Here is a 143,402-nt window from a genome sequence, read left to right on the forward strand (position 1 = left end):
AAAGTCATTCACTGACAACCATTTGATTAGTTTCTTGAAGGCTCCAGAGTAAATTTTACTTGGCCCTGCTGACTCTGAATTTGTCTCATCTCTCTTAACTATAGTTTAAGCTGTTCTCTTCCTCATCTGGCCTGTATTTCCTGTCTCTGGTTGTTAGTATGAAATGTGTTAATAAGCATCTGGTTGCCATTAACATATTTTGTGAGGACAGAATCAGGATAAAATGTAGAAATTCAAGGCAGAGCCTACATAGAAGTAAATCTGTGTTATTCTGTGTTTGCATCAGGAGCAACCTCCTGGAAGAAGACATCTTTGCACCTTTCTTGTGCTTGTGAAACAGACCACTAGGAGTGATTAATACCAGTCAGGCAGGTGTAAAAACACAGTATGGACAAAGTAGTTGCCATGTGGTAATAAGAAATGCGTCCACAGGATCCAGAGGGTATTAGAAAGACCTTGGTGTGCCTGTGGTCATCTCAAAAAACCCTGTCCCTGTAAGCATTCCTGTTCTGGCTCCACGAGCAGGGAATAAAAAGGGGCAGGACAGAAGAGTTCTGATCACTTTTCTCCTTGCTTTTCAGGGCTGGGTGAATCCACAGAGCATATCTGAGGATCTTTTGAACAGTCACCAGCAGATGAAGTAATTTGAGGCCTCGCCCACACCACAGTTTATTCAGCCAGCTGCTGTAGGTCTTTTAACAGAGGTGCTTTTTAATATGGCACGAACATCTTATTAAGTCAAGCACTGAAAAATGTCACTTTGATTTTGACATACTACCCACAAAGTATGATGTATTTTCTGTTATGTGTTGTTGTCAAGGTGAAGAAATTAATTAGCGTGGATTTTTAAGTACTTTGATCTTGAACTCTGATTTAAGTTGGAAAGGAAACATTGTCCTAGATGAATAAAGAGGTGGTGCAACAGCTGATCAGACCTCTGGTGAGGAGCCAAGCCCTGCAAATGCAAGGAGGTGATTTCAGTCTTGTTTCTATCTCTAGCTTCTCCAATCCAGTTGCTCAGTTCCTACGAAGGCTTCTGCTGGCGGCAAGCAGACACCAGGAGACACATTCAGACATGTATTGTCTGAAATCCAGGTACTCTTCATTTCTGGAAATCTGGGGAAAGGCTGCCATCTGCTGTAATACAAAGCGGTTGCTGGAAATAAATCTGACCTAAATCAAACCATAGCAGTCTCGTCGAAGCTGTGATGAGCTTAGGGCAGAAGCAAGGTGAGACAAGTGAAGATGAACTGTGCGCTTAAAAGCATGTTGATGCTTCCCACACGGATCACTCTCCTAGTAACAGCTGTTACCTATCCCTACAAAATCATGCCCTTAGAGGAAAAGAATCATCCTTGTGGTCCCCACCTGCTTTAATCCCTGGGATTTCCACTCAAGGTCAGAGACAGGCAGAGGGGGACTGAGCCACCGTTCAGAAAGCTGCTGGCAGGGGACCTTGCTGTGAGGGGACAGTGTGCTGCTTCCTCAATTTAATCTAGGCACCCATGTACTTCTACAGCCTCTCAGCTATAGAATTTTAAAATGCACAAAGGTGTGTGTCATACCTAAGATAGCAACGAGTTAACTTGGCCGCTTCTGCGTTACTTGGGATTCCTGTGGTTGTACCCTCCACTGGTGGACCTTGCAACCTAGAGCAGAGCAAAGTCTAAAAACATCTATAATTCAGGGCCTTTATCTCTGATCTTTAAAATAAAATCTGTACTGAACTCTGTGGTAAAACTAGAATCGAATTCATATCTCTGAAAGTCTCTAAGGTCTCAGCTCTGCTTGCTTGGTACCTTCGTTAGACATCACCAAATTGCTCTGCTTTTTCTGTACTTTTTTTTCTCACTCCACATCATCACTTGCTCTGAAACTGCACATTTTGACTCACAAGTAATCTCAGGAACAAGAGCTTTTAGTTTGCCTGAGTAAAGACAGACTGAGAGGCCAGAAAGAATTGTTCCAAATAAACAAGTTAGCACGGGAAAAGGTGGGAATAAAGGACAGGAGCTCCTGACACCCTGCTTGTTTCGTAAAAAAACATTTACTGGGTGGCTGTGGGGTGGCAGCTCTGGCAGATGCATGTTCCTGGAGTCCTTTAAGAATCAAACACCTCCTCTCATGCATGCTCAGATTAAAAGGATGCACTTAGGAGATGTAGTATTTAAAACACTTGGGTTGTGTATTTTCTGCCTGCTTGTAGGCACACGACCGTCTCTCTGCCAGATGGTGCCTAATACACTAAAATCCAGTAAAGTCAAGATGTTTTGCTCCTTCTGGGATACCAGGATGCTTGGAAACAGTGAGGTCTGGGAATGAAAATAATTTATTTTTGGCTGTGTTTTGTTACAGTGGTCAGGAGGTCTAACGTCAAATATTCCTGACTAGATGGTCAGCTCAAGGTGGTAGGTACTCAAGCCTAAATGGTGGAAGTGGACACAGAGAGAGAGGCCAATAAAAGAGAGGTAAATATTTGTCAGCAGTACAAAGGTGTGGGTCGTACTGGTGAAAACACCCAGGATGTGATGTAGACAGAAAAAAAGAAATGAGAGAGAGGAACTTCTTCAGGAGTATCTCAAAGAGCAGCAGGATTAAAGAAGGAGTCTACAGGCTGCAAAAGGAGAAGTCTTATATAGACCCAGCAAAGCCGGAGGGCTTGATAAGGCCTCTTAATCCCCATGGATGATTTAAGTAAATGCTACAGGTGAATTCCATATGCATCAGACACACCTGCTCTTCACACAGTGATTCCTTGTTGGCAAACAGGAGAATCTCCTGTTGAGATTTTCAGTAACTTCTCATGTTGCCATTTAATTTAAAAGCAAAGCCCTGTCTGAGTCCATGGTTGATGATATCGGAGTTGCTGCTCGGACCAGACTGTTTCCCATTACACTTCCCTGAAAGCATCCCACTAGAATCCCTCCTTTTGTAATGTCGGGGTGGCAGTGGCCGAGTTCAAAGGGAGTGCTGCACATAACAAAGCTAGCCTGGAAAGCTGACATAAAAAAAGCCAGAGCCCATGATGACTCAGGTATTAATGTACTCCACTTCATCAGAATAAGCTGCTATCTGATAAAATGTGCTCAATCCAGATACAGAAGCAAGAGCTTTTAGTTTTACGTAGCCTCTTTACTGGAGACTGACAGTACAAAAAAGAAACTGGGTTAAACGCAGTTACATCTGCAGCATGTCTAATGTGCTGAGGAATGACTTAGAGCCAGGAGGAGCTCTGCTACCATTGTACACATGGAGGAATAAATGCCATATCATTTAGGAGCAATGGGAGAGATTTGCCATCCCTGTTTTATGGGCTGTCCTTATGCTGTGACAGTGTCTCAATGGAGTCGATTAAGAAACTGTTCTAGACAGAGCCATTGATCTCCACTACCCTGATCCAGCCACTTTTCCTTCCTGCAGGCCCCTTCTTCTCACACTTTGTGTGCTCTGACATGCAGTAGTGGCCCGGCTCATTTCACCTCTGAAAGAAAATGTGGGTATTGTCCTCCAGGGTCAGACTAGGCACCCATCTTGCCCTGTATCTTGCCTCTAGCAAGGATGCAGCATGTCAGGTGGTGGCCCGTGAGTGCAGAGGTGGGCCAGTCATTTGTCTTCTCTACAGGGGTCTGATCCTGAGTTCTAATAGTTAGCATTTGGTTGACATGATAAAAATAATCTTCAAAATTGTCGTATATGTTAATTTTGAGAGCCACTAATGTTGCCCTATAAAACTGCCATTCTGCATCTTTCTAAGCTCCTGTCTTGAAAGGTTTCTTGTGGCATTGAGCACCACGCTCCACTTACACAAGGCATGGAAATGTTTTCCCCGCTATTGGCATGAAAAATTCAGTCTTAATATCCCTTCACATCACTGAAGACAAGAAGAGCAGAAACTCTCCATCTGCTTTCTCTGCAGAGTTCATTATTTTACATATTTCTTTTATATCCCTTTCTTCCTCCAAGGAGAGCTTTTCCTTGATGTTTGGTTGTTCCTATCATTGTTTAATGCTGCTCTTTTAGAGACAAGATTACCCACTATGCTCAGGGTTCCTTGGGGACCTGCTGTGATGGGTTAACCCTGGCTGAACGCCAGGTGCCCACCAGAGCCGTTCTATCACTCCCCCTCCTTCTCAGCTGGACAGGGGAGAGAAAATATAACAAAGAGCTTGTGGGTCGAGATAAGGATAGGAGAGATCACTCACCAATTACCGTCACGGGCAAAACAGACTCAATTTTGGGGAAAATTAACTTGATTTATTACAAATCAACCGGAGTAGGGTAATGAGAAATAAAACCAAATCTCAGAACACCTTCCCTCCACCCCTCCCTTCTTCCCGGGCACAACTTCACTCCCGGATTCTCTACCAACCCCCCAGCGGCACAGGGGGACGGGGATGGGGTTTACGGTCAGTTCATCACACGTTATTTTCTGCCGCTTCATCCTCCTCAGGGGGAGGACTCATCACACTCTTCCCCTGCTCCAGCGTGGGGTCCCACCCATGGGAGACAGTCCTCCACGAACTTCTCCAACGTGGGTCCTTCCCACGGGCTGCAGTTCTTCACGAACTGCTCCAGCATGGGTCCTTTCCATGGTGTGCAGTCCTTCAGGCACAGACTGCTCCAGCGTGGGCCCCCCACGGGGTCACAAGTCCTGCCAGAAAACCTGCTCCGTGGGCTCCTCTCTCCACAGATCCGCAGGTCCTGCCAGGAGCCTGCTCCAGCGCGGGGTTCCCACGGGGTCACAGCCTCCTTCGGGAACCCACCTGCTCCGGCATGGGGTCCTCCCCAGGCTGCAAGTGGATATCTGCTCCACCCTAGACCTCCATGGACTGCAGGGGGACAGCCTGCCTCACCATGGTCTTCCCCACGGGCTGCAGGGGAATCTCTGCTCCGGCGCCTGGAGCATCTCCTCCCCCTCCTTCACTGACCTTGGTGTCCGCAGGGTTGTTTCTCTTACATATTCTCACTCCTCTCTCCGGCTGCTGAATACCGTCTGTCCCAATTTTTTTCCTTCTTAAAAATGTTATCACAGAGGCATTACCACTACCACTGATTGGCTCAGCCTTGGCTGGCGTTGGGTCCGTCTCAGAGCCGGCTGGTATGGGCACTCTCGAACACAGGGGAAGCTTCTAGCAGCTTCTTACAGAAGCCACCCCTGTAACCCCCCCCGCTACCAAAACCTTGCCACACAAAACCAATACACCTGCCCATCTAATTACTTTTAATCATTATTTTCCCTCATATTCCTTACAAATCCCAATACCTTGTTCATTTTTCTCACTTGCAGTACAAGCTGAGCAAAGGTTTTCTGTGAAAGTTTCTGAAAGCTAGCAGTACCAGGGCCCTGCAAGCAAGGACTGTCTAAAATACTACAGCATTGCAACAAAGGAGCCCAGATAGCACTAGAGATAACCCTGCTTTTACAATAGTTGGCTACTACTTCTGCCACTGAGCAGTAATATGCATTTCCTTACATTTTATTGTCTCTTGCACTCACTTGTACCTGGGAAAACATCGAGCACTTTGTTCTTCTTACTGTTTATTTTTGACATCACAAAACCCACTGTTTCCCCTGTTTCTTTTCCAGGAAGACTCCACAGAAGACTCCTGAACCAGAGTGAGCATAGGAAAAAACCCTGTCATATTTTGTTGTTTTTCAAGAATGCCAATTTAACTCACGTATCTGAAAAAGCAGCTGTAGAAAAATTTTCCTGGCTAAAATTACTGGGATTGGACTTGTTTACCTAGGAGACTCTTTGTAGGATTATGTCCCACATGCACAGGAATAAGGATGTTTGTCATTTTATATCACCGGGGCACTGTAACGCGCTGGCAGCACTGAGTCACACTCTCCTGCAAAGCCGACGTGGCCCGTGGCAATCAGTAGGAAGCAGAGATAACTGAAATGCTGCAGTCAGAAGACTTACCATAAAAGCATACTTTACGGACCTAAGTTGTACTCAGAGAGGTGGATGGACAACACATCAAGTGAACTATGGTTGGCTGACTCACAATTTCCTCACCAAACTCTGCTGGTAAAGCAATGGCTGTTCTTATCGGCAGAGAACCATCAGCATGTTCAGGCTGAGAGAGAGTTCATAAGACCAGCCACGCTGTGTGCCCTGGGGAAGTTTGTCACGGTTTAAACTAGCCTTTCTTCCCAAAGTCACTAAAAATCACCCACTGAGTATCCTACAGTCCCTGGGGGGCAGGAGATATCTCAGGCTGGACTGGCATTGTTACTGCCACCGTGGTGTTTAGCCAAAAGATGACAGTCAGAAAAGCAAGCAGCAGGAGGTAACTGCATGTCTGTCACCCTTTCCTTCTGGTCCACAAATATTATGCAGCTTAGTTTATTCTTCCCAAGGGGAACAGAGGGCTTTGCTGTTAATACAAAATGCAGCAGAACAGTAACAACATATAACTTGGAGATAACGTCAGTGAAGCATAAGGTAGAAAATCAAACAATTCTGGCAGAAAATCAAACAATTTGTTACTTTCCCTCTGTGAGCAGATAACAAGACTCTCTTCATTGCAACTGGAAAATATTAAAGGTCACAGGAGGGTGCATGGCTAAAAGGTCACTTTGAGGGCATGGTTTTTCCCTGTGTCTCTGCCACAATTAATCATTGTGGCTTTGAATGTACCTCGCTGGTGGAAGAGAAACACAGACCTGAGGTTTTCAGCCAGATCAGTACTTCCTGGGCAAATAGCTCTACATAAGGGTCACTTCATGCTAAGCGAGTGATGCAAAATTTCTTTTTAAAGCTGCTCTGAGCAATCGACCGAGATGAACCTGGCATGATGTCTCCCCGACTTGGGTGAAGATGCTTCAAGATCAGAGATCTGAACATCACCAGCTGAGCACTGAGGTCAGTCCTGCACAGCCGGACTTCGTTCTGGCTCAGCTTGCGGACCAAGACCGGACACATTGCAGCGGTGAGTGTATCAACCCATGATTCATCCAAGGGAGGCATAGAAAATGGTATCCATACTGCAGCACTCAACTTCAGCATCAGACTAACCCATAAGGCTGGAGAGGGGAAACTTGGTTTACCACCAAGGCTGTGGGAAGGGCTTTCCCTTCAAAAACAGTGGCTGTAGTTAATAACCACCCACAGCTGCTCCTCTGCTGGGGATTCCCTTTCTTTTTGCCTTTCCCCTCCTTTCTCATCCACTCCCATCTGTCTCTTTGCCAGTGGGAAGTGGTTATGTAGATACTCCCAGGTCTCTTTCTGGAAAGTCGGACTACCGAAACCAAACAATGAACACGATTCAGGCAAACCCAAACTTTCCGTCTCACTTGCATGTGCTTGCAGGAGCCATGGGGACACCCCCAGCCAGCTGGCAGCAATAGCAAGGCAGTGAGGCAGGAAAGCCATCCTCAACCCACACGGCTGAGGACCTCTGTCTAAGACAACAGTAAGTAACACAAAGCAGAACCACAACAGAGGACAGGGCTAACATGGCCTCCATCCCTCCCACAGCCTCTCTGATTTCATTGACTTTATCCATGTGAGTAAATTCTGCAAACTCAGTCTTTCTGCAGTCTGGATCTATATACAGCGATCAGTTTTATGGTATGCTCACAATCTCTCACTTTATTGCAACTGTGTTGTGTTTTAGGGATTAGAAGACAGATAGACTCCAACTAATGTGATCCCCAAGAAAACAAAAACCAACCAAACACCACATTTTCCCCATGAGGAGCGTGTCGAATGTGTGCCTGCAGTCTGAACGTGGCTGAGGCTGTTAAGGACAAAGAGATTTCTGCCAGGTAGTGGAAAAGATGCTATGAAAATATTGTGAGTGAGGTTTGCAGGTTGCTGGAGGGAAATTCCCACTGGCTTCCTAACACACATTTAATATTTAATATGTTTTCTTTACTGCTTTTGCTGTTCCAGCTTCCAATAAAGCCTGTTTGAGCTGTGCTGAGCTGATATTAATTCCAGCACCTCAGAAAGCCAAGGATGGTATTTTGAAGTGTGAGAAGGTACATCTTTATTTTCTAAAGCATGTCTAGGAAAGGTGCAGTGAATGCAAAGAAAGCGCAGCAGCAGTGATGACCACTGACACCCAAGCCAAAAGTTACAAAGTAATAGTAATTACTTCTAATTACTAATAACTTCTAAAAAACTATTACTTCTTTCTGCTAGTGCCACATTTTCTGCTCTTTAAACTCATTGTATAAACCAGTTACCTCTTGCAGGGTAAGGCAAGAGATCAGATTTCATTGCAATTTTGCATGCAAAGCAGCAAATGGTGCTATTTCCACCTACATCAGTGTCTCCCAGACCGTCACGCACACGTGAGTGGCAATCAGCAGGCTAGGCTGAGTAGCCAGTGCTTCGGTCCACACGTTAAGCTGTGCTTTCAGTAAGATTTGCAATGAAAACTTTGGTGCTGTGCAAGTTGTGAGCCACAAAGGCATTGTAAAAACTGCCAGGAATATTCTGATGCAAAAAGCTTGAGATCCACAGTAGCAGTTTTCACTCTCCAGTTGTTGCGGCTTTGGGTGTTAACGTGAATCAACAATAGCAACAAGAACAAAAACACCCAAATCTCCATCTGGGCATGAAATGACCACTTCCAAACAGGGCTGGAATGTTTTGCTTATTGGAAAACAGCTGGACTCATACTGTAAATAAAAGGGTTGAAGGTGATGCCCATGTCCTCAGTAAATTGTCATGTTGCACAACTAGGGCTGCAAGATGTGCAGGCTGAGGCTGCGATTATGTCAGGGAAGGATCCTGGACTGATCTCTACCGTGTTCACACACTTCCATGTGGACTGTGGATGAGTTTGTTTGACTTTGTAGCATCAGGCCATCTGGGGCCTTGCAGATAGGGAAGTGAGGGGGAAGTAATTGCAAGACAGGCATCTTAATATCCTTATTTGTCCTCCACAGCATCACTCAGTATTTCACAATCTGAAACCTGGGGACCCATGGGTGCATCCAGATGCGTGGTGGCCTGAGAAAGTGAAAGCAGGAAAACTGCAGCCACAAATTTCCATTGGCCTCTGAGGGTAAATGCTAATGAAATCCTCCCAGCTAATTCTCTCAGGTGTTCCCTTCCTGCAGTGTCCTAAGGTCTGCAGGGCTAACAGCTGACTTGAGCTCCACAACCCCACAGGAAGATAGCTGCGTGCTGGGTGGGAGATTCCATGTCTGGGTCCAAAAGCTGTGACTCAGCCTAGCACTCAAGTCCGTGCTAATGCAAGGTGGGAGAGTAGGCCCACTGGAAATGCCAGCCCAGGTGTCTGATACCAGCAGCAATACACAGGTGTGACTACCTGTGTCAGTCTTGCTGCTGGAGGCAAAGCAGTAGTAGTAGAAACACAGCCTTGAAGTGACACAGAGGCATGCAGTTTGCCCTGTGAGCACAACATCCATGCACCTGAAATGACAGCCTCTACTGTGGGATGTACAACGGCTTGCTTGCTGATGGGTCTGTGCTTTAAATGTACCAAATATGGTTATTTGCGGGAGCATAATAATGGACTCAACGACAGATCAATATGATCATAGTTGAAGACCCTTTACTAGAGCATCAGACATCATTTTATACATTGGTTACATCTGTACATGCGTTTAGCTATTTTACTATTGGTTACACACATTATTCACGCGTTGTCCACGCGCCTCGTTACAGTTAATGATTGGTTATATCAACACTGTACACGTGCATAAACATAAGACATAATTGGTTATACTAACTAAAACATGTGAAACTTGTCTCAGTCTAATTGGTCAAGATAAACTGCCGAATTGAGGTTCTTCGTGCCAAGTTCCCTTTATCGTGGAATGCGCACCTGTGTTCTAATTGGCATCTTTCTTTTTTTGTCTTCTTGTTTATTCTGTTCAAGGCCTTCTAAAGGCATCTGGAACGCTCTTGCGACCGTTAGCTAAATATGTGTCCACAGTTATCCTTTGGGATAAACCTTTCACAGCCTGTAGTAGCGATGCTAGTGCCTATCTTTAGCCTGATGCAGACTTTTGCCATGTTGCAAACGAAGTCTGGTGGGAGGAATGAAATGGGATACTGCAACCACAATATGTAGCCTTCACAAGACAGCATCTGGAACAAAGCAACTAATGTCCTTAATGCAGGGTTGTGTGGGGAGCAAAGTGTCTCCACAGTTCTCTTGTATTTTCTTCCTGCTATTTATTTATCCTATGTGTGTATGTATGTATGTCTCTCTTCTGCATCTACAACTCACTCCTCCTCTTGCAAAAAGCCCAGCCTGCTGCACCAGCAACTGGCACGGGGTTTGTTACAGGTGTCAGCAGCTTTCTGTTGCCACTAGTACATTAGTGACATGAGAAAAAATGAAGTCAGGAGCCTGCTACCTGACACAGGAGCATCCCGAACCAAAGAGTGAACACAGGTCACGTCAGACACGTCTCCCAAGGAAGCCATCGAAGAGTCGCTGTGACTCCCAGGCACCTGATCCTGGTGACAGCCGTTTGGGATTTATCGGTCAAGAGGCTGCAAAACAAATTGTACCCAACAAACATCTGTCAACACTGACTACCGAGGAGCAAAAAAATATCTTCAGCCCAGCTGGGGTGACACCAGTCTGTCTGGTGTCTGTGCAGGGGCGGACGCCGAAATGAGTTAGCCAGCTGCAAGCTGGGGTGTGAACCCACGGATTTCCACATATGTGCATTTATGCGGCCCATAGTCACGTGCTCACGTGCCTCTGCTTGTTAACATGAATGGAATTACTGCTATTAATTAATCAGAGCCTCCCTGTGTTTTAATACCTTTTGTTGACTGCCACAGGACTACGGCCGAGAATTTAAGTGTGTTTAAGGCACGATCAGGCAGGAGGCTGTTATTGCTTAATTGGGATGTAACGCGTCCCTGTATTTCAGCATCTTTTGTGGCCTGATGGAGAATTACAGCCTAAAATATAAGTCTGAATAAGAAGTTACCAGCCAGGGGATTGCTGGGTACAATGCCCCATTAAAGTCTCTGAGCGTGACCATGGCCACCTGGCACAATTCCCCCCCCTCCACCGCTGCACAGCGTGGCAGCTGTGGCTGAAACCCGTGCAGGAGCAGCTGCCGCCATGGAGCGGCCCTCCACGGTGGTAAGGGGACTCTGCTCCCCACACCAGGGGCACTGCTGGGGTGCCTTTGTGGGACCCCTTGCACTCCAGGATGGCGCCCCTTTGGCCACGGGGCACTTGTGGGCCCTCTCAAATGCCAGTGGCTCACCCGTGGGGCAGTTGTGGGGACTCCCAAATGGCGTTGCCTCAGCTGTGGGGTACATGTGGTTCTCTCACATGGCAGCGGCTTGGCTGCGGAGCACTCGCGGGGCTTCTCACACCGCAGGATGGCAGTGATGTAGCTGTGGGGCACTTGTGGGGACCCTCAAACGGCAGCACCTTGTCCGTGGGGCCCGCCAAATGGCGGCGCCTCGGCCGTGGGGCACTGCGGAGGCCCTCAGCCCCCCCAGGACGACGGCGGGGACGGCGAGTCCAGCCCCGCCCCGGGCGGGATGGCGGCACCTCGGCCCTGCGGCCTCCCCCAGGGCGGGCCCCGCGCCAAGAGCCGGAGCCGCTCCCCGCGGGGACGGAACCGCAACCCCCAGCGCGGCCGGGCAGGCGCAGCCCCTTCCGCTGGCCGCGGCGGCGGCTCCTCCCCCGGGTGGCAGGGAGAGGCGGTGCCTCGGCCCCTCCCGCCGCTGCCGCCGCTGCCGCCGCCGCCCGGGCCGCTTCCTGCGCCGCGCCGCCCTGCCCTGCCCTGCCCTGCCCTGCCCTGCGCGGGGGGGAGCGACGTGTCGCCGCGGAGGCGCCGCGCTAGGCCGCGCCGCCCGCCCGGCGCCGCAGGTAGGCAGCGGGGAGCTCCCCGGCCGCCCGCCGGCTAGGCCCGCCGGCGCAGGTGCCTCCCCGCCTCCGCCCGCGGCCGGGGGGCTTTCCCGGAGAGCGGCCGGGAAAGTTGAATTTTCCCGGGTGGCCTTTGTCTTTGCGGCCCGGGCGCTCCGCGCGGCGAGGGCCGGCGGGGGCGGCTTGGCCTGTGTGGGAGAGAGGAGGGGTGCCGACTTCGAGGCGTGGGGGGGGGAGTGCCGCCCGGTTCTCCCCTTTTTCTGCCAATTTACGTTTTGTATTTCCATAGTAACCCCCCGGTGGGAGACGGGCGGTGTCTGAAATCGGTGCCTGTGCCTGGCAGGGAGGCGTTGAGCCTGTGTGGAAGTGTCAGCGTTAAGCCAGGCTTTCCCGGGCCGCCCTGAGCACGGCTGTGGCGGCCCTCTCTCATATGGGCTCTCTCCCGCAGGTCACTGACGCCGTCCCCATGCTCTGAGACCGGGCAGTTTTCTGTACGATGCGACGGGGAGAGATATGACGACGGCCTCCCCGAGATCCTCCCGGCGTGTTCTCGCTAAGGTATGGCCAGCTCCTCCGGCATGGCTTTCGTAAGCGGTCGGCGCTGGTGCAGGGAAGTAAGGTTTGGAGCAAGTGTTTGGGGTTTTTCTCTGCAATGCTGGCACGTGGCGCCCAGGTTAACGGCAACCGGGATGGACTGGGATGTGGAGCGCTAAAGATTTGTTGGACCCAAAACCCATTTGGGATTGCGATGGTTCCCGGGTTTATAGACGATCCTAAAATTGTGTGCGTAGACAAATGTCACTTCTTACCTTTCCTTACTGTAATTTTTCAAACACGGTATGTCCTGTTGAGAGAAATACCCGTGTGTGTTTGTGAGATATCGACCTCCTGCACTCTCAACAAAAAATTGACTTTCTCTGACTGTCCAGTTTTGGCCTTAGTATTTCCTTGATTTTCCTTTCCTTCTCCGTAACATTCTCTAAATACTTAGGATTTTTGTTGCAGAACATTGAGCGATCCCAGATGTGTAAAGTACCTGTTTTAAAGTACATCAGAATATTTATTTGACTACAGATTTGCATTTGTGGGTTTTTTGAGAGTTTTAAAGCGCAGGTGGTGTATTGACTTTGCTGTCTCACCTGTACCCTATCAGATGGAGTCCTGAATGAGAAGAAGTTCTATGGACTTCCACGCAGCTGTGGCCCTGTGCAACCACAGCTGCTTTGCAATCTTGTGAAAAAATGCTCTTACTAAAAAACCTGACTGCAGTGTGTTAATTGTTGTAGTGGCTGTAGTAATTACTACTTTAGCCTGAGAGCCAGTGTGACTCCCAAACTGGGAGACAAAAGCTATAGTTCCCTTGAAATCCTCTGGGCATAGGATGGTGCTTCTGTTGGATAGGAAAACAATGCCTGAAATGAACTAATTGACAGGAGATCTACGGCTGTCTAAGCAAAAGCTGCTGTGCATCATGTGGGCAACCTCACCAGTGAGGTCTGAAGGCTGCACGCTGAGAAGCAGCTCTACCTCTCCCATCCCATTTGTCAGTAATAGGATCTGTCCTGGGTGTCCCTGTGTCTTCAGTACTGTCTTTCGCTGTAGTAGGAGTCTGGTGCATGCGTGGAGGAATTTTGCCTTCCTGTTGACAGCACAAACCTCATGGGAGGAGAAGGGGATGTACGTTTCCAAGGTTGAACAGGAATATTGTTTGCCTGAGAAGTGTCAGGAGCCACTAGAGAGAGTGAAGAAAGCAGTCTGCAGACTTGTTCTTTGGCAGTTTGAGTGGGAAGAAGTTGAGAAATGGAATCATGTAGGTATTGTTTCTTCTTTTGGGGCAGTGACTCTGTGTAGAAGCCACTTCCGCTTTCCTTCTTCATACTTTTGGGGAAATTAGGAGCTGCGAGTTTCTCAAGAAGAAGAGTGAAGGGCCGTGAACATCTTATCATCGTTCCATTTGGGAGGCTCAGTTTTCTTTTGGTTTGTGTTACTTTTTTTGTCCTTTCTTTTTTTTTTTTTTTTTTTTACATTTTATTTTGTTTATTCCTTGTCTTATTTTATTAATGTTGCTTAAAGAGAGAAAGGGTAAGCATGAATGGATGTTCTACATGTATATTTCTGGGCCTCATATGATTAAGTCCAAAGAAATATTTACCAGCACATCTAAGATTTGTCTTCCCCATATTTATAACTTTTTGCACCCACTTCACCTAGGTGCTAGGTTTTAAAAAAAGATGCGAGTATTCTTTTCAAAAGGTAAAAAATCCTTAATGTATTTCTCTGCTAGTCAAAAATGGCAGATCCATTTACTGATCAGATGTTCCAAAATACTCATCTTTGGATGGAGAAGCAGCTAGGATATTTCGCCTATTAATCTGGTTCTTAAAGCAAAAAAAGGAGCCACTTTAGATGTGCATGTATGTGTGTTTAAGATAGGTTATTAGAGTTGGAGTAGCATATCTGGTGCTTTGCGATATGGCAGAGAGTTCCCATCAGTTTTACACAGTTACTGTAAGCAGCGGTGTAAGACCTTCCTTTTGTTTTTTGGCATTCTAAGTGTAACATAGCCATACTGTTTTTTACGTTTATAGAAATATTTATTCTTCTTATAAATGGAAGCTATTTGAGGGATTAAAAGGAAGTGACGTGAATAGAGGTGATCTGTTTCATTTGATCTTCTGTTGGGCAGGTATTAACACCACAAGAACTGTCAACAAACACGGGTGGCACTCTTGTTGCTCACCAAGGTAAAGTTTGGATGGTCTTGTTTGCAGAGTACTTGCCCTACAGAGTGACATACTGCCTCCCACTAGTGGACTGGCATCCTATGTCAAGACCACTTGATAAGACTTGTTATGAGGTATGCTGTGCCTGCTTTTCGATAATGCCTGGTTTCAGCTTTTTGCATAATGTCAAAACTTAAATATTTTTATTTGGCTCTTTCATAGCTACTTGCAGTTGTTGGGGCTTTGGTAAGGCTTTGGAAAGACATGATTCTCATGAAAAATCACATTTTTAGAAAATTAGTTTCAGATTAACAAATTGAGCCTAACCCTGCTGACAACAGCAAGTGGAGAGCCTGCACATGGAAACTTGCTCTTGACTCAAATTGCCATGAGCTTCTGTCGAACTCCTTTCATGAAGTTAGGACCTTAGCGTTACAATTTTTGCTCTGGCTGCACAGTTCTTCTGCCTTTCCTCAAAATGTCACTTCTCTGTGGTCTCTGCCTTGGACAGACTTCTAGCTGGAATGCCTGCTGGGGCTCCTTGATCTTTGCTTAGCTGCATGTACCTCTGTGGGGCTATATGAGATGCTCATATTTCACAATTTTCCAAGGGGATAATGCACACTGTAATGCTGGTGCCTGAAAAAAAACCCAGAGTACAAAAAGATTTCACTCTCATCCTGTGTGATAGTGTGGGCAACTAACCACAAGGCCTTTTCTTCTCTGATGTACATTTTTACTGCTTTGTTAGTTGTTTCTGAATGATTCTACCACCCCTGGCATGGAAGAACTTGATGCATAATGACCTACGTAGCTGTAGGAAGGTCTGTTCCTCAAGCACAGAAGCTGCCTTCTGATTTCAAATTTGTGTTCAGCATTGGGAAGTCAAGTTTCCAGATGAGAGGAAGGGCATTTGGTACGTTGAGTATATCACAGATGTTTCATTTAATTGTTTTATTCAGATACTGAATAAAAGTGAAATATTACTTTTAAGATAGTTTGTCTATAGAGAGATAAATTCCTTTCCAATTTTTGACAAAATGTTTACACTTGTGTAGTATTCTAAACAACTTGTGCATACATGCATTCAAATAACATATTATTCAGTGATGGGGGCTTTTTGGGGTAATTTTTTCAGAGGATCTTATTCTTGTATTTAAAGAACTGAAGCTCAAGTAAAGCTTTTTTGCTTTTTTTTTTTTTTTTTTTTTTTAAATCTACTGTTCAGGTGACTTCAGCTGGAGAGGGCAAAAGAAACTGGTACAAAATGTAATAATATGAAAGTCAAATGCTGTTTTACCCTGGCCTTGTGGTCTACCCACAGTGCTTTGCAGTGGGGATGCAGCTGTCCTGTTCTTTCTTTGTAGTCAGATTACTTTTTTTTCATGCCTGTTTCCCCATTTGAGGAGAGCATTTTGAGATGGCGTTATGAAAGAGACGATTTAAGGGGAGGGTGGTGGCATTACTCTTTAAGCTATTCAAGTGGTCTTGCTTTTCCACAGTCCCCATGCTGCAGTTTGCTAAGAAAGTAGTGCAGTCTGGCTCAACCGGCACTGTCCAAGGAATTACAGAATATGCTGGATCATTAACAGTATGTGTGGCTAAGCAGGGCTGATGAGAAATGCAGATAACTCTTACATAGCTTCCTTGTCAGGTTGCTTTCATCCCAGAAAGGCTAATCTGGATGGTCATCACTCATGCTAGCTTTGCAGAGAAGGTACACCCTCCAGGTGGGAACATGAGATTTGGGATCCTATTAAAAGATGTGTGGAATGCACTAAAAAACATGTGTGTTTATGAATACAAATGTATGTATATTTATTAGGCTGTCAGAAAGGCTGGGCTGACACAGGCTCCTCTCCAAGTTGTGTAAGGAGATCTGATGTTGGAGTGTGCACCAAATGTAGATGGCTTGCCATGGGGACAAGTCACAGCTCTCCTCTGACTCTAGCCTTGTTGTCCCCCTGACAATCATCTTCCTACTCTAAAATCCCAGGGTGGAAATCGGTGTTCAGAAAAAGCTTGGGTTAGCAGAACAGCTTCTGCATTCTTAACCTCATTCTCTGAAACTCCTTAAACATTTCTGCTGAAAGCTAACCTTCTTGGCTCCCCTGCTGAAAGAGGGATGTCTGTCTTGGGGCACAGGGACAACCATGGAAATTTGAGCCCAAGGAATTAGCTGGTTGAAAGAAATTGAAAGCTTGCGTTAGTCCAGGCTGGTTCACATTGTCTTACAAAGGTGGTGTATACTTTGATCATACCATGGTTTCCTTGTCACAGGGTTAAATCCTGCTGATTTAGCAAAAAGAGCAGTATAATAATAGAGTGGGAAAGCTAACAGAGTAAATATATTAGACCAATAACAGACATGTTGTTGGCTCTTGAGGTCCTGGAAGGAATCCCTTGTGCATTTTACTCTTGTAGTTATGTTTCGGGTATCCATTTTCTTTAATAAGTATCTTCGGTATTTATCACTTGTTCTAGAAATGGTGAAATATTTTGATTTGGCATGACTTGTGGGTGGCTTCTGATGGTTTTCTATTCCAAAGGGTATTGGGTATCCAGAACAGTACTTTCAAATGCTTTGATTTCACTCTGTTGTTGCCAGACAAAGCCATGAAAAGCAGCAGGGACTTTAGCATGCCATTCATGTTCACAGAGAAACTTATCGTTGCCTTACCTTTGGGATGTGGAGTGTACTTCTTGATAATTACCTAGTGGTGTCTGAGTGTGGCTCATCGTGGACAGTGTGGAATACTTAAAGGAGAACTTGCTCAGTGTTGTGTGGTCAGTGGAAGTCCTGGGCACTTAGTGTCTCTTCTCAGATGTCACTATTTTTGAAGCCAAAATAGAGTTTGGAGAGCAGATTCTATGAATTGTATGAATAAGGGCTGGAGCTAATAAGGTCCATGTTCCTGGGTGCCCCTAGTAGTACCAGGTAACTTATCAAAACTACCAATTTAACTCGAAGGTAATTACTAGTATGTTGTAGATTTATTTTCATTTGGGAGGGAGAGCACAGAGACAGGAGAAATATGTGTCTCTAGTGCATAAATTGAGACTTACTTCAGGATTGTGCTGGCTTCATAAATTCTAATTTGTATTGTTAATACAAATTACAGCTTTACAAACCAAAGTGTGCGCACATGAAAATCCCCAGTAAAAATGCTTAACTCATGTAAATCTGTTACCTTAAATAGGAAATAGAAAATTGGTTGATAATGCTAATGGAAAACTGCCCGAAAATGAGGAAATACAAAGTTAAGATCAACGAATAGGTGAGGTTTAGTTTGCACCTTCTCTAACATTGTGTTTATATAGAGATAATACTGGATGTAGTGAAGGCTTATGATCTGAAAAACAAAGTGTGCGGCTAACGCTCAGAATACAGAAAGGCAGTTTCTGATGAACTTCATGCAAGTCTTAATACAAAAACAAGCACATGCTCAAGAGTTATAACCGTTCTGTGCAATTACTTCTGAGTAATAAGCTTTGTTGTGTTACTCTTCTAACTGCTAAAACCTTGTTTATGAAACTCGAGTCATAGTGTAGTCATCACAGGAATAACTTCTTAAAATTCATGTGATTAATATGTTACTAACTGTGCAGGTCTTCTACTTTGCTGACTGTACAGTATCCAAGCATGTGGTTATTACATTTGTCATCATGGTCATTTCATTCCATGCTGTACCTTATACAACTGTGTCATATCATAGTTGCTGAGCGTGTTACTGAACAAGAATTTTTTTTAAAGATGAAGCTGTAAGATTGTTGAATATAAAATACTAATCTTCATGTGTTCAGACTGTAAGAATACCATAAATTCAAATAATCAAAGCTATTTTCATTGGTGTGATGGTTGATTTTTTTTAAAAAAATTTTTTTTACTGTTTAGCTTCAGTAATATTAAGTCATTACAGTGACAGTGTAATTTAATGTCATTTTTTTTTAAACTAAGGAAATTAATAGTGTGTGCAAAATAGATTTAATATATTGAAGGCATGTTGCAAATATAGCTGTAATCCTGTAAGTATTTCTGTCATTACTCTTGTATCTAACCCCTCAAGTTTTTTTCATTGCATTAATTTAATACATGTTGCTAGACAAAATGTGAATAAATTATGGCGATTACTGGAGAGAACAGAGTTAATCTAACCCGGTTTTAATTGTATATCATTTAAATATTGATGTCATTAAGTTACGTAGTTGCATATTCTTGTTGCTGCACATATGCTTTTCTAAGTAGGAGGCTCAGGGGACTCACTGTTTCATAATTCATTCTGCACAGCTTGTGCATTTAACTACATTTACCTGCATTTCACTTGCATTTAAAGTTGAATGAGTTAAAATATTCTGTAGCCATTTTGTTCTCTGTTAACACTGAGTTTCATTTTTCTGCTATGTTTAAATGAGCAAATTTATACATTGTTGCATATTTAAAAATGCTGACTCAGAAGACTAGTGTTAGATTAATTTGTCTATAAAATATTTAGTAGTGTAGCACAAGGAACGGCTGTTGGTGAACAAATGAAACCATTTTTCAGTTGTGTGCAGGGTTAGTGTACACAGAAGGGCTCAGGTGTAGGGCAGGATTTTTGTCTTCATATAGACTTGTCACATATTCCTTTGTAATTCGAATTTAATTCAGGTAATTCTGTCCAGTCTTCTTTCTCTCTCTGAAGCTATCCTTACTTGACTAATTTAAGGACTGCAGTCTGAGGAATGCCTGGTTTTGGGCAGTACAGATGGGTTTATTCCTGTGCAAATGTGGCTGTTCATTGAGGTTAATTATCCATAAGGTGCTGACTTACAAGGCTACTAGAATAGCTGTTAACTATGAATAATTTAGTACAGCATCATACTGCGTGCCACTTAAGAAGGCCTTTGCCTGAGAATCCTTATATCTTGTTGAAAAACACTCAATAGTATGAAGGTTACTGCTTGCAGTGATATTTTATTGTACTCTTTTCATTCTATTTTAAGATTTGTCAGTGTACAAAGGCAAAGTGAATATTTTATGGTGATAAGTAATAAAAATACCTGTGCAAGTGTAGGTATAGTTTGGTTTTGAAAAGCTGAGGTATTGAGCTAGACTTTAGTGTTAAATTGTCTTTTAAATTTATTTAAAATCTTGGACTGGCATAATGCAGTTAGCATTTTCTTCACTGAGATTTAAGTAGAGACAATTCACATCTTAGAATATACTTTTAGGCAATACTTGATTATGGGGAAAGGAGAGAGAGATGTCTTGTACTCATGCTAGCAAGAGTACAAGATTTCAGTGCTTTCTATGAATTGCCTTAGTTGCTCATACATCTGGCTAGAGCAGACTGTGTCTCATATTACAGAGGCTTTTTCACGAGAAAAACTGCAAATACAGAACTTTGAAGCAGTTTGAAGTGCGGATAAATTTACCGTACGCCTTTAGGAGACTTGATCATTATAACTTAGCACTGGATGTGTTTTTTAAGAATGCTAAAATGATAGTGTTTTGTCATTATCATAAACTAGATTTTTCACAAAAACACCCCAAAACATTAGGGAAGAGCTTTATGAAGAAAGAAGTTGCTTTGGAAATGTCAAGGGAAGAACGTAAGAATATGAACATGCAACAGAAGTAGTAGAGAAAAAGTTTTCTTTGGGACTTTTTGGGGAGACAGACTGATGCTTTACGGTATTTAAGGAAGGTCTGTCAGATGTCTGGAAAGGTTTTTTCCCCTTTCTGACTACTTCCAGATTTCCATTAGCGCTCCCATTCTCTACCCCTACTGTTAAGTTTTTCTAGTATAAGAAAGAAAGGAATCCCCTCCAGAGAAAACCTGGGAGACTGATGTTCAGTCCTTGTGCAACATTTTTAGAAAGGGTTCTGCCAGTCTGTTTTTTACCTCTTTTAAAAGTCACTTTTAAAAATACAGTGGAAGCACATTATCCTCCTTGTCTTGCTGCGTTGTTGGATAGAAAGGGAGAGAGGTAAGTGAACATCAGGAATGGTACCCAGTGGGCAGAGTTCTGACCAGAATACATGTTTGTTAGTCATTGTGGGCCTGTTCATTGGGGTGCTCTGTTATAGCTGTACGTATCTTAACTCATCTTTAGAATTGTTTTGTAGGATACTTCCAACCTCATTTAGAAAGTAGAACTTTTTTTTTCTTTTCCAAATGAGATTTGCTGTAATACATGTGATGCTGTTAGAAGTTGACGTGGTGACGTACAGTCATCCCTTGGTGCCTGCTTCAGCAATTGAAGATAAAATAGGCCTTTTATCTTTTTGTGCTCCTTCACAGGGTAGTAAGTAATTTAGGTGTCCCTTAAGGGTTGGTAGTTAAACGCTAAGATCTTGCTAGATGTGTTTATTTCTCCTTAAAGGCGAGGATTCAGATCAGTCCCTTTGAACAGGCACTCTTTGAGCTGTACCTTATGGGGATGTTTTAATAAACTCTCAAACCTCTAATAGTTCTGCAGTTTACTACTGACTCAACTGATACTTTGATGGAAATGCAGCTTTGTTTACAGATGGAAAGAACTCATTATGTTGTTCAGCCCTGGCATAAAATTTTTAAGGCTGTTTATTTTCAAATTGGGAGCTTAAAATTCAACTGAAAATTAGTAGGACTTTCCTTACTCCCGAGCTTTTTGATCTACATTTTAATTGTCGTCTTTCTGCAAATACTTTTTATGCTGAAATAAACTGTAGCTTACTTTAGTAGGCAGCCATGAAAAGTTGAATTGTCAATTTTCCTGATTCAAGTGATCAAATGTTCTATGCATAGTATGTGTTCGTGCTTTTCTGGTATGCTCATGCTCTTCAGATTCTGATTTGTCTGAAATCCAATTATTTCAATTACTATAAATCATTAATGATATATTGTATCTGTGGGTAGCTGTTGCTGGGCTTGTCTGAATCATGAACGTAGGTTGCAGACCTCCTCCTCTCGAAAGGAGCGCAACAAAGTGAGGGGACAGAATATCCCACCTGCACCCGTTACCTTTTTCACTGCAGCATGTAACGCACCGTGGTTAAACCTTGCAGAGCGTGGCGTGCCTTTGCAGACATCTCACAGGATGCTCTGCCCATGTCTCGAGTAGAGCAGTTGTAGGAAGCCTCTTGGAGGTGGGCATGGGCAGCTTTTGTGAGCTCCCTCTGCTGTGGTTATGCACCAGTCTTCAGGCTTTCAATCCTGGCCTAAGGCCATCATGCAGATGGGGTAGTTTTTCTGAGAGTTGTCTTACTGCTACTAGTTGCTGCTTTATGAAGCAGTTCTTTGAAGACTGAGATCATTTGTCTCTCTTTCCTTGCCCTGCCTGGGCTGTCATGGTTGTTGTGGAGTGGCAGCCCCCAGGACAGTAGAAGCACTGTGGGGGCTAGAAGCAAAAGGTGATCTGCTCCCTGCAGTCACCAAAGATAGTAGGTAGGAGGGCAGAGGAGGTGGAAGGCTCAGTGTTGGTCTACCAAAGCTTCCTGATGCCTGTGAGGAAGTTCTGCTGTGAATGTATGCACTATGGCTGTGATAGTTAGGCAATAGAAGGGAAGAAGTGCCTGAAAGACTTCTCTTTTTTTAAACGTATGATTTTATTGGTGTTGCTTGCAAGAACGAGCTATCCTCCAAGCCTAGAGGTGTGGGAGGAAACAGACTATGAAGTTACATTCTGCCTTTTCTTGTGTGTGTTTAAAATAAACTTTCCCCTGTTGCTGTTGAAATGTGTCAGTTAAAATGTTGCAGTTAAAAAAAATACTATGTAGCTGATGGAGTGTCATTGTTTTGATACACTCTGTAACCAGAACTTTATTAAAACCTTGATATTTATTGTTTCTTACTTAGCTTTCATCAAGTGGTGATTTTATGCAATGGCATCAAGCCACAGTTCTTCACCAGTGCCTCAGTCAAACAGCAGTGATGCTTTCTTTAAAAAGGAAATGGACACCACGAAACGCTTTCGACCTGTGCAGTCACTGCCTGATGTGTGTCCCAAGGAACCTACAGGTAATGTTGGTGTTCCAGGAGAGTGAAAATGCAGTTAGATTTGCCAATCCATTTACAATTGTTCAGTCAAATTTTCTCGTATACTAGATGTAGTGTACTAAGCCGTAGTCTTATTTCAAAGTATGCTGTAATTCTGTTTTATACCACCCAGTGTCCCTTTGGAGCAGTGGGAAAGCTTTCCTATTTGCAGCTTGTTTTTAGATGTCCGCATTATAGGTGGGATCTTGCTTGTGTGATTCCACGTTATAGCTATGATCCATACCACATGCAAGAAGAGGGTATATTCTGTCAGAGCCTGTAACAGACCTGTCCAGCGTGCTTGGAGTCTAGCTGCATTACTTCTGTGAAACACCCCAGCCCTCTTGCAGTAGGAAGTAAGAGACCAAGACCTGTCTCTAGCACTGTCATAAGTCTCTAATGCTATCCTAAACCCAGGTTTTGGTCACGGTTACAGTTGCTGTGGTATACCGAAGCTTAGTTTATAAAAAGGAGTAGGTGGGGTGGGATCTTAAGAGTTACGAAATATAATGCTAATGAATTTCAACTGTCATTCCAATTGAGTTCAGATTATTAAAAATATGTTTGTGGTTGGAATTTTTTTCTCTTCAGTAGAAGCTAATGTTGTTGAGCTAAATATATTTAATGAGAGTGAATACACCACTGTGTTTACAACTCGTGTTGGTTACTCTGATAAAAGAAATGCAAGTTAAAATGTTGTAGAAGGAGAATATCATGTGTCTTTTGGATAGATAATTATGATCCACTATGTAACTGTGAAAACATGGTTTGCTTAAGAACCACATTTTGGGAAAAATACAACTTTCAGTTTCTCACCTTAACAAACTGTCTTGTCTTTTGTGCTGCAGGCGATCCTAATAATTTATGTGACAGCCCATCTCTAGTTGTGGATCAGCACAGATGGACTATTTATCATTCCAAAGTCAATCTCCCAGCAGCATTAAATGATCCTAGGTTAGCAAAAAGGGAATCTGATTTCTTTACAAAAACATGGGGAGTGGACTTTGTGGACACTGAAGTCACGCCTTCATTCTACCTCCCACAGATCACCAAGGAACATTTTGCATTATACCAACAGGAAATCACTCCGGTAAGAACCCAAAATATGATGCACATAGTACTAGGGGCCAGAAAGAGATTTGCGTTCCTTCTTCTAATTAGAGAGTGTCGCTGCTAGTAGTCCATCATACAGTTAGCTGATAATTAATTTGCTCTTCACTACTTGTTGGCTCCTCATTAGGTATTTCTTGTTTTATAATCTCAGTATTCGTAGTGTGGAAAATGCTGTCTAAATTCTCTCTAGGCAATTTCATATTTTTTTTTCATTTGTATTTCTGAATATTGAGCTCTGTACCAGGGCTTACAGTTCATATTTATTCTTTCTGATTATTAATCCTTTTTGTGTAAGGACTGTTTAATGATTGGGCTCTACAGTGCGATATAACATTTTCAGGCCTTTGGATCAAATATCAAACATGACTATGTGCTGCAAGGATTGGAGATATTTTTTTAAGAGTCCCTAATTTAAACATTTATACATGAAGTTCTTAAACTATAAATAGGCCTATTATCTCAATGATTTCTTTTGTAACAGGAAGGTTTAAGCTACATCTAAGGACACCAGGACCAGTAGGAGACTTCTACAAACTCTTAAAATACAGGTGTCAGTAAGTATGTATGTAGCTTTTTTTTTTGTTGGTTTTTGTTTTTTTTTGTTTTGTTTTGTTTTTTAACTGAAAGATCATGTAGAAGTCTCCCACTGTTTTCTGCTTCCTTGGTTTGTAACTTTCTTATTTTTTTGCTGGTACAGAATTGGCTGCAGGAAGTGTTACTTGTGTAAATCATAGTTAAAGTATGTGAAAGTGAATTGTCTGTAACTGAACTATTACCATTAGTTCACACATTAAACATTTAAAACGTTTAAGAGCTTATCCGTTAAAATTAGTGTGTAATGCAGTGACTGCTAGATGAAAGAAGATTTTGGGAAGAGGGAACTGACCCGTGATGTAGCTTCTAGCAGAGATCTAGGTAGCATCTGTGTTCTTTAGAAACGTAATTTCTCACCACTATGGTCTCTGGTGTTGTTTACACCTGTAGATAAAATCTGAAGCTCAGCATGACGAAACAAGATACGTGGTTTCAGCAAGGTACTCGTTAGTAAGATGTGGAAGCAATTTCTAGTTTGCTTTGATTTAATTTAGCGATGAAAAAGCATTCATTGCATGTTAGTGTAATTTCTGGATTAGACAGCAAACAAATGTTTGGATATGTAATTAGAATTTATCTATGGTTATATCTCATATGTAGAGAAGTTATTATACCTCTTTAATAACTTTTGTCTTCATTTTCTCTTGAGATGTAAAGATACAGGAAAAAAAATAGCATATTGACTACAGGTTGAAATTTTTGGTACCTTTCACCTGGACAAACATCATCTGAGCTTTTAAGAGGAAAAAAATTCTACTGTGTACTATTGTGAACTTGTCAGAATTATTTAGTGTAACACAGTTATGTTTCACTGAAAATGTTCCAAATGTTCTGTTTCAAAGAAAAAAATTCTTTTTTTTAAGCCTCAGAATAATTCTTTAATATATTTTCTCTTTTACAGAGAGAGAAGGTTCATGAAAGATGCAAGAATATTTGTACTCCTAAAGATACCTTCAACAGGACTCTATTACACACCCATGGTACAGTCAAAGCCTTCCTTTAGTCGTTAAAAAGTAATTTCTTTTTGTATCAGTATATTCTAGCATTCAATAGTGAATGCTATAACATACTGATCATCTCCTTTACTTGCTTGAGGCTTCATGTGCAATAATAGCTGCTGATGATTTCTTTGTAACAATAATTGAAAACCCAGACATGGTTGACTAGAAGTATTCATGACCACTGCTGATATTTTATAGGCCAAAATGCTTGTGATACCTGCTCTTAAACTTTTCCTTGGCGTGTTTGCATTCATGGCAGGTCATTATGTCCCTGGCAGTGTTTTCTTTAACTTCCTTTTATTTAAGATCTATTGAAACTGTCGCATCAAATTTCTAGCAGCTGTTGACTTTGTAGTGAAGAATGGCAGTACTGTGTCATTCCTGTCACTCTGCCGTGAGGATCATGGAATGGCTGAGGTGGGAAGTGACATCTCAAGATGGTCTAGTCCAAACCACCTGCTCAAGCAGGGTCAGCTATGGGAGGACAGTGTCCGGTTGGGTTTTGAATTTATCCACGGATGGAGATTACACAACCTCTCTAGGCAATGTGTTTCAGTGTTTGACCACCCTCAGAGTAAAAGTGTTTCCTTATGTTCAGATGGAATTTTTCACGTATCAGTTTCTGCCCATTGCCTCTTGTCCTGTGACTGGGCACTTCTGAGAAGAGCCTGCTCTGTCTTCTTTATACCCTCTCATCAGATATTTTAAAACATTGATAAGATCCCCCCTGAGCTTTTCCAGGCTAAACAGTCTCAGCTCCCTCAGCCTCTCCTCCTATGAAAAATGCCCCGGTCTCTTAATCATCTTTGTGGCCCTTCACTGGACTCGCTCCAGTATGTCTAGGTCTGTCTTGTACTGGGGAGCTCAGAACGGGACACACTGCTCCAGATGTCTCACCAGTGCTGAGTGGAGAGGGAGGATCACCTTGCCTGAACCTGCGGGCAGTGCTCTGCTTAATGCAACCCAGGATGCTTTGCTGCAGGAGTGCACTGCTGGCTCATGGTCTGTTATCTGCCAGGACCCCAGGTCCCTCTCTACAGGGGTGCTTTCTAGCCGCTATACCCCTAGCGTGTAATGGTGCCTGTTATTCTTGTCCAGGTGCAGGACTTTGCCTTTTCCTGTGTTGAACTTTGTGAAGTTCCGCTCTGGCCAGTTCTCTGCTTAATATTTCTCTGATTACTGTTAGCAAAGACTACCTGACAAACTTTTTTGGTGTCCGCACCTGTAGCAAGGCTGAATTTCAAGATTTTATGGAAATGGTTCAGCTAATATGAAACTGGACAAGGAAGGCGAGAGGCAAAATGAAAAAGACAAGCGAAAGGAAAACAAACGCTCATAACCTGAAAGAAGCTTTTAATATTTAATTTATTTTAATATATTTTCTCAGAAACGTTAGCATAAAAGGGTTCATTTGCCAATCACTGTTTGATCAGGCTTGTCTGTATCAATGTCTACAGTTAATGCAGCAAGAAGCATTCAGTAGTTTCCTCCTTTTGATTAAGTTCTTTCAATCGGCTTTCTTCCTCCTTTTCCACGCAAAAGGAAGCCCTTCTGTAGGGTTTCTCTGTGATTGGTGTTATTTTGGAATAGCCGTTCCTGAATGAGTCTGTTTGTGGCACATACTGCAAAATAAAAGTACCTTCTTCAGGCTTAGCTTAATCCATTTTGAAAGCGTCTTTTGTTTTTAAAAAGAGAAAATTACTGTCACCAAAGTAACTGGGAGCTTCTTGGGTAGATGGACAGCTCCTGGTAGAAGCACCATTTGGTAAACTGAAAGTATTTTCTATAATTTCTTTTGTTAGCGTTGCCTGTCTTCATCTAACTCCAGCCCGCAAGACTTGGCCTTTCACTTCCATAAGAGTTGGTCTGTCCAAAGATCGAGAACAGCAGGGTGATTCCTAGGTTGCCTTTTGTATTGCAATACAAATAAAGTAAGAACCAAAGAGGGAGAGAAATGTGGGAGGTAATGCTGATGTAGCGCTTACCATGTTTCTCAGGGATGAGTAGACCATCCAGCTGAGGTATGGGCTTGTTGCTTTTAAATTCCTCACCTTTTTTGGCCTCCAATGTGCCCCCTCTTCATAATGCACACTATGTTAATGAGTAGGAGAGGAAAAGGGGGTTTTGGCTGAACCACAAAAGTCTGAATTTGCCTTTTCTTCAAGTTCTGCTGGGGTACAATGATGCACCTCTTTTCCCATCTCAACTCTCTTACCCTCTGCAATTGTCAGGTCAGCTTACTTCAAGGGAAGGGCTGTTTCTGTGCTACTTGCTCAGTGTGCTTGGGACTTTGTCCTGAGCCCTTGTTCGTCTTTTTTGCCAACCTTTGTGCATCCATCCTCCAAGTGCTGTGCAGAAGTGATTATATGGGCAGCTTCAATTTGGAGCATTAAAATTGGGGTGATATTAGAGGGATCTTTTACTGGCCCTTGCCAGTTGATTGAACAGTGCATTGAGGAATGTGAAGTGCTAAATAGATTGCTTTGTATGACTAACATTTTCACTGTCAAAGCAGCCAAGTCTGAGCACCTTTGAATACTCTGAGCATGAGACCCAAACTAGAAAGGACAACAGAGTGTTTGAAAGAGTATTTCAGGTTGGAAGGGACTTTAGAAGGTCTTTACTGCAACTGCCATCTCAAAGCCAGCTCAGCTGTGAGCTCAGGCCAAGCTGTTCAGGGCTTTATCCAGTTGGGCCTTGAAAACCTCCAAGGATGGAGAGTACCTAGCCCCTCTGGGCAACCTGCTCCAATGCTTGATTGTCCTCATGGTGGAAAAAGGTTTTCCTCGTGTTCAGTCAGAACATTTCATTTCAATTTATAACCGCTGTTCCATGTCCGCCCCTTGTGAGGAACCTGGCATTGTTGTCTTGAAAACTTCCTCATAGGATTTAATAGTGTTCAAAGTAATTGTTTTCCATTGTTTGCTCATGAATAATTACTTGTATTTTGTTTAATTTTAGATAAATCCAGGACAGATCTGGAACAAGTACCTAAGGTATGATTCCTGTGCACTCTAAGCTTTTATAAGGATTTCTCACATGTAGTCTTGAATATATGAATGTACTCTCTTCTTTGTAGAGATTTTATGCAAGCTGATTACTTGAACTGATTCTCAAGAGGATCTACAGTGCTCAGAATTTAAAAAGACTAAGAACAATGTGCTTTTTCTTTCTTTTTTTTCTTGTTTGTCGTTTCCCATGGTCTTTCTCTTACTTAAAGTAGAATACAAATGTCATTACTTTCTTCATCTTTAATAGTTAAAACCTCAGAGCTGGGCAAAATTAGCAAGTCCGTGTTCTAGGAGAAAAGGGAAACTGAAGAGTTTGATAGAAGGTTGAATATTGCATAGTGTACAATTTAGCATTAGGTTTAACTCCTTGAATCCTTGAGCAAAGCCCTCTTGCATATATGATTGCAGCATATATGATGTGGGGGTTTTGTGACAGGTTGACAAGAGACACAACTCCAGATGCCTTTTCAGTCTGAGTAATTTTTTCTAGGTACATTAAGAAGTCAGAGTGTTAATATGGGTCAGCATCTCTGTGCCAGTCGTGTAGGCTGTTACTTGAATAGCTGTCACCACAGTGTTTAAAGTCCAGAAAACAAGAATGTTTGAGTGTGGTGTGATGCTATAGTCTCTGTTGAACCTTTTAAAATTACACTTCATAAATACCAGGAAAAGGGTACTACTGTCTGCTTGGAAGCTCAAGGTTTGTACCAGTTTTGTCAAGTAAAAATAATGTTATCAGAGAGAATTTTAGATTAGTAGTTCTCTAAGATGTGTAGTTAATGTTGCATGTTACTGACTCTTTCCATGACCAGCGTGTTTTCTGCATTGTGCTAAAGGAGATCAGCTTGAGGCTCTGTTCCCTCCCAGGCAACACTTGCTGCACCCTGATGTCTGGCTGGATCCTCAGTCTGGTAGAAGCTATGGCCCCAGAAATGAGCAGATCAGCAGTAGGATGCCCCCGCTATTGAAGAATTTTTGCTCTGATCCTTTAGAGGACCCACATGCAGTTTAATGCTACCTATGTTTTCACACACAGGATGTTTAGATCATCTTGGGTGCTTGATAACCTATGTAATTTTGGAGCTGTGCCTTCCACTTTTAGGAAGATAAGACTTTGTCAGATCACAGAAGGTTTTAAAGTGTAAATTGGTTGTAAGGTCTGGAATGAATTTGTTTGCCTGGATAAATGAAAATTTGGTTTTTGAAAATCAACAAATAAGGTCCCTGTTAGCTTCATGAGATGGGAGGTATGTTTAACTGGGGAGGAAAATGTAGGGGCAAGGGAGGCGCATTTATTTCTTTTGTTTTTCTGTTTCAGATTTTTATGAAACCAGATTTTGCCTTGGAAGATTCCTTAACATTTAATGCCGTTTTACCATGGTCTCATTTTAGTACTGCTGGTGGAAAAGGAAATCGTGATGCAGCTTCCTCCAAGTTACTTCAAGAAAAGGTACGACTTTGATACAAGATGTCGTTATCCATCACAGCTGCTAGTTACTACAAAGAAACTGCATTGCTACTGTTCTGTACTGTTTGTTGAGACATCACTGCTGTGGGCTTTGTTATCTCTCATTTTACATCAGGCTGCAGATTGTTAGTAAACAAGGCAGGAAGCATCTTACTGAAAGATTACTTTTTTCCCTACTAAATAAATCTATCTATCAAATCTGGAAAAAAGAAACTGTATATGGCTTAATAACTGGCTCTTCTTGACTGCTAAAACTTAGTGAAGCAGGTATATACTGGGAACTTCAGAGATGTGGAGCTGTTAGGGAGGAAGAGCAATTCTGTGAGAAGGGAAAGCTAAAGGTTGTACACTGTTTAAGCCTATTGCTTTCTCACATCTCAGGAAAACTCCAGATTCAAGGCACTGTGGTTTCTGTACTAAAAGAAATACTAAATCCTAAGGTTTTTTTATGTCAGGAGCTTCTTCTTACCTTTTTGTTGTCATGTCATCTGCACTGATCCATTTTTGCATTTCACAAAGGACTTGAGTGCATTGGACAGCATGAAAGCAGAGCTGTTTCTTTCATATTGGAAACAGAAGTCTTTACTTGGTCTTTTTTTGTGTTGTTGTTAGTTAGTTATGTAGTCATAGTGTACAAAATCCCATAATGAATCATTTTTATGGTATGAATACCTGTAAAATGCTTATAGAAAATCTGTATCATTTGGAGTCTGTTTTCTAACTTTAATTTTCCCTCCTGTTTAACCTATTAAAGCTTCTGGGAGCTTAGGGGGTAGGGAGAAGAAAAAATAATAGTAGTGAGGTGCCTTGAGAAAAAATAACATGAGATCCTCTGGAAGGTGTTTCCAAATTTCCAGGAGTTAGTCTTCCTGCTCTCCTGCCAGGTCAGGAGGAAGAGACAGGCTCTGCTGGAGGCTAACTTGATCCTTCATTGGGTTGTCCCCCCAACCTAAAGTTGGAGGAATGCTTCTTTGGAGTTTCTTGTGGCAGTTGCTGTCTGAAGATGAAAAAGCAGTGTCTGGCATATGCTTTAAACTCACAAAGTGTGCCTGGCAGCAGGAGGATGGACGCTCAACAGGGACTTTTTGTGAAGGAGACCCAGAGTCCTCTCTGATGCAGTGGAGTGAAAAGGCCTTGAATAGCTGTGAGCCACACTTCTTTGGAGAGGTGATACAAATACCTAAATAGTATAAAAAAGTTCTGTTGCCTCCAAAGCCACATGCCTGACAAATTACTACACTGCTTCATATTACTGAAATGGGCCCAGATTTTTTGTTTTAGTTTTTAAAGGCTCTGGACTGCACAAGGTTTACACTTACCACATGTAAATAGGCACTCTGCTGCCATAATTATCCTTAGCTCCAGGTGCCATTTTTCAACAGAATTTTGAAAAACCTGCCTTAAGCACACGTACTTAGGCTATTAGTGCTTTTTGGACTGCTGCTGATCTACTTGAACAATTTCCCCCCGACGTTTTTCTCTTCCTTACCTCCTTCCATGTCTTGCCCTACATTGGGACTGTAAGCTCTTTGAGGCAGGTACTATCATTTTGTTCTGTTTGTTCTACCTCACTTAGCATACTGAAGGGACTTGGGCCATCTGGTTGGTACAATCACATAAATAAATGATCATAATAACTCTTTCTCTGATTCCTATGTCCTAGTCTGTTTCACCTTTTCCTGTGGGCTAGGTATGTCTGCTGGTTGGTGGAGGATGTTTTTGATTAAACATATTACAAAAAAAGATGGGTTTGCATATTGTATAAATCCCCAGTGTTAAATACCTGCAGGATGAAAATAACTATAAGAAGGGAATGTTCTCCAGCTGATTTTCTTTCCATCTCGGGATGGGCCTTTTGAAATTCAGCATGAGGTTTGAGTGCTTGGCACCTCTTAGAAACCAGGTCATCTGAGTATTAGCATTCAGATGAGCATCCTAACGCTTCAGTCCTTTGTGTTTGCATATTCAGCATAAGCCAGAACACAGAGCTTTTACAGCTCAAATAATCAGGCCAACCCAGTGGTCTGGTAAGTGGTCGACAGAGAACTTGAATTTCAGATTCTAAACATGTAGGCATACTCCGTCTCTGGGACTCCCACAGTGCCTAATAGGAACTCCAACTGGTTGGCCAAAACCAACTGCAGGCAGAGATACCCTGAGGATTTTTCTACAAAGAAGATGCTACAGCCTTTTAAATGAACAGAGCCATTCCAAAGCCATGTCATCAATAAAGTCGGGCCACATCTTTAGCCACTTCGGTGACCTGAAGTACATAGCGTATTTGCATGTGTATACTGTTCTTACATGCAAGCCAGCATCCAGAGCTGTCTGCTGGTTAATGGCCATATTCTAACAGTGTCAGTGCAACCGTATGGTACAAAAGCTTGGATATTTTAAAATTATTTGCTTTTCTGCCTTGTAATTTTCAAGAAGGAGAGGCATCAAGTCAGCCTTCCCAAAGTGATTTGGAGCTCATTTAAAAACAAATGATCAAACCACAACGGGTAGTTATTTGCTCGCTAATCTGACAAAGGTTCTTAATTTTTATTAGCAAAATTTCCTCATGATACAGTAAGACAATTACCCTGAAAGTGTATTTGCATGGTGATAAACTTGCCAAGTTATAACAACACTGTTTGTTTTTCCTCCTCCCTCCTCTTTCTAGCTAAGCCATTATCTGGACATTGTGGAAGTCAATATTGCTCATCAGATTTCTCTGCGCTCAGAAGCATTTTTTCATGCAATGACCTCTCAGCATGAGTTGCAGGACTACCTCAGGAAAACCTCCCAGGCTGTAAAATTACTTAGAGAGAAAATCTCCAAAATTGATAAAGTAATGTGTGAAGGATCGCTTCGAGTTTTAAGACTGTCACTCACCAGAAATAACTGTATAAAAGCATACAACAAACTGAAGTTAATGGCTACTGTACACCAAACACAGCCCACAGTACAGTTGCTGCTATCCACTTCTGAGTTTGTTGGAGCTTTGGACTTAATAGCAACAACACAGGAGGTGTTACAGCAAGAGCTTCAAGGCATTCACAGTTTCCGGTAGGTAACCATCTAGGAAATTAATAAAATGCAAGTAGAACTAGAATGTGTTGAACATATTTTGTTGGCTGAAGGAATTTGTTTTATCTTTGTTAGTTCATTCCTAGAGGACATAGTACAAAAGGTACAAAATGTAAGTGTGGCATAAGCAGTGTGACTAATGCATATATGCCAGAGATAATTTTTTTTGTGGGGGTTGGGGGTGAGATTCTTTGTACTCCATTCTTGTTTACAGGTGGTTTAGAGGTGCAGAGATGAGAGCCAAGCAATGGCTGGACCTTTGTCTTGCAGGGCTTGTAGCCCACAGCTGAGAGATGGTTTCCAAGTAGTGGTCTGCAATCCTCATGCATGCAGCACACCAGAGATACAGTTCTTGCTACACAGCTCCACTCTGGGCCCATGTCTTTAGTGACTGACTTAGGCTTGTGGTGTTACAAGAATATGCATGGACCATGTGTTCAATAGGTAAGCCTCCAGCCTGTGCTTGTGCTGGAAGAAGCTTTGCAAGCAAAACCCAGTGCAAAGCTATCAAACTATGGCTCAAAATGTGGCCTGAGGTTGACAACTGGTCAGATAGGACATATTCAGCCATGTCTGCTCTTGTGGAGAGCTGTATTTACAGTGGCCAAGGGGTTCTTCCCCTTGCTCCATCCGACTCAGAAATCCAGTTCTGTGAGCTGCTGAAGTTGGAAAGGGAAGAACCAGTAGGAAGATGCTGCCCAAGCTCCTGTTGCTACTGCTTTTTCACCCATGTTTGCTACAGTGATGGGAATTAGTGAGTCCAAGGTCCTGTGTTGGCTGCTTCTGTTAATAGTGGATGCTTAGAGCTCCACTTGGGAGATGCTGCTGCACTGGGCAAGGTCCTCTGTGATATGCAAGAGTATTAATACTCTTAGCTAATGTAAAAGAAGCTGTCATAACAGTCATATAGAGTTTAAAAGTGGTGTATGCAAAGTTGTGGTATGATGCTAGCAGAAGTAGTGTATGTTAAATCATCTCTGAGACTTGAATCAGCCAGTTGAGGAGCCGTATGCTTAGTTTTATAAGTTGATACTGAGGGGGTGTGTTTTTTAGAGGTTATGTGGTTCCTGCAACGTGGTGGTTCCCAGCTTGCACAATAAAAGCATCATTGTTGCTCAGTAACTGTAAGATGAATGGTCAGAACTTTATATGGTTACTACTCTTGTCCATCTGCTCTGATGAGCTCCTGTTCTAACACCCCTTCTACCTGGTTTGGAAAAAGACTCAAATTTTATGTAGAAAAGATCTCAGGAAAAGTCTTTTAAAAAAATAAATAAAGAAAGAAATTAGAGCTAATAAACTATTGGGAGGAAAGTTGTTAGAAGCTGTTAGTCTTTTTCTTTTAGCTTAGATGGTCCATCGTCAGACACCTTAGTGCAGTTTTTTTCTTCTTTACTGTTCCTGCTCTCAACCACTTGATTATGGTGCACAGCCCTTGACTGAGTCATATTTGTATTTACCTTGATGATAGTGAGTGTACTTCTACAACCCTGTGCCAACACCAATCAGAATTAGTTGTGTTTTGCAATTGAGTAGCCTATGTGCTATGTCAGCAGAGAGTGCAATTCTGCTGTCATTGTGGTTGGTATGCGTGATGTCCCAAGAATGTGCCGTTATTTTAAAATTAGTCAGATGTGGAACATATTTGCAGATAAATATTCATCTTGCCTGTAAAAAGTAATTTCTATGAATAATGCTTGGTTGGTTGCTTTGGTAGAGTTAAAAATAGTGACATGAGTGGGAAATGTCCCCTCTGCTTTGGATATTAAAGGTTCAGAAAAGTGATTTAAATGCATCCTAAGTCATCACCCCCACCAGAGATGCAAGTGCAGTTGAGAGGCCCAGCACAGTTGTTCCCAAGTCTCACAGTGGCCTGTGTGTATAGCATGTCTGGAGAAATAATGTGCAATGGAAAGATGGAGATCTTGATAAAACTTCTCAGTAGAATGTTGTGTTTCTAAAAATAAATTAAAAAAAAAAAAATCTAAATTGATGGTATACAGAAATACTTCAGCTTTTTCCAGGAAATACCAAATGGATGTTCTTGCTTTGTTCTGAGCAAGAATGCCGCAATTGTCAAGTAAGTTAAATACCTGATTTTAAGAAGAGATTAACTTCTAAATCAGTATCTCATTTTTCTAAATAATTAGTATCTCCTTCTTCCTAAATAATTTATCTTATTTTTTAAAAAAAACTTGTTGCTTTAGTGTTGTGCATGACAACTTGTAGAATTTGCTTTTGAACAGTTTTAAATTGAGTAATGTCACAGAATCGTTCAATATAAAGCAGTAAGAAAACTACTCAGATCATCCATATACAAAAATTTTTCTCTTCTTGTCATGCTATACACAGAAAAAAATGTAATTTGATTCTAGTTATAGCAAAAAATGAAAGCACCTTAATGATGCTGTGAAGTAATAAATTGGTGTCTTTCATCTAGGTTAATATCCCCAGTGATTATATGTATCAGTCCTAACTGTATGATTATTGCTTGCTACTTATATAGGATAGAATTAAAGTTTTAGAGCTCTTTAATCTTTTCGAGTTCATCTTTTTAATTTTACAAAAAAAAAAAACCTTAACATTTTAACTAAATTACAAATCTGTACTGCCCGTTTTTACGTTGTTTTCACAGCCCTTGTTGGGGTGATGGAGATACGGTGATTTTTTTGCACAGGTATGCTGGCAAACAACACTTTTATACTTTTTTTTTTTTTTTTTTTAATACAGTAGAACACAGATACTTGGAAAAATAGTTCTCATCTGTGTATTTTAAAAGAATTTTTACCCTGCAGTCATAATTTTACATCAGAGAATTGTAGTACTTAGTTATTGAAAGGAACTGATGTGTGACTGGTACCTCTTAAGAGATGATTGCCAAGGCGTTTTGCCGGAGTATGAATTAAGGTTTGACTTGTTCCTGCGTGTTTCAGGGTGGAGGGACTTTTTTTGTTGTTAGGGGCTAGAATATCTTGGGTGAAGTGGTGGCAGCAAGTGCTGGGAACTCTTATTGGATGTTTCCATACATGAGGTTTGAGAGGGTAGGTTACATTGTGTTTCAATGTAGTTAAGCGCAGTTACAGAAATAATTTGCTGAAGAGCATCTTTGTGCTTACCTAAGTCAGAGTCTTTGTGTTGTGGGTATTAGTCCTGCAGTAAGTTTTGCAACTTGAGTCATTACATTGCAAATAATAATCTTTAGTTTTTTTCTGTTGGGTTTGCTTTGAAATGTCCATGATGCAACTGGCTTGGATTTTCTAGAGGCCGTTTTTGCTTAAATTAGATATTTGAAATGTGTTCACTTTGTCCATTCCAGCCAATTCTTGACCGACAGTTTCAAAAGCAGGCACATCCCTGGTCATCTTAAGAGTGAAAAAAAAAAAAAAATTAGTCTGCTTAACTCAGATCCAACAAGATTCATTCATTTCAGCTCAGTGCTGGCCATGTGGGCTTCTGCAGGGAGGAGCTACCCTGGCATCGTGCTTCCTCGCACCCTGGCACTGCCTTTGCCCTACAAGGGCTGTGAGGCTGGATCCTATGGGCTTTGTAATGGTACAGCAGTGCTCCTACCAGGGAGTCCTAAGACATTTTTGTTGCTCTACGCAATCTAATGGTCCAGCTACACCAGCGCTGAATTAACACCAGTGAGTTATGCAGGCTCGTCCTCCCCATTTTGTATCCAGGTTTACCTAATATATCACAGCTCCTGTTAATTCTCATTGGCAAAGTGTCTATTTCTTTTTTCTTTTTTTTTTTTTTCTTTTCCCCCACCAAAGAAAAAGTAGTCTGATTTTTACAGATATTTGGTGCTCCCAGCTGTTGGTAGCAGTTGGAAAGCCTGGAGTGTTTGGCATCTCTGAAATTCCCACTTTTAATTTTACTCTGCCAGAAGTTTCTCTAGCTGCACAACCTTTAAAGACTGGTCGACATTTCTGATGTGAGAAATTGTTTCATGGTTCTGTATGACAACGTTCTGCAAAACATGGTTTAAAATATGCAATACAGGGAAAAAATATTTTTAATTTAGAGTAGTGTACAAATGGCAAATTTGAAAACTCTTCTGTGTTCTCTGAAAGCCATCCTGTCATGTAAAGCTATTACTGTATCTCAGTCACGTGAATTAAATCTGTGACCACATTAAAAGCTCAAATGTTTGAAGTGGAAGAACTTGCAGACTGATGAACTGAGGAACTGGACGAGCAAAAGAAGTACTCCTTTTTAACAGTTATACTGACAAGCACTGAGTATTCTTAGTTCTGGTTCACTTCATTGGGAAGATAGATACTCAGCACCTTCCAAAAAAAACCCCCCAAGCCCCCCAAACCCTCACTAATTCCAATTTTTACCCTCCATCAATATTCAAGTCCCTATGTTTTGCTGCAAGGTGGCAGTGCCTCTGAAAAATGCATGGTTTCAGCTGCTCTAAGAAGTGAAAGATTTGAGCCCCCCATTAAGCCAGCACTGATTGCATGGAAATTACCTGCTGAGTGGTTATTTTCTTCAACTGTGAACTAATGATTCATTTTCAGGTTGATTATTTAGCTCATATCTTAATGGCTGTTTTTCTTAGGCATCTTGGCTCACAGCTCTGTGAACTGGAAAAGCTGATAGATAAAATGATGATTGCAGAGTTTTCAACTTATGCTCGCAATGATTTAAATAGACCCCTAGAAGATGATTGCCAAATTCTGGAAGAGGTATGTCTGTTATTGAAATAAACTGTCTGATGAATATGTTTGCATCTTTAACATACTTAATTAGTACCAACTAATTCACTCAGGTCCCTAGTAGCAACATTATAATTTTATACTATTTCTCTTCTCATCCAACCCCCCCCCCCCTGCTTTTTTTTTTGTGTTTGATAAAATTAAATAATTGTAACTAAACTCATGGAACTGCAATCCAGTCCTACTTTATTTTTCAAAATAATTAGTTCTCTTTTCTCTGATTAAATGTATACTGAGTTCACTTCATGAACCTCAACATGTAAGTGAAATGGAAAAGAACATGGATTCTCATATCTACTTGACTGTAAAATTTCAGTTATGCAATGAAAGCTGATAGTTGCGCGTTGTTCTCATTCTGTCTCCCTATGCATTTATGGGTGCTCGTATCAAGCATATGGTTGCCCTGAATACATGCTTCATTTGCAGTATATATATGTATATCATTCCTCTGAAGATCATAAACATCTGAAGACTAAACTATTGTGGTTGCTTTCTAGACAGGAAAAGATTTTTCTGGATTTTGCCTGTACTGTTCTGCAGTAATTGCTAGACCCTATTAACTGTTTAGTCTTGTTTCATCCATGGGTTTCATGAAATACAGTGGATGGCAATAGCACTTAAATATTCCCATTTCTGCCCTATAGTTTCTTCCCATCTCTGCACTGCAATGTGATAGCCTCTCACTTGTGCTGATGCAATTGTATTTAGTGTCATTCTTGCCTGGGGTAAGGAAACTCACTAATCTTTAGAAATATCCTTCTTTTTAAGCACAGGTAGATGAGCACAACTGAGGAATGGGCATGAAAGGGGCTGGGAGGAAGGGACTTGGTTAGTTGGTATTGCCACAGGGAACTTTGTATAGTTAAAGCATGGCATTAGCCTCAAGGCACTGGACTGATCTAAATACTGTTCACCATGTGCTTGATACATGAACTTACTTACTGCTGTGTAATTTCTTAAAATTGTTTCTTGTCCTTGCCTTGATATTTCTAGTATGTTTTTTTATTTTCTTTTTTTTTCTTCTTGATAGGAGAGACTTGTATCACTAGTATTTGGACTTTTAAAACAAAGAAAGCTAAATTTTTATGAAATATATGGAGATGAAATGATTATTACTGCAAAGAACATAATTAAACAGGTAAGCCAAACACTTCTAACGTATCTGACAAGCTTGCTTCAACCCCTTACAAATATTTTTTAAGTAGTTAAGAACAGCTCTGATGAAGTTTTTTGGTGGCTGATGGTCTCTCGTTTAGAGCAGCTGAGCTTGCAGACACTAAGGACTTCCTGAAGCACAGAGGTCTGTTTGCAGAAAAGACCTGGAAGGAGTAGGTAGCATAAGTACAGCAGATCACAGCTTTCTCTGTGTAATTACTATTGTTCTGAATCCCCTGATTTTTTAGCTTAGTTTTCTTCTTTCTTTTAACACATGGCTTTCCCAAATAGTATAGTTGTGTCATAACACCGTTTCAAAAAAAAAAAAAAAAACCAAAACCCAAACAAAAAAGCAAAATCCAAAACCACACCAAAAAGGCCCTTCCCAACCCTCTGAAAAATAAAACGCCCAAGCTCTTGGTGTAAATACATAAAAGAGAATAAAAAACCCTTGCCAGTTGAAACAATTGAATTCCCAACAAATGCTACAGAAAACATTGCTTACCTGAATCTTACTTAGCACAGACCTAGCATAGGCACATGATAAGAGGTTGGAAAACATCCTTGCCTTTTTCTGAGAGCAAAGAAGGTAGAAGTGCTTGCCTGTAAAAAATATATTTAAAAAATGAATTCTTGTCCGCATTGGTGTGGTTGTTTGCCATTTAGGGTAGTGTATCTGTCTTTTCAACCCAAAAATCTTTGTAGATAAAACAAGTTAAAGCCAACAAATGAACAAAGTTCAGATTACTATTTTGGCAGAAAATGCATGGACTGGTTTGGACAACGACATGATGGCTTTTGGTTGCAAACAAAAACTTAGACTGAACTTTGAGTGTGTGTTTGGTACTTTTAATTTTACTTATCTTGTTTGTTTGCATGCATATGTGTAAGGGGTGTTTTTCTCCCCTAAAAATAGGTGATTATTTTAAGAGTCATGTTTTGATGTGTTCTGAGCTACCTCTGATTTGTATCTCAAAGGCTGGGAGATAAGTCAGGTGGTGGGTTTGCCATCAGATGAAGACAGTCTCTCCTGCCCTCATAGTGTAGTACGCTGTTCAGAGCTGTGTTGTGAACCAGGTTGGGAACCCAGCTTTTAAAAGTTTGGATTTTCTTTTATGATTTTTTTTTTTATTTTAAGGTTTTTGTTTTAAGCCAGATTGGCTCTGCCAATCCACTTCATGTTGCAGCCCCACAGTTCCCTTGATCTGGTTGTGCAGGGTGGGTATAGATAACACAGGCCGATATTGCTAGTAAATATTGTGGCGGAATTAGAAGACAGTCAGTGATATGTGCAACTGCACCACTACTTCTTGTAAGGACTTGGAGATGATGCAAGTCCTTTCTCACTTGACCCCAATACAATTTAAATCAAGTTAAGCACTCCTGCCCCTAGCTGCTTGTTCTCTCCCTGCCTGAAAGTGGTGGGTTGCTCAGCTGGGTCATTGCCCTGCTCCCTGAAAGATCAGCAGAGGGTGTGAATGAACACTACTTTCTACTCATGCTGTATTACTGTAAGCCTGGAAAAACAAAGGCGTACAGATGTGTGCAGCTGCTCTGGGCCTTTGCATAAGGCTTAACACCAAAAAAAAACCCCCAAAGCATGAATGAATAACACTAGGATAAAACTGTTCATCTGCCCGTCTCCATTGGCATTTCACTTGCCTGTATCAGCAGTAGTAAGGAGACTTTTTTTTCCCTTCAGATTCTTTGTTTAGTCACATAATAGGCAGGTAGTGCTTCCTGTTTTCCTGTTCATTCTCGGTTATAAAGTGCTTTTCCCATTCTGCTGGAAATATTTGTCTTTATGTTGGATTTTTCAGGTGTCACCTCTGCTCGGTAATAGAGGAAGTTTAATCAACTTCCAGTGTAAGTTTCTGTTGAACAGGGAAAATAGGATCAGAGTACTTCTGTGTGGTTTGTGCAACATATTTGCATTGTGGCCTATTGTCTCAACTCTTAGGGATATTTTTACTTAATAAAGGAAACTGTTTCCTTCCCACGTCTCAAATGTGCTTCCCGTTCAAATGCATTGCTGGGCTGTTTTGGTCAGTACTTTAGTAGCTCCTTATTGCCAGGCAGATTAAAGAGCAGAGGTTTGTAAGCACTGAACACACTGCATAGTTGAAGAACAAGGTATATTTTTAAGAAGCTTCTGTACTGACTACTGTTATTCAAAACACGGGTAAAATCCACGTAGCTCGAGATGGCAGACCTCAGTTGCTATCTGGATTGTACATATTCACTTAAAGGCAAGATGAGTTCATATGCTACTGACTCATTTGATCAGGTTATTGATTGGCATTTGGGGGAAAACCCCTAATTCAGTCTGAATTGAGTTGATTTGTACCTATGGCTTACACGTAATGTGAAAAGAGGTCAGTGGAATCGCTGTAAAACAACAGATGTGCATAGAATGAAAATCAGTTGCTCTGGAGACCTGAAGAAACTGGCCAGTTTTTTGTGTACCAGTTGAAGAGCAAGTGTCCTTTGAGGAAAGGCCACAGAGTAGCTATAAAGATGTGGGGAAATCTAGGGACAGAGGCAGGCGGTGCTCTGGAGGTGAAGAGGACAGACACACAGCAAATACTATGTCTACTAGGAGAGCAGTTGAAACTGGGTCTGCCTTAACAGCTGAAAGCACAGGACTTTAGGTGCATGCTTCCACGCTTCCCTGGTGCTGTTCCTTCCAGTGTAGGTTAGTTCCTAAGTCCTGTATTTAAAGCTGAAAAGGAAGTCAGCCAACATTTTCCAAAGCCAGTCACTACGGAAGGGGAAAGAATATGGCTTCTATTCTTAAGTACCTGACCTGAGAGACATTTTTGAAATGGTGCTTAGCATCCATGCTCAGAAAAGCAGGTCCCTTCGAGATGGAGCCAGTTTGTTCTCCAGAGCTTAGTACACAGTTGGGAATGTTTTGATCATCTGTATTTTGCAAATAGATGTTTGGGGGGGTGGCTTTCGGGGTTTGGGGGGTTTTTTTGTTTGTTTGTTTTTAGAGAAACAAGTTGTTAAATGTTACAGATATGTCTTGCCTTTTATTATTTTAGTTTTCCTTATTTAACTTGAGGATTATTCTGTATGTTGTAAAACTCAGCAGCAGTTAGAAAGAAGCTAAGATCTTTTTTTGTTTTGTTTTTTTTCCCTTTTAAATTTGACAGTGTGTGGTTAATACGGTATCGCAGATAGAAGAAATAGATACAGAAGTGGTTGTTAAGTAAGTATACAGCCAGATCTTTTTTTTGGTGGTGGGTGGGGATAGGAGATGGATGTGTTTTAGCATAGATAAACTTACTGTTTTGATTTGTGCTTAAATTGCCCTATAGTTAAGGATTATCCTTCCGTTTCACCTTAAGCCTCTGCTTCTGTCCACCTCTGAGAATATTGTGTATTCCCCTTCTCATTCAGATTCTAATGTTACCTTAAACTTACCTTTAAAATAAATACTAAAATTCTGTGAATTTCAGTGCATGAAGCGTAAACTACTGTATTTAGGTGTATATCTCTTAACTACTTGAAGGCATTCCCTGTTGTCATAATCTGGGATCTTGTATTAAAACATGTCAGTGCTTTCAGTACCTCCTGCATGAATGAGAATAGGAGCTATCCAGAGAGGAGACCAGACAACTTCAGACCCAAGAAATGGTCTGGCAGGAACCTCAAAAAGCCCAACAAAGGCAAATGCCAAGTTCTGTGCCTTGGGAGGAGCAACCCCTTGCAAGAAGAGAGGCAGGAGCTGGCTGGCTTCAGGGCAGCTTTGCAGGGCAGGACCTGGGGGTACCTGGTGGAGAACTGGTTGGCCATGGATGAGCAGCGTGTCCTTGCAGCCACAGCCTGGGCCATGTTAGCATAATCAGCAGGTTGAGGAACAAGAAAGACACTGAGATCCAGCAGAGGCCACTGATTGGTTGGTTGGGGGCTGAAGCATGGAGTGTAGAAGGAACAGCCAAGGGAGCTCAGTCCCCCTTCAGCCTGGGAAGGGGAAAACTCTGGGGAGAACTGCCCACAGCTACCCAATGGGAGGGTTATAGTGGAGCTGTAGAGAGAACTAGGCTCCTATCAGAGTTGTGTAGGGGAAGGATGAGTGGCAATGGGCACAAGATGAAAGACGAGAAATTATAGTTGAATCTTAGGAAAAATGTGTTCCCTATGATGATGGTCAAACGCTGGAACAGGGGACCAGAGAAGCTGTGGGATCTCTGTCCTGGGACATAGTCAAGCCTTGACTGGGCAGGGCCCAGGGCAACCCGATCTAGTTGGACCTGCATTGAGCAGGGGTTGGACAAGCCACCTCCAGATGTCCCAGCTCTAGAGGCCCCTTCCAGCTTCTGTTTTTCTGTAGCTCCACGATTCGTTTGGCTCAGCAAAGGGTTGCCCCAAGATAAATGAAACCAGACCAGCTGACAAAGCAAAGTGACTGGCAGAATCTGCATGGGATTCATACCCCGATTGGAAAAAGACTGGACACAGGGTCATTTTTAAACATTGGATATTTGGTCACCATTCTCCAATGTTTACTGTTCTGCTATTGGGTCCTAACTGTGTATTACAGGGTTTAACTTTTGTTTTATCAATGACTTTTCTGCCCTTTGCCACAAACAGCTGACTTGCACTTTAATAGCAGAAGTGGTCTCATTGCAATGCAACAAAATGGACTTAATAACATGGCTTTTGTAACACTTGTAAAATATTTTAATTTAATTTAAAAAAAAAATTTTTTTTCCCCCACATGATTTGTGAAAATGTTACCAACAAGGGAGAGGGGTTAATAACACATACTTATCCCAGGGAAAAGAACATTATGCCCTGGAAAAAACTAAATGGTAAAAGTGAGGCTTTCATTTTTTCAGTATGATGTATTTTTATATACCTCCTTCCCCATTCCACTTGCATACGTTGTGTTGATCGTGACCGTTGTTCAGGTGAGGTCTGTTGTTCTGCCAGATAAAGATCTACACAGTTTTCCTTATATTTACAATTCCATTTAAAGCATGTTATTTTTAATTTATGTGCCAGTAGGCATCACAGCCGGTAAACATTTGCTGTTTACTGAATACTGCTCTTTTTTTAGGCTTGCAGACCAGATGAGGATGATGAATTTTCCTCAGTGGTTTGATTTACTGAAGAATATTTTTTCTAAGTTTACCATCTTCCTTAAGAGAATAAAGGTAAGACATTAATTTACCAAGAGCTTCACATAGTTGAGACATGAAATGGAATGAAGTTACTTTCCATTTGAAATCTTAAGGTGTTGGTTTTGCTTATAGAGTTCAAACTTTGATTGAAAGAAGGATATGTGAACATCGGCATCCAGGGCAAAAAAATGATTAGTGCTAACAAAGAGAGCAGTGGGAAGGAGATAATACCTCTTGTTGTGTGATTACATCCATTTCAGGCTGCTAGGGATTAGGACAGAACTTTTGTATGTGTTAGATTGCTCCAAATGAGGTTTCTTTCACTGTTCTCAGAAACATCTGATATTGATTACTGTCAGATGGATGGGTCTGCCTCCGAATGCTAATTACACAATAGAAAATAAAGCCAGGATTTAGTTTAATTTTGTGGGTAAAAGAAAATCTCGTTCTAGCACAAGCTTGTGGCACAGGGTTTTGGGTTTTTTTGTAATAAAAGTTATATTTGATTCTAGGCAACGTTAAATACTATCCGTAGCGTGGTTTTCTTGGTTCTAGACAAGAACCAAAAAACCAGAGACTTGGAGGACACCTTAGAAAAGAACTCTGCTAAAGACAGTACGGTGGATACAGAAGTGGCTTACCTGACTCATGAAGGCATGTTTATAAGCGATGCATTCAGCGAAGGGGACCTCCTGCCTGTAGCAGCTGACACTACCTCTCAGAGAAACACTTCCCCAAACAGTGAGCCCTGTAGCAGTGATTCGGTCTCTGAACCAGAGTGCACTACCGATTCCTCATCCAGCAAAGAGCAAACATTGTCTTCAGTTACTCCAGGGGGAGTAGAGATGATGTAAGTAAATGTGCTGCCTGTCTCCACTTTGCAACATGTCAGAAGCAAGGTGTTAGGTGCAGGCAGTTGTTTCTGATGATACAGTACAAAAATTACTTTAAAGGAATGTGCTCTTCTAGGTAAGTGAAGTGCAGTGGCTCTCTGCCATCGCCCCTAGAGACTGCCATCAGACTGCACTGTCCCCAGCTCACCTTTGTTTTGTTTATTTGCCTTGTTTTCACCTTGATGTGTAGTGGTACGGGGACTGATTATGTCACTTCTTACAGAAAAGGGGCCCCTCCCCATCTGTTCTGCTTGGGAGCCTACTTCTGTAGAGAGCAGTAGAGATGCAAGTCTAGCCTACATGAAAGACAGATTGTTTGTCATGCCTTCAGCAGGCAGAAGCATCTCTGTTCCCTGTCTATGTTCCCTATGGCTATTTTTTCTGTTTGTTTGGGGTTTTTTTGTTTTTTTTTTAAGCTGGCTTTCTGGAATACGCCTTGATAAATTCTAGAGAAAAATCTGCTGTTCATTGTCAACTATTTGGCTTGCATGGTTAAATAAAACCATCTCAGTGCTTTGGTAACATAGGCAGTGCTGCCTTGTGGTGCTCCAGAGTTGTAACATTTTGGCATCCTTTTATGCATACCTTATTTATGGCTGGAAGTCAGACCTACATTTTTTAAAAGAACCAGGCATAGTGTGTGTGGGACTCAGGCATGAGCTATTTCAAAAGCCAGCATGTCTGGATACAGACTTCTGTGAAGCAAAATTGAAATACCACTTGTTACCCTGCTGAAAGATGGAAGATAGAAAGTGGCCTGTGTGCTCTAGCCGATTGGTACTCAAGTGTCTATACTTGTGTGTTTAAGCAACTGTCAGTTTTGATAGAGACTTTCCCCCTCAAATCACAACGCTGGCTGAAGAAGATAGATTTAAAAATAAATATGCTGTGCATAAAATAAATTTAGGCCTCTGTATGTCCAAACATCTGTTGTACACTGGCAGAGAAATGCCATGTGAAGAGGAGTCCAGGGTTACAGTGAGGAGCAGGGAAGGAGAAGAGAGTTGGATCTGAACTGGTCTGGAGCACTTTGCCAAGTTTGCTAAAAATATACCACGCAGCTAGAGCTCTTGAGCAATGAAGTTGTTTCTGAGGCTGGTTGCATGACTTTGTTGTAAAATGAACTTGCTTCATCCCTCATCTGGTTTTTTTGCACCTCTGCTCTGTGTTTGGAGCAGGCTAATAAAATTACAGTCTGTCCTGGTTTCAGCTGGGATAGAGTTAATTTTCTTTCTAGTAGCTGGTATGTCTTGGCTTCAGTACCAGAAGAATGTTGATAACACACTGATGTTTCCAGTTGTTGCCAAGTAGTGTTTAGACTAAGTCAAGGATTTTTCAGCTTCTGATGCCCAGCCAGCAAGAAGGCTGGAGGGGCACAAGAAGTTGGGAGGGGACACAGCCAGGACAGCTGACCCAAACTGGCCGAAGGGGTATGCCATACCATGTGATGTCATGCCCAGTATATAAACTGGGGGAGTTGGCCTGGGGGGATCGCTGCTCAGGAACTAACTGGGCATCGGTCAGTGAGTGGTGAGTAACTGCATTGTGCATGACTTGTTTTGTATATTCCAATCCTTTTATTATTAATGTCATTTTATTATTGTTATTATTATCATTATTAGTTTCTTCCTTTCTGTTCTGTTAAACTGTTCTTATCTCAACCTGTGAGTTTTACTTTTTTTTCCCCAATTCTCTGCCCTTTCTGACTGGGTTGGGGGGGGAGTGAGTGAGCGGCTGCGTGGTGCTTAGTTGATGGCTGGGGTTAAACCATGACACAGTTACAACAATTTTAGCCCAGTTGCTGCTCTGTAGCATCCAGGGTTTTCTCTCTCCTCTCATACTGTCAGTCCCTTGAGCATCCACACTGGATGAAAAGATGGTTATCCTAACTAATCACATGAATGGCAGAGCTGTGCTATGGGCTAGCCTCAAAACAGTAGGCAAATCACAAAAGTTTTTTTTAAAAAGCACCAACTTAGGAGCCTGAAGTCTAAAGAGCTAATAGAATGACAGCCTATAGATTAAGGTGATGGGGAGTGCAGAGTAAGTATTTTAGGCTTTACACTTGCAGTGGAAGAAAAATGCTGTGTTTTATCTGTCATATGCTTGTGATGCTCAAGTGTTACAGGAACTGGGTAAATTTTAGCTCACTAAATGTTAATAATATTTATTGTATTAGTAATGGCTATATTGTGTTTTCTCTTAGACCATTAATAGCAGTTCGAATGTGGATTTAAAACAAAATATAAGGATGTGCAGCTGTACATTTCCTTGTTACAGGGATTGACGTGACATTGACAGCAGCTTAGAAGATTTCATCTGTACAAAGTGACTTTGGTGATTAACTGACTGTCTGCATTTGACAGTTGCTGCAAGGCTCTTTCTTCCTTCAACCTATGAGCAGAAATATACTGGTTTTTTTTTTTATAAATTGATGCTCAACCAACTGGTTCTGTCATTTGTAGGATCAGTGATGACATGAAGCTGACTGACCTGGAACTGGTCAGGCTGGCAAACAATATTCAAGAGTTACTTTATAACGCCTCTGATATCTGCCATGATCGTTCAGTCAAGTTCCTCATGGCAAGAGCAAAGGTAAGGAGCTTGGGTCAGACTGCTGTTGGTGTCTTATCCTTAAAGAGAATTTACTCCGAAGTTACTGGTTTAATGAGTGAGAGTTCTGAAATGGCATTCTCAATTGAAATTAAGTAACTGTTCCTGCTGCCACAGGTGCTTGATGTTAATGCCCAGAGCACACAAGCATTAACATATTATGTCAATGTTAGGCAATGTGGATTTCTGCTACTTTTGGTTTTTTCCTTCTTTTTAATATTCTGACTTGCTGTCTTTGAAACTCCATGCAGAGAATGCATATCTATGACAAGGTAGCTGCTTGCACTGCAGTCTGCCTTCTCTGTCCCATGTAGGGTTACATAATGTGCCTCTTAAAATACTAGTAGACCTCAGACATGCTGATTATTATTTCTTTACATTTCTGAATTTTTGTAGTGTTATGTCTCCTTACAATGGTTTTGTTTGTATATAGGATGGCTTCCTAGAGAAGCTGAATTCCAACGAGTTTGTTGCTCTTTCTCGCTTGATGGAAGGCTTTATCTTAGATACTGAGCAGATCTGCGGTAGGAAAAGTATGTCCTTGCGAGGAGCACTTCAGAGTCAAGCCAATAGATTTGTGAATAGATTCCATGAAGAGAGGAAGACGAAACTAAGGTATCTCTGCGTAGAAGATCTCTGTGTTCTTACATGAATAATTTTATCAATCGTATGCCAGGCAAACACAATCTTTTGTTGCCTAGAACACTAGTAAGCCAGTTGTACTTAAGAGCAGGGGGTGAAAAAACTGTATTAAACCCCTATTATTTCCAATTGGTTTAGACTTTTACTGGTTTTGTAACAGTTCTTCAAACTGGATTGTTCTACAGTTACCTAAATAAGGACAGTAATAGCCACAGGAAATACTCAAGACTGACATTGAAGGGCAGGATTGCTCTGTCTCAGGGGTTAAGTAACTTCAGGATAATTAACTTCCAATGTTTTTTTGTTGGTTTAAATATCCAAAACAACAACAAAAAAACCAACCCAAAAAACCTCCAACAAAAACAACAATTAAAAAAACCCCAAACCACTTGGGGAACAGCCTTCCCAGTAACATAGATCAAGTCTTTTTGCTCTCATCCATCAAAAAAGCTCTTAAAATTCCAGTATTTGCACATTACTTCAGTGGCAGTGATGTCATAAGGATCTTTATTGCCTAGTGTAGTCTTTTGTCCTCTATGATAGATTGAATGATCAAATTGTGAGATCTCTATGCCAACACGGTGTTTTTCTGTTTTGCTACTGCCAATTGTTGGGCACCTCTTTCTAATGAAGATGAATAACATACCATTTTGGGCCACTGGCTTTTTAAATTACTGTAGTTTTGATTCCACAACATTACAGGCAGGAGAAGCGTCAAGACAAGGCATTTCATTTTCTCAGCCTCCTCTCTTGTGTGCTTATAACTAGCCTACTTTTGGACAACGAGCGCTGGAAGCAAGCTGAAGTTCCTGCCGAGTTTCAGGATCTTGTAGATTCGGTGTCAGATGGCAGAATTTCTCTCCCTGAAAAAAAACCAGCAGGTGTGTATCTTGCAGTCCTACTGTTAAGTGAATTTATTATCAGCAAATGCTGCTATTGAATGTTGATGGACATATTCTGATGTCACTCTTGATCTGTTTGCTCGCTGTCTTCTGGGGGGATCAGAAGGAAGGTGATACCTTTATTTTTTTCTTTTTTCTTTTTTTTCCCTTTTACTGGTGTTGAAACTTCTTGTGCTGACCTTTTAAAGATTTTTTTTTTTTTTTTTTTTTTTTAAAACCCATTTAAGTGTTAGCACAGGGAGGGAGCTACTTTTTTATATAAGTGTTCCCATGTACGTTCAATTATTTACCTTGCTACAGAAACCTTGTTTGACCTCAGACAAGTTACTTTTTTCTCCTTGCACCCAATTTACCCATATGCAAAATGGGAATGCGTAACGCATTCTTACCTTGTGGGGATACTCATCCAATACTGCGGTGATGAATGTGTGTGAACAGCTGGAAGAGGAAGAAAACATACATAGAGGGCAAGGAAAATGCCAGTAGATGAGAAGGAAGAAAATACAGTAATAGAGAAACCCCGACTCCCCAAAAGGAATATAACAGACATAGAGGGCATATTAGGCAATAATCACTCCAACTATGGAACATAACATCAAAATATGCTCATTGACCATTGCTCTTAAAATAGGCTCTTGCAGCTTCCTTCAAGAAGATAGGAAACTGGTGGATCAAATTTAGCATGAAAAGCTGCATCAGTAAGAGCTTCTGCTATGAAGCCTGAGGAAGAAGTGGTTTGATGCTAAAATATTAATATACAGAGCAAATCATTTGAGAATGTATAGTAGAAAACCTGGTAACTTTCTGCTTTTCTTCTTCTATTTGTAACCTGTTGTATTTGAAGTTTCTAAGTCCATAATGACTGTTGGGCTTTGGGGGATTTTTGATCTAAAATCCCAGCAGATTAAAAAGTAACTTTATAGGTTGTAATAATTATGATGGGTCACCAACTATATAATAAATATTGTAAAAGAGAGCGGTGCTCCAAAGATTGATTGTGGTTTTTTTCAAGCCTTAGCAAGTAAACACTAAATTTTTAGAAACTAGCATTTTTTGTACTTGTTTTTAGTTTGATTCATCCCTTTTCTTTTCTTGCTAAAACGTCTAGCTACTGAAGAAAGCAAGCCAGCTGAATTCCTTATTGTTGAAGGACAAAAATATGCAACAGTTGGGTAAGATGCACTCTCTTTCTCTTAGCAGTGGGTTAGTTGGCAAGAACTTTTGAGTAGAACTGTGATGAATACTAACAGCTTTAACAATCTTATTTAAATAAAAAAAACCCTCTCCTTTCACAGACTGGTTCCTCTCTAGTTCCCAAACAGTTATAAAACATTGCAAGCTCTTCTGTTCATTAAAATGCTGTTTCTTCTCTGAATGACTAGGCTGAAATTTATGGTTTCATTTGAATATGGGTTTTTTTTCCAGTTATTTCATGAAAACACAGTCATAAAAATACAGGTTTGTCTTCATAGCACACTGTTATTTCTTGCAATATAGGTTATCTCTGGCAAAATCATAGAATCAGAATAGTTTAGGTTGGAAGGGACCTTTTAAAGGTCATCTAGTCCAACCCCCTGCAATGAGCAGGGACATCTTCAACTAGATCAGGTTGCTCAAAGCCCCATCCAGCCTGACCTTGAATGTTTCCAGGGCTGGAGTATCTACCACCTCTTTGGGCAACCTGTGCCAGTGTTTCAACACCCTCATTGTAAAAAATTTCTTCCTTATATCTAGTCTGAATCTACCCTCCTTTAGTTTGAAACAATTATCCCTTGCCCTGTCACTACAGGCCCTACTAAAAAGTCTGTCCCCATCTTTCTTATAAGCCCCTTTTAAGTACTGAGAGGCCACAATAAGGTCTCCCCAGAGCCTTCTCTTCTCCAGGCTAAACAACCTCAAGATACATGAGTCCAACACTGAATGATTGCTTACCTTATTCAGAATAAGAAATAAGATATGGGCTATCTCACAAGCTGCATACGCTATTCCTTGGTATCCTGATTGCTTTGGATTGGAAAGTAGTTTCTTAAAGCTGGTTATATCAAAGACATTTTGAAATATATGATACTCACATACTTCTTCTGTTTAAAAGCAAGCTGTGTTTCCAAAGACTATGAGGCTTAAGCATTAAATATGCATGAGAGTGGTTTTGGGGAGGGAGTAAAACCTGGAAGATCTCACTCCCCAGAGTCCTAACATCAATTTACCCCGAACTTAAAAGTTCTGATTTACATAATATCTTTGACCAGCTGTCATTTTATGAGTTGCTTCATGATGATGCGTCATTGTTCGATTAGAAACGGAAGTTGATGGCTCAGAACTTCTGTGCCAGCCAACTGATATCACTGCAAAAGAGCATTTCAGGTCGAGTAGGAGCATTTGAACATGCTTCAAAGGATAAAATTTACTTAATAGCTGATGTGTTTGATAATCCATCTCTGCTCATTTGAAGTTTGTTATATTTAGCTCTGTGAAGCAATTGTGAGCTTCATGTTGGTCCAAGTATTTGTTTCAGTTCTACGGACTTCTACGTAGTTTCATTGTAATTCCTCAAATAAAATGTATTGACAAAAAAAAGCCTAGATGTTCTCAAAAAATTCTCCAGGTGTTTATTTTCAGTTGATTGTTCATCATCTTTCTGTACTCTACTGCCTGAAGGAAGAGAGAGATTTAACTTTTTGAAATGTTAGAATATCCACTTTGAACATTTGATCTTGCCTTAGTTTTCCTGCCTTCTGTGTATTTGAATTCAAAGGAATGTACCTGCTCTTTGTGGAGCTGCCTTAATTCCATCTGGTAGCTCCCAAATTCTCTAGTGCCTGCTGAATTCAGGGGAAATTAGAGGTGTTGAGCATCTTTGAATACTGCTGCTGTTTGTTCACAGCTGTCTTCTCTGTTTGTGTCTCCTTAGCATTCATTACATCCTTTTCAATGGTGGTTGCTGTCTACATTCTGTGGATTTTTATATTTGCTCAAAGTTGGCTGGAATTATACAGTAGTACAAGAAAGGAGCTTTGCATTTTTTGTCCCCTGCCAACATCTATGTGGAGACTTCTAGTTCCACAGTAGCTTTTTTGGAGATTAAAAAGTTGTACCAATGAACTTCAGAGATTTTCTCTCATATATGTTAAGTACTTTTTCCACATGCCGCCCTGTGGAATGAGTATTCTTTATAATCATCTTTATGTATATCTTCTTTTATGTTTTACTTCTACTTCAGATCAGTTAGTGGGTTTATTTAATGCTCTAATCTCTAGCATCAGGTAGCTTTCTATCAACATGATTGGCCTGTGTTTGATTTTTCAGCATTTTCTGTGCACTGAGATGACATATTTGGCTGTTTCCTCTCTTGTAGGACAGTATTGCTGTTAATAAGAATAATCCTTGAGTACTGCCAGTGTGTGGATAACATTCCTTCCATCACCACTGACATGCTTACCCGCCTGTCTGATTTACTGAAGGTATGACTCCAAATGTACCGACTGTGCTCATCAGGGGTATTCAGGGAGGAGAATATGTCTTACTCTCTGCAATGCTTCACTTTTATGATTTCATATAAATGATATAATTGTCTTAAAATGATGGCGTTTGTTATTGTGCCATAAGGTAGCCTTTTAAGCTAAGGGCATTAAAGATGCAATTTGTTGTGTGAATTAACTTCAGGAAGGCTGTCGTTCCTCTTGTTCACCTGGAATACTGGAAATCCCATCTAGTAGTGTTTGTCATAGCTGCCTGTCCTTCAGGGTGGATGTAGGATTAATGCTGCTGAAGAAGCAGCAATTTGATCCCAGATGCCTCAGAGACATATCTATATTCAGGAAGGAAACGAGTCCCTTGGTTTTTACAAGTCAGTAGAGGTATAGCCAGTAGAAGCATGAAAAATAGTATGGGATGAAGCTTCTCTTGTAAAATGTAAAGATGATGAAAGACCAGGACCTTTTTGTCATTTATTCCTCACTAAGGAAGAAGAAAGCTGGTAAAGCACAGATACTGCAAGGTAATATAAGTAAACAATAATAAAAAATAATTTTTTTATATATATATGTGTGTGTGTATATATATATATATTTATAGGCTCCAAAGTCTAACAGTTAATTTATTTCAAGGTTTTCCCTTGTGTCTTTGCCCACAAAGGTTATGTCAGGTATTAGGGTTCTGAACATAAGCATAATCATTGAAAGATGAACAGATTCTACTCTCTAAAAGTATATTTCACATAAAGTGAGGGATGGGGAAGGAAAACACACCCTAGGAGATGGACCTTTAAATAATCTTCCTGTTGGTATTTCTTATCTGAATAACCAGATGCAGGAACACTCTTCCCTGCAGTCATCATTCAGATTCATCTACAAACCTGCCCCTTTGAAAGCACCATCTGAGGCAAATCAGTCAGTCTGGGACTGGGGATGCCCTGCTTCACCTCTCATTCTCCAGCTGCTGCTTCACTCAAGTCTTGCAGCACCTTTTGGCAGGCAGAGTAGCAGCAGATGCCTCAAACTTGTCTAGATTTGCATCTCTCTATTACTTCTCTCTCCCTACCATATCTTGTTCTAGCTTTGTCATTTGCGTTTTATTCCTTGGTATTCAAACATCGTGTGCAGTTTAATTATTGTATTTCCTATCTGGCAGCAAGGTGCCATCAATTGGAGAGATGACAAGAACAGCTAGCAAAAACAAAAGCTCATTTATTACACTTTGAACAAAATAAGAGCCATTCAAGGTGTCCTTGCTGGTCACTATGCTTCTTGTTTGACAACTGTCAGCTAGCAAGCTTTGAAGGTAGCAAGAGCTAGTCTTTATTGTGATGGAAATTGCAAAGTGTTCCCAGGTAATGAAATTCCAGGCCATTTTGAACTGTGGCTGCAACCAGAGTGAAATGACACCTGCATATAGACAAAAACACGATCATAATTACCGGAGTTGTTTAGTTGGTGCACATAAGAGAAGGCTTGCAGCCATGGTGCTGGAACACAGAAATGCTTTCCTCCAAGCAGTCACAAGGAGGGGGTATTGCTCTTTTGATGTTTCAGGCATGCTGCTTCCTCTCTGCTTTGTTTGCAACAGGCCGTCCGGTAACTGAGTAATATTCACAAAAGGCAGGGGGAGAATATGAGTGTCTGTCATCCTTTATAGAGCATGTTTTTAATGGGCTGCCATGCAGTCAATGAGTTGATGCTAACCTGAGCTAAATACATCAGAGGAGCTTAGGCTGTGTGGGATATATCTGTCTTTGGCTCAGTGGATCTACTTCTAAAGTCCACCAGGAGGTATAAGAAAAGGTCTTGCTTTTCAGGAGGAGATGAAGTGAATGTCAGTTTTGGACCCTGACTTCCATCTGAGAGCAGAGTAGATTATGCCTCACTTGGGTCAGGGGTCACACGTAGCTCAGGTTCAGTTGTGGCACTAGGGTTGCACTTCTGGCCCCAGATACACCACTCTGGCAGCCTAGAGCGGCTGTGTGGAGTTCACGGTGTATCCTCTGGTCCTGGGTTTTGTGACTGATACCAGGCAATAGCCAGAAAAATTGTTTCCTGTTTTTACTCAAGGATGGTTGAAATTTCTGGTTTGTTCTTGCATTATCGTGAAGCAAGACCTCTGAAGCAGGACTGTGGCCCAGAACAAAAGGAGCTCTATGTGAGGGAAATCCTCTGTGTTGCAGACACAAGCTGCAGGCAACCTTGTCACAATTTCTTGTGAATCTTTCTTCAGGTGCATGAGACAGGATCAGCTCTCTATAGGTTTTGCCTCCCAGTTTCCACCCCAGTGTCAACAGGATAGTTCTGTTCAAACATGAGCCCTGGGACTTCTGCTCTCCATTCAGTGCAGAAATTGGGGACAACAGCCATGGCTCCTCTGTCTCTACTGCAGCACCCAAGCCAGTCTAGAATATCTGGTGTCTCAAGCTGGGTGATAGAGCAGAATTCCAAAATAAGACAGAATATGCTAACAGGAACTGTCTTACTGTCCAGAGACTTTGCTAGCCTGTGTGCTTTTAATGATAACTTCTTTTCTCCTTGAACTAAGTTACGAAGATCAAGTCATGATTTGTCCACTATACCTGGCATTGTTACAGAATTGGTTTTTGACGTGGCTTATCTTCTGTGCATCATTTCGTAATCTCGGTATTTTATAGTGTTACAAACACAGATTCAGCCTCCTCAGCAGCAGCGAGTTTCAGTGCTTTCAATTTTTCTTTAACATCAGCAGTGGGGAAGGTCTAGAGCCAGAGCAGAAACTCGTTCTTTTGGTATTTTCCATTCTGATATGACACTTGTCTACTCTACTTAGCAAAACTAGTGAGATCCTTACCCTTCACTTATCCAAGGTCCTGGTTTGAGAAGTACGTTTTATAGATTTCTAGTACAAAGCTGTTCTTGTGTATGGCTTTCAAAGTAAGGCTGAACATAGCTAGTCTGCAGCAAGTCTGACTTGCTGCTTTTCTTTCACACTGAGAGAAGTGTCACCCAAAGGTCTTGTAGAGAAGCAGAAATTAGTCCCTGAATTGAAATCACTGAGTAACTAACTGTGTTTTTAATAGCAGTATTTCTACTTCCCTTTGCTAAAACGCAGCCTTGAGTGCTTTAGAGTAAGCTGAGTCAAAAAATACTACGGGCCAGTGACTACTGAGAGTGGTGAAAAAGTTCCTTTTGTCTTACTAGTTAACAGTCACGGACTCTTCTGTAGTAAGCACTATGTGAAACTCTGGTACTGGCCTTCATAATAATCTATTTAATCTTGCAAAATTCTGTTGATGGTATTTCTCAACTGTGGTTATGTGTAGTCGTTAAAGAGTCAGCATGCATTTTCATTACCTTTTTCTTACAGTATTTCAACTCTAGAAGTTGCCAACTAGTGCTTGGAGCTGGTGCGTTGCAAGTTGTTGGTTTGAAAACAATCACTACAAAAAACCTAGGTATGGATTTCTATATTTAAAATGTCAAAGCTTGTTCTCCTGCCTGTTTAAAAAATACCAAACACAAAAAAACCCCATAGCATTTATGAAAAGCTATGTTTGTGTCATGGTGCTGTGCATGGAACACAGAGGGTGATAAGACCTTGCTGGTTAGGGGGTAAAGCATGTATAAAAGTGAATTGTCTGATTAAGGGGTGCAATAAAATCCACTGAATTCCTTTGCTGTCTACTGGATGACTTTAAATTTAAAGGTTCACTGTGTTACATGAAGGAAGCATAAGAACAAATATACAGGCTAGCAAGTTTTCCATGAAAATATTTTGACTGCGGGAAGGCGTAGTTACTTTTTCAGCATTGACTTTGGCATGCTTGGGAGCTGCTTGGTGTTCAGATCTTGAGACTGGAGGTACGTAGATAGAGGAATGCAGCCAAACCCCTGTTGTCCCCATGCATTTCGCTGAGCTGCGCTGTCCTGTCTGCCCCGTGGTGCTGTATTCAGTAACGCCATGTCCACATACAGCTCCTGTGGGTTATAACCACATGTCAGTAATGCGTGAAATTATTTCTGTGGGTGGCTCTAAGTCGAATAGTTAGTCTTTATGTGGCTGAATGTCCTGGCACAGTCAGATAACTTAGGGCTCTGTGCCTGTGTTCTGAATCCAGACTATGATTTGGGCTTTAGAGTTTCTCATTTTCAGTGTGCATCTATTTAGCTGAATTGCCAGCCCCAAGTTACCTGCCTGGACTGCTTTAGCTGCTCTGAAAAGCTGGGGAGAACTAGGTACCCAGTTCCATGTTACAGAAAGCCTGACATGCTACTAGAGCCCCCAGTTCTAAACTGTCTCCTGAAATTAAGAGCCTTTGGTTGATGGGTAGAAGCAGGTGTTTGAACTGGCAGTTCCCATGTTGCAGGGTGTCCTGATTACCAGTCTGCATTTCCCTTTTAAAAAGGCAATAGCTTGAGGAGGATGAGTTGAGAGGCTTCCCCTGCAAGGGGCCATGGGCTGTAGTGTTGGAACAGACACAAGTGAGCAGAGAAAAGCTGGGTCAGGTCTTTGTTCCAGAAGGTTTGGCCAGTGTGGTGACCATGCCGGCACCACTGTGTATTCTGCTGCTGGCTTGGGCCCTGTTGGACACAGGAGAAGCTCAGTTTTGGGAATCCTGCTGGATTCCCAATCCAGGCAGGAGCAGGCTCTGGGCAGCTCAGCACTGGCAGGGGAGGGTGTTTATGTACAGCTCCTGCAGAAGAAATATTGATGTCCTGAGAATGTGGCTGCTGAGGTTAGGTAGCTGATGAGTCAGGTCTTTTGAGATCTCTCTGATGTCTGTGTGTGCTCAGGGCTCAAAATGTCAAGTAGACACTTAAAGCCTCTTGTAAAATTAGTCCCTTAACCTGTATCTTACAGAAGCTGGGTGTGAATAGCCAGGTACTAGTCTGGCATCTTCACTGGGTGGGGTTTCCTAGTGGAAACAAACGCTTACCTCCTTTTTTTTTTTTTTTTTTTTTGTAAAAAAAAAAAAGTTAAATTGCATCAGATCTGTTATTTGTGTTAAAGGAGATACAGTCTATACAAAATGACTCTTCCTGTGTAATAACGAAATTATTTTTCTTTCCCTCTCTCGCTTCTGGATTTACAGCCCTTTCTTCACGTTGCCTACAGCTAATCGTACACTACATTCCTATTATCAGGGCTCATTTTGAAGCTCGACTGCAGCCGAAGCAGTTTAGCATGCTCAGGCATTTTGACCACATTACGAAGGTAATTCTTTTGGCGTTTCCTAATTAAACACAAAGTTCTGCCTTTCAACTGTGCTGTGAAGAATATGAATGCCATTAGATAGTAAATAAAACCTGCTTTCTTCCATTACAGGATTATCACGACCACATAGCTGAAATTTCAGCAAAGCTCGTTGCCATAATGGATAGCTTATTTGACAAACTATTATCCAAGGTAATGATTTATGGAAATAATTATACACTCTCTAAATTGCAATTGGAGGTCTCATTGTATACAGTCTAGATGTTTCAAATGGAGTCTTAAACTTTCCTAATCAGGACTTGTTTGAACTTCTTTGAACTGTATAAACAGAAAGCTCTGTGCTGTACTTGTGAATGTGTTTTGTCTTAACATTTGCCACCTGGGTGTCATTCGCCTTCGCCCCCACAAAAAGAAATTGTTCATTTACTCCTTCAGCAGTGACAGAAATGCTTTGGCTGGCACAGATGCTCTGGTGTTTAGAAACTGAAGTGCTCTCCTACCCTCAGCAGTTTTATCCACTGACAGCTCTTGTCTGTAGTCAGGCTGAGCCAGTTCCCGTTTCCTGCTCTTCCTGATGGTGCCTCTTTGAAAGTGGGGAGCGTGTAATTTCCTGCAGCTGAGGAAACAGCAAAAAACTGCAGAGGAGGAAGAGTTTTTGGAGGGGAAGGACCAGCCCATCTATTGGACTGCAGGCCTGGGGACTAGGGGTCTGCTCTTAGCAGTTCCCGCTGTGTAGCAGCGTTAATAGCTGTCCCATGAAGTGCTCTTAGTGTTCTTTGGTTTTTGAACACTCATCAGTGGAACAGGTTGGTCCTGGGCTGGATCCACTCACTCTGACTCATCTCAAGGCAGAATACACTGACAGAGACTGCCCCAAGATGGACCTCCTGGGCCCACAGATCTGATAGATAAAGTACATGAGCTTTTAAAGCTTAGTTTTTTGCTTTGGATCTTATGCTCTTTGGAAAAAGAAGGAAAAAAAAAAAAAGCTGTTCTGTGAGAGAGCAAAAGTAATTCTTTAGTGACAGATTTGATTGATTGGCCTGGGCCAACCCCTTCCTTGTAGGAGCTTGTGAGAAGCACAGCATCTCTCTGGTGGAGCACAGGTTGGGGACAGGCTGATGGGGGCTGCAGTGAGGCAGCTGTAACAGGCAGCATTTCTGTCTTCCTCACTGTTTCTATTGTTTATTTTACATTATGCTTTTTCTTTTCATCTGTTTTTTGGGCTATCACATAGTGTTACCTACACTTAGGGGGGGGAAAAAGCCAAAGCATTTAAATTAAGACTCCCTGCTTCCTGTTGTGTTTATACTTTTTAAAACATGTTTATGCCCTTTTCTAAAGATCCAAATAGTGGTCTGCTGCTTTCTGTGCCCGCCCCCCCCCCCCCCCAAATACCTGTTCTATGAAGTAACATGGCTTTTTGGTCACTTTACCTCTTATCCCTTGAAAATAAAAGACAAATGCAAGGATTTAGATTATTGATACCAAACAAGTTAGCCCACAAACCAGTAACACAGTTTATGTTCTTGATGGTAGTTAGTAAGTATCCATCCCTTACTGTTCTTCCATCCTTACAGCCCATTCTCCCCTTGTGAGCTGCCACGAGATACAAACTGAGAATATTCCTGTCCTTTAGAGCTCTTAAAGGCTTGACTTAGAGTGCCTGGCTCGCGTGAATGCAACCCACAGAGTACAGGAGAAAAGGAGATCATGTGTTGATTTGCCTCTATTCCTAACATACCGCATAATTTGGCTTATCTTGTTCCTGAAATAATGAAATCTTGGCACTGAAGGCTGTGAAGAACATAAAAACAGGAAATTTGCAAATGGGCATGTCAGTGCAACCATGTCAGTGTGTTCTTTGTTTTATATGTCTTTGTGAGAGTCCAAATACTTCAGTGCCTTGTGGATAAAGTGGTCACCTGCTTTAAAGTGTGCAAATCTGAATGAGCAAGCAAGCAAGTTTCATAGCAGTGTGTGTCCAGCATGCTTTAAAAACAAGCATTGCAGGGTCTAGAAACCTGCTCTGTAGGAGACAAGCAGTTTGGTCCAGTAGATGGGACATTGACCTGGCACTTGGGTAACATGGGCAAGTTACTTTTGCATTTTCAGGCTCCGCTTCCCTCTGGGAGCTGCACGGAACAGGAGCTGTCTTCACACAGTGCCGCTGTGATGAGGCTATGAGCTCAGCGAGGCATTTCACAACAGCATGGACAGTTCCCAGCATCTGTCTGTTAACATTGGCAGGGAGATAAAACAGGAACAGGGGTATTTAACAGCTATAATTAAAAAGTGAAAAAAGTGTAGGTTTTTAAAAAGAGATAAAAGTTCATGGAAAAAATCCAGTGTGAGTTCTTAGCTTCTCTTTGAGCTTGCTGTCTTGTGACTGTTTGGACAGAACAGCAGTAAATTTTTGTCTGATCCCTTGTGGTATTACATGCTGTTGACCTTAGCTGGAGATAAAAATGGCCGGCACCTTGTAGGGCTGGAGCTCATGTTTCTTTCTGGTGCTGTTGCTTTTCCCCTGTCACGATGAAGGGTGTGATTTGTCTGTAGTCATGGAAGAGCCATTGCTGCAGCTTGCCAGTTCCCTTTGGCTGTACAACATACTGGTAAATTGTAAATCATTTGTTGCCTAACTTTCATGACTTGAGGCACAATCCTGTATGCTGTGCTGTTGTCCTGCGCAGGGAGCAGGGCTTCTGGAGCAGTAAGCACTATTTTTCTGCTGCTTCTGTCAAAATTAAGTCATCAGTTTGGCTTTTCTGTAAAGACTTTCTCAAAACTCCCCATTTCTTTTTTTTCTCCCACACTTAGGCAAGCTTTGTTCGCTTTCACAATGCAGGCTAGCATAAGAGAGAGCATCTCCTCCGATGCGTTTGTAAATAATTTAGTGATAATGATTCAGCTCTTCCACTGAATTGTGCAAGGCTCTGTGGGGATGTATCACCCTATCAAAGGCGACCTACCAGTGTTTAACCCAGGCTTGTGCTAGCACAGCCTCCCCACCAGGAACTGAAGAGCTGGCTTCACTGTTCCTGTGATAGTTTTTCAAAGTGCTTCTGAAATCACATTCAGATCTTCCCTATCCAGGGTGGGGATGTAAGAACTTTGTTCCCTGTGTAGCAAATCTCTTGCCCTCTGGTGGTTTCCAGTGTCTTGGTTCTTGCGTTTCAGTCACTGGGAGAAGGGACGTTTTCTACTTTGTTTTCCAAGGTATTTCTGCAACGTTTTTGTGGGGTGGTTTGGGGTTTTTTTTGTGGCCAATATTGAGTTTTCAGGAGTTTCCATTTCTTTATGCTTTCCTTTCCTTGTTTCTTCAGAAATTTGGATGTATATGATCTTAGAGAAGTAGTTTTCTCTCATGAAGTTCTTGAGGGGTATATTCATCAGAGGTAGAATTTCTTGTCTGTCATTGACGTATACAAATCTGAAGGAGAGGGCCAGCTAGCAGGCCACATGGCGTGCATCTGTGTAGCTGGCACAGTGATTATTCTCTCTGCATCTGTAATTCATAGGGTAATGGAAGCCAACAAAAAGTAATGAGCAAAGAGAAGCAATTCAAACTAACAAAGGTGAATAGATGAAATTGGGAAATCCTCAGATTTCATACTGCTTTGAATGTTACTGTGTGCTTATAAAGCAAGAACTGCTAAAAGATTGTAGGATGTGAGCTCTTGGCTGAAGCAGATGATGCCCAGCAACCATTTTAATTTGTGATATGCTAAATGAACCTTGATTCCAATTATGTCATTAGCAATGCAGGGCTTCAGATGGCTGTTGGAAGCTCTCCTATATAAACCGTTTTAAAGTGGTAGAAAGGAGTAACTGGTTGTGTTTTTATTTCCAGTATGAAGTGAAAGCTCCTGTTCCTTCAGCATGCTTCAGGAATATCTGCAAGCAAATGGCAAAGATGCATGAAGCTATATATGATCTGCTTCCTGAGGAGCAAACTCAGGTGAATGTTATTTTTGAGATTCATGTAACAACTCCCTTGCAAATGCACATGCACTCAGTAACAAGAGAGACTTCTGCTTTATCTAGGGGGGTGGGGGGGGAATTCTTTCTTGAGCTTTTGTGAAACCCACACATTAAAGGGGTTGGCAGCAGTCACACAGACAGCTTGGTCTGAACTGAAGTAAGTGTTTGGATGTGCAGGGAGAATGATGAGACACGCAAGAAGAACTGACTGATTCCAGCATTTTGAGCTGTATTTTAATGTCTGGAGAGGTGAATCTTCAATTCAGGAGTTAATGCTGAAATTCTACACAAATGGCAACACTTTGGGGCTTGAGTACAGCCCTTTTAGGGAATTTTTCTGTAACGTTGCTCAAACTTAGTGGCTTCCGAAGGTCCCTAAATGTATTATGCAGCCAAATTGTACCAGATGTATTATGCAGCCAAATTGTACCAGGTGTGCTTTTTTCAGTATTTTGCTGCAGTTATTGCTACTGCAGAGTTGTAAATCTGAGGACAGAAAGGGCTGATCCAGTCACTGAATACACTAAATTGTAGTTTCTCTTTTGCACTAAATTAAATGGTCCCTTCAAACTGTTTTTCATGCTTTCTCTTGGAAAAAAGACTTTAAGTGATTATAGTACAGGAAAGAGATTTGTTATCTTCTAGCCTTAATACAAGTGGCTAGATGCTTCAGACAACAGGGAAGAAAAATTCATGCTCCCAAGAACTTGTCCTCTAAGTGCCACACGTAACAAATAAGTGAGTGTGTATACTGTCCTGTGTGTTAGAAATTGTGTATGGCCAGAAAGATTAGGAGGCTGAAGGATTGGCAGAAGGGAAAATCACATGAACTGCAAAAACAAACCCAAAGATTAGTGATTTAAGGTGTTCGCAGTGTATTTCCTTACTGTAGGCAGTGATGCAAGCACGGGGATGGTTCATTACTCTGGTTCTGTGGTTTCTTTAGATGTTGTTTTTACGAATTAACGCAAGCTACAAACTTCACCTGAAGAGGCAGCTGGCCCACCTAAATGTAGTCAATGACGGAGGACCTCTGAATGGGTATGTTTGGGCACTTTTTTTTTACTGCTTTATTTAAATAAGCAGACTTTGTCTTCTGCAAGAAAGTTGTGATTGCAGAATGCAGCCACGTTCCATGTTTTAGTATGTCCCATTTGGAGCTTTCTTACAGTAAAGGACATGACTTGTGCCTTTCCAGGATAACTGGGAATGCAGTCAGCTTGGTAATAGATTGGGAATTGGGCATTGTCCTACTGGAAACCTGCTGTAGGTTTCCTCAGTTTGTGGATTGCTTTTTCTCCTTTTGTGTGACAGCCACAGTTTAATTCGCAAGAATTGTGTGATTCATGAAACAGTTTTGAAATGTGGGTGATGACTCATGGTGCTAGCAAAGTAAAAATAGGAAAAAGTGGTATTTCATCTGTGCAATGGGGAGCTTCTATACAGAAATTGGTTTTAGAGCAGAACTAAATTTGAAACAGATAATGCTCACAGAGCTTTTCCCCTTTCCTGCCCCTGCCCAACCCTCCATCACCAAAACAGGTCAGTGGTACCTCTCCTGAGAGAGTGTACCTGGCTGTGCCTGGTGTCCCACACCTCCCAGGAAAGCATACAGCCTCTTGCAGGCTGAATCCTATTGTAAGTTGGATTGTCACCTGAAACGGTGGGTTTTATAATCATTCTTAATGACCTGGGGGTGCTTATTTGCAGTGTAGTAAGGGTGAAATTCAGTCAGCCTACCCACAGGCAAGAAAGCGTTGTCTTAAGTTGAAGAAGTCAGAGAAGGAAGTTTATAAATGTTTCAAACATTGCTGGAATGAAGAAGAGTTTTGTTCCTGTCCAGTTTATTCTTACTTGTCCCGCTTAAGCTTATTCATCCTTGTACTCTGTTACTGAAATGGTTTTCTGGATTTGTGGTGTATTTGCAAGATAACATCCAGTTGCCTTTGGTACTTACTAAGTAAGCCAACAAGCTTACTGAGTAGGAGTGAGGCCGCAGCAGCCCCAGCTGAAATGAAAGCACCCAGAGTGTGTTCGGGAGTGCTTCATGCTTGGGTTTCTGGTCCTGAACAGTGTGCTGTGCTGTCTTGGTCCTGCTCTTTTGTTTTTGTTTGATGCTTGTGGCTGGATGGCCTAAATGGATCCCTTTTTGATAGGAGGGTCGGGGCAGGTGTGCCTGGTGACATACTGGTGGTGTATTTCCCATCCTTACTGTCAGCTGGAAACAGGAATGCCCTGAGTCTGTTTCTTTCATGGCAGCAGTTACTTACCTGAGAACACAGCTCTTGGGGAGTGCGTCGTCGGGGCCGTTTGAGAAGGGAAACATCAAACGCTGGATTTCACTTGCTGCTGTTCCAGCAGTCTTCACTGACCTAGTTTTTAACATGCTTTTCTGATCCTCATCCTATTTTAAACTGCTTGTTTCTGTAATAATAGTAAAAATACAGATCTGTGAACCCTGGTTAATTTTTTTAGTATGAAAATACAACTTTCATTCCTACATCTTGCTGCTTCCTAACTAGAAACATCATGATCTTGTTTCTGTCATCCCCTGATACGTTTCAACAACGTATGAGGGATTTTAACTCTGTATAAACTGTTACAAACAATATTGCTGTTTTGCTGTTTGGTTGCTTTTACATAAACCTTCTAGAGTACAGAAATTAATGTTGCAATAATTAATATTCTAAATTGCAATGGAATTGGGGGTTTAAGTCAAGATAAGCCTGGGATTACAGCAAGAGAATAGAAGTTTTAGATGCTCAATTCCTGCCGAGTTTTCTGAACTCGCCATTTGATCTCCCTTCCGTGTAACTAGTTTTACACCTAGCAGTAATCATGTACTGTCACTCCTGTAAAATAAGCCACCTCCGCAGCATTGCGTTTTGAACCGATACTTAAAATATCTAATCCAGGCCTAGTCCTTGAACATGCATTTCTGTAATTGTGTGCCCAAGTCATAACCAACCCCTGGCTGTTTTTCCGAATGCTCCAGGTGGATGAGACAGGCTCAGGTGCTAATCTTGTTGTCTGTTTCACTGCAGATTGGTTACTTCGGATGTAGCTTTTTACACTGGAAACCTTCAAGCTCTGAAAGGCCTTAACAACTTAGACCTAAACATGGCTGAAATCTGGGAGCAGAAGAGGTGATAACCCACTGGGAGCAGTCACTTGGCTCTGACAACAGACCTACTTTCTTCTAAGCAGCACGACAACTGTGAGGTTAATACTTAAGACCGGCATCCAAGAAAGGACACTATTGATAGTTGGGGAAGCTAGGCTCAGAGTGAGATGCAGAGAGTGATCTTTTCAGTGTCCTTCAGCAAGAAACAAGTGATCAGCTGTCTGTGCAATGTTTTTTCATTCTCTCTGGAAACAGACTCAGGTTTCTTTGGACCAAATCCAAAAGAACACATAGCTGTAACACAGCTGTAGTTGTCTAGAATGCTCTGTATATCTTTATATTAAAAAGATGCTTTGCATTTCTTCTAGTGCAATGAAATTCACATGGTGTCCCACCTTATTTAATGATGGTACAATATAAAAATCTTGCAGTTGGAACTCTGTAGAAAATGTTTTTCTCTACGAAACTATGCTGTTCTAAAATTTATTTTTTTACAGAACTTTATATAAATAAATGTCTTTTGATTGCTTGCATATAGGCTTCAGATTTGTTAGGGAGCAGTCCTGTTTCAGGGGCTCTAAACTGCTGTCTGAAGATATGATTTTCTAACAAATTGTCAGTTCACTGAAGCCATTACCTACTGGATAGAGTTGTGAAATGGTCATTGTTAGCAGTGACCATGTCCCAGTGGGCTTCTGGTGGAATTTGAAGGTAGTAAAAAGGCTGGTGTGGGGATGGTTTCCTGCAGCTACCCAACCCTGGAGCAGCTGTGCCCACTGACAGCGGGGTACAGACAGAGAGTGTTGCAGGACTTTGCCAATTCCTCCACAGTTCTAAGACACAAAGTGGTGTGTATAAAGACAGAGGAGGACACAGAAAACAGGGCAGGAAGAATTTTAAAGTTTTTAGGCTGCTTATAAAAGGTTGCACCATTAAGGAAGGTGCAACTGAAATTAATTTATTTAAGAGTTTTTAATACTACCTTTTAAGACTGGACAGTGCCAGTACTAAGTAAAAGTGCCTGTGTATTTCACCTCACACCTCTTTACCTAACCATAGTCCGAGTGCCTAACCCTGTGACAATTATGTACAACGGAATGGTCTACACAGTGTGTGCGTGTGCCGATGGTTTCTTCAGACAGGCATGCTTATCTGTTAGCATAACAGATGTCATTAATTGTCAGTCAAAATAAAGCTATAAAATCACAGTTGTTTTTAAAGACCAACTTCTTTAATGATACATACCAGTGTTATACTAAGCTTACAAAATAAAGTTGTCTGCATGTAAATACAAGAGAAACATTAAGAAATCAATAGTGATCAGGACAGGGATTTCAATTCCTGTACAAATTTTGAAATTACTCAAGAGAAGATAAATTAACATACATGGCTGTGACAATATGAACGCAGGTGTAGTCAACATGATCCATTTATTGAAAAAAGAGGGCAGCTCAAGGATTTAAGATATTAACAGGAGATCCAGTCTTAAATGGGATGTGAAAGAGCAAACACCACATGTGGATACTGAGGCATTTTTCTCAAGTATTAGATTCTTTGGGCGAGTTTGGAACACCAACGATTCCCACTCACAATACAGAAATGGAGGTATTGACAGCCTTACCCCAGTATTTGACATACAATTGGGATAGGACATCCCAGTTGTAGTTTGTGGGGGTAAAGAGGGCTATAGGTGGGGAGAGTTGTGAGCACATGAAATACAGGGTTTTTAACAGCCTGTTCAGCAGTAGTGAAACTTTTGGTTTTCAACTGTGCCTGCACTTACTTATACTTCATAAAAAGTCACATGAGTAGCTAACCATGTTGTCCCACATGTATTGCTTCACAGCTTTATTTCTGCAGTTACAAGCAATTCAAAACTACTAAATGTTAGAGGCAAGCCTCTTAACTTCTTATCAAAGAAGATCTGTCCATCTTACCGCAAGACAAACAGTATTGCACTTCAAGGTTATATTAACTGAGTTACAGAATCTCTTTAAGGACTGAAGCATTACTTACGCACATCCATTGCGCTATGTGTCTGCTTAAAAAGATAAGCAAGAGAAATTAATTTTAAATTAATACTGCAGGGTACTGTGAAGATGACAAAGCATAGGCCCTCTGTGTACTTATATTTCTAATGCTTAAAAGGTTCTTCCAGTACGAGGCTGGTTTAGCACAGCAGTCTACAGAACCGGCTGTGCCCTTTCCCTGACTCAGTGGTCCAGGATCCGAAGATTGCCAGATACGATTTTGTTCTCTAGTAGGGCTCCAGCTGGGATGTCAATTCTGTCGCCATGATTTGCAATGATGATAACTGTTCCCTGGATTTACAGAAGAGAAAACAAGCAATTAGAAACTTTGTATTTACTCTTGTCTTGAAATGAGCAAGAGTAGTGGTGTCTGGAGGACCAGTTAGGCATCAGCTGTAATGCAGCCAGATCCTGGATGCATTTAGTGGTATTGTTTCTGCACAGACTTTTTTCCACGCCCCCCACAACAAAGGTTTTCAACAAACAATACTGGAAACACTGTAATTACCAGCATACTAGATGCTATCAGCTTACAAGCACAGCTGATGCCTTCTTTGAAGATACATGCTTGCTGTAAGGACTCTTACCACATCTGCTTGCTTTTAGGTGGAAAAATGTTACCCACATCAGTATGTCGTGGCACAGCTCACCATTACAGCTGTAAGGCAAATACACAGAAAGAGCTGGGCACGCATACACATGTGTGAGTGTGCAGTCTGATAATAGCCTAAGCCAGGTCAAGTGCTGGTTGTTGCAGCCCCACCTTGCACCAATCTGTGTCAGCAGCTAAACTGCCCTAGACTTACAGGACCATGACAATGTTCTGCTGGGATTGGCCAGATTCTAAGGAAGAATTTGAGAGAGAAGCTAACTTGCTCAGCTTCAATGTTTACTAATAAATCAAGAACACCAAATGGATGAGAAGGGGCCTGTGGCTGTAAAGCCAGCCTGGGAGGTGAGGTGGTACGTGCCTTGTAAAACTGAAGGACAAAGATGTAAGCATCATTTTGAACACAGATTCATGCAGTCTGTGGTGTTTACAAGGTTTGTGGATAAACCTCCACTCTCCCGGGGACTATACAGAGAAGCAGCTATAGCAGTAACACCTTGCACTCCATAAGGGCCACTGTTCAGTCTTGGCCTCCCTCTGCAGTCCCTGGGCCAGTTACTTAATTCCTAGGAGTGCTTCCATGGACTGTGCATAAAAAGGCACTGACTTAGGCAGGATCAATTACCAAGGAGCAGAGATCAGTCACGTTTATTGCAGGAGCATCCCAATTACACACTCACCTTTAATGAAACATTCTTCCCAAATGTAACATCACCTGAAACCGTGAGATGATCCAGCTCCAGCATATCTGGAATACTTTCAAACCGCCGCAGGTAATCTTGAACCTTTTGGAGAGAGGAAAGAATAGAGACAGTTTTAAATCCAGCTGTGGATTAAGATGTGTGGGAGCTTCTTGGAAACTCCTTTCAGGGACCTTTCTAGAATCTACATCTGACCATGTAAGAGTTGCTACTTTGAAAGCAACATGGTATTGTCATTTCTGTCAGTGATAACTATGAGAAACAGTAAGGGCAGTATCCCACCAAAGTTGCACGAGCTCTAGAGAGCACATAACCCAATTCACCTTCTGTTTCCTCAGCTGATGGGGTAAAGGAGCACCCAACAGCAGTATGAGATTATGCACGCATGTTAAGTAAGTACGTAGTTTGTATTCTAACAGCCTAAGAGTTCTTTACAAAGAGCAAAAGGGAATACCAGAAGGGCAGAGGTAGATGAAGTAAACCTCAATTTTAACTTATTTATTGCTATGGACTGTATTTTTATTCAGAGATAAAAACAAAGTATAGTTATAGGAGTTTACCTTTGTGAAAGAACTTCCCAGTTTGACAAGAGGCACTGTTGGAAATTCACGCTTCTCGCTCATCGTTAGAGATCCAGCATTAAGGCTATACAAATTAGACATCACAAGCAAGAGATCTGACGTGGTCTTAACAGGCAAAAAACGACTACGAGGTACATTTATCCCCAGAGAGTTCTCAAAACTCTTAATAGCAGCACCAACTGCAGTCTCCAACTGGATAACATTCAAGCCTCCATCCAGAGTCTGGAAGAGAAAACTCATGTAAACACAACCAGCAGGTAACAGCACTCAGAACTAGAGATGAGCTTAAGTCAGCTCTGCAGTTACCAACAGACCAGCTCCTTTTTGAAGGCAGCAGTCCCTGTTCCGTTACCTAGAAACTAACAGTTCTTTTGAGTCCGTTTCCTCTAAAATCTTCCTAGCTGATTACCTTTGGGTTAACAATGATCTCCATGTCAATAGCATTCTTCTCTTGCAGCCTTTTAATTGCAGACAGAGCAATCCACAAATTGTTGGTATTGAATATTTTGAATTTTGACACGGACTTGAATTCATCCACGTGTGCTTTTGGGACCTGAGCTATCTCCACCAGCCTCAGCTTGTTTTCGTATTGCGTAAGCGTGCCACCCTGCAAGGGTCAAAGAAAAAGTTTTAAGTCCTGTTCATGAGATGCCACAGAAATGCCCCACTCACCCCAAACAGATGCACTGTTTTGTTGGCATTTAAAGTTGAACCTCAGTGAAAACATGTTGCTTGCGTTCAGCTACCAGGTTACTAATTACAGAGTGTGTTTAAAGTACAGTCAGAACTGTCAAACGATCATGTTTCGGCACTCCAAGACAGTTAATTCTTTTAGTGAAAGTTGTTGAGAATCTTTTGCAAGTGCTGCCGTTGTCAAGAATCACCTTCAGCAGTACTTTGCCAGATTACAGAGCAAAATCTAAATTAAATCTAATAGTTCTGTATTTGTGTCACTTACTGGAGAAACAAGTGGTACTTCAGTAACCTGAACTGAATTCTTACAGCACATTTCTGTGGTTTTATAGAACTACGTCAGAGCTTTCTTAATATTTAATGAGTACAGAAAACATCATGTTTCCTCCCCATCCTCACATTTAAAAGAATAGAGGCAAAGGACAGGACAAATTACTGCATGCTAGAAGTATTTGATATGTGCCATAAACATCTGACAAGTTGTTAAACCTGGACTTTGTAAGAAGTCAAGCAGCTAGGGCAGGAGCAGACTGGCAGCCACCCCAAGCTGAGTTGTGCAATGCACACCTTGACAGCTGGGTAAGTAGCTTAGGCAGTTTTCAGTTAATAGAGATACAACTGCTGTATCCCACCCCTCAGAGCTCTACTTTAACCATCCCTAAACTTTTCCCCTGTGTAAATGACAGTTTGGAGAAGGTATGGGGGTTGTGACCTGCCCCCTGCAGAGATCACTTGTGTTTTCAGCAATCAGTCAAATCCAGGCTGTCCTTGTCTGCTGTTGCCCAGAACCTAGACCCAATTTGTTCCATGAATTAGAACTTCATAAACTTGCTGATTTTGTGCATCTCAAATTAGATCACAGCTGATGTATTAAATGGTGCCTAAAATAGCTATAAGAAGATTTAATGTATGTCTGAGTTCATGCATACAGAGGAGAGAAGACACTGAGATTTTCACCAACATGCCAGGCATCCAGACAGACTTGCACAACTATTTCCCTTTACCTTCACATCTGCCCTGGTTTTGTTTGTGACTTCCATGACAAATTCACAACGTTTTCCATTGGGTGGGTTCATAAGATGATTAAGAATGTAAAGGTCCACAGTGGCACCCAAGTTATCTATATTGGATACAAAAATATATTCCTTCCCCTCTCCAATAAGGTTATCCAGCAGACCAGAGTTATAGAAACTGGCATAGATATCTCCGTGACCTGGGGGATACCAGCACTCTGTATTCTCTCCTGAGTAAGATACATCCTTGGCTATTGGCAGCAGAGTTTCCTTGTTAATTCTAGGATACCTGGAAGACAGTGGGTTTTGTTGAGTTCTCACCAATGTCAGACTAGCATAAAGAAAAACAAAAGTACAACAGTAAAGGTGCAACTACCTGGGCTTTTTCATACAGCTTTTGAAGGTGTGCTTTCTAGGTTAGTGTAAGTACTCTGAATTGAAAGACCCATCCAAATACTGAGCTATCACTAAGAAGCTAGAGCACGCAATCTCTCATTCAAGGATCTAAAGCCACAGTTCTCAGACTGTGCTGTTGAACAGCTTCCCTCTGACATGCAGGTTCAGAGCATGCCAGGCACGCCTCTGACATCATCAGCCACTATAGATTAGAGTTTGTTCTTGATAAGGAAGCCATGTTCTGTCTCCCTCCAGAGCCCAGGTAGCCTAAAAGCAAATTCAGGAATCAAGTGACCAGCATCCAGTAAACCATTATTCACACATTTCTTAGAAACTGTGTTGTCCCCGTCCCCGTCCCCCCCTAATTTTAATACATTGCCTTTGGCTCTGCTTAACACCCTGATGTTTCAGTCTTTCAAAGAGGCCCAAAATAGAGACTGAACATGGGTACAGAAGATACTATTGCTACCTCAACATCTCAAACTAAAAACCCACACCATTTGGAGTATGGAGAAATGCAAGCTAGTTTTTCCTTTCACACCAAGTAGAGAAGTTTTTTGATACCTGCTTTGATTAAAAGTATATATCTTCACACGGCTGTGACTGTATTTCTGCAAGATTTTCTTTGTGTCGTCATCAGTGTTGAAGGAATTCATGAGAACAAGAGGAACATCAGTGTTGTAGGATTTGTTTAAATGCTGAGATTGGAAAGAAATGGTAAATTCAGCATGTATTATTAGCTTTAACTCCTGACACCTAAGATTTTGGGAGAAAGAGATTAGATAAAACAGACTGGAAATAATAAATGCATGAGATAAGAGAGAGATGCGCTTATGCTGACAGAAAGAATAATAAATCAGGTAAAGGAAAACAAATCCTTTTAAGTAGTAAAGATAAGGCCCACATTAAGATACAATCAATCTTTGTTTTTAAATCTGCATCAAGATTTAAAGTTTGAAAAGCACAAAACCACAAAATTATTATTTTAAATTTCAGGCTACTGTTGATTACAAAAGGCATGTTTTCCCTCAAATTATTAAAGTCTGTCAGGATGAAGTTTCAAAACCTTCTCTGCACAGTAAGCACTTTTGAGCCTTCTTGGCAGGCTACGAGATGGACAATAGTATCAAGAGTACATACTGAATGAAATGTCACCATGTTAATTATTTGGGAATCTATAGAATGGAGCTGAAATACACAAGAGCATTTCCATGCGCACAGCACAGCAAAGACAAAAATCAGAAAACATGACAGTGTTCCACCAAAAATAGAGTGTGCAGAAAAAAAAGATACTTCAGTGAGTTTTAGGCTTTGTGTATCAGATCACCCTCATCTGCTGGGGAGTGTTTGGGATCATTACCCTCTGGTGGAGTCTGAGACTTCCACAATGACCCTTTTGAGAAAGCGCCCGCAACACCGAAGGATTAGGACTGCATTAGTTGGATATAAATTTAAGTCTGCTATAGAACTAACACACATGGGAGAGTCACTCCAAACAAACACCACACTGAGGCAAAAATTGTTGGAGCTCCAGAAACTATGGAACAGGCACACCCAATTTCCTACTCTAATGACCACCTTAATTATCTGCTGTAAGAGGAATATTCTGCATTAAAAACATAAGCTGAAATGTCCTCTCTCAGCACCACCAGCTGTTATTTTATTTTACTTTTCTTTCTTCAGAGGAAAATGCCAGCAATCACTTTCAGCATGAGAGTTTTAATTCAACAAGGAACTTGGAGCTGCTGTGAAGAGCTTTGTTCTAATGCACATAAAAAAACCTTTTAAAAAGCTAAACTTAAGCTTGCACCTGGAGGAGTCAGAAACAAGCCCAGGAGTTAGCCATGCCAGGCTAGCTCTACAATTTGATTGCTTGTGTTTCAGGACACAATCACCACTGTCTGGGTTGGTGTGCACAGGCTGAGTTACCCGTGTGCTAACATGTGTGGAGTGGACAGAGTTCAACTGCCAACTGCACTGTCCCTTTCATGCCTTTTCTTTCCAAAACAATTCTCCACCACTAGCACGGTGACCAGAACTCATTTCCCTCTCCTCTTCCTTTTGGCAAGCCTCCACTGTGATCTCTGTTAAAGGGCCCTACAGGAGAAGCTCAGTGTGTCTTGCTTCTTCCAATGTAGAAAGAAAAGCCCACCAAAAGTCACCTCAATCTGCTGAACTGTCAGATCCAAGAAGGTGTTCTCATTCCGCACCCCGATAAGACTTTTGGGGCCTTTACAACCCATGCTTGTGCCCAAGCCGCCATTTAATTTCACAACCACCAGCTTGTTCAAGACAGAAGCAATGTTATCGGGCAGTCCTCTGGCCTTTATCTTCTCATAAGGCTGGATCTGTAAAAACAAACATAAAAACCAGCAGTCAGATATCTGGAAGGAAATTTCTTTCTCCTAAAAACCTTCAAAACTTAAAATTCAGCAATAATATCCATTATTTATTTATATGATTTATGACACTAAAGAACATTTGCAAAATGAGTCTACAATAATCTGATTTGTTAAAATACAAATAACCCAATTTGTTACTACAATAACCTCTTTTCTTGAGAACTTCTATAGACTTTGTGACACCAGTCACAATCAGCTTCATACAGATTAAAAGATGTCCCTGTCTACTCTTCCAGGTAGGGTGAACTGACTCGATGGTGAAGAGGGGTAAGGAAGAAGTCAGGCCAGTTATGCCACTTACCACAACCCTCCTCTTGTCCTGCAGAAGGAAAGGGGGTCTCCTTGTGAGCCATCTAACTCACTTCCCCAGTAAGATGACCCCCTTCAGTCAGGCCACAATTTAAGAACACAGGCCCTGCATGCAGGACAAAACTTCTCTTCCCTGGGCAGCTTAAACTCACAGCAGATTTTCTTTTTTTTTTTATACTTTGCTCTGAGGTTGTCAGAGGCAACATTCCTGGCAAAAGGTTGGTTCTTTGACTCAGTCTAAACCAATTTTTATTCCAACTACTAGTGCAATATAATAATTCATCTCTCCCAATAGCATGCTACAAAGTGGAAGAAAGTTCCTAATTCTTATCCTGCTATTTTCAGGATGTGTTCATCCAGCTCACATTAAACCTTGCAGAAAGCCTTCTACCTTGCTGACAGCTATATCCTACAAGTTTAAAAACAGAGTACGGGCCACGTTTGGGGATAGTGATGGAGAGCAAAATCATGCTTGTAATGAAAGTGTGCCTTGCATTAGGCATTGCTCGTCCCCTAATCCAAAGCACCTAAGTAAAAAAAAAAACAAAGGTAACAATGCAATGATAGGTATCGCGCCAAAACTGTTAGAGCAAAATCAATACAATTATTCTTTAGCCTGCCCTTCTAGAGATTTTCTTTTGAAGAAAAGCCTTGGTGTTTCAGTGCTGTGTATATTCTAGCAGCAAGAAAATTATTTTAGTTCTGTAAGGGGTGTGTAAGATCCACAGCTGATTTCCAAAACCAAATACATACAGAGTAGTTTTCGGAACAGTGTTTGCTTTGGGCAAGTCAGGCTGGGGTTCAAATGGAAATTCACATTGCACTGGAACAAGAGTCGTATTTCTTACTCGGATGTACAGGGGTAGAGAGGAGAGTTTGCACAATTCCAGCATTCCAGTACACCACAGGCAGCAGATTAGAGCAGATCCCTCACATTAGGGAAATTCTGCCTTATGCAGGATCTGGAAAGCTTATGGTATATATTTAAAGATAAGATCACTCCATGTGGAGTTATCATGGCTCAGGCAGCAAGCAGTAACACAATCACTGCCATTTCACAGAGGACAGACATGGGAACTTCTTTCCAAAGTTCCTAGAACTTTTCAGGAACAGAAGTGTGCAAAAAGCAGAATCTTGCTGTGTTTTGTCAACAACAGAGATTGTGTTCAGGCTGGGTAGACACCTTGAAAAAACACCACTCTTCTCACTAACAAAGAGATGATAAACACTGATTTTAACATACTGAAGGTACATCAGAAAGCTTAATGAGGATTCACTACCAGCAGGATCTACAGAGATTTACACTCAGACATTTACTACCTCCCATCCACTCTAAGGTCAATACCACTCCATTAGACTGCAAATGGATTTAAAACATTTAGGTTTGAGCTTTAGCTGGGTGGGATGTGAGTCACACCCACGATGTTCAGACGCCATCTAAACAGCCAAAAAAATGATTTCAACTTTCAAGTCTTACTACGTTCTTCTTGCATCACTCACAATATAGTTCTCCAAAAAGAAGAAAGTCTGCCCCTCAGTTCAGGGCCAGACTGCCTCAAAATCATTTGCTTTTGCTGAAGTGCCAACTACCCTTTCATGTCTTCACGGCCATGCCTGAAACTAGCTTATGCAGAAAGCTCAGAGTAAAATCCTGATGAAGTTAACAGTTCCATCCAGGCCCTCTATCAAGGACTTAGTTCACTGGATGTTGCATCAGCTACAACACAAAATTTATAACTCAGCCTCACTAAATATTTCATTTTCTTCTGGCACAGGCATTGGAAATGACAACTTGGCAATGAAGCCCTGGATTTTGAAGGGTCTTTAATTCAGAGAATAACAAATGTCAAGAACTCAAATTCAAGCAGGATCGTTGCAGCATCAGGACTGCTGGATGCCAGTGCTATCATCTAGCAGTTCCAGTCATCTGTAGGCACTAATATGCAGAACTACCTCATCACCTATGAGCATATACACAAGTGTAAGAAGTGCTCCACAGTAATAAAAATCAATTCTTGCTCTAAGGATTTGGAACAGTGGACTTGACAAGTAACTGCTGATGGGGAAATACTTCAGGAACAAAAATGGGCAGGAGTGACATGGCTTACAGATGCATGACTACAGTGTTACTCATTTGAGACATCTCAAAACTGTGGTTTGAGATTGTTCTAAGATGACATATCTAGCTTCTTTGCAGACAATGTCACAGAAGTGATTTTCATAACAGTTTGCATGAGGCAACATTGGGAGTTTGACTAACAGATTTCAGAAGCATACTCCTACTGCAAGGAAGTTTGCAAGAATTTGTCAGAGACAGACAAAATGAACATCAGGGCTGTCATCGTGGGTAGGCTGGAAAGGAATACACCCATATTAGTCAATAGGTACTTAGAGAACAACAAGGAAACATTTACTCAGCACCAAGGGACAGTTTTAGAAACAGCACCAAGTGAACCTTTAAAACTTGTTTCCAGAGTTGAAGATAAGGAAGATGTTTTGCTTTTGAGTAAGAGCATGACATTCTTTCTTTTCCTTCATGATATAGTTCATTAAGATGACAACCTGAGCTGCAGAAAAGAATCTGACCACTGGGGAAAAAAAAAAAAACCTAATAGACATGCTCTTTTCACACTTGCATTGCTTTGGATGCTCTCTTTACATCCAAAAATAGGTTTTGCATTGCTATTCTGCATTTAGCTTGATCACAGCAGTTCTCTCAGAGGCCTCCCAGCAGGACTTTGCTATTGCTTCCAATTCAAACAAACAGATTGCTGCAATCTATATCAACAGGATTAAACTACAGTTGCCATGTCCACATTCTTTACCTCCCCTCCTCGTTAACTGGCACTCTAAGTATACTTTCTTCTCTGAAGACTGGGTCCTAACTATGCTAGCTATCACTGTAAGCCTTGGACATATGAAAGCAAAGCATCTGGAAGGAAAAAACAAGTCAGAGGTTTACCAATATAGAGTGAAATGGGTTCAATCTTCTGTTATCATCATCTGGAGCTTACAAGTTGCTTACCCAATTGGTATTAGTTGTTACACTGAAAACATGGAGGTCAGGGATGAAATCTCCCATGCCAGAGAAAAACAGAGGAACATTACAAGACAATCATTTCTGTTTCAAGTTACTGACAGGAGCCTTTACTTGTCAGTAGATGCTTCAGGAAAGAACAGAAAGCTACATTCAAAGAAAAAGTACAACAGATAACACATTAGATGATCCATGGAAGTCTGATCAGAAATTCCACTCCTGCATAGTACAGTCCCATGGCATTGGGCAAAAGCCTGAAACACCTTTCTGACCTAAACTGAAAGTCAGAAGTAGCTTACGTAAAATAGAAAATTAAAAGACAAAGCCTATAAATGCAATAAACTATTCATGAACTTTTTAAAGCTGTTAAAAATTAACAAACAAAAAAACCCCAACCACCCCACATTTTGGCACATTTTTGGGGTGCTTTTATTTTTTTTATAGATATACACACACATCTACATCTGCATGTATACACGCACACACACGTGTACATATATACCTAAACAGATCCTTAGAGCTCTACTAGGTATCAGCTGAAGATTACATTTGCCAAAATTCTCAGTGCTTTGGGCCAATCAAGCACCAAACCAATTCTCCAAAACAATCACAGGCAAATAAATTCACACTGGGGAGAATAAGTCATTGCTTTCTAGGCCATGATACTTGTAGTGCGAGATTCTCAAAAGCAGCCAAGCAGCCCACCACCATCACCACCACCTCATAAAACAAGGTCGTCTGTACGGGCAATTATAAATCACTTGCAAGATTACCAACCAACTTTCCCAATGAGTCTTGTGTGTACCAACCTCTGTGTTGTTCTAACAAGACCAGGAGGAGAGTACACTGTGTGGTTTTATAACTAGGAAAAGAAAACTCAACTGGAACTGAACAGAAGCACTCAGAGAAAATCTGCATATATTCACAGATGGATACTTGTCCCAAAGAACTCAGTAGTGCAGTCTTTATTCTGAAGCCCTTCTAAAATTGTCACTCTTTACCCCTTCTAAAAGCTCATACTGTTCTTACCTATACTAGCTAGGCTAATAATTCTGTAATTCTGGTCTTTAAGAAATCAACTTTTATCTAATAATTCCACAAGCCATACCCCTCAGCAAAGAATAATTTGGGAGGAGTTACACTACAGGTCACTTGAAAAGGGTTTAACGTAAGACACATTTCTCTTTCCATGGTATGTCCCCTACATGACTGACATATTTAAAAGGTGGTGGAGGCAGGGTAACTACAAGCAGGGTTTGAGGACGGTGGGGACATGGAACTCATGATCAGCAATAAAAGAAAAGAAAAAAAAATACTCAAGAATGTTAAGTTTGCTTTCAGTTTTTGAGAGCACTCAACCCACCTCCTGTCAGATCAGGAAGTCTAAGAATCATCCAATAAATCCTAAAGAAAGAGATATTTATTATGAAGTGAAGAAGGCATGGAAGGAAGTTTGTTTATGGGTATTTTTCCCTAGCTTTCTTCTGTGACATTTACCAAGTATGATTATTTGATTTGGAGTACATGCTAGGAAGCAAAATTTCATTTAAGATCATGCATGCATCTCAGCTGACCCAAAGTGACCTGATTTTGCAGGATTCTTACCTTTCTCTCCCTCTTGTCAAAAGTTGCTACATAGCTAAGGGACACATTTAAGAACGAGACAGTACAGGCCATAAGGAAGAAGAGAGATACTCTTTCTAATTGTGCCCTCCTTTCAGCCCTCTGTGACCTTAAGTTAGACCTTTGCCCAAGCTCTTTTTTAAACAGCCTGCCCTGCCTGGGAATCTCCCATCAGTCTATTTCAGTGTCTTATCATAACCCTCCTATTTGACATTTCCTCCCAACTTCCTACCTGGTAATTTTCAGTCCTTTACAGAACTTGAAAGTTTTTCCACTGAAGATGTGCAAAACTTTAAAAATAGACAATAGCTCTCCCTCTCCACAAAGCAGCCCATTCACTCGCATCAAATTGCTGTAATTTAATCCCAGGCCTTATCTTGACACAGAGAACAGTTTATTCCTTTCATTGTTGTAACTACCTTTTTACATATTTAAAAGACTTATCACTCCCCAGAGTCTCACCCCCTCTAGACTAAAAGCAACCCCCTTTTCTTCAGCCTTCCTTGTAAGTCATGTTATCCAGAACTCCAATTTCTCACCTTGGCCTCTTTATTGAAGGTAGATTTTTCTCCCCAAAGCAACACTGCATTCAGTGTTACAGTACAGAAGACAGAGAGAGACATCACATGTTTTTGACGTTAAAAGAAAACACTCAACCTTGGAAAAACCCTATACTTCCTCTAAAACAGCATCATTCTTCAACGCTTTAGAGAGCAGCACTGCATCTGTTCTGGAAGTAATTGGACAGCCTGCCTTTCAGTTAGAAACAGAGCCTCGATTGAATCACCACAGAGAGGCTAAGAGAAACCACAAATGTGTAAGGACACAGAAGTCTTGCAATATGCCAAGATCACTACACTGGGAAAAGCAAGAATTTGTAGTACAACTACACCGGTAGTTACGCAAGAGTCAAAAGACAGCCTAAGGCCACAGATGAATCAATAAAATGAGATTAGGTTTAATAGGAAGTATTTATTTCAGTACTAAACAGTGCTGAAAAAAATATTTAGTGCTTTTTCAGCAGCAGCTCAAGTGGCAGGTTATAAGTTGTAACAACTTAGATGACATTAGAAAATTACACTCGAAAAAACCCCACAGTCAACTACTTGTTTCAGATTCGCTTCTACTTCAGAGTCGCTTTTACTGAGCTGCTGTAGATAACAGAAGTTGCTAAACGAGCTATATAACCCAGCCCACTTACCATATGTCCCTTTCAAATTATTTAGCAGAATGGATTGCTGGAAACAGTCTCATCCAAGATGTGCAACCTTCTTTCATGGGCAGGAGGGAAATGGGAACAACAAGGGTCCTACCTACTTCCCCTCTAACACAAGTTACCATTTACTCCAGAGAAGGTACCAAATGGTAAGATGGCATCTGTCCCATTTGGTTCCCCTGCTCAAAGAATAGCTAACAAAATAACACCAACAAACTTGACACATACGTTAAGCAGGACCTGATGTTCAGGAACACATACAACATATGTCAATAAATAATTATTTTTCAGTTAGAACCCAAAGTGTTGTCCTATGTGATTTTACAGAACCATGGCAGATATATCCATTCTAGGAGCGACTACATAGAATCATAGAATCATTTAGGTTGGAAAAGACCTTCAAGACCATCGAGTCCAACCATCATCCATGCCCACTAAACCATGTTATGGAGTACCCCGTCTATGCGCTTTTTGAATACCTCCAGGGATGGTGACTCAACCACTTCCCTGGGCAGCCTATTATTTGCTACAAGTAGCAATTATCAGTTTTATGTTCCTTACAGACTGTCACTTCATTGGAACTTACAGAATCTTCTGGAGGTCTCTGAATCTTCCCCCAGTCCACAGATGGTCCCTTTTCTTGTAGGAATCTATGAAATAGCTTCTTAAATCCTTCCAGGTCCTTTTTAGTGTGCTACAAAGAAGAAATGCATTAGTTAATTCTGGTATTTAATGCATACCTATTCAATCATGGAAGCAGTTCTACAAACTTGATGTACAATCTATTCACAAGAGTAATTTTATCAGCACTGAAGTAGACATGCTAAAGTTTACGTAAAATTCTAAAAGGTACCAAAAGCTCATTTCCACTAAAACTCAAGGTACAAAACCAACTTGGATACCTTAAAGACAAGTCTTTAGTCAAAATCATAACCATTAGAATTTGGCCCAATCTTTAGGATAACAGCTTTACCCTCCCTTTCTGTAATCCATTAAAGATTACATAGAACCTTTAATAACTAAAGATGATTAAACACTTAATAACAACTCTGTCACCCAGTTTATATGGAACTGAAAGTCTCCTACTGACATTGTATCCAGGCTACTCTTCCACACAGGGTCAGAGCATGTCCTAAAAATAAGGATCATGGTATTCTGTGATTTGTCTCCCTGTATAACATTTGCCTCAATTTCCTGCATCTAGTTTCTATTCTCTGAGTTGCGTCCACATCATGCTCCTTACCTCTAGCTCATTTGAAGGTGCAGTCACAAGTATCTTATCAAGTTCTACTTTCATTGAATACTCCAGCTCTTGTCGAATGACTTCCTGAAACTGTGAAGTGCCAGCTTGAGACATTGCTTTGCTGAAATCTTAAATAAAAATAAAAACACAGGTTAAAGGAAAAAGAAGAAAACTAGCTTATTTAGACTACAAATAGCCTTCAATTTTCTTTTAAAAATTAATAAACTCATATAATCTAGCCTTATTTTATTACTGTGCTAGCACTCCAAGAACATAAATGTTTTGTTCTTAGTAACTTGGAGAACAGACCTTAAACTAGGGCCACAGAACAACAACCCTTCTCTCAAAACTCAAAAGAGTCCCAAAAGACCAATGATCCATCTCAAGAAGTGTCCAAAAATCCACAGCAGTACACTTTTTTGCTAGAGAGCCAAAGAATTTACATCCTACTGCATCAACACACTTTAGCAAGTAAAAGTGTGAAAAAGCTTTTCACTAAAAAAAATTCTTTTATGTAGAACATTGTGATTGAGGGTATCCTTCTGTTCACACAAGCAAATAAAAACATATGCTTTAATTATTTATACAGTGCGTTTTCACACCATCTTCAGCTTGTTCCAGTAAATATTCCCTTACTTTATCGTATGAGTATTTTCACACTACAGCACACACTTCAGTTACTAAGCAACCTAGGAAATTCGTCTGTCTATCACTTCAGCATTTGTTTTGTTTTTGAAAGGGATAAGCTCCATAAATGTGAAAAAGAGTAAATACACAAATGTTCTATAAAGTCCACATCACAGAAAGAAACGGGAGATAACTTGACTTTATTTTTCAACAGAAAGCATTTGAAGCGAGTGCGTTCTCAAAAGACATTCTGAGTAAGTTCTCTAAAGACCTCAGTTAATTTAATTTCTGCCAAATCTCTTGAGTAATCACTTCTCTGTAATACAGAGAGTGATGTATTGCCAAATATAGCTGGATTTTAGAAACACCCTGAATACTAGTGCAAAAAGGGACAGGCAGAAACTTTGCAAGTGAACAGAGTGATACTGCCAGAAAATATTGTTAGAAGAGGAACCTGCATTTAAAGTTTACTTATTTAGAACATGCATTAAAAGGCTATTCTATTGAGAATGTCTAAGAAAGCCAGAGGCAGTTCATTTTAATACAATTTTGATTTTATTTTTTTAAGCAAAGTATTCCACAGCTTCAGACTCAGTGACAGTATCTAATCCTTGCTTTGAAGCCCACAGAAGCCATTTTCCTGACTGCACTGTTTTGCAGGTAGGGGAGGAAAAAAAAAAAAAAAAAAGACAGACAAGTGCTGCAGTGCACATACTGTGTGTGGTGCAACACAGGGGAAACGCCAGCTCAAGATGAACAGTACAATGAACAATAGGTTCTTTTTTTTAATCAAATGCTACATTTAGTAGTAAAAACAGGTAATAGTTGAAAGCCTGTTAAGCGTATCTTTGCAGGTCAAATATGTTACAACACGGACAGCTCTTCATTAGGAAGCACTTCCTCCTACAGAAAAATGAGGTCTATACCAGCTTAATACTTTCATTCCAAACTGCTGCAAGTGCCATCTTTTCACTCACATATTTTAGGTTGATGAGTACTGAAACACTGTTTAAACTCCAGAGAAACAACTGCTAGGAGATACTTTCAGATGTTTGTAGTGCTCCCTGCAACATGTTGCAATACATGACTTTGGTTACAGCAACAACAGTGGCCATTTCTCACAGTTCACCAGCCTGTAAAACATCTGAGCTTCCCAATATGACACAACGCACCTCAGAAGAAACTCTGCAAATATCAAGTATTCAACAGAGACTGTCATTCGTGCTGTTAAACACATTGAGGCTAAGTAAGGCAGAGCCATCTAGCAACTTTCCCAGGCTGCCATGTAAGTAGGAAAATCTTGTTCGCTCATATTAGCCAAAAGACTTGTGTCTACCAGATAAAAGCATTTAGAGATTAAGTAACATCACAAACAAATCAAAAGAAAAAGGCATCATAAAAGTAAATGTGTGATAATGTCCTAGTTTGGTTTGTTGGGTTTTTTTATAATACTATAAATTCTCCACAACTTGATGAGCAAATGCTAAAACACATTTGATCACCAGCGTCCTCACAGAGAAGTGAAGCAAGCCCGTTGCTTCTTCCAAACACCAAGTGTTAAGCACGCAGACCAGCCAGCTAGATGGGATATTTCTTACCGAAACCCAGAGCACCAAAGCTACCAGTGCTGTTGGCTGCATCCTTCATTGGCACTAAAGAATATTTAGGCTTCATGTTGACCATTTAACAACTACTGCAACCACTCAGTCTCATCCAGATTCAACATGCCAGGGCACAGTTGCTTGGGGAGAGCATTATTAGTGCTATTAGTACTATTATTATTATTATTATTATTTTGGGGAAAGAGAGCAGAAGGACATGGCTGGAGTCCGTAAAAACATGTGTTTGCCTGGTGCAGGAAAAGTATCTATTCTGCATATGTAAGAATTTGAATACTGTAACTATGCAGCCAAGAGAAATAGCAACTCAAAGCTTTTCTGCTTTTAACATGCCATTGCAAGGCAGAGGCTTTTAAGCATTTATCTTAAGAGACATCCACCAGGATTTGGACCAGATGGGGATCCATGGCACTCTGTAAAGGCTCCCCAAAGCAAGACCACGACAGCAGCATCGGTACATCTGCTCCAAACAAACGAACTCAGTACTAGTTGTTCCTGTGTTGCTGCCCCTCAGAGTTTTTGGGAAGAAGCTGGTATTTATGCACCTCAGCCTACTGCTAGCAGAAAGACAACTGCAGTCCTTTAACATGAGCTACTGTTAAATTTAATAGCCCGGGTGAAGGTTGATTTCCCTTTTCACCCTAGCAGCAACAAGGAAGTAGAAAGGCCAGTGTAACTGCCTATCTGAAAGCAGTTACTTCCTACAGGCAAGTAAAATTCCCTAAGGCTATGATGAAAAGCAGTTATTGTGCCTCTAAAAATCTGGTGGGAGGCAGGGGTGTCGAATAATTGCAGGAAGAGATTTCCAAGGGTACATGCAGCCATAAACTCCCAAATTATTATTAAAAAGAAATGCCTCTTCCAAGCTATTGCACAACCAATGCCTCAGATTTCAGCCTAAGCCCACTTTTACGGGACCAGTATTCTTGAACACTCATCTGAAAGAAGAAAAGGGTGGGAGAAGGTAGTGGGAGACTCTTGGGGGACCAGCCCATGCAGGAAATTAGCACAGAACAGAAGAGCATGACTCAATAGTTGAGGCTTCAAAAAACACTGGGCTTTGCAAAAATGACCACCCAGGATATCTTATTTTAATGTCTTCAGTGGAAAGTGCTTCCTCAAGTAGTAGAGAAACAACAACTCTTAATCAAGTTTGCGGTGGTGTCTGACGCGTGGAGAGTTTCACTCAAACCCTCCTGCCCCCACTGTTATTTCTGGCACGCTTTTGTGCTCTGCTCTCACTGCTAACCTGCCCCCTGCCCTCACAGCATGAACTACAGCATATGGCAGAGTATTTGCAGGTTTATGATACATAACTTTATAACTGACATATGAAAAACCAAAATATGATAAATCAGATCAAGCCAATAAAAAGGAGTTCTTCGTATGCTATCAGAAACAAAATAAAGGACAGATGTCCTCAGGAAAACTGCACAAAACCAGAACAGCAGTGACCCCTTACTTAGGGGTTTTCATGTATTTCCTTTCTGCTGCCCCTCCTCTTATTATGCATTAAAAGTGGAGAAGGTGTTAAGATTGGTTAGTTTTGTTCATCAACGCACTCAGCAGAGAACTTCACTGCCTTGGTACTTGGTATACAAGGACCCAGCACAGGAGGGAGTTGGGGCACAAGTCAAGGAAGAAGTCCCCTTTCTCATGAAAAAATTGGGAATCTTTTGGGCTGAGGGTTATGAATCGCAAATACTTTTGCAATCCAAGTAAGTATACGAAAAGACCTAGGGCAGAAAAGTCTCCTTGGAGCCAGACTACTTGCACAAAAATCAAGAAGGGTGGCCAGGAAGTTAAAACACGCAGCTGAACTTTAAATGTTCTATCCTTGAACTCTGTGCTGAGGGTACAGAGTGAATGCCTTAACTTCCACCAACTCCGCTGAAAGTTCAAGGCAATTTTTATCCCTGACGAGGATAAAAATCTCTTTAAATACCCACACTATAATGTGCAATGCTAATAAATATTACTTCATTTGATTTTTAGAACTGAACATACCCACTCAGCCTTTACGAACATTTTTCTTTTCCTACTACTAGAGGCAAAATTTGTCAACATATGTTGGACTGAAGCATACGTGAAGTGAAACCTATACGCTCACTCTCCCTCTCTCCTTAATGGATGAGCACATTAGCCTGAGCTAACTCAGAAGTCTGCAACCTAGGAAGCCGTTCTTGCCAGCTGCACGCACCAAGAGTTTAGGTGTTACGGTCAGACACAGCTGGGCAGCTGATACTCATGCTAAAAATATCACTTGACATTGGCAACGTGTTTTAGTACTATTGGCCTGATAAAAGAGTACTTAAATGGCTGATACTGTTTTTAAAAAGCTTTTCAGATTGTCAAATCTTTGGTAATATTTTAAAAGTTGGTTATGATCTTTACCTAGGTTTCTCCAGCTTTCAGTTTCATAAATAATGCCATTCCAAGATGGCTACCTTCAGCAGTAGGCTGAGATAAGCCAATTCCATTTAAAAAGAACAATTCAGAATGAATTTTCATAACGTATTTCACAGCAAGAAGGGGCTTATCCCGATAACTTTCAGAGTGGCCAGCTGAGAAACGTGGCTGTAACACTTCCCCCCTTCAGCTCTCTGCGTTTTGCCCAGGTGCCACAAGACATTTGCAGACAGTTGATGCATTTACACAGCAAGCGGTGTACAGTCCTAGACATCCACTGGGTAAGTGACAGCTACTTCCCAAAGCCTGCGAAGGCCCTTGGCTGCCTGCAACGTCCAAGTTCGTATAGCGAAAGACCTACTCGTGTTCTTTCTACAGGCAGCATTACATTTGTTGATAGGCCTGCATGGATTTATATTAAGGAAACCTACAGGCACGGATTTCATTACAAAAAGCACACACACATCATTAGGAATATCAGAAAGGAGGGAAAGAAAACCACCACAGCAATGCACCAAAGTCATTTTTCATCCCAAAATGACCTCTTGTGGGCTGGTTCCCTGCTTTGCAATAAAGGAATCTGGAACTCAGACCACGTACACACATGCTCACACATGCAGAGAGTAAAGGAGAGCACCGGAGCCTATATGGATCAGAAAATGCCAAAATACACTCAAGCCTCTGAAAAAAAGTGAAGACATTCGACCTCAGCACTCTTCCTCCCCCAACTTTAACAGACCGCTTAGTGGAGCTGGGAAGATTTGTGCTTGCAAGATCCCCCCGTGTACTCCAGGTCCTGCCTGTGCATCAGCTGTGGAGAGAAGCCCTGCCGCCACAACCGCCCAGTTTCACCGTGTGCCCGTACCGCACGAGAGCCACGCATCTACTGAGGTAAGCGAACCCAGCAGAACAGAACCGAACCGAACCGGTGGAGGCCCTGCTGCCAAATAACGAATAACACTTTGAGGAAGCCCTTGCACGTCACAACTCGGCCGCCGATCGGGCTGCTACACCTACCACTGCCTGCGCTCTACCAGGCTGCTGGAAAGGCGAGAAGGAACAAAATAAAAAATAATAATAATAAAAAAGCAGAGATCTATGTATACACAGCTGAAGAGCCAAAGAAAAATAACTACAAAGCACGCCAGCTTACCTTTCGCAAAAGACGACATTTTCGCTCTTTAATAAAATAAATACTGTGCTCTTATAAATATAGACCGAATTGTTTGGGGTTTTTTTTACCCCAGGGCTGGGGAGGGAAGGGCCGGGGGGGGGGGGGGGGGGGGGGGAGGCTGTCTCCCCGCGCCCCTGCGGAGGCTGGCCGCCGCCGGCGGTCGAGCAGCTGCGGGGAGGCGGGAGAGACGGCGGCCCCGGTCCCGCTGGGAGCAGCACGCCCACCGCGCTGGCCCCTCAGCCGAGCAGTCCCTCCCGGGCCGGCGGGCGGGAGGCAAACCCCGAGGAATTTAAATTTCATCAATGAAAGAGGCGGACCCGCCGCGCCCCGGGTTTCGCCACCCCCAACCCTCCCCTCCTCTCCCCTCCCCTCCCCGCCGGGCTGGGCCGCCCGCCTCCCCGGGGCTTCCCGCACGGCTCCTCCCCGCTCCCGGACGGGACAGGCCGGGCCGGGCCGGGCCGCCACGGCCGCCCCCCGCTCCGCGTGCCCCGTGCGGCCGTTAGGCCCGAGGGCGGCACCGCCTCTCCCTCAGGCGGCGGCAGGGCCGCCGCCGCCTCCTCCTCCTCCTCCTCCCCGCCGCCGCCGCCGGCCCCTCACGCCGCCCCGCGGAAGAGATTGGGGGGGGGAGGGGTTGGGGGGGGCGGCGGTCCCGCCGTACCCACCTCGTCGCTGCCGGCACCGCGGGCGGCGGGGGGCGGGGAGGGGCGGGGCGGCGGCGCGGCGGCGCGGACACCCGCGTGCCGAGCGCGCGCCCCTACCCGCCCACCCCCCGCCTCCCTCCAGCGAGGGCGGGTTCACCGCCGCCTTCCCGGCGGGCCCCTCGCGGCGGCGGAAGTGGGAGGGGGCCGGGCGGACGACCGGGCTCCGCTCCCCGCCCCGCCCCGCCGCTGGCGGGAAGGCCGCGCGTGCGCCGGGCCGCGCGTGGGCGGGGGTGGCGGCGCGGCTCCTCGCGCAGAGCGGCCCGGCGCCGGCGGCGGGATCCTTCGGGCTAGCGCCCTACCCGGGGAAGGGGGGGGTGCGAGGGGGCGTGAGGGGGCGTGGGGCGCGGGGCGCCGGGACACGGGCGCTTCCCGCCCCTGGTGTTCGCAGCGGCCCCACGGGAGGCGCCTGGCAGTCAATCGCGATTGCTGTTCTGTCGCGACATCCGCGGTTTGAGGGTGGGAGCTTCGAAAAAGGGGGCTTGAAGGCAAGGTTAAAGAAAACTCAGCGCGAGATGTCTTCAAGTTTATTGCGTGTTTACAGGTTTATCGCGATTGAAGCGCCTCCGCCCACGGCTGGAAGGCCCTTCGGCCCGGCTGCCCTGCAGCCTTTAGCGGCAGGAGGTGCCACGCTGGGGGAGTGCGTTTAGCCAGCGAGGAGGTGCGGAGGGCAAAGCATCGCTTCTGACCTCGGCTGCAACTTCCCTCTTTGCTCACTATTTCCCCCATTTTTGCTTGAACACGCTTCCCAGCGGTGGCTGGGCTTCCCCCTTCAAGGCATTGACACCCAGTTATGGCAGAAAAGCCTGTGCCCCTGCCCGCCATAAATACTCCACAGGTAAATAGTGGCACCCTTTTTTTCTTTTTTTATCAGTGGGCAGGAGCTGACAGCGCAGAGTCCAGCGGCCCAAAAGGCCTGGGAGCAGATGCCGAGTGACTGTTTTACAGACTCAAAGAAGAGAAAGAGAAACTGGGATCCGGCAAACACCGGGATCGGCGGCTTTGCCGGTGGGGGTTCAGGTGCGATAGGGCCCATCGCCCCACCGCGGCACCTGCAGAAGGGAAGTGCCACTGCTGCCCCGCTGCAGACCAATGTGTTGGCCCAGGCCCACCTTTGGTGGCAGCGAGGGTCTGTGCGCCCGGCTTTGCCGTGTTTTGGGGAGGCAGGGGCCGTCCTTCCCTCCCACCGGCTCTATTTGGGCTTACGTGTAGCTATGCTTGCATATAAAAACATACATAATACATGATTGAATCATTCAGTGCGGCCCTTTACACCAATAATAAGGACACCAAAACATACTCAAACTGCCCCTTATATCCACACCGAGTTGAACTTGCAAACAAGACCAGGGCCCCACTTCCACGAGGAGAGGGGCGCAGCAATTGCCGGGGTACTGCCGAACCCCGGTTTCAAGAGACAGATGGGGGGAGACGCAGCCTTGCCTGGGATGGGCAGGGTGGGCTTCATCCCTCCTGGCTGCAGGCACCAAGGCTCAGCCAGGTGCTTGAGGCTCCCCGTAGAGTCTGGGGAAAAATGGGCAACCCCCAGGATAAGCCAGTCAGTTCATTTTGGGGCCGCATCTGGATCTGCCCATTTCTGCTTCTCGGCTTTAAAGAAAACCAAAAATGCAAAGACCTAAAGTGCTCCATGAATTTTATATCCAGATCCACTTGACCTGGGAGTGTCCCTTTGCACTCTGTACTGCCAGATGGGCATCAGGGAAGACGCTCCTCTTCTGTCCTGGATCCACCAGCAGGAAAGTCCTGGATTCACACCAGGACTTCAGCAAAGTCCTGCTCCTTCTCTCCAGACATTGGTGGGAGTTTGCTGTTACCTTAAATGAAAGAGCAGCCCCACTCCTGTGCTCGCACTGTTAATTAAAACACTTTGCTTTAAACACGGCGCTCCATTCTTACAGCTCAGCTCTGCTACCATCCCGCATCCAACACCTGCAAGCCAAACACGCAAGCTGGCTGATCTCCAGATAGTACCAAAACAACTTTTTTACAGCCATCCTTTTACAGGGTAATTACAGGCATAACTTACAGGGTAATAAACAGGGATAACTTTTTATCCGCTTGCAGTAAAACTAATTTCAGTGACCTGTCTCACTGCGGTAGAACCAGGAGAAAACTCTCCCTTCTTCACTGAGTTTTATGGAAGTAAGGGAAAAATCAAGGCTGAGGACCAATGGTGTTGGTCAGGTCACCACGTCACTTAGGATGGAGGTAACCAGAATCAACCCATCCAAAACTGGCAAATTTTGGTAAAACTCTGGGTGCCCAGAGCTCTGACGGTGTCTTTCTAGGTAGATTGAGGAAACGAAGCTGATGGGGCTGATAGGGTCTGTCTGTCCATCCGCCCCCAGCAATTCCTTCCGACTCCCTCAGCGTCAGCTGAAGGATAGTCAGAGGAGAGGCTGCGCTGCACATATCCATGGCCTTAATTTAAAAAACCTAATTGCCCAGGAGCTAGATTAAAATGAGAGAAAGAGGTTTTCCTTGCAGGATGTATGCAAGCTGATGCATACAGCTTCCTGATGCCACCGCTCCCAAAAACACCAAGTGGGGATAGGTGGGGAGTGACGTGCCGGCAGCCTGTCTGTCTGCGCCGACATTTCAGATTAAGTAAGTAGCCATAGAAACACTGACAACAGGAGGTCGAAATAGCCCGAATAAAAAATGAGCTTTTGCTCCCTCTGTGCCTGATGTCACCGTCTCACCCAAGGAGCTCAGCATCTTCCAGGAACATCGGGCTGGACAGCATCGCGAACGTAAGAGTAAGCAATAATGGGGAAAAAGGCACCAAACCCAAACCGCCGCCTGGTTTTTATGCCTCATACATAAAATTCCTCGTAAATACGCCTCATTAATAAAATAAATAAATACAGTAATAGTGATTTCCTTTGGTTTCATCAACCAAGAAGCTGATGCCAATGCGAGAGGCTGCCAAAAGAGCTGGTCCTGTCCTCCCCTTACTCCAGCCCTTCTCCTCATCCCGCTTTTGGCTCAGCACAGGTGGTTTTTGGCTGGGACAGTCGCCTTTTGGATGGGCTTGTTTCTGGCATGCAAGCGGGCGCTGGCAAGGGAAGGTGAAAAAGCCCTTCTGGGTAACCAGTATCATCCCTTCATCTCCCTCCCATTTATTTCTTCCTTAGCTCTCACTATTAAGTTTCCCACCGAGGACATTTATTTTCCCTCTATACTCTGTTTTTCTTCACTTCATTTACTGCCGATCTGAGCAGGATCAGCAGATAATGGAAATCTGGGTGTTTATGGGGGAAAAGACACAGTGCAAATGCCAGGGAAATATGGCCAGGAGGTGCTTGGAAAGCCAAGGTATGAACATTTTAATTTATTGACTAGGGAATAATAGAAAACCCCTTTTTTTTTTTTTTGTTCTTCTCCAAATAATATAAATAGTAACACAGGTCCGTTAAGCTGAAAGCTGATGTCCCAGCTAAGTTTCTTTTTTTCCCTGCAAGGAGAAGCAGCATCCCCAGCCCCGTCAGGCAGGGCAGGGGGAGACCCCTTCCCCATCATGCCCAAGTCCTACTTCCCAGGAACCGCCCCGGTGCCATTTCAGAGCAGGGGCTTGAGCCTAATTTGTGGCATAAGGGTAGAGGAGGAACAGCCTGAGGGCTTGGCTCTGCCAGGAGAAAGTCCTGGCCACCCTGGCAGGGCCTGGTGTGCACCCGAGACTGAGAAAATAGGGGTAAAGGTTGCAGCATTTAGTATTTTTCCTAATTTTATAGGTCTGCCCTTCCTCTGAAATGGTCTACTCCCAGCTTTGTTGCCCCGGGTCTTGCACTTCGTAAAAGCACTGTTTAATATTCCTGGATATGTATGTCTGTGTATATATATAAAAAAACATATAATTATATATATTTCATATACATTATATATTTTTCTGTATTATATAAATAGATATATTTTTTATCTGTAATATAAATATACATATATAAATTCTTGGAATCCAAGAATGTATATATGTATATTTGTATTATATACATATACTCCCAGGAGATGCCTCTGGGCATTCAGCAAAGCAGACATGCTACACACATGGATCCCCAAGGGTGTGTGTATATATATTTTTGCATAAACATATGTTTATATATTTATCATATAAATATATATTACTTTATATAATTATATATATTCTATATATTTTATAGATTTTGATATGATATAAACATATGTATAATATAAATGTGCATCTATAAATAAATATGTAACATATATAAATCTATAAGATATATAGACTATATATAATTATATATAGTAATTTATTTTTTTTTAAATCATTTTTTTGGCAGGAAGAGACAGTGAATGGCTGGGAAAAAGTAAAAATCACCCTCTCAGGCCCCTTGGCTGGGACGCATGGGGCACGCTCCGCCCGTGCTCCGCCGCCTCCTGTTTGTCCAGCGACTGCAAACACCCGCCTGACGGATTCCTGGGTTGCTCTGGAGACTGGTTTCCCGTGACCAACGCCCATTTGCAATATTTCGTAAATGAGAAGAGGCTCATCAGCGAGCACCATCGGTCCCACTCCAGTTTTCCCTTCAAACTGCCTCTGCCGGCGGGGGAGCAGCAGAGTTAAAACAATACGTGCTCAGGCATAAGCCCGGGAGGATGTAAAGCATTGCATTAACAAATTTAATAGCCCCAAATAGATCAAAGCTTTCAAATCACATACTTAAAAAATATCCCTCTTGGGCACCAGTCCGTGACCCCAGGACTCCAACATGGGATGCAGAAACCTGCGACTACATTCTTCTGAAATCTTTGCCAAGCATTTAAAAAGGTATAAAAATCCACGATCTATGGCCAGCAGCGTAAGGCTGCTCCAGCATTGAACCAGGTGGAGTTGAGCGAGGGCTGTGCGACCAGGGCGTGGGCAGGGAGATCCCTGTAAGCGGGGCTGAGCATCCCAGGCAAACTGTTGAGGTGCTTCAGCCAATCGTTGTGCGGGCTTTTCCTTTTAATTTTTAAAAAAATTAAATTAAAATAATTTTTTTGTTTTTAAATTCTATGGCTTTCTCTCTTTCTTTTACACCTTTGGGGCAATAGCTGAAAGCCACTGGATCAGAAACAAGCCCGGTCGTGCCTAAAAATACCCTGTTAATAACCTCAGTGGGGACCGTCTGGAGGTTTCGGGCGCTCCCACTCAGGGCTGCAGCACTCTTGAATAGTGCTTTTGTAACATAGCAAACCGGGAATTCAACAGAGGCGGTGAGGGCAGGGTCTCCTGCTTTGTATGGGGTTCGGTGGTGGTGGGGATGGCTGGAGCTGTTCCAGGGTCACAAGGTAATGGGGGTTATTTTGTCCACAAATAGGCTGGACAAAAGCTCTGGAATAATTCAGCATCTATTTTTAACTCCCTTCTTGGAGTGACTTTGCATCGCCTGGTGCCCTGTGGCACGTCAGCATGCAAACAGTATGCACCGCACTCCCGATACAAGGCTGTGAGGGGGCTTGGTTTGGAATAACGAAGCCCTTTCAGGTCCGGAGATGTTGGTGTGGCAGAGGGGAAGGCAGGGTTTCTACACGTCCCGTCCCGTGAGCTGATTCTCTGCACACTGGAAGTCTATCTGCTGATTTTTTGTAGGAAGTAAAGCCCTCGGGACAAGCCCTTATGGCAGACGACAGACGAGTCTTGTCCTTATCACCACTCGGTCATCCCCCTTTCACATTTGACCCTGGGCCTATTCCCACCACTGTAATTAAGGGCAAATCAGGTGTCAGCTCGCTCCATTGGACACAGCTCTAGAAATTGTTGGCATGGTGCTCTTCCTTTCGGGGCTGGAAGCCAAGCACTGGAGAGATGGGAGGAAAACAACTCGTTACAGCTGCGGTGGGGTGAGAGCCTTCCCCGTTTTCCCCCACGCACTCAAGGCTGGACTCAGGACCTAGCTCAGACGAGGTGGCTGTGGCTGGACATCTGTGTGCCCACCCGGAGATCCCAGGTGGGGAGAGCCTCACAGTGCCGTGCCAGCCTCACCCACCTCCCGGTGTCTGCGCCTACGATCAGGCAGGTCCCCTGCAACCAGGGGCATCGGTGGACCTTGGCGTGGGGATGTCATGCTGGCGCTGCAGGGGCTGACGTGGGTCTGGAGGTGATGGTAATGCTTTGTGTCTGCAAGGGATGGGGCTGAGCCACTGGATGGTGAGTCTTTCCGATGATCCCTAGCTGCCCCACTGAGGTTGGATGGGGATGCTAACATCAAAATGTCCTGCTCTGGGCTTGTAGGTGAAGCCAGGAGGGCAAGGAGGCTCTATTGAAGAGGCACTGAGACCGGGCTGTTGGTATTTCCATGCTGGCGACAGAGATGCAACAGGGAAGCAAAACAGAGATGTGATGATCCCTTCAAGTATGGGGATGAGGAGGAGTGGAGGAGGCAGCAACCTCCTTGCCCTGAGTCCACACTTGATGGCTGTAGCTTCTCCCTCCACATCAGCAGACCTGCTCCGGGGGCACAGGAGGTACAGTAAGGAGCACAAACCTCAGCGCTTGTCCAGGATGGGAAATTACACAGCTGTGCTACCAAGCACAGCTCATCCTGGAGCCCCGGGTGGCCTGACCTACCCCAAGGCTGGGCATGACACCCTGTGGGCCAATGCAACCGCCTCCGTGGGGTCGCAGTGGCCTCATGGGTCCCCTCAGAATGAGTGATTTTATCAGCCCTGGTAGCCTTTCGTCACAACCTACAGCTCGTCCTTTCTAATGATAAACCATCCAGGGCCCTGTTTGGGCCCATTGGCTTAATGAGGTCAGCACAGGAACTTTGATTGAAGTCCTAGCCCAGCGGACTAGGACTAGCCCTGCTGGTGACTCCTCCTATGGGTTTGGTGAAACATCTCAGGAGGATTTTGGCAACGGACTGGCAGCCAGAGGCGAGGGGAGAGACAGGGTTACCCAGTCCTCTCTTGCTCCACCTGACCAAGCGGAGCATGGAGAGATGTTTGACTGGCAAGTAATTAGGTCTTAAATGTTGGACCTACAGAAAGAAAAGACATTCACTGGGGCATGGTGAACCTGGCAATGAAAAAACAAACGTGTTGGTTAAGAACAAGACTAAAGGAGTGATTATAATTTCTCTGGTTTCTCTGCCAATAGACTGTGGGTTTTTCCTGGTGAGTCATAGATCTGCAGAAGAACAGAGGCCAGCAAGGACCTCTGGAGCTGGGACCTCTGGAGGTCCCTCCGGAGGTCCCTCCTCCAACCCCTGCTATATCAGATTGCTCAGGGCCAAGGTTTGCGTCTCCCAGGACAGAGATCTCACAGCCTCGCTGGGCTCCAGTGCTGGATCACCCTCACGGAGAACACATTTCTTCCTAATATCCAACTGGCATTTCTCATCTTCCACCTCGTGCCCATTGCCCCTTGTCCTTCCCCTATGCAACCCCTGAGAGGAGCCTGGCTCCGTCTCCATCTCTGCTATGGCATTTGCCTTTGCTGGTCTTTGTGAGGTTCCTGCCGGACCATTTCTTGGGTCTGAAGTTGTCTGTCTCCTCTCTGGATAGCTCCTATTCTCATTCATGCAGGAGGTACTGAAAGCACTGACACGTTTTAATACAAAATCCCAGATTATGACAACAGGGAATGCCTTCAGGTAGTTAAGAGATATACACCTAAATACAGTAGTTTATGCTTCATGCAATGAGGTGCACAGAATTTTTTGTATTTATTTTAAAGGTAAGTTGAATTTAAGGTACCATTAGAATCTGAATGAGAAGGGGAATACACAATATTCTCACAGAGGCAGACAGAAGCCGAGGCTTAAGGTGAAAGAGAAGGATAATCCTTAGTTATAGGAAAATTTAAGCACAAATTAGAATGGTGAATTTATCTATGCTAAAAATGTCCATCTCCTATCCCCACCCATCACAAAAAAATAATCTGACTGTATGCTTACTTAACAACTACCTCTGTATGTATTTCTTCCATCTGCAATACCGTATTAACCACACACTGTCAAAGTTAAAAAGGAATAAAACAAAACAAATCAAAATCTTAGCTTCCTTCTAGCTGCTGCTGAGTTTCATAACACACAAAATAATCCTCAAGGTAAATAAGGAAAAGAAACATACGGCAAAGACCTACTACTCATTGTTGAACAATGTGTTTGTCTAGCAGCCCAAATCTGCGCAGCAGCCCTGCCCTCCAGCGTACCGGGGACCGTGCCCTGGGCTTCTGTGCCAGCCCCAGCTCTGTACAACTGGCTACCCACCAAATGTCCCATCCGGAGAGGTGACCTTTATTTTCCAAATCAGAACATTTTTTAATGTTTTTTTTTTTTGCATGGTTATCCAAGCAGCTAGTTTCTGAGGGAGAACGAAGCCTGTGCTCACAAGCCTGTGCGCAGCAGCACAATGGAGTTTGTCCCAGAGAGGGAACAGTGCTCCTTAGCCAACTCCTAGCCCTGCAGCACTGCAAAACCAACGCCAGTGTATCCAAGTGACCCTTTTTTCCCCTGAAATGCATAAAATAAATCCATTTGAATTTTATGTCTTGCAATGGTTGTGCCAAGCCAGTACCTTACTGACAGATCACCAGCCTCCTTCCCTGACATGTGCAGGATTATGTACACCACTAGTGGGGTAAGGAACCAAATGTCACCCATTCTCAAGCATATAGTAAATTCTCCAGGCCATCTGATCTTTTCTGGGCCCCTGTGGTTCGACTGGAGGAAGCGTATCCCATGATGGTGGTGCTGGCAAGCACCTGGGGGATGGAGCAGGCCAAAGGGCCAGTGGTAAGCTCCAGGTTTTCAGCTGGGCCATGTCCTCAGTGCTGCCTTTCGAGGAGCCAGCAGAGAAACCCTGGACCCACTAGTTTGCTTTGTATTAGTGGGCTGCAGCTTGGGGTGACAGGATTGGGAAGATCCAACAGAAAGACACGACCGAAGCTGCTGCATCCCACAGCTTCATCGGCAACGTGAGGCTTCCTGACAGCCGAATGCCTCTCCACAGCTGCTTCTCATAGACATAACACGTGGTGTAAATACCGCCTTCATGAGGTCATGCTGCTGTAATTTCACAGAGGAGGAATGAGGCATCCTCGCGGAGATTTGGCAGGCTCTTGCTGGACCAAAAGTCAGGACGTCCTCAAGCCTGGAGCCACAGCTCAATGAGAGTGTCCTGCCCCTGGGAGAAATCTGCAAAGAGCTTGTGGTCCCTTTGGGTCCCCAATGTCCCTTCAGGTGCTTATATTTAAGGAGATGTAGGAGCAAGGCAAGAAATGCCAGCTGCTAATCCATTTCAAGTAATAGGATTGTTATCGCTGACTTATTGCTTTCATTTTGTTTTAATTTTAGATCTGCTTGTTTGGGGCACATTCTCTGAAAATGAAGTCTATAATAGAAAGGAGAAGATCACATATTTATTGCTACAAATGAGCATGTTTCTCATCTCTTCCATCTCTTGCATTTCTAGCCAAGTCATCCACTGCCAGGCAAGCTCCCCGGAGCCCCTGGGACATGCTCGCGAGGATTTTTGTGGTAGGACAGTGACTCCCCACAAAGCCTGCCCTGCTCTTTTACCCCTTCTCCAGTGGAAATGGCTGGATTTCAGCCTTTTAGTTCTTGCCTGCTCCACTCCGGACTTCCCTGCTCCATCTCTGCTGAAACAATCCTGTTTCACAGACTCTCCCTAGAAAGAGCACTTAGTAAATCCTTTTAATTAAGGCCATGTTTGCATCCCTTCCTTAGTTACAGAGGGACAAAAGACTTCAGCTAGAACCCCTGCTAAAATGCTTTCTTCACGGTACTATATAGTCATGGAGAAGCCAGACAGAAGGTCAGAAAACAATTTATTTCTAGCACCAACACCACTGCATATTTGACACCATAATCTCATTTTGGGGGCAAAGGCGGAGTCTCAGATGCGTTTGGACAACATGTCACAGCTGCTCAGGCTTTGCTGGTGGCAGCGCAAATCACCTCAGAGCACCGTCAGCCACCATCCTTTCCACCCAAGCTCAGGGTGGAGAGGGTTAAAATTTGCCCACAGTGCTGTTCTTTCAGTGTTGGATGATAAATCTATTGGGTGATAAATCTGTCTGTTGATTATAAATCACGTTTACTGTGGTTTAGCCATTTTCAAGGAGATGCTTACCGAAGTACAACCCATGCCTTCAGTGAGGTCCTGGAGGCTTCCTGAGGGCAGCTGTGGTCCATCCTGGTGGGCCAGGCGGTGGCTGTAGGACACAGCACCGGCAGAGAAGAGGACTGCAGAGCGGCCAGCGAGCAGCCTCACACCACAGAGGGAGTCTCTTCTCCAAACCAAAGCCATACAGGAGGTCTGCAGCAAAAACGGGTGAGACTGAGCCACAGTTGCACCTCGAAACATCTTGAGAAGACATGATGGCACCTCCCCAGAGAAGGGATTTTCCATTTCTTGATCAGAAATAGTGACGCCAAGGCTTGTGAGTCCCTCCCATGCTTGTCTGGGCTGCCTGCATGCTGGGCAGCAAGGGAGGGGATGATATCTGCACCCTGTTTGCCGAGTGGCATCATGTCCTGGGAGGGCATCAGCACTGCTGGAGGAGGCTCGGAGGGGAGCGGTGCAATATTTTTCCCACTAATCATATACCACAGAGCTGTGTTTTCTTTGACAGAAGTGGATGGTCCTGGTGCACACAAGTTTTGGTTTTCCACAGCGCTCCTGAGTGACTTGCTGCCTAACACAGCACATGAGTAAGTAAGTGGCACTAAAACCCAGCCAGGCACAAATTAGGTTTGCGCTCCAGTCTGTGTCCTCCTTGGTGGGGGAAGCCTGTCTCAGGCAGATCTTCCTCATTTGGCTGCAGCAGACCTCTGGCAGCTTGTAGGAAGCATTGCAAGAGGCTTCTCTAAAGCCGTCCACGCTTCCGTCACCCAAATTTGGGAGTGGATGTCCACGAGGAAGCCCTTATGGAGGCTGTATTTGCAGGGTGAGCAACGAGGGCTAAATCCCGAGATCCTGGCTAAGCTTCTTACCCAGCAGTGAAATTGTGCTTTGACTGCAGCCGTGAAGAATGAAACATCATAAACGTAAAGCCAGACCTTTCTGTCCCAGGTACATTTTCATGTGGGGTCCTAAAATTTTCAATCCTGATCAAGTTGCTACTGGGGTAGGCACACAACAAGCCCAGAAGAAGTATTCCTTGCCCCAAAAAGCCCCTCGCCAAGGGAAGCACAATGAGTGATTCCTAAGGATCATTGCTCAGCACCTCAGAAATAGAGGACAGGATAGGAAACCCAGTTTCTGAATGTGTGACTTCTGGACAAGATGGGGCCAGTGAGCAGCCTGAGCGAACAACCTCATGCCAGGCAGCAGAGAGACCCACAGCTACTGAAGGACAGGAGACCTGGGGTGTCTCCACTGCCTTGGGCTACGCTTATTACTGGGAGCATATAATGCCATGTGTTCCAAGAGCTGTATTTTGCCCCATCAACAGCTGCTAAAAGCCAACAGCATTTCTTATTCTGCAGTTGGGTTCTGATCATATGAAAACTGGTACTTCAAAGCCAGGCTTCCCACCTCAGCCACACCTGATCTGTCCAAGAGCACTTTCCTGTGTTTTTTTGCCCTAGTTTCCTTAAGCTATGGGATGAAACACAAGTGAGTTTAATCTTCTACTACATGACTTTGCTGGAGAAATCCAGAAACACCCAGAAATGTTTTACAAGCTTATCGAGGGCAATAAATGTTCTCTGCTTGAGTGAAGGGGATTTCACAAGAGTTTGGCTATACTGGTGGAGGACTAGCTCTACAACACAGGCAGTTTCTCCCTTCTGGGTCCCTGAGCTTTATCCATAGCTGTGGGAAACGACCTCACATGCCACCAAGATCAGGCTGCAGAGAGACTGCAACAGGACCGTGGCATCTCAGGGTAGTGAGGAGCAGGCAGGAGCGAGAGGCTCTCACGGAATATAAATTGCACGGAGGAGCCAAATCCTGCAGCTTTCAGTAAAAAACCTTGGAAACCCATTCGTTAGGAAGGGCAAACAGCAGGGGTTGTGGGGTTGCCAGCTGGAAGCCTCAAATAAGGAAAGCAACAAGTTGATTTACTGCGATGGTGAACATGCTGGGCCACATTCCTGTGTTAGCAGTGAGGGGATGATGCTGTTGCCTTTGTCAGCTGCACAGATTTGACCTGGTGCTGGGCCAGGCAGCAGCTGAAAGTGCTCTATACGGGCTACATGCGTAGTATGACCAAGCTAGCCTGACCTTTGGCATCTCTTGTCTCTGCATCGCCACACTGGGCTTTAAGGCGGGCTTGCCATTAGGGAAGTTTGGGACTGAAAAGAAAGTAAAAAAAATATGGCATTTTTTCATTTAAAGGGAAATAGGCTGAAAAAATCAAGACCAGAAAGTTGCATGGCTATGCAAGAGTTTAAACTGGCAGGTGCTACCTCTCTAGGGGACGTGCCATCTTTGCTCAGTGCTGTTTCTGCCAAGCCTGGAGCTCCAGGGGCTGCCCCACGTCCCACCGGCTCCTCGGCTGGTGGCACCTCCGCCCAGCTCAGCGCAGGTGCCAGCTTGTCCTCCTTGCCCTCTGTCCCCGGAGGCAGTGCAAAGGTGGCTCCGCTCCAGCGGCTGCACGGCATGGCCAAACCCTGCCTCCGGCTGCAGAGCCACCACCCTGCCTCGTCACAGCCACCAGCTCCCTCCTTGCAGGTGGCTCGCCCTTTGCCCGCTCCGATCACGTGGGAACGCAGCGGGGTGCTCTGGTCCCCCAGCCTGCAAGGATCCACATGCCAGATCCTTTGGAGAACTCCTCCCTGAGGCAGAGAGGTCCCAAAAGCCGGCAAAACAAGAGCTGGTTAAAGCAGCCTGCAGGGCTGGTGGAGCACCACCCCGTGCTCCTGTTTGGCCAGGGTCCCTCTTTTAGGGGTCTCCCATGAGGACTGCAGTTATTACAGCAAGCATGTTATTTATGGGAAGTGAGAACATGCAGCCCCCGCAAGCCCCCCACAGCCCCGCACAGTCCCCCACGGATGTTTTACATGGTGCTGCAGGACCGACGCTGCAACGTCTGCACTGCAGGGCTGAGCACAGCAACGTCTTCGCGGCTACGGACCATTTTTTACCTGCTCAGCACAGGGCCCAGCAGCAGAGGACCTTGTAACAGGCGTTAAAATGCTAAATGACCAACACCTTGAGGATTGTGCTGTACTTCGTCAGCTTCTTGGGTCTCTCGCAGCATCTCCATCAGCACGTGTTGGTTGCAACCCTGTGGGACAGCAGATTTCACCCATTCGGGTGGGGGGTGGGGACACAAAGCCACACAGCTGGGAACACAACAGCTTGTCAGGAAGCAAGCACAGGACTTTTTTCCTGGAGACAGAAGTTTGATGAGATCAGCTCATGAATTCAGCTCAAGGCGCAGAGCAACTTTTGCCTTTTTTAGAGGCCTGGAGGATTGGAAGCTCCCATAAACTTTAATGAGATACTTATGCAAAACCATTAGTAGAAGCTGTTGAAAAGCCAATTATAGCCATTTATGGGGACTTAAGAAACTCCAGCAGCTATTCACCCAACAAAAGCTGGCAAAGCAGCCTTCCCTTCAAATTTCGTAGTCCCCTTTGTCAAGAACTTCCTCCTTTCTCTTGTCAGGTTTTAATCAAATTTGCCCAGGATGGGTGTATTTTCCTTCCCAAGCTACTTCTCCGTGGATCAGCCCGGAGCTGGATTCAGCTGGGCAGGGAGCCTGGATCACCAGCTGGGCACAGGGCACCGGGCACTGTGGTTCCCCAGGGAAAACTCAGCAAACCAAGATCTCACCTGATGTGTCCCAAAGGGCGACGTTAACAGGTGGCCTCCAGAAAGACCGACCACTCAGCAATTGGATCTTTTAAAACTGATTTAGAGAGACTCCTCATCTGGTCAGAAGAGAGGCTAATATGGCTTTTGAACACATCGAATGGCTTATTAATACTGTTAATGAAACCTGGGGAGAGGGTAAATTTCTTAGCTGCTCAGCTCTGCTATAAAAAAGAAAGGCACAATACATCTCAGCCTTTCCCAGATAAGGGAGCAACTCTACAATGTCACCCTTCACCTTCAGGCTTTGTCTACAGGGCTGAGTCATTACTGCAGCTAATTAGAGACTTCAAGCTGATTATGAGGATTGCAGTAAATGGAGTTACAAAATCTCTTGGCCTGATACTCCTTAATACAAAAGCCACTTTACACTGACCTGGTCTTAAAATACCCTGGGATGATATAAAGTGCTCTTAGAGCAAATGGGATGAGTCCATCTGCATTTGGAGGGACCGGCACATATTACAGACCACCAGCATCCGAGGCTGATGGGACTCTCAAAGGCCGCATCTGCCCCCAAGTGAGATGAAAGCATCTTTCTGTTCAAAGAGAGTCAGGTCTTTCACAACAAATAAAAATAAAAAAATATAGTCAGGCAACTACCTGAAGAGCTGACTGATATTGATCCAATAAAAAGCAAAACAAAATCTTGCCAAGTCCATTTGCAGGTGCCTCTAGGGGTATCTTAAGACCTTAACAAGTCAGACCCTCCGGGTCGATTCTGCCAGCACTTCCATGGCCAGACACTCCCTAAATTTAGGCGTATTTTAAATTCGATACAAACCTGAAAAGAGGAGCTCAACTTTTCCATATCAGTGATACAGAGAAAGGAAAAGAGCTTCCTATGTTGTTTTAAAATAACTCAAAGCGATAGATATCAGCCCACAGTCCACAGAACAAGTTTTGAACCGAAAGCCCCAGGATTCACAATGGTCATGTGGCCTGGAGGTGACTATTTGGGGACAAGGTGCCAGTGCTTGTCCCAGACAGGGCAGAACCACCCTCTCCAAAACGGAGAGGACCCTGCCAGGCCCAGCAGCCCAAGAACTGCTCCATCCCCACCTGTAAGGTCCTCCCAGAAGCCACCAGTGGTGCATCCCAGGGCGGAGGACTGCACACACATGGCCACAATCTTGGCAGAGGAAGGAAGTCGCAAAGGGAAGCCTTATCTCTGGACTAAGTGCAGCTCCAAAAATATGACAATAGTCATGAGACCCATGACCCCAGTCACCCGGTGTAAGGTTACTGCCACGGTGACATTTGGAATACAGCATCATCTATCACGGCTTTGAGTCAGCAGATAGGTGCAGCCAAGGGTTAAGGTTTCCCTGTGAGTAAAATAATGCAGTAAAAGCATTTTGCTGGTGAGAGTGCTCCATCCAAACCCAGCAGCTCCCAGAGTCTGTTTAGCTCATGAGTTTGCACTCACGGGAGCAACACCTCTGTTCACCCTAGGCACCGCAAGGTCCTGGGTACCAGCATCGGTGTGCGCAAGGGAGTTTATGAAGAGAAGCCAAAATACGACAGGTTCCCTCCCACTCACTTCCCAGGGCAGCTCAGCCCTCTCAAGTGCAGAGGCAGCCCTGCTGCTTGAAGGTAACCTGTGATACGTGACAGAACGTGAAAATCCAGCCAAACCAGTATGCCCAGCTGGTGGTATTGGGGAGAACAGCTAGACCCTGGCTGGTGGAAACTGGGACTCCCTCTCCTTCAGCCCAGGCGTCCTGCCCTTCCCCAGCACCAGTGCTTCGGGCAAGGGGAAGCACAGAAAACGTCTGCAGTCACCTTTTCTCATTAGCAGATTAGAGATCTTAGGAAGGACCTTTCTCCTGCAATGGGAGGTTTTGCTGGGGAATAGGTAGGAGCTGTGGGATAACAGTGGCAGCCCCATACCTAGTGGGTTAGTGGAGGGGCTGGGATCAGCGTGAGTCCCTCCATCAAAAAAACTAGAGCTTGGATTGCTGCCATGGCTCTTTTAGGAGAAATTATGGGTTAGGTAGGAAGAAGAACTGAGAAGCAACCTGTTTCTGCATGGGGAATAGATGCTTGTGTATAAATAAATATATGATGTATGTATATATATAAGCATTTTCTGATTTAAAGAAAAATACATGTTTACATGGCTTTGTGATCTCATATTAAAACAAACAAATTTCTTTATTTCCTGAAACCTTCCTGCTGCCCTCACCTGTCTAAATGTCTGATCCAGAAGAGATGCTGCGCTGGGATACAGAGAGGCAGAGTGGGGCAAAGGACTGGCACAGCTGGAGCTCGAAACACTTTTGGATCACGTCCTGATTGCAGCCGATATAAAAAAAGCACATTGACAGACCTTCCTGTGATCACTTCAGTGGCATTTGATTTCCTACTTTCTCTCATTCTTCCCCCACTTTTCCTTCTAGAACTCCTCTCTGCAGACATTTTCCACTCTTAACCTGCTTTTCCCCCAACCACTGTCTTCTGCCATGATGTTTTTTCTCCCGCTTTCCTTCTCTGTTTCCCCCAGGTAGCTCCATCCTTTTCAACTGCAATGCCTCTTCCCTCTCTGCTTCCTCTGGACCAGCTAGAAGGAAGAGAGTCCTGAACCCACCCCTTGTCCCAGATGCCAGAGGAGCATTTTGGACCATGAGCAGCTCAGGAGGCACTTCCAGACATGTTGTAGCTTTGCTACGAAGGCTGTCCCTAGCAAGCTGGACCTCAGCTCAGGAGATCTGCTTCCCTACTTTATGAACAGCAGTGTGCTTGTCTTTCAATGCCAACCCTCTTGCATCAGTGTGTGGGCTGTGGTCTCCGTGTTTGCCACAGCTATAGTCCTCTGGGAAGCACAATGTTTTTGGGAAGAGCAGAAAAGTCTCCCTTGTTGTCCTTGTGCTGGCTGGATTACACTGCACAGAGGACAGAAGCTACACCAGCCTCTGCAGCAGGGCAGCTGCAAGGTCAGAGAAATACCAGAGATGCAAAGTTGCCATCTAAATTCAAATCCATGCTTTTCCCATGCATGGGATGCTTAGAGCCTTATTTGAGGTTTCTTCTAAAATAAGGACCCAGCTGCTTATTTCTGATCCAGCTCCTTCGATGCTCAGGAGGGTTTAGATGGTTTGGAGACTCTGCACCAAACCAGAACCAGAGACATCTAGCAATGTGTGAGTTAGCAAGAAGAAAACATAGAAACAGAATTTAAAATATCAGGGCTGTATCTGCCACTGTTGTTAATGCTGCAGTTCTGCTTGATTATGTCAGCAGCACAGGGTATGGATCAGCCATGACTTCATCCCAACCCTTCAGAGCGTCCCAGTCCACAGCTTGGCTGGTGACCTTCCTCCAAGGCAGCTTGGACACGGTTGGGGGACAAGGGAGTTTAGGAGTGTGGGTAACAACCTGCTCTTTGCCAGTTGGCCCCCAGTGCCAACAAAACATCTCAAATGCATGTTCCCAGCTTGGACAGGACGGTTATGAAGCTGTGTCTAACAAAAGCCTTAAGAAAAAAGAGCTACAGAAATGTTCCAGCAGCTTCATGTTACCCAAAGGGAAGAGATGTGGGCTGCCAGCTCCCCCACCAAGAAAATGTGTTTGCGGAAGGAACCGCTCCATCAGCCCAGTCTGGACCCAGAATCCCAGGAGGGAAAGGTCCAAAACCTCTACCCTGGACTCACAGCCTGGTTTTACACCAGCATATACTAACACTTACTGCATAGGTGGCCAGGGATGTTCCCAAGTGTGGGGTCTTGATCACCTCTGTGGGTAAATAGTTAGCACAGCCCCAACAGTTTTGGCCAAGCCAACCAGCCCTGTCCCAAACCATTCCCCAGCACCTCTTCTAGCTCTGCAATGGGCAAACAGGTGGCTGAGCAGACTGGGCATCTTGCATGCAGAAAAGGTCTCTGGTGCCCTTGGTGGGGACACCTAAAAGAGAAAGGCAGACCTGACCAGGACTGCCATAGAGAGAGAAATGTGCTTTAAAAATACTCACCTGCAAGTGCCAAGGCGGAGCAGAAGCAAAGTGAGAAAAGAGGCATTTTTCTCTGTGGCTCATTTGTACGTTTGCGTCTGCTCCCACAAATGCACCAGCACCTGGCTGAGCCGCCACGGAGGAGCCAGTGTGGAGGGAAACCAAGCAAAACACTGCCCTAATAAACCCTGTATATAGCAGAGCTGCCACTATGAATGCACATAAATAATAGTAAACCAGCATGGGAAAAATATCTATGGTTGCTAGGCAAATTAATGTTCCAGCATAAACAGCAAATATAAATTAGCTCGGTGCACAAACGGCAGCACAGATTTGCGGGGGCATGGGATGCTTAAGAGCTAAATGCCGGACAAGGCAGTAATGCTTGGTGGGAAGGGAAGTTAATGCCCTGTTGTTAGAAAAACTGGGCTGGGGGGGAGTGGTGCTGGCTAGGGAGGAGTTTGGCAGTGCATTGTTCCCATTAAATCTTTCCCATATTTGTTCTGGGGGGAGCTCTGGCTAGCTGAGCTTCTCTGTACCTTTTTTCAAGCATGTAATAATGTAATGGCTTGTAATTCCTCGTGCACGGCTTTCCATGTCTTCCAGGTTGATCCAGCACTCCCATTTTGCTCTCCTGGGGCAGACCCCGGCTGTGTCCCCCATGACAGTTTGAGGCCAAGCTGGTCACACGATGAGATGGTTACAAGGCACCAAAAATAGCAGGGGCTATTGAAAAGGCTTCTGTGCAGGGAAGGCTGCAGACAGACCTCGGGAAGGAAGGGAAAGTCACATTACAATCCCTGCATTGATAGCACCGCACGCTGAGTGCGCTTTTCATCTCTCACTGCTGCAGAGAGAGACAGGGAAGGGTTATTGAGCCATTCCTCATCCCGGTCCCGCCGGCTCCAGTGGTGTTGGTCTTCTTGTACCCCTTTCAGATGGGGAGGAGAAGCCAATTCTGTGCTTTTTCTCCCTTAAAAATACATCCTTGTTGGACTCAGCAGCATGCTAGGACTTCAGTGGAATATTTTCAGTGGCTGTGAGTCATCCTGTGGTTAAATAATAAACACAGCAATAAAACACTAGTACATTTTCCTGGTACAGGAGACAGAGTGTCTATTATCATCAGTTCTTAAGAAGTGCTATTCTTATATGCGGTCCCTGTCCTCCTTTTTTAATCCAGTTGTCTGTTCCCCAAATGCTTTATTGGGAGCAGATGCTAATATATGTCATTAATTCTTACCATATATTGTTCTTTTGATATTCAGCAGTTGTCAACTTTTTGTGGAGTCTTGTTACAGAGAAATTAAAATTAGATGGCCAGTGCTATTCAGTTAGAGATTTTATTTCCTAATCCTCCGAACAAGGGTATAAGCAAGCAACTTTACTCATATGAGCAACTACTTGGACTGAACCTGTGTTCTGCTGTAGAAGTGAATCCTTTGTAATTAATTCTGTCCTTAAGCATTTGCCAGCTAAGTGGTAAGTAGCATAACGCAAGGAAAAAATCTGAACACCAAGAGGAATTTAAATTTTAAAATGTTGTAGTTTTAAAACTCTTCATTGCTTCTCTGAATTGTATGTTTCCTACCAATAATTCTACCAGGAATTTTTCCTGCTAAATACAATATTTTTTCCAAGACTGGCTTGTAAATCCAGACTATAACGAGACCCACTGAGAGATCTGCATTTCCATGGGAAAGTAGGGGGCTAAGCATGTCCAGATTTAGAATTACCCATAGAAGACTGCAATGGACACTAACCAAAATCTGCTCTGCCGAGGGGCACATCCAGCTTGTATTAGAGAACTGTGCTCTGCTGCTGAGGAGCAGCAATTCCCGCAAAGGTAAATGAACCTGTCTGTGGTGTCCTGGGTGCCGGTTCAATGAAAGCACATGTGTTTGGCTATGCAAAGACAGAATTTGGCCATCCACTACCATCACATGAAAAATTATTTTAATATGATAAATGTGGTGATGCAAAACCCAGCTGGAGCGTGACTTGTATTTAATTTTCCTAGTATAACTCAGGAAACCTCTATCCACAAGGCTCCACGTGACTTTTTTCATTAAACTGTACAGCATGTACCAAGCCCCCTGTCTTTAAGGTGACATTTCAAACCCCCATAGAGGAGGGACAGTTGTCAGGGCTATGATTAAAATAGATCCTTGTTTGTTGGTGTGACTTTTACTCAGCTCCTGGGAGATGCGGCAGTGTTGTGGTTTAACCCCGGCCAACAACTAAGCACCACACAGCTGCTTGCTCACTCCCCCTCAACCCAGTGGGATGGGGGACAGAATTGGAAAAAAAAGTAAAACTCACGGGTTGAGATAAAGACAGTTTAATAGGACAGAAAGGAAGAAAATAATAATAATAATAAAATGACAATAATAATAATAAAAGGATTGGAATATACAAAACAAGTGATGCACAATGCAGTTACTCACCACTCGCCGACCGATGCCCAGTTAGTTCCTGAGCAGCGATCCCCCCAGGCCAACTCCCCCCAGTTTATATACTGGGCATGACGTCACATAGTATGGAATACGCCTTGGGCCAATTTAGGTGAGCTGTCCTGGCTGTGTCCCCTCCCAACTTCTTGTGCCCCTCCAGCCTTCTTGCTGGCTGGGCATGAGAAGCTGAAAAATCCTTGACTTAATATAAACACTACTTGGCAACAACTGAAAACATCAGTGTGTTATCAACATACTTCTGGTACTGAACCCGAAACATAACACTATACCAGCTACTAGAAAGAAAATTAACTATCCCAGCTGAAACCAGGACAGGCAGTGAGCCCTGCCACCACTCCCAAAATAAGATGTGCCCCAGATGGATGTGCACATAACATCCCACTGAATGCTGTTAGCTCCCAGCCTGCCCTTGCTTGCACCCACCCTAGTTGGGCTAGTGATCACCTCTGACCACCTTTCCACCACACAAGCATGAGGACACCTGAGCTGCATGCAAGAGTCTCAGATGGGATGGCACAGTCCTTCCACCTGCCGGGGAGCAAACCCAAAGATCTCCTCATACCACCTAAGGCAAAGCATGGTGGTTTTGCGGGAGAGTCAATAATTGGAGGTCCTAAGGCTGCATTTGCTTGTGCTTACGCAGTTCAATGATTTTTGGGGGACCGCAAGGATTTGTAAGAAACCTCGAAGGTTGATGTCCCATAGCACTTCCATCACTTCGCACAGCCCTGCAGCCCTGCTGGTGAACTCGGCTAAAAATAGGGCTGAGCCAATGCGGCTGAGCCCATGTAAGCAGCTCTAATGCAACGCCTGCTAACCACCAGCTCCCAGGCAAGACAGGCATGCAAAGCTGCCCTACCAGCGTGGGTTTCCAGAGCTAATGCTGGAAAAGAAACCATTTTCTGACATTACTCTCTCAAATGGAGCAAAAGGGATAAGGGGGAGCAGCTGTGGCCATGAGTCAGGTTAGATACTGAGACCTTGAAAGATTCTCAATGTGCTGGTAGGGTCAGGGCAGAAAAGACAGGAGCTTTGCAGGGGAAAATGAGACAATAAAATACTTTTGTGGCTTTCACCATCTTCTTGAAAATGCCCTACCAGAAACTCCAGCAGCTATTCACTCAACGAGAGCTAGCAAAACAGCCAAAATCCCCTAAAAGCAACAAGCCAGGATGCAACAGCTTGTGTCCCACACCATGGAGTGGCTTGTACCTAGACAGTAAGCTTAAAACACAGACTTCATTGTCACTTTTCTCCAGACATACCTTTTCACTGAATCTTACTCTGACTTTGGTGGCCTCCTGATGGGGATGTGACACCTACCATAACCCAGACCTCATTAGCTTGTAGTTGTCCAAGTGTCTCAAATCTCCTCTTCTTTATCTCATCACATATCCCAGCTGGTTCAACAGCTTCCTTCGGAAAGGAACACGCTATAAAAATACCCTCTCCCTTCTAACAACGTGTGTTCCACCTGCCGACCCCTCCTTCTCTAAATCCTTGAAAGTCAGGCCCAATATTTTTGGCCAGAGTACTGGCAGGCAAGACCCGTGACTCGGTGGCACTTCTCCTCTGAAGGTGAGAGCTGACAAGGGCTGGATGAATGCCAGTGCTGGAAACTGAGACTAGCTCAGCCCCGGCTGATCTGCCTTTCCCAGATGGCCATGGATAACCATGTCTGCCCATCACCTGGCAGCCCTGCAGAGTGAAAGGCCAGATGAAGTAAATACAATGCAGCTTAAATATTGCTTTAGAAATACATTAGGTGGTTAGGATGAGTAGGTTTTCTGCTCTTTGCAACCAGGAAAATCCCTGGTTTGTCTTCGAGACCAGCTTGATATCAAGTGGGGCTATTGCAGAAAAAGCAAAACCTGCTTTTGTAATGCTTTTTTGGTGACTAGGTTGACCCAGTTCATCTTATCAAAGGGACTTTGATAAGGCTAAGGTTTCGTCGTTGGTATCAGCAGGGCAGTGTGTGCACGCTGTGAATCGAGGACCTGCTCCCAGGCTCCGGTTTCTGCCGTTGCGTGTGCTGGAGGGCTGGCAAACTCCAGGCGATTAAATATTAACATTTATTGCAGTGCACCCACTTTGTTCTAGATCCAATGCAAGCTCTTTCTCCCAGGAATGTGGTGGTTATGGTAAGCTGAACGACATGGGAGCTCAGTTATTACGCTCAGTACTGGTAGTGAATAAAGCCTCCAGTTAAGTTGATGCCGTACTCCCATTTTGGGTAGGGTGAACAGCTACATAAATAACATAACAACTTATAATCTATCCCTCCAGCTCTGATTTAACTCTTTGAGATTGATTTGTATCCTGTTTTTAATTACAGTTCTTCTTTTCTGCCTGCTCTATGACTGCTTGGGAAAAGTTGTTACGTGCCTTTGAATGAAACAGTCCAGGGAGATATAGTCCTGAACCATTCTTCCTTCCACTGGTGGTGTGATTTCCCTTACAGTATTTATAATGTGCTTCACCAAAGCATCACTTGCAGTCTTATGTATAGCAAAGAAAATTTTGGATCAGCTGTGAAAGTCACTTCTTAAATGAAGCAGATTTGGGATCAAGTCATAAAAAAATGGAGGAGAAAGAAACACTTAAAAAGGGAGGGCTGCACTGACAATACTCAACACTGATAGATACTGGATGCAATCAGAGCTAAGGCCTTTCTATCTTCTTTATATTTCTCTGCTCTGTTGAAAATTGGTGGCTGCTTCAAGAGCTCAAATTTAGTGGCAACTATAGAGCTACACAGGGAGGATGTTAAAATAGTTATTGAGAGAGAACAAACAGAATAGGATTGTGCAAATTCACCTCTCAGCCCCAGCATATCTTCTGTGGCACAGCTAGACAGAGGTGGGTACAGTGGGGATTAATGATTTGCTTTTTTTCCCCCCACTCACATAAATGTAATAAATTCTGAAAAACCTGTGCTCATGTACAAAAGCTAACACAAATATGTTCACCCCAGGGAGTCTGGAAGGGAAACAGTAGTTTCGCCAAACAATTCATCTTTATAATATTGATTCTGTCAAAGTGGCATAAATGGAAGAAAAGCCTTTAAGTCTAAGTACCAAAGTGCTGCCTCCATTTGATATAATGAGCATGCGTTTTCAGGAAATGTGGTAACCTGGGAGCCACCTGCTTTCCAGACTTCTCCAGGTCAACTCATGGACTCGAGTGAAACTGTTTAAATGACAGTGGCCTGAAAAATATCACAACCTTTTGCTTTTGCGTACCCAATTGCACAGCAGGATATGAGTCAGGAGAAAAGGTGAGGCATGTCCTGATTGCTCTGAGTTACTCAGGTGTTCAAGGACACAAGCTCTCTTAGAAAAGCACTGGTAGAAAATCGTGTGGGAGCAGCATGGACGGCCTGATGCTATTTTCTCCAGCTTGGACTCTTGCCTCTCCTTGCATTGTCCTTTTGCCGAAGGTGGGGGTTCAGCTGAATTTCCAAGCAAGCCACAGCTCCAGGGGTTGCTGCAGGACACACCATGCATTCACTCCTCGGAGAAGGAGCCGGCTGGCTGCTGCTCGCCCTCGGCGCTGCTGCACACCCGGATGAAATTGGCCATTAGATACGGTCGGCTGACTGCTGAAACTATGCCCAGAAATGGAAGAAAGGACTGTCCTCTGCCCCTCCAGACCCTCACCTTGAGCTGTGCTGGATCCCTGCTGCAGGGTTTCTGCTGCAGCAAGGTCTGGGTGGGGACAGGGACGAGAGCCTTCTCCACCACAGAGGGACCCTACAGACCCCACGTGCTCCTGACTGGACCGAAAGAGTGGCTCAGTGGTGGTGAGAGAAACATCCTCTTTCTTGGAATTTTTGGAAAATCTCACAAGCCCTGCCCCAGCTCTGCACCCAGAGTCATTTCCAAGCACAGGCTCTCCTGCTGTTGCTGCCTCAGTCTTGATTTTTGACCCGCATGATTTCCCCCTAAGGCTTTCCTGCAACCTCAATTGCTGGCTTTTGCCCAGACTTCTTCATGGCAGTGACAATCAGAGTTGCCTGAGCAACATTTTTCCCTCTGTCTTTACTCCCACGCTCTACTCCCAGTGGGGCAAGATAATGCACCCCACACACACCCCCCAGCCACGTTGGCTGCCATCTGTACTCTGCTTTTTTCCCAGTTAATCTCATTTGCTTTGCCAACGCCAAAGCAAACACAGCAGAGGCACCGCATGGCACAGACACTTCTCCTGCCACGTGGTCTCACAGCTCTCTCCTCGCGGCCTTTGCTGGAGTTTGGTGGCCCAACAGTTTCCTTCAAAGACGTACCAGGCGTAACGGTGCTGCCGCTGATCTCATGCCTGCCTGAGCAGCGGGTCGGGTCGTAAGATGGATACCATCCACCCAATGTCTCCACATGCCGACCTCTTCTCCATCCTACTTCCACCTCCCACCAGCACCTTCTGTCCCATCTCCTCACCTGCTTTCTCCTTACCGCAGGGCTAATCCATCCTTCCTTCTCCATTGCCCTAAAGTATCTCTATTTCTGCCTGTATTCCCCTTCTCTGAGGCTCGGTAGCTTTTGCGATTATCCCTCAGACAAGCCTGGCTCTCTTCCCACTCCTCTCATTTCCACTTAATCAGCTCCTCCTAAGTTGAGGTGACCTCTTCGTCCTCCCAGCCAGGTTGTCTTTCTGCCAGTGTCACACGTTTCCGTTTTGTGTCCCCTCTCTTTGGGGCTCAGCCACTGGTTTTGTGAGCTTCAGGCTACTTGTTCCTTTGACTCATCTGCTCATTTTCTCCTGTCTTTTGAAATTCCTACTGTTAATCACCATTCCTGACTAACTTCCTTCACTTCGCTTTCAAAAAGTAGGTTAACCTGTGCTAGAGTCAAAAACATACCTTCTGTTGAGAGAAAAAAACAAGAAAGCTCTTTTTATTACTAAGCACACAAAAAAAAGATTATTCTCAACTCATTCTAAAATGGAAAAAAAAAAGAACAGACCTTTTATCAGAAGTAAACGGAAGATGATAACACACGATGCAAAAAGGAAAGGAAGGATGCTAAAACTGAAAATGAGAGATCTCATTACAGATAAGTTGTCTGGACAGTACAGTATCTATCTACTGGACAGGCAAAATGTATCTTAAGATGAAGCTTGTGAACTAACCAGGGGAAGACAAAAACTTGTCATGATGAAAAATACCAGGTGCTATCAATAGCATATAATGGACTGAAAATAAGCGTGAGAAGCAGCATTGATTTTGTGCCTGGCCCTGCTTTTATCAAAGTGCATAACCAAACCCCAGTCAAAATCAATAGCAAAAGTAGTTGGGAAACCACAAGACACCTTTGATCAGGTTGCATCTCTGTGGCTTTGATTTTCAGTTTGAGGTCAGTCAAACTGCGTTTCTTGACCTTTTTCTGTTCAACCTTCTTAAAAAATATCCAGGAGCCCCTTTGTGCCATGGTACCCCCAATGTTTACATTGCCAGAGACATTAAAAAAAAAAAAAAAAAGCCACGGTAAACTTTGAGTAATCATTTATTACTTCTTTGACCACTCTTCTGTTTTTTTAACTGTGCGCCTGAGGATATACGTGGATGGATGGCTCTTTTGCAGTCACTTCCCTGACCTCTCCCTCCTGCCTCTGCAGTCCAGCAGTGCTGCCCACGTCACTGGTGGAGAAGCACCACGCAGAAGGACCATGAGTCAGACACCCGTTTGTTTGCTCAGGTATCACTCCCATTGCCAAGAGAAATTTTACCCCTGGGTAGGTGTGAGCCTTATCACCTCCTTTGTGGACATAACAGGAACCAGATGGCTCATGACATGAAGAAAAGCCACAGCGTTTGCAATAAGGGTCCAGAATGTGACAGCCCTCCTCTCACTGATGGAATATTTGTGATTGGTATTTGTGATGAAGATAGATAATAAAGTAAACTCTGTAGGCAATAGTTCTGACTTTTTTTTTCCCCCACAGAATTCAAGCAGTTTGTCCAAGATTATCTGTGTTGATGAACATGTCAATGAAGCATATTGCTTGAGTGCCTCACGAGGGACAAATGTCACCTCCCAGAGTTTTGGCGGTGTCATTGGTGGCTTGTAACAAGGCAGCTCAGGGTTTGGAAGAGGAGCTGCAGTAACCCTTCAGCCATGGGATACCTCTGTCCTTCTTACAGCCAATATGGGAAGGCAGTTACCCTGTGTATACTGTCCAGCTCTCTGCATTCACTGAACACATCATCGGCAATTTCTGTGCCGAAAGTCAAGATAAGAGGTTACTCCCCACTCATCTCATGACCAGGGTCATTATCCAGGTTAAAAGACCTGGTTGAAAGACCAAGGACTTTCAGTGCAGGTTACTCTGAGCCATGTCTCAAAACAGCTAGCTTGTAGGTTTGGAGAGACCCCTCAGCAGATATTTTTCAGTCAGGTCTTTCCTTCTGTTGACTTCTCTAGTCTGGAAGGGAAAACAATCAGTGCTGATGAGCATCAACATCAGCCAAACCCTGTATTATATTTTAGAATAACAACCTTATTCAGTTAATAGCAGTAAGGGTGGGAAGCCTGATAGTGAAGTGTAGAAGCGTAGAAATGTAAGTGTAGAAACTCTGAGCCACCTTTTTGCCCCCACTCACCGAAAAGAAATGAAATCTCTGGGGTTTTCTTCCATCATCAAAGGTTTCTCTGTGAACCAAAATGAAGCATTTTGTTTCTGTGCTCAGCTGAAAAGGAAAAGAAAGGAAAGACTAGTTTCACATCATGATGGTACTTTTGGTTCTGTCTATTGAGTAGCCCAGAGCTTCACAAAGAGCTATTGCTTCTGCTGTCCTCTTTGCCTGAGAGGATTTGAACTGCTCAAGAAAATGCCCAGACTTCTGCATATTTTGGGACACAAAAGGAACTTCTTCTAATCCCACCTTGTAGAAATAATCATACAGCAGCAGGAACTGATACCCTCAAGACCCATTTGCTGTAATCTCCATAAAGAGTTAAATAGACTTACGCCACCCTTTTACTTTCTGGATCAAAATGTAGCAGGGAACCATCTGGAAACGTGAGCCGAGTAACAACCGGACACCGATACGGTTAAAGTTGTTCTCGTTTATTGCCCAAATAGCGTGCTTATATACCTTGTCAAGCTAAACATCAGCTGTCCACGCGCCAAAAGCTAAAATATAATTGGTTATACTATCTCTGTCCATGCGCATAAACATAGGACACAATTGGTTATACTAACTCTGTACACGCGCCTAAACATAGGACACAATTGGTTATACTAACTAAAACATGTGAAACTTGTCTCAGCCTAATTGGTTAAGATAAACTGCCGAATTGAGGTTCTTCGTGCCAAGTTCCCTTTATCTTGGAATGTGCACCTGTGTTCTTCTAATTGGCATCTTTCTTTTTTTGTCTTCTTGTTTATTCTGTTCAAGGCCTTCTAAAGGCATCTGGAATACTTTTGCGACCGTTAGCTAAATATGTGTCCGCAACATCAAAAGACCAGGAACTAGAATGGAAACTTTCTGCACCAAAATGATCATTTTTTGTGAAGTTACTGTTTGGCCAAGAAGCGTAATTTCTTTAGATCACTTCTCTGCCTTCACCTGGCAGGCACCCTGTGATGACAGGGCAGTGGGAATAAGGGAGGACAAGGTAAATGGCACTTCTGTTTTCTCCTGCACCTACTCCAGTTAGGGATCCAAGAGAGACTGGGAAAGATGCGGTCTTTTTCTCTCCAAATGAAAGGGGAGCACCATTTCTACCATAAGCCAAAAAGTAAACATTCACCATTAAAAAAACAAACAAACAAACAAAAAACGTACGAAATATCAAGAGGCAGATCTTCATGTCCAGCACTGCAGGGCTATGTCTTCTCCTGTGGCTTCCCTCCAAGTCCTCCCCAAGCCCATGCAGCTGCCCTGTGGGGACACCTCGTGGTTCAAGTGGCACCTTTGGTTTGGGTGCTGGTGGCTGCCTTCGGGGAAACAGCACCTCTTCATTGCACTATGATCTGTGCAAAATATTTTAACTTCCAGTGTGCCAGCTGGGAAGTGAAACATGAAGTCAGATTTGGAGGTGGAAGCTAAAGGGGACAAGTCTAATCTATCATTTCCATCGCATACCCACTCTTCTCCTAATAATTTTTTTAGCAGCTAGTGCCCATTTCAGACAAACCCCAAAATGTTTCACAAGAGATTTGGTGTCCCTGAGTATTTGTCAGTTTTAGATCAAACTAACAGCCAGTAGATTGAGAAAGCAATGGTCTCCCTTTACTTGGCACTCATTAGCCCGCATCTGGATACTGCACCCAGTTTTGGGGCCCCCGGTACAACAGCAATGTCAATAAACTGGAGAGAGCTCAGAGGAGACCACCAAGATGGTGTATGAGGAGAAGCTGAGGGACTGAGGCTTGTGCACCATGGAGAAGAGGAGGCTTCAGGGGAACCTAAATGTGGTCTTCCAACACCTACAAGGAGGCTGCTGTGAAGACGGAGCCAGGCTCTTCACGCTGGTGCACAGCAGATGAGAGATTACAGACATGAATTGAAAGAGGGGAGTTTCTCACTAGGTTATTAGAGGAAAAAAATCACAAGGAACTTAAGTAAGTACCAGAGCATGTTGCCCAGAAAGGCTGTCCAGTGCCCATCCTTGGTTATAAGACCTGACAGCATAAAGCCCTGAGCAACCTGGTCTGATCTTGCTGTCAGCCTTTCTCTGAGCAGGGGTTAGGCAAAGGACCTCCTGAGGTCGCTTCCAACACGGGTGATTCTACAGCTACTTGGCAAATGGGCCCAGTGCTGGATAATAATGCCATGAACCCATTATTTTCAAATTCCTGAGGTTTTAAAACACACATCTTTGAGAAATGGGCAATTAGGCCAGAGAGAATCAAATCCAGACCAGGACATGGGCTCTTCACTGATGGAAAATTGAAAATTAATTTAATTACTTCGACACCTGTCTATTAGGCAGTATGGGGAAAGTGTTATTTTTGCTTTCTTTTCCCCTTGCTACAAGTGTTTAAAACTCCTGCCCATCTTGAAGCTATCCTACCACTCATTTTGTCCTTCTGGAAGAACAGCACTCAGTATTCTTCCTGCAAAACACATTTCCTTCCTTCAAGGGTTTGCAGGAGGCACTTGTCCCTCCGGCACCAGTGACGTGTGTGCGTGTCTATAGACATTTTTCCTCTCCTGGAGCTGTGCCTGCCATGTGTTTGTGATAAAGGCTGGCCTCTAACACAGTAAGGTCCTGCTCCTAACAGCAGACTCTCTTTTTCCTGAGATGGTAGCAGCAACAGGAGCTATGTTCTGCAGCAATGTCCTGTCTCTGTAAAATACCCAACAGCAACGGCACAAGTGTTTGTTGCTGGCTAGCTGTGGGCAGGGGTATGATACAATCAGGATTAAGACCTGTGAAAGACTCACTGTTGTCACGCTGAGTATGAAGAACAGGTTGGGATGACCTGCAGGAAAGAAAACCTGTTTATTTTTTATACTGGGGAGAGGTGACATGCTATTCTTTTGGTGTGTTTGTCACGCTGGCCTCCTAGTGGAAAGCCCATCTGTCTGAATTCTTCTTGCTGCTTTCTTTAACCTGCGAGAGCCTAATCATCTGGGACCACACATTGTTTCTGTGAGATGTCTCTGTTGCCTGCACAAAACCTCTGTAACTGCAAAGCCTTCACAGGCATTTTTCTCATGGGCATAACATTGCATGATCAAGTTAGGTGCAGTGTGAGGCTCCTTACTGGCTTCAGAGGACAGATGGGTCCAAGGTAGATCCCTGGTGTCTAATGAACCTTGGCCTGAGTCAACTAGAAGTGCAGCCTGTGATCATCCAAGGCATCAAGGGACCATCGTGCTCATAAACTAATCTGATGATGGGAACCAGTGCAGTCTGCCCACACATCCACAGCTGATCTGTTGTACACATCAAGAGCATCACCGCTAGTTGAGGAAGCAGCCCAGCCAGGTGATGTACATGTAAACTCAGCATTTGCAGGAGAGGTCGTTTTCTCTCTCTCTATGACCTCAAGGTCTTTCTGTTCCTGTTGTTTCATCCTTGAAGATTTACATTTGCATTTTTATTAAACCATGTTATTTATTGGGAAAAAAAAAAGGATTTCTTCTTTCTGTGAAGACCTGTGTGCCTAACAGAGTCTGATTTTCCCAAATGTGTCCCTTAGTATAATAAAAGCTGTCCCTCCCTGCAGATTTTGTGTCTCCTATAGACTTAGATACTGCCTGGACACCCAGACATCCAAATAGAAAAATAGCAACTATTTTTGTCATTGTTCACTTTGGTTCTTATGCATGTTTGTAATGCATAAATAATTTAAACTGAGTGCTTCTACAGGAACATCCAGAAATGATGTCCTCACCAGGATGACCAGGTGGCCTCACAGCAAGAAAGGCACAGTAAAGGCAAAAGCAGGGTGTGACAAGCACTAGCTTCCCTCCCATGTCATAACGCAGACTGAGGGCAAGCAGCTTGTGCCTTTTCTGCCCAGCAAAGACAACGTCCAACAGATACCTAGTGAAGGCAATAGGACAAGGAGCTTGTCTGCGCCTTGAGCTTCACCACCTTCCCACACTACCCTTGCTCTTTTCCACTTTCTCTCACCATGGGCATAACAGCAGGACAGGTCTGCACCACATTCAGTGCAGAGACCAGCTGGCAACACACCCACATCGGTGTATCACCACTGCGGAGAGGGCAGGTGTCTCACCATGGCTGGACCATGGGGTTCCTCATTCCCCACGCACCCCAGCACAGGAGGTGCTGGCTGCCCGACCTCAGCCTGTGGGTGCTCTCCCATTCTCCCCCTGGTTTGTTCCTAGAAACTCTTCAAGCTAATTGGCTTTTCAACTTTCACCATTAGCACGATTCTTTTGTGGTAGAGGTACAGTCAGTGTGGGGAGCTGGAAGTCGACAGCATGGTGCAGCTAAAGCCCATAGATTTCAAGTCTTTCTTTATCCATCACATTCAACCTGACAGTGTCCTCTCCACTCAAAGCAACTTCCAGCACTTCTAGATTAGCTAAATAAATCATCAAGGTGCTTGCATGACTGTCTCCATGCACATTCGAACAGAGAGACACATGTACCACATCAGGGCAGACGCAAAGCTGGAAGCCATGAGGCTCCTTCTCCTCCACCTCCCATGCCCTGCAGTCCTTTAGGGCTCCTTGCAGCCCTGCGAAGTTGCCACAAGTTGCCAGCAAGCTAGGAAACCTCCACGGGATTAGTAGAGCACATGATTTCTTCTGATCTACTGCTCACCATCTGAAAGGAGGGAGACTGAAGAGCGACAGCAGAACAAAAAGAGGGACGTGAGTCATTCAGCTGAGTCCACCTCCCCACATGAGAAAGTGGCACCTAAGAAAGTGGAGGAAATGTGGAAGGGCCCAAATCCAGGCACGCTGGCCAAACTGACACGCTGTTCAAGTGGCAAAACCCCCAAGATGACCCAAAAGCAGGGAGCGAGGAGTGACACCACCCAAGTGAGTCCCAGGATGGCAGAAAGGAGCTGAGGGGGAGAAACTTGGTCTTTGTTGACTCAGTAACTCTACTGGCGTATAATGCAGAAGACCTGAGTGCCAGACCCACATATGTGGTCAGCAATATACCAGAGCCAGGAGCATGTGTGGGATGACTGAAAGACAAACATACAGACAGCACCCTGCTATTAAAGAAAACAAAGCTCTGAGAGCAAGACCTTGGGAATCTGATTGAGAGCAAAGGGATAAGAGGGTGGGGAGGGAGAAGAAGAAAGCCTTGAAAAAGCCATCCTGATGTGCTGCTTTCCCAAGGAGCTGCAAATCAAAGGGATTTCTTCTCAGCAGAAGGAGGTCTAGCGGATAGCCAGCTCCTTATACAAAACCAATAACAGCACATCAGGGGAGTGTTCCCTTCCTGGGGGAGAGGCAAAAGCAACCCCAGCGAGTGACACTTTGTGCAAAATTTTCTGTTTTCTCAAGCAGAGAAGCTGAACATGAGCAAAATGTGTTGACTTGTACCACTATTTGCAGGTAAATAGATGCTCCTCATTCATTACAAGATGTTACAGACTAGAAAATAGGGGAAATGTTGCATGCTGCAGTTGCGGTGAAAACGTTCATTCAGACAACCGTGAACCAGCCCCATCAAATGGGACTCACGATGATGATCTTGCTTGGATGCTGCCAAAAGTCATCCAATACACTGGTACACTCACATACGTATCTGCTCATATGCTTACACAATCTCAGCAGTGTTGTCGGTAGGCAGCCCCAGGAGCCAGAGTGGGAGGAAGAAACGAGCAGGTAATTAATTATTCAGCAATCAGTGTACACCCAAAACTCTCTGAGCGCTGACAGCTAAGCCTGGGCAGCCCTCAGCCCTGGAGGCTTTCGCTGTCTGCCCCATACCTCCTCCAAGGGCAGCCAGCTCCATTTACAGATTGGCCACTGCAGTTCATGGTCTGTGTTTTAGTGCAAACCTGCCTTAGTTGGCCAAGCGGGCAACAGGAGTGGGAAGCTCCAACACAAGAAAAAACAGATGAAAAGAGGGGGGATAAGATTCTGAAGTGGCAAAGCTTAGTCCACCAGTCTGTCCTAGACACTCACCGTAGTTGCGAGAGCCCAACGATGGCAAGGCACAGCTGCTGAGCATCACCCTACTTGGACATCTGGCCCATCTCAGGCTTGTTAAAAAACACATTAAGCAAGCTAGGAAGAGCATTTTGGTTTTGAATATTTTATTAGCAACTTATTTTATATTTTTAATATATTTATATATTAATTTATATTTTATTAGGGCATGCTCTGCTCTGTCAGGTGAGACTAGTCAGGGCAGGGCTTTGCCAAGGACCTCGGTTGCTTTCTCCTGCTCTGAGCAGGCAGATTGGCATAGCAAGGGCAGGAGCTGTGAAACACTCTCAGGTATCACCCAGCCCTGCCATCCCGTGTTTTGTACCTCCTAACTCCATTTAACCCTCACCCTCTCTGCCCAGTATGATGCTGGTCCCCAGGAGATGTACAATGTGGTTCATTACTTCCTTTACACGGATCCGCTATCAAAACCTCGGAGACCTTTAAGCATCAGTGTCCCCGCGGTTGTAGCAACAGGCTTGCCTAAATCCTGCTGCCAGCCATAAACTGGAGTAGTTCAGTGAAGGCGCATGTGCATGGGAGACGATGCAATAGGTTTCCTTCCTTTGCCCCACCATGGGAAAAGGGGATATAAAGAAGGGAGGAAGGGATGGCATTTTGTAAACTTCTCATTGTACATGTGAAGACGGCAGAGGCAGATGTCAGTTCTGCTCCACAGAAGGACCACGTCCTCTTCACGGCACAGCACACAACTCTAGGAGTGCTGGGAAGTTACCCACATACTCTGCACTGGACAGAGATGGAGAAACAGAAATAGAAACAAACATATTATGATTACACATTTGAGTGAACAATTGGCTGCCAACAAGCAAGATGACAAAGCCTTATTGTATTTTTATAATAGAAAGCTCATGCAAAAATTCAGAGATATTGCTACAGAGCTCTTTCACCTTCAGGAAACTTGTGATAATCTGGCAGAATAAGATCCCAATCTTTTTTTTTTTTAGGTATTCACATGGATTTGGGGTCAGGAGTACATAAATTTCAGATGCATTCTTCATGGACATCAGATACGGGATTTAAATCAGAATAAGTACAGAATGCATATGTGACACTAGACTTCCTAGGGAAATTATAAGTGGCTGAGTTAGAAACCCCAAAACTTTCAGATGCCCTTAAACAGTAGTGCTTGGCTGCTGTCCTCTCCTGCTGGCCAGGGCATGTGAGTCCCATTAACACCAGTCCAGCCCCAGAGAGGAGACAGGGACGGTGCTGGGGAGGTGCTGCCAGGGGTTCGGTTATGAGGAGTTGGTTTGTAGCAGCTGAGACCAGACAGTTCCTCAGATTTTACTGTTACCAGCCTGAGCACTAAAGAGAAACTTAATTTATCCCATGTCCAGTTTTGCAGTGATGCAGCTAGGTAGGAGTATGGCTTACATGGAGCCTATATTAATTATTTCTGTACTTGTGCAACATGCAGATGAATCGCCCAGTACTTGCCAAAAAAAGCCAACCTCATCTCCTGTGGCTTTGCAGAGAGAAATAGGAATGTCTGGTAACCCTCCAGCCAGCTCACCCCATCCTCCAGGTGTTTCCATTCAGTGACATCAACAAGCCCAAAACCCGCAGCATTTGAGTTTCTTGTGATACGGTATTTCACAACAAGGAGCATTGCTAGTCTTTAAGTTTGTGCCTTAAAAGCCCAGAAAAGTAGCATAGCCACCCTCATCTGTATTTAACTTCTCCCGTTAGGAGAGGAGAAGTTAGTAAGTCAAGATTACTTGTTTTGTTGTTTGCTTGTTGATTAAGAGGTGGCTGAGCTTTCCTGCTCTGCTTGCCTCTCATGCCAGTGTCACCTGGTGCACAGCCACCCTGTCTTCTCCAAAGTGCTTGGAAGGAAACTCTGACCATGCCCTTAGTAGCATCCTCCAGACGAGGCTTTCAACTCATTTTGCAAAGATCAGCTAAAAGAAGCTGAGGGGCAAAGACAGGTTATCTGGCTGCTGTTGGCCAGGATGTCTCCTGCAGAGCCAGCAGTAGAACTCGTTTCCTAAATTTGTAACTCAACCTCAAGTGCTATTCCTGCTTGGGAATGGAAGAGAGGGTCACTGGCAGGGGCAGTGCTAAGTGTCTAACACAATGTGTGTCTGGAGTTTATTCTCCTTGCCATGTTGTGTAGACATGTCCTCCGTTGGATGGAGGCAGGTGTCCACCCCGGTGGGGATGAGGGCTAGCCATTACCTTCCTTCTCCTGCCCAAGAGTTTCCTGGGCCCCCAGCCTTGTAACTGCAGAATTGGAAGAAGATTTGTCTATTTTCTCTTGGTCAAGTATTTAAATTCTCCAGGCTCACAGACAGGGGGAAAAAAATCCTCCAAGTGTGACACCCTCTCTACTAGCTCCATCTGGAGGCTCAAAAAAAAATTGCATTGTAAAATTATTTATTTACCTATCTATTTATTTCGGATTTAAGGCTGTCTTGGCATTGAAAACTACTAATGCCGAAAAGCATCAAGGCAGCAGCAGCTATGGGTGCACGAAGCTGTCTCTGTTGCTGTCTGACCCACTAAGCAGAGCCAAAAGCACTATTCACCATTCAGCTCAAGGATCCATGTAAAAAATACTTCACTTGACAGTATCCTAGGACAAATACCAGCATTGCAGATTATTCTTACAGTAAAAGCCCATCAGAGATGCATGCACTGCCCTCTTCCAAAGGAGCAGTTACATAGGACAATCCTGGTGTGCACACTTGACAGCTCAAGGTGAAGAAAGCCTCTCCAAAGCTTCTTGCTCCACAAGTCTAATAATAACTAGGTGTGGAGGGAAGGGGACATGCCAGACCTGCATGCTCCCTCTCTGCCTCCACTGGTGAGACAGCCAAGCTGGGAAGCTGCAACCACTCCTCCACCAACAGACATCCCGGGTAAAAATACCTCGGCACTAGCAATGTCATCTGCAGGCTTAAGATGCATTGTGATTGTTGGCCAGTGATGGTCTGGGGAGAGCGATACAAAGCACGAATTAGGAAGGAACCTCCTGTTAAGGGATAATAATTTTGAATGTGATAATTATTCCAAAATCTGGATGCAACTATCCAGCTACAGCAGCACCCGAGTGATACTTAATGTACCCGGGGTGCTCCAAAGTCAGATGTCATCTTGCCTGATGTCTGTGCAGTGCGAAGGCAGGACATTGCCAGATCTATTTTTCCTCCTCTAAATAATAACAAGCCCACACTGGAAGGTCTTGCAAATCAAGCTGCTGCTCTTGAACTCTGAGTCTGCAAACAGCTGGGCGATGACATGTCTGTTAGTTTTAACTATTTTAGGAAACAATCTGCCCTTTTTCAGTCATGAAACACATGAAAGGCCCGATGGCAAAATTTGGATGTGGCAAAATCCAATCTTGAAATCATCCGAACCTGCCTTCTTTATCTTTTCCTATGATGTCGCAATTATGGCATGTAACCAGGAATGGCACGTCTCTCCCTGGCTACCTGGCCCTTGTTCCAACGCTAACTGCAAGCTGTCCCCTGCTGACCTTCTGCCCCTCCTCATGGGATTCGAGCTTTCAGCTTGACGGTGAAGCTGGTTGCTGTTTGGGTCATGCTGGAACCTCCGCTTCTTTGTACAGCTGCTATGCAGTTGTCAGCCCGAAGATGTGCTCCCCTCCTGGGCCCCTTACCTCAAGTACACAGGAATCACTGGAATAAGCGTATATCTGTGAGATGAGCACCTTCTGATGGATAAAGTAGAAAATTTGCAGACTCTCACCTTCTGCTTCTTACTGAGCTGTCTTCCCTGGTTTTTAGCCCTAGTAGACCTCTATATTTTCACTTGTCTAATGTGTGCTGCCCTTCTCCATCCTCGATCTGGCTGGGAGTGATGGGCATTGCTAATACACATCCCCATGTCCTTGTGGGATACATGCACAACACAGCCATGCCCATCATGGCTTATGTTTACTTCGGAGTCAATCTCCCTTTTAATATCAGAAAGAAATGTTAACATTGCCTTTTAGGAAGGTGGGGTTTTTTTAACTTAAAAAACATAGAGATCCTTTGAGCGGTTAGTTCTCTCCTATGACCTCTTCGCTGAGGAATAAACTTCATTATTCCCCGTCTTCCTTGACTCTTTGCCTTTTTGGACTCCCTCTGAGTTTAGCTTCACAGAGCTCTTCTAGGAAGAACCTGCTTTCCCCCCAGAACTAGAGGTCTGAGTGGGAATTAACACCACGTGCTCATGTTCGTGGTGCTGAGGAAGTGGCACATCCTCTGTTTAAAATCCTGCTGAACAGCAAGCTTACCTCTGGGGTAAGTTCAAGCCCGCTGGCATCAGTGGCTCACACTGTGCTTTCCTCGGTCAGGCATCCTCACATCTAAAAAGCATGTCTGTTTGTCAGCTCAGCATGCAGAAGAGATCCAGCTAAAAATACTTATTACTCTTTTCTTCAGAGTGAAAGCCCAAATGTTGTCTTTCCTCCCCTTCTAGGAGCGTGCAAGCACAAAGGTATGGTTAGAGCTTCTTGTTGCCACCTTCCCAACCAAGAGAAATGCCACCATCTGCGGGAGAGACCTTGCTGGGCTTGCCATGCAAAGCAGTATTTACTGTGGCACTAAAAACTTGCAGCTTGCTGTTTTTCCCGAAAACCATCCACTTCTGTTGCTGTGTTTGGTTTCTTATAAAACCAGTTTTCAGCCAGACTATTAAGTCTCTGTCAGTGGGCTTTCAGCAGGGGTTCAAATTGCTCCTGAAATAACTCCCATGCTGGTTTGTTAGCGGCTTCCTAAATCTTCCGTCTCAAGCTTTGAAAGGATTCTGTTCCCACTGGCTTCGGAAATAATCATATACTAACATTTTTTCATTAGGGACACATCAGCCAAGGTGTATTGTTGGTCTCATTTAAAAATGAATCAAGCTGCCTGTGTTTGTTGAGAAACACTCATGAATGAGAAAGCAAAACTGAATATATGAAAACAATCAGGGAGAATTTCACAACAGAGGGCTACGCCAGATCTCCAGAAAGCAAAAATCTGTGGCTTTACAAATGCTGATTTGGTTTAAAAAATAGAGCACAAAGTTTAGCAAACTGAAATTTATATTTTCTCAGCCTTTGACTTAGCTTTGGTATTTTGTCTTTGCACGTATATGTGTGCGTTGCTGCTGCTCAACACCCCACACTAAAGGATACCCAACTTGGCCACTGGTTAGCAGCTCAGTGAAGCCAACCTGAGCTGCTGGGCTGGAATTACCCACTCAGGTATGTCCTGGCTGCCATACTGCTGGTAACAAATGAAAGCTCACCTTCATTCCAAGTATTTTTAGTTGCCTGCTACAATAAAATCTTGCATGGTTGATCTGTGCAGCTTAATGATAGCCATGAAGGTCTTGGCTGTAAGGACAGTCGGGTGGCTCCTTTGAACTCCAGACAGGTTTTCCATCATGGTCTGATCAGGGGAGCGTGTGTGTGCGTGCATATGGATGCGCACCATGTACGTGTTAGTGCCATCTGCCAGGAAGGCAGCGGCCACCTCTTCCCTGTGCTGAGCTGCTCGTCCCAGCTTTTCACTTCAGCTGCGATACGGAGGGTAAAGAGAGGGAGCGGGTACTGCAGGAGCAGGACAGCCTGAATTTGGGGCTTTTGGCCACACAAACAGTCATTATGGTGTGAAGTCAATATGACTGAGAAGTCCTGAGTGGCCACAGATTTGTTCATGCAGTGTATTTCATCAGGATTCAACAAACGCTCAGAGCCCCAAACATGAGTTGGCTTGGGTAGAGCTTTTAATGCATTTAAGCAACAAATCACTCCCAGTGTATGATAACTGTTTTTTGAGAGAAAGTAGGCAAAGGTCTCTGTGCAAACCCTTTGTCATTTAGCTACAAACCACTTGATTGTGATTAGCAGACTTGGAAAAAGAAAGCATCTGTGCAATTAAATTTTTGGTAATAAATTAATATGCACAATAAAAGATTCTGTAAAACCAAAACAATGTGCTTATTTCTGGCTAAGCTGAAGACTGCATCTCTACCCATTAATTTCTCTACTTACCTGCAGTTATGGTATATTATTTTAAGCAGCTGACTGCTCAGCTTCTGTTCCGATACAACAGCTTTTGTCAAGCTCCTCTGCAAAGGTGCCACTTAAAAAGTAGTCAGAATGTTTTTCAAAAAAACCTTGGTATTTGAACACAAAATATCAGCACTTTCAGTTGCAAGTAGTTATATTTACATAAGTTCTTTTTTCATTTCAACTGAGCTGTAGTTATCATTTAGGATTTGCTATTTGGAATTCAAAATGTGTCTGTAAATGCAAAAAAGTCCCCAAACCACAGGAAACAGTGGGAACAAATACAAGAAAAAAAGGAAATAATTCTAATAAACTCTTCCAGGATGACTTTCCTCTGTTTTGTAAATCTGGTGCTTTGAAAGCATGCTGCATCTGTTTTACTTGCCAGAGTAGTTCTCTTTTGCCTTCCCTTGTGCAAAGTGTGATTCAAATCCTATTGATTTGACATGATGTGATACCTTATAAATATGCCCAGGGTGTGAAGGTCTGTGGTGAGCATCAGCATAATGTTGATTTACATTCATTTGTAAGAGCTAGAGTTTCCAGCTTTACCTGCAGTCACTGTAAAAAATAGCAGGAATAGCTGCAGTGGGAGAACAACATGTGAGACAAACCTGAAATCAATCTTTTGTTCATTTGGGGAAAAGCTTTATTTCTTCTCTCTCCCATAAGAATTCTTGCTGGGAAGGGAAAGCTGTCATGAAAGGACACAGAGATCAGCTTTGCAGCCTGTCTTGTACAGCTTTCGCTAGCATGAAGGGAGGATTTGGGATCTGCATTTTCCAGGTGCTCCGTGACAAAGCATGCCAGTCATGCTGAACAGTTTCCGATCTTCCCTGGGAGCCTTTCTGCTGACACAGAGACTCAGCCAGGAGCCCTAACCTTCTCAGCTGCTCCATCTAGAAACCTTCCAGAAGTGGACCTGACAATTCAAATCTTACTTTCCCCTAGGATTCATTTCTGAAAGAATGCTTGTATGTACTCAGGAGTTGCTGTTTGAAGTCCTAACTTTTGTTCTCTTGGGGAAGTAATTAGCGAGTAAAAAGCGGATGTGAAATTCCTTCCTGCACAGAAAGTTTATACATACTGAAAATATGCTCATCACTAACTGAAGAATAACTTTTGATACGTATGTATTTAGCGTTGTTCAAAAGATGCAGTTGGTGTGAACCTATTCGGTGGCTTTCAATCACAAAGGTCAGAATTTGTTCAGTGCGAACTCCAGCTCAATGAAGGGCTGACCTATATCTGGTTGCTCAGGGACAGATCCAAGGATGGAGTTTCCACAACCTCTCTGGTTGCTTCAGTATTTGGTCACCCTCAGGTTTGAGAAATCAGTTTCCGCTGTTCCAACTTGTGTCCATTGCCTCTTGACCTTCCACTATGTGCCACTGAGCCTGGCTCTGCTTTCTCTGCACCCTTCCATTAGGTAGTTGTTGACAAGATCTCCTCCGAGTGTTTCTTTTTCCAGGATGAAGAAACCCCGCTCTCTCAGCCTCATCTAGTACTTCATGTACTCCAGCCCATGAACGCTCAAAAAAATCACAGAATAGAAACATTTCAATGAAGAGCAAAGTACTTAATACCCTAAGTTTGGAGTAGCAATGTGCAAGATTCCTCTTGCACTAGAAAACTGTAACAGTCTGAAAGACAGAAGGAAAAGTGGATGGCTACTACTTTTTGCTTTCATGTGCATATTTTCATACGCCACTCCCTACGAGAAGAGCAAAGCAGAAACAGTGCAGACTGTACAATGCAACACAAGCCACAGTAAAAGATAGCTAACCACAGCAGGAGGGAATCTCCCAGAAATATAAAAACTGGAGGAAGTAGAACAGAGGACAAAACAGTTCAGAAACACGAAGACAAAGAATATCCACCACTTGCTAGTTTGAGAGTTTGTAAGTAATGGGGTAGTAGTTAAGTATGTGGTCAATGAGCAGATGAGAGATTGCCTGTTGAATTGCTTCACAGAAGTCTGGAAGAAATACACAGTCCTTAAAACTCATAGTATGAGAGGAGTTAAACATAGATTCAAGTGTTAACTTGAGGAGTTAAATATATCATGAGATAGTCTATCAAGTACTGAGGTTAATTATGCAATTGTTCTGACCCACCAACTGTTATAAGCATCACTTTACAAGAAGTGAGTTGTCTCCTAGAGAAGGCTGCTTTAAAACATCAAAAAACCCTGAAGAGCCAGATCTTCCAGATTTTTTTTTTTTAAAGCTTCTTCCCTACATTGTGATGTTTCTTCAGGTATGGCACAAAATATACTGCACACCAGGAGGATTTATCATCTCTTATTTTTGGTTTTCAGGCACAGATGCGTACTCTTTCCTTTACTTCGCCTGTAGCCTTTTTAAACTGAGTAACTGTGCACTGTGGCTATGTCCTGTAACATTCACTGTAAAACACATTTGTTTTAAAAAAAGCTGTAGCATGGTAATTATTGGAATGAATTCCTTTGGTCCCCAGGTTCATGCTGAAATGAGACTTTACATGGAACACCAGAAGGCAGTCATCACGTTGACAGCTTCCCTTACCTCCCTAAATTCTGCAGAAGTTCCCAGACTGTTGTGAAAAGACAGATGTATGAAATTGTCTTATCATTTTTCCAAGGCTAAACTCCAAGGGGTTTAGAGGAAAGAGAAGAACAGCAAAAATACCCTGTATATACTTCTTGTCTATTCCTAAGACTGCAAAAGTGCTTAAGTTCTTACAACAGCTGCTTCATAAACATTCAAGGCATTCACTTACTGTGCCCTCTCTGCAGCTGGCCTGTACTGCAGCAGACATTCCTATTTTCCAAAATGCTTGTTCTCCCTTTCAACTATTTATGTATAGTAAGTGTTTGCTGCATTACTGTCACTGTACTTAAAAGCTACAGTAATGTTCTGAGAGCAGACTTATTTTTAAGGATAAGCTTATTGATGTTTGCTGATTTATTTTATATTCTAGTTGATAAATCCTCAAAGAAACCATTCAATTTCCTTAGAATTCAGTTTGAGCGTTTTGGTTTTTTTTTTGTCAAAACAGTTCTACTTCTTGAATCCTCATTTAAGGACAACCAACCAAAAAAGGGAAATGAGATGACTCCAGATATGACAGACCCAAGATTTACTTTAGTACAAGGCAGAAACACTTACATTGGAACAGGACAGACAACAACTTAGCACTGACATTGTATATGAGAAAAAAATCCCATTATCGTGAGAATTTGCACTCTGCGAACAGGGCAGGAAGTATTTAAGGTGCTTAGAAAACAAACAGAACAGGTAGTAGTACATCTAAGAAATTCCCAGAACAACAAACCTGGTCTAAATCCCCTAAGTCTACGTAAGGTGGGTTACTACAGTAGGAATACACAAAGCAGGAGTCTAGGAGAAGAGTTACAGCAACTTTCACCTGTGCATTTACAAAGGAATAATTACAGTACAATATATTTGAAATAGCTTCCTGATGTTAAAATGTTTGTAAGGCTGCACTAGGAAAATTCTCAAGCAAGTATATTAACCTCACTTGGTCTTAACCAAGTGAGTCCTTGTCTCCTGGGACAAAAAGCTTTGAAGCTACAATCAAATTAATACTGAGCTACAGTACCAACACTGCTTTTGAACGGCAGTGCTGGAATACAAATCTGCCTTGAGGCTTTTGTGTCTGATGTTGACATAAAGCAATTTTGCCTGGGAAAGACAAATGAAGTGCTAGTCATCAATAAAGCTCCTTAAAACCAGTTTCCCTCAGTTTCTTAAAATAGGCCTCCAGTGGTTTTTTTATGTTGTACTATCAAATTCTGCTAGTTATATAACTAAAACATGCAAATAAAGCACAACAGACTACTCTTTAGCCATTATGTGATTAAGCATCTTTTAATATTTCTATTGACAAACATTGTAAGCATAAACAGAGTGAACAGTATATACTTGGAGTCTGTCCAGTGATAGACTTGAGTCACTGAACTATTGGTTCAAGGAGAACTACTGGCATTCTAATTTTATTTTCAGTTGAGCCATAGGATGCTGAAGTGATCACGGACTACAACGTGTTCCAATAGTGCCAAATTCTAATCAAAACTCAGATTGTGCATTAGTAGCCAAGGCAAACAATTATTCTGTATCATACACAGAAAGCAACTAGTATTGAACAGACAAAAAGTTTGGTTAACAAACTAGTTTTACTTCTTTAATAATCTTTTTGCTAATAACTCAATAGGCACAACAGTACCAGTAAGCATATGAACTTTAAAATGCACAATTGTCACAGACAGTTGACTTGAATACAGTAATAGTGTTTGGTAGCAGACTTAGAGACGACTTTTAGATTCTTCCACTCTTAAATGATTTTGTATTTCCTCATCACCTAGTCATGCACTGGAGAGGAATTCCACAGCAGTCTCCTTTTCTTCAGTTAACTCCTTAGCAGTCAGATCCATCTTCTCACGAGAAAAATCATTAATAGGAAGTCCCTCAACAAACTTCCAGGTCTTGTCCTGTTTTAAAACAAACAAAAAACACCGCAATGTTAGAACAAGCTTCATTCAGTCTTCATGAAGGAAACTTTGGAGCATAAGACACAAAGTTTATGGCCTTAAAAAACACATCAGGCAGTAGTTAACTTTGTTTTCAGATAAAGAATGCAACCAGCACCAGCTAGTCATAATCAGATTCTACTTGTCTCTCAGTACTTATTTGATAACTACTACAAAATGGTTAATAATGGTCCACTCTGTGAAAGACTGCTAAAACCCCTACATCCCAGCAACTGCAGTCCCATACTAAAAGCACTGCTGTTAAGCTCATATGACAGTTTAGCTAGGTCTTGCAGAAGATATGTGGATTTAAATACAGTCTAGTTACCTTGATCACAACAGGGAATGAATACAGCAGGTCTTCAGGAACACCGTAAGAATTGCCATCAGAAATTACTCCCATGGAAACAAATTCACCCTGAAACCAGAAAATTAAGAGGTAAATACATTTCTCACTGCTGGAAGCAAGCAAAATTTTAATTTCCAATATACTGCATCTCCTGTGACACACTTTATTCCAGAAAAAGACAGATTCTTCCCCCTCTGGACACACTTACATACTTGAGGTCAAAGACACTGGCATGTAATCAAAGCCATCAGGCAAACAAGCACTTACTCAAGAGCAACATCTTACCGCTGGAGTGCCAAACCAGATGTCCCTCACATGATCGCAGATAGCTTTGGCAGCTGACATTGCACTGGACAGCTTCCTAGCCTTAATAACAGCTGCTCCACGTTGCTGAACAGTCTGCAATTCAGAGAAAAAAAAAAAAAATCAAACCCTAAATTGCAAAGCAGCAAAATCATGGCTTGGTCTGAAAGCTGTTAGTAAACGCCATGAGGAAAGATCGCCTTACATCATTACTTAATTTCATCAGTCAAGACATAGCTCTATCACTAAATAAACATGGCATACAATCCAGAAATACAGTCTAGAAGAGTTTTGCCAAGACAAGAACATAATGGAGTATTTCAGAGGCTGGCTCATTTCTCAGTACCTGTGTTATAGCTAGCAGCCCACTGACTTCTCTCATACCAACCAGGTATTTCAAGCTTTTACCACCAAGAGACTTCATGTATGTCAACAGTAACAGATGCGTCAGAGCAACACTGGCAGTTAAGGTTTTTTGCTGAATACCAAGGTGAACTACTTGCTGGTCTCGATCCTACAATACTTAACGCATAAAATTCATTTAATTCCTGAAGATAGTTGAACCTACCTCCCTATACTCAAATTTATATTAAGAAATTTTTTACTCAAGAATTGTACTTCTTAGAATTAGCATAGCTTCTTAAACCTCACATAGTTTTTTCTTAGTAAGTTTTGGTAAGGCTCTATGCCAACCAGACCCCAGTCTAGAAAGCAAGAATCATGAAATCTCCTTATCTTAGGCAAAGCATTCTAGCATAGACGAGCATTACAATGCACCTAGAAGGCCAAACCAGTATCCTGCCTTGGCCACATGAGATACAGCAGGATCAAGGACAAGGACAGGTTTCTGCTTACCCTCTGGCTCATGAACTTTGGTTGCCAGCATACAATCATTTATTCTGTAGCAACAAGCATGAACTGAAATAAGCTATATCCAAAAACAAGACAGGACAGAGCACGGTCATATGACAAAACACATCCTCAGTCCTAAACTAAAGGTGCTTTGGCCAAGATACAGTACCTGGCTGTCAGCATGTCAGTAACATTGCAATACCAAGCAAAGTACACCTACTTGGAGTCACGTTCATCAAGGGCTTTAGTAATCCTTGTTTCACTTCATATTGCATTTAGGCAGCCTGTGCTTTTAATCAATTAATACCATTATTTTGTTTTACCAGTCTATATCATTATTTATTGTTACCCTACATTAAGACATTTGCAGGTGTTTTCTAGATTTTTCAGATTACTTTTTAGAAATGCTGCTGACGAGGCCACAGATTTAGATTTGGAAAGTGTGTGCGCAAACGCATGCACGTGCAGGGGGAGGGCTGCTGGGCTTTTTTGGTAGCTGGGGAGCAGCAAATGGAAGATCATCCTACTTGTCATCTACAAAGCCGCCCAAAAAAGTCACCATAGTGAAATGTCAATGGTGTTTGTGTGTCAGATGAGTTGCACCTGAGCTATGATCAAAATTCTTTTTGTTGAATCATTTTAGCACTCCAAATGGATTTTTCTAGTAGTATTTACATCGGTTTTCATAATGCCTTCGATTTTTCAAAAGCAAGTAACTGATAAGAGAGAAGCTATCTGAAGTGACTTATTCTAGTGAGATAGGAAGAGCTGCTTCACCCAGTCAGTCAGTTACATAGTTTATAATTTCACATGAGGTTAGAACAAAGCAGAAGCACAGAATAACCATTTAAAAAAACAACCAAAAAACCCAAGATCTTACCAGGATAAAGTCTCCCTTCAGCCAGCTGTCATCTTTTATAGCTTCATAAACTCCAACTTCCTTTCCTTTCACATTTACCTTTGCATGATTAACATCTGGATATTGAGTGGAGGAGTGGTTGCCCCAGATGATGACATTCTTCACATCATTAGCAGTCACACCAAGTTTCAGAGCAATCTAATCAGAAATTAAAGATGTCCAATGTATTAACTTCAGCTTCTCAATTCACAGGCTTCTTTGAGAGCATTGCTCTGTTTGTATTTAGCAGAGACAACAGAAAGCATTCTACTTTGAATAGGCCCTTTTTACCTGAGATTTAGCTCTGTTGTGATCCAAACGAGTTAAGCAGCTGAAGTTTTCCTTTGGTATTGATGGGGCTGACTTTGATGCAATCAGGCAGTTAGTATTTGCTGGATTCCCAACTACCACAACCTAAAAACAAAAAAGGGGAAGGGGAACATGGGAAGATGAAGAAGCTATTTCTGCAAAACAACTCCCTCAAGTGAAATACATGGCTTCGCCTTCAAAGAAGCTATCAAAAAGTTAAGTTTTCTAAATCTCTGGGTTGTCTTCAACATGGTTGTTTTATATGTGCATTGTTCATAGTCACTGAGTCTTCTATAACTGCACAGAAAAATATTTTCTAGCTAGGTATTTTCTTTATAATTTGACATTCAAACATGAAAGAGAACAAGACTTCCAGGGAGATCTGCACACTGACCCACAGCCTGGCTTCAAACCTCATGCTACTAGATACAGGGAAAGCAAGATACATACACACTAGTCAGCCCACAGTGAATTCACCATCACCTTTCAAATGCTTTCTAGACTGGCTGCCACTGCTTTATGTATTTGCTTTATAATTAAGAAAGCCAGAACAGTTACTTATCTCAATGTTCATAGGCAGCTAGAAGTAAAATATTGCCTGGATTTAGATCAATTTATTACTATGGAAAACTGATTTTTATTCATCCTTCATCTACTAATGTGCCTCAAATGATTAATGTCAAGCTTCATATACTCTCAATCACACAAGCTAATCTACAAACCTCCCTTTGCATTTCCCCTTTTGAAAGTGAGTTCAGTAAATTTTCCATTACTCTGCAATAGTAATATTGATAGTTTTTATACCAATTGTATAAAGAAGCAAACAAGTCTTTAGAAGCAGTAGGAAGTTCATCAGCAGAGGAAGTAGACATTAAAAAGTCAGTTACAAAGCACAGTTGGGAGTCTGGGTCTGAGATTAAGAGCAGTAGGAGAGCAGCCACATGATCCCATTAACTGTGCTGAAGGAATCTGAGAGAGAACAATTAAAAGCTTCCAGTGCTCCAAAGACCAAGACGCAAACAACCTAAATAAAGCTGATTTTTTGTGCAACTGTAATTCCATATTGATACTGAAGTTAAGGGTCATTATGTTAAAGCCACAGATGGATATGAAGTAGGCAGCTGCATGTAGATAATTTAGTTCTCCCAGAGAAGAAAGATAACAAGCAGAAGACTGCTTTTTATTTTTTTTTATATAGTTTGTTTTTTTTTTTTTTTAAGAATTGCTGGTAACTAGTTCAGAATATGTGTGGACTACAGCAATACAATATAAGACTTATCTTTTTCACCAAACGAATTAAGGACTAAATCATCTGCGTATTTAACATACTATCTCTCATCTAACCTTGACTGTGGTATATTTTCAAGGGCTTAAGGAAAGGAATGCCTGCACTAAATAGGCTCCTGCTTGCACAATATCATTCTACAATGTATTTAGATCTCTACAAAACTCAGAGAGTTAACTTTTAAAATTCAGTTTCTATATTCACCTTGACAGTCTTTTTGGCATACTTGTCCAAGGCTGCACCCTGAGACTTGAAAATTTTCACATTGGCTTTGAGTAAATCCTTCCTCTCCATGCCCTCTCTCCTTGGCATGGAGCCAACCAGAATTGCTATGTCAAGGTCTTTGAATGCAACTTCCTCCTTGTCTGTTGGAATGACCTCTAAAAAAAGCAAAGGGGGGGGGGGAAATCTAAGTAAGATAAATACTCATGGCAATGTGTTAAAGGGAATATTCTTTGGTTCATAGATAGTATATAAACTGATCTGCCAACACCACCACCTTCCCCTTCCAAAAACGTAAGTATAGTCATTTAGCCCTAACTCCACAGATTAAATACTTGCCAGTGAACAGTTTATATATACAAATATTTATCTAAAGCTTTAGATATAAATTCTGAAAACACAGGAGAAATCTATGTAAAAAGATACCTTTCATGTGTGTCTATCTAAATATGTACACATATGTACATATGCTGTTCTTCACTTTTACAAAAAATTTTCAGTGGCAAGCACCAAAACATATGAAGTTTTTCTCTCCCTTTAACACTTCAAAGTGAAGAAGGTTTGATTTGTACAAGTACAAGAGCTGGCAGCTACATGCCTTTTTTTTTTTTTTTTAAAGTACTGTAATAATTACAGTAGCATCTACTTGCTCCCTTTCTTCTGCTTGTTTAAACTATCAAAACTTCACTTGTTATACAACTTGATGAGCAATTTTTCAGTTTGTGTCTATGTAGAAGGTATTTCTAAAGACTAGATTTTTTTAATTTTTTTTTTTTTAATTACTTAGTAAAGGCATCTAGGTGTACCTAAAGATTCAATGCTATTTTACCACTAGGCCAGAATACAATGCATAAATGCACAAGTATCTGACAATTTGTTGTACATGCTGACAACCCAGGTTTAGATGACATAAACCAAACCCCAGGTATCTGCATAGTCAATTCTTTACACAAAACTCATTTGATGACATTCTTCTGAGCTTACAGCCTAAGTTAAATTATCCTCCACAAAATGTAAAACCAAGAAAGGATCATCTAATATTTTCTTCTGCTCAACCTCCTGCCAGCTACAGGAACTCATAAATGCAATAGTTTTAGTAGAACATCTTATAGGTATAAGAAAAATTTCTTTTGGCCACCTCTCAGCAGTGGTAGGGCACAGTCCTGCAGCTCCATCACTACACCTTCCAATACAGTCATCATGGGGGTGATATCCAGCAGCACAAGAATAAGAGGCTGTAAAGAAAGAAATGGTTTAGTGCAAGTCAGGCTTAACCTGTTTTGAAAATTAATTTGTCTTGTTATCTGCTAGAAAATGCTATCTTGTGCAAGACTTAAAATCCATTTACAGAAAACTGAAAAACTTCAGCATGACCAACAACTGAAAGCTTGCATAACAGAGCAGGACTCCATTTTCCCCACTTAAAGAATAAGTTACTTGCACATTGGTAACTTACCTGTTCTTTACCGAAGACATCTCCCTTGGCAATGCTGTACAGCAGCGAGTAAGCAATCTGCCCAGCAGCTCCAGTCACCAGGACTCTGATAGGTTCACCCTTCAAGAAAGTTAGAGAGACTTACACACAGCTACACAGTGCAAGCTCATACCATCTGAGAGCAGTAAAAATTAACAGTTACTACGGAAATAAGGTTATGATTATTTAACCTGGATGAAAGCATGTGCCTAAATGTGGATCAGGCCCAGCTCCTGGGATCATCCTTCTGTTCTGCTAGAACCACAAGCAATTTCTCTACTTGCTTTTACAGAAACAGACCACTCTTGCAAAAATATCCTTAAGAATTGCTCCTGGAAAAGCTTCCAAAATGTCAGGAATAACAATCTATTTGAAAGTCTTTGTATTCTTTTTAACAACACTGCCTTTTTAGCATAAGGCATTACAACATGTACCCACTCATTAGATTACCCATTCATACTTCAAATTTACTACAGAAGTTTTACGAGCTGTGACACTTCACCAGTTTTCACATTCTTTCAATTTTGAGGGCTGTTACCATTAAGCATTTTGAACGCTTACTTGCAACCAAAGACTTATTGAATGCCAGAAACCAAGGAATCTAGTGGACTTAAAACTACTGCCTCACTGAACTGTTATGCAGCAGTTTAACAAATCCACAGACAAAAGCTACATTATAGACAAATACAGACACTAATATCCATAATACAACTGTCCATTGTCAAACTGACCCAAAACTCCAAAAGGCTGGGAGAAGACTGCCAACATGTTGCTATATTGCAAATAGGGGAAAAAAAATGGCCTACCCTATAGCAAAAGTCCATTTTGTTAATCAGAACCAGGACTTGGGGAACTCCAGAGGTCATTTAATATTGAAAGGGGAAACATGCCAAAGGACATTCATAACCCCGTATTTTGTAAGCCTGTTTTTTGTATCTCCGTTTTTGCCTAGAGGCAATAGGGCTTGGGCAGATTGTGCTAGGACAGGAAAAAGCAGACTCTGACCAGCCGGTGGGAATCCCATGCCTACTTTTTCACATAATTAAAAGATGATCATTTGAATTATGGACAAAACGTCTTCCACATTCAATTATGTCTGAAGTGATTTAACTGCATACTGGGCTACATTATGAAAAGTGTAGCTTGCAGAGCAAAGGCAGGCATTTTGCTTAGTGCTGGTGGTTGCAACTGGAATACTAAGTCTGGTTTTGGGACTCTGAGTTTTAGAGGGATGTTGAAAAACTAAAGAGGGTCCAGGCAAGCACTACTCAGATGGTTGGGGCCCAGAGTTCATGTCCTGTAAGATGAGGCTGAGGGAGCTGGCCATAGTCTGGAAAGGTAGAAGACAAGGGGTGATTTAACAGCAGCCTACTACTACTTACAGAAAGGTTACAAAAATAACGCTGCCAAACACCATTCAGTAGTGGTAGATGGCAGAATGTGGGGCAACAGCTACAAATGAAGTGAAAAATTCTTGATTAGGGTGGTACAGCTGCACCAGAACAGGGTACCCAGAGAGTCTGTGCAACCTTCATCCTTGGTGGTTTTCAAGGCCCAGATGTAAAAACATGTATGACCTGATTTAGCAGTGGCAAACACCTTGCTATCAGGCTGGACTGGACAACCTCCAGACTCAGATCAAGGAAGAGGTCAGACTGGATGCCCTCTAGAGATCCCTTCCAACCAACATTCCTGTCATCGATATTTATAGGAAAACCATTTTGGGATTTGAGTGTATTCTCTCTGCAGAAGTGACCAGCCAAGCACAACTGCATCAAGCTAGCATTAGATAACCATAAAAATGAGGCCACCTACCCCATTTTACCACATACTAGATAAAATGAGAGCATAAGTGATAGAAATTAAACTACTGAACTCACAGATTTAGACCTCAACATGATTTTGCCTTCATTATGGGAATGATTCTTTAAATATTTGGTTAAATGGCTACCTGTTATGGTGCTGAACTGCATTATTTTCTTTTGAACGTGTCCTACTGCAAGTGTCATCCCTCAAACCTTGTCAAAACTCCATCACAAGTGGGAAGGAGAGCAGACAATCGATTATTGCCATTTTAAATCTCAAAACTAGTTTTGGTACACTATTCTTGAGTAGGGAAGTTATACCGTCCAAATGTACCATAATGTCTGAATGATGATGGGCAGCACAGATTAAGGTGCATATCAGATTTTAAAGCCAACTTTTCAGCATGTTTTTAAGGAGAATCTACATTTTATTTACGTAAAGGGAACAATGAACACTCTTTCAAGGCAGCTAATCATATTAATTAGAAAAATAAGTACTGGAAAATTACTGTGCTGCAAAACCTTGGCCTGGCAAAAACCCGTATCAACAGCACATAAAAAGTGATCCTATGCTAAGCATGCTACTCCGGAACTCACACAGATAACAGCAGAACACATTTTCTTTGAATTACATGGTATCTGAAATCAATTGTGAATTGATTTCTGAATTTCCAGTGAATGGAACAAAGATTTTAAGAAGTTAAGCTCTTTCTCATTTGCAACCTGTGATCCAATCTAAAGTAGTGTTACAAAAGGGGGAAAGTCAATGAGAATTTTCTCCATTATATGCACTTCATATGCTAATCTGATTTAAACAAACAAACAAAGTCAGTCTATCCACTAGCATTATTTAGCTTAACAAGAGAGAGGAGGAGTGGAAGATAAAAAGGCAAGAGGTAGGACTATATTTTTTTTTTTTTTGCTAAGAGAGACTTAACATTCAGCCTTGTTAAAAAAAATTTTAAAATCCTTCAGTCATGACTCAACTCTACCCTCTCAAAAAAATTATGTTTGCTTACTACCATCCTTCCTGTTCTTCCCCCATTTTGGGCTGGAGGAGGGAGGAAGAAACAAACTGAACTAGGAGTACTGCCTACTTGTTTTTTTCTCTCCATGCCTTCAGTACACTGATTCCCATACAAGCTCTCCCCACACCCCCTTGCCCCTGCACCAACTGTGAGCAATTACTATCAAAGAAATTTTCATGCTCTCTTGATTCCAGGAGCTAGATTAACAAGCCAAAAATGTTGTGCTTCTTAACAAAATACAGTTAACTCTCCCTGGAAAACTTACATCACATATAAAAATCTGTATCATTGAGCATCTGAGGGTACTTTTGGAGGTTGGATGTTTAGAGAAATGAGTAGCTCCCCAGTGGAAGTTGTAGGCTTCACACATTCATGTTCAGGCACTTTAATCCGTGACTTGGCTCCTGCACTGGACTTCAGTAACAATACTTTCACGATGTGGTAACTACAGAGGTGACCTTTACTCACTCACTCTCAGGTATAAAAGAACCAGAGGACAAAGTAAACGACATCTAACTAAACTATTTAGTTTCAAAGCCTTCCCCACTCAACATACAGCCAATGTATAGTTAAAAAGTTTTAGGAAACTGAAAGAGTAGCAAAGGTAATGATAAAAAGGAAGGAAAAAAAAGTGAACATTGCATCCTGAGACAGCCTTCTCCCTCTAATTCAGCAAACATGTAGGATTTCTCCCCCTCCTAAATTATCACAGATAAAAGTGAAGCTTCCAATATCAAATGAGGAAGCTGTGGGCTTAATGCCCCCCCCCTTTGGTTTAAGAACTCAGTGCTTAAATTATCTCTGTGATTACTGCTGATACTAGCAGACCTAAGATATTAGTGCCATACATGAAAATAGCACTATACTGCAAAACTGATTCAGGAGGTTACAAAGGCAAGTAAAAGTGTGATATCAAATAACCCACAATCTATCAAATGTAGGAACAAGAAAAAATCTATGTCCTGTCTACACAAGTGATGGACTTTGCATTACTACTTACAATTATAAAAGACCTCTATAAACATTATTACTGATAAATTTAACTGTGTGTAAAATATCATCAGCCTAATGTTATTCCTGAATATTAAAGCCAACTAAGTTATCCCACCTTGCTTGACAAGAATGCCTTAAGCATTAAACTGCATGTCCTCAAAAGTCTAAAGCCTGCCTAACAACCTTTCCCTTTGCTCTTCCCTCTTTCAAGCAGAGTTACAGTAACAGTAAATTTATTTGGAAGTGTGGTAGAAAGTATCAGCAATACAGTTATGCACTTTAGCAACCCCAGCAGCACTGTGGTTCACAGACTGAATTCCAAAGGAACTCTTTCCTTAAGAAATGACCTTGAGACAGGTGCCCTTAAAAACTTTTTCCATTTCATTTAGCTAATAGCCAATGTCCATCTGTCAATAGACAGATGATTTTGTTTCAGAAGTTTAAAGCCCCTGCCCAACACCAAATGCATAATTAGAACAGTGAAAGTAAGAGAAAAACAGTGACATTCTGAAAAGTCTGGACATCAAAGTAAGTTTCAACTAGCAGTTGGTTCTGTTGGAGACCAGCAAATTCACAGCAGTCAATGTTTTGAAAGCTCAAGTACAAACTAAAACTTGCTGCCTTGTGGTCACTCCTGAGAATCCAGATTTTGAACAGAAATAAGGGTGGAGAACTAGGATAGATAAGATTTACAGATTTCAGTATTTTTTAGTGTACAGCTGAAATAAAAAGCCACATTTCAGAGCATGCAAGCATCTTTTCTATAGCAACGTACTGAAAGAAAAGGTTTTAATAACAGGGTATGAAGTCTAGAAAAACATGGAGATTTTTCATGATTATGAAGGAAAGCAAGGTCTCTGCGCAAGTTTGTGCGTGTGCATATGTATATATGCCACTAAAAAGCAAAGCATTCCAGTTCACCTGTGTAACCTCAGGGCAGAACTAGAAGGGCTCCTCAGCCATTTGAAGAACCTAGGCAAATAGCTGGATTTCTGACAGCAAACGGGGTGAAACAAGAGAGGGAAACATTTCACAGGCACTTCCCCTTGAGCCAACACAGAATTGCACCCAGAACCTTTAATGTCTCATGAAATCAAGAAGCAAGCATCCCCACCTTCCCGCAGGCCATGCTGCTAACCCCGGGGCTCAGCCGGGCGCCGGCTGAAGGAAAAGTCGCAATTAAACCGCTGAAAGGTCAGCGACAGGCCGGGGAGGTTCGCTCCGCTCCGCCGGGGTGACCCGAGCGGGAGAACAAGCTGACCCCCCCCCCCCCACGTCAGCCAAGAGGAGGCAGACGCGACGCGAGGCCGGCACTGCAGGGGCCGACACCGACCCCCAAGTCCCCGGGCTGGATGAAGGTCAACCCGGCGGGGTCTCCCTGGGGGCCGAGGCGGGCACCGGGTGCCCCGAGCACCTTCAAGTCACCCCCGGGGCCTTACGGCGGCACCGCGGGCCGGCCGGCGAGGAGCAAGGCGTGGGGAGGCGGGGGAAGCCGGCGCCATTTCGCAGCCACCTCCGCCTGACGGGAGCCCCCTGCCCCAACCGCCCCGGCGAGGGGGCGCAGCCCGCCGTCACCCCGCCCCAACCGCGGCCTAAAGGGAACGGCCCCCGGCTCAGGGAGCGGTACCGACCATGGCTGAGAGGAGCGACGGGTCCGGCAGCCTCGAGGTCACCTCTACAGCGCGACTGCGGCCGCGACAGCCCTGCGCTAAGGTACCGCGGAGGGCGGGGCGCGCCCGCCCCGCGCGGCCGCCTGGGGACTGTAGTCGCGGCTCCGCCGCCCGCGCAGCTCGGGGCTGGGGGAGAACTACAACTCCCAGCGTGCCCCGGGACACGCGCGCCTCGCCCCCGGGCGCTATTGGCGTCGTGGCAGCGGTTACCCGCCCCCCCCACCTTGCCCCATTCATTGAAGCGCAGAGCAGCGGCCCGAGAGCAGCTCTGCTGAGAGCCGCTAGGGGGCAACAGGCGACACCCTTGGTTGCGCATGCGCTCCTGGGAGAGGAGGGCCGGGGGTTGCGGCAGCGGGTTTGAGCATGCGCCGGGCGAAGGGCCGGCGTTGCGCGCTTTCTCCACAGGTGCGGGCAGAGAGGCGCATGCGCGTAGGCGGAGCCACCGGCTGGGGACATCGAGCGCCCCGAGAGCGCATGGCTGCTGCGCGTGCGCAGGTGGCGGTGCTTCAGTGGTTGCTAGGTGACGGGGGGGGCCCACGGGTCGCGGCGCGCGCGCAGGCGGGCGAGACCCTGGCGCTGGCGGCGGCGGGAACGCTCCCCACCCCCCCCGTTCCGCCCCGCCCCGCCCCGCCCCGTCTCCTCGGAGCGCTCGGTGGGTTCGGGTGCGCGGCCTGGCTGTGCCCTTCCCTGGGCGAGCATCCCGGCGGGACCGGGCCGTTTCCGGGCGTTACTTGTAGGCTCCTGCCCCCCTGCGCCCGCCGTACCGGCGCTGCGCGGCCGTTGGGTAGCGCCCGTTGCCTCAGTGAGACGGGCGGGGTGGAGGGGTGGGTGCAGGCAGGGAGCTCCTCTCCTGAGGCAAACCCCGGGCGCGGTGAGGGCGGGCAGAGCCTTCTCTTTGCCTTCTCCGCGCCGCAGCCTCTTGCCCGGCTTTCCCTCAGGCCCGGTCTCCTCCTGGGAAGCTGTCTGCGAGCACCCCCGCGTCGCGGGAGCCCAAAACCGCTGCCCTTGGGTGCTGCCTCTGGCTCCCGTGCAGGCTCCGGGTTTCTTGCCTCGCTTCCTCTCTCCCTGCTGCCTGTGGCACCTTTCTTTCGGCCCTTCAGAAGATGCATAGCTATACTTGCACTTTACAAAATCCTGTGAGCTTGTGCTTGGCCGTTTCCTTTTATTTACTTGCAGTAGGGAAAAGTGAGAGTTTACCTGTGCTCCTCCGCTGTTAAAACAGCAGTGACTAAACTAGTGATCTGTTGTACAAAAATAAAACTATTCATTTAGTTGTATTTTGGATTGTTGACTGAAGTAAACTCTTTCGGTCTGTGCCTGAAGTGAGGCTGATGTTGGCATAAATACATCAGCAAAACCCACAGATTCTTAAACTGTGTTGTTATGCTATAAAAGAGTCTTGGATGGCATAGTTGATCTTTTTTTTTTCCCTTAGATCCTGACAGGTTTCCTTATTGGACAAGTTCTGTAATTTAGTTAAGTCTTTAGTGAAGTCTCACTTGACCGAATATTTTTCTGCAGGACTAGTTTTAAATCTTACTCTAGTCCTTGTAGTCGATTGTATTTTTTTTTTTTAAACAATCTAAATAGTGTGTACACTTATGCAATTTCTAGTTCAGTCCTCAGACAGAAATTAGAAGTTACTCCTTTAGGGCAGTGGGTGTAAAATGTAAACATTTATGCTTGTCATGCAGTGTTCTCATTTTAGTGAGTCTTGTTGCTAATCGTGCCCATGCCACAACTCGGAACTTCCTGTGGCTTGAACAAGTCTTTAGC

At 43.3% G+C, this 143,402-nt stretch overlaps 4 protein-coding genes across 9 annotated transcripts in view; 2 read left to right on the forward strand and 2 right to left on the reverse strand.

Annotated features, from left to right (window-relative positions):
* The first annotated feature begins 12,271 nt into the window (after positions 1–12,271).
* On the forward strand, positions 12,272–65,870 carry VPS54 (VPS54 subunit of GARP complex). 5 transcript variants are annotated; one of them, XM_052784221.1, is made up of 24 exons: positions 12,343–12,393; positions 16,213–16,288; positions 22,379–22,540; positions 23,604–23,648; positions 25,167–25,245; positions 28,228–28,262; positions 29,596–29,727; positions 32,411–32,796; positions 37,388–37,514; positions 38,575–38,682; positions 41,858–41,913; positions 43,768–43,864; positions 44,344–44,681; positions 47,190–47,319; positions 47,771–47,952; positions 48,748–48,860; positions 49,990–50,053; positions 52,237–52,342; positions 55,707–55,794; positions 57,433–57,554; positions 57,666–57,746; positions 61,408–61,515; positions 62,485–62,579; positions 64,583–65,870. In XM_052784221.1, the coding sequence occupies exons 2-24, from the start codon at positions 16,256–16,258 to the stop codon at positions 64,686–64,688; spliced, it is 2,793 nt and encodes a 930-aa protein (XP_052640181.1). In that variant the 5' UTR covers positions 12,343–12,393; positions 16,213–16,255; the 3' UTR covers positions 64,689–65,870. The 5 variants fall into 5 exon arrangements, with proteins under 5 accessions (XP_052640177.1, XP_052640180.1, XP_052640181.1 ...); XM_052784217.1 differs by lacking the exon at positions 16,213–16,288 and having other exon boundaries at positions 12,272–12,393; positions 23,407–23,648; XM_052784220.1 differs by lacking the exon at positions 16,213–16,288 and having other exon boundaries at positions 12,272–12,393.
* A 1-nt stretch (position 65,871) lies between these two features.
* UGP2 (UDP-glucose pyrophosphorylase 2) lies at positions 65,872–86,657 on the reverse strand. Its single transcript, XM_052784222.1, has 10 exons — positions 86,325–86,657; positions 80,517–80,644; positions 79,860–79,967; positions 72,849–73,034; positions 71,251–71,384; positions 70,282–70,579; positions 68,994–69,191; positions 68,564–68,806; positions 67,983–68,087; positions 65,872–66,983 (listed from the first exon to the last, which is right to left on the reverse strand). The coding sequence occupies exons 1-10, from the start codon at positions 86,341–86,343 to the stop codon at positions 66,876–66,878; spliced, it is 1,527 nt and encodes a 508-aa protein (XP_052640182.1). The 5' UTR covers positions 86,344–86,657; the 3' UTR covers positions 65,872–66,875.
* Positions 86,658–129,752: 43,095 nt separating this feature from the next.
* On the reverse strand, positions 129,753–141,729 carry MDH1 (malate dehydrogenase 1). Its single transcript, XM_052784227.1, has 9 exons — positions 141,588–141,729; positions 136,113–136,211; positions 135,795–135,891; positions 134,639–134,814; positions 133,132–133,254; positions 132,823–132,999; positions 131,073–131,186; positions 130,767–130,856; positions 129,753–130,399 (listed from the first exon to the last, which is right to left on the reverse strand). Exons 1-9 carry the CDS (start codon positions 141,588–141,590, stop codon positions 130,274–130,276), a joined length of 1,005 nt encoding a protein of 334 aa, XP_052640187.1. The 5' UTR covers positions 141,591–141,729; the 3' UTR covers positions 129,753–130,273.
* A 329-nt stretch (positions 141,730–142,058) lies between these two features.
* The window catches only part of WDPCP (WD repeat containing planar cell polarity effector), a 161,292-nt gene continuing 159,948 nt past the window's right edge, over positions 142,059–143,402 (forward strand). For both annotated transcript variants that reach the window (XM_052784223.1, XM_052784226.1), the window contains exon 1: positions 142,059–142,121. The gene's annotated coding sequence lies outside the window, so the exon portion shown is untranslated. The remainder of the gene's footprint in view (positions 142,122–143,402) is intronic.

The sequence above is a fragment of the Harpia harpyja genome, chromosome 4 (assembly GCF_026419915.1).
Source record: "Harpia harpyja isolate bHarHar1 chromosome 4, bHarHar1 primary haplotype, whole genome shotgun sequence".
Lineage (NCBI taxonomy): Eukaryota > Metazoa > Chordata > Aves > Accipitriformes > Accipitridae > Harpia > Harpia harpyja.

What these genes read in the sequence shown, in the direction of transcription:
- UGP2 (XM_052784222.1), bottom strand. An exon ending in TATACTTTTAATCAAAGCAG is followed by an intron (nt 70,580 to 71,250) that starts GTATCAAAAAAC and finishes ACTGTCTTCCAG; the next exon opens with GTATCCTAGAATTAACAAGG. An exon ending in AGATCATTGTTAACCCAAAG is followed by an intron (nt 68,807 to 68,993) that starts GTAATCAGCTAG and finishes TTTCTCTTCCAG; the next exon opens with ACTCTGGATGGAGGCTTGAA.
- VPS54 (XM_052784217.1), top strand. Translation starts at nt 22,405, where the DNA reads ATGGCATCAAGCCACAGTTCTTCACCAGTGCCTCAGTCAAACAGCAGT. An exon ending in AATCACTACAAAAAACCTAG is followed by an intron (nt 55,795 to 57,432) that starts GTATGGATTTCT and finishes CTGGATTTACAG; the next exon opens with CCCTTTCTTCACGTTGCCTA. An exon ending in GACGGAGGACCTCTGAATGG is followed by an intron (nt 62,580 to 64,582) that starts GTATGTTTGGGC and finishes GTTTCACTGCAG; the next exon opens with ATTGGTTACTTCGGATGTAG.
- MDH1 (XM_052784227.1), bottom strand. An exon ending in TGAAGGGAGACTTTATCCTG is followed by an intron (nt 131,187 to 132,822) that starts GTAAGATCTTGG and finishes TCTGAATTGCAG; the next exon opens with ACTGTTCAGCAACGTGGAGC. An exon ending in TCTGGTTTGGCACTCCAGCG is followed by an intron (nt 130,857 to 131,072) that starts GTAAGATGTTGC and finishes TTCTGGTTTCAG; the next exon opens with GGTGAATTTGTTTCCATGGG.